We start from the raw sequence: 111,854 nt of genomic DNA, 5'->3' as shown, positions 1-111,854 counted from the left end.
AAGTTTGTATTATTAATTTTCAAACTTTTAAAATTTGTAAATTTGATCGCGTCATTTCACGCTCGACCAATCGGCTCGTCTCGTTTCAAAAACGTTATTAATCTAGAACGCAGGTTACTAAGCGAATGATTGTGTTTAAAAGTCAGAATATTTAATTGGATTTAGCATTAAAATATTAAATTTAATTTGAATTTTTGCTCTCCAAGATAAATAACGGGTCTATATATTACTCATACGAAGATTTGCTATATCTAAAATAGGAGAAGATATATCAAAAAGGCTTAAGTGTGGTATTTTTGAATATGAGAAAATACACGTTTCCATCTATTCCGCCATTAAGAAAAGTACATCAACGCTGGCGATCAAAGCGAAATAGTTGCAGCATTTGCAAAGCAAAGAGTTTTGATAGAAAGTGTAGCATCGTCAGCGTTAGAGGAAGCGAAGCAACATATGCATCTATTCAGGAAGTCTTTGCTATCGCAGACAGGTCATATTTGTCACAGGATTTAGATTCAATGTCGTGTAGAGGTGATGGGGGTTGAGTAGTAATGGGGACCCGGGGTCCGTCGCTCCTGCGGGATGACTCAAGGACAATAGGAGTGGTCTGAACACGATGGGAGATAATCTCGTGGGAGATGGGACGTGCTAACATCCCTTGTCCCCTAAACCGCTGGCGTATTTCTTGTTAAATGGAGCATTTCGTTTCACTTCTGAGCAGTTGCTGTTTCCAATGGCCATTGCTTGTCACATGCGGGTTGTGGCTTTTCATATTCCTCTCTCTCTTCTCTGTCTTGCTGCGCATATTACTTCTGAATATTTTCTCTTTCCTTTTATATATATATATATATTTTTTTTCCTACTTTTACAAATGGCAATAAAATTATATAACCGGCTAAACGTGTCCAATAGAACACAATAATCGAATATCTTCTTACATGCCAAGATGACTTTCTACGAGATAAATCGATTTCGGGTCAGTTATATGATTGTTTTTATGTAGGTATCGATGCGATAAATGATACCTTTTCATCAATTTGGGTTCCTTCGATGATTTCATTTCAATTAAACAATATCACTTTAATTGTTTCCATTCAATTTTGCTTCTCTTTTTTCCAAAAATTAAATATAAAAAGTCGTCGGTGGAGAAGATATTGCGGCTTTCCTATTTAAAAAAGAGAAGAAGAAATACATTTGATTACTCCGGAGAAAATAATAACAACAATAATAATTTGCGTGTGAAATTAGGTTAATTCGGCGTTTCGGGATTATTAAATTTAAAAATGAAAAATCGTAATAATAATAATATATTTATATATTTCACTCTCGTAGTAACCTTGACACGTAGTTGTTCAACGGAAGATATGTTCGACCACGTTAGTTCTATGGAGCGGAATGAAGCTTATCTTTGTCTTCCAGCTCCCTTTCGGTTTCGCTCGGAGAGTCACGTGATCGGAGCCGTCTTCCAAAAAGCGTCACGTGACTGTAAAAAGACGTCGCCTTGTTTGGCACGCGCAGTTAAAGAACGTGTTTATCCGAGCGTAATCCTCTACCAAATTATCAACAAACGTTCTTTTATTGCGTTAAATAGAAAAGTGTAAGAAAAATCTCTCCATCCCTTTCTTTTCCCCTTTCTTTATTATCATTTCTTTTCTCTACTAAGAAGTAGATTTTTCCAAAAATCGATAAAAGAGCCGTACAAATTATCCACATCCACAGTAATGGGAACATTAGAGAAGCAGAGTAGCCTATAAAACTACTGCTTTAATCCTACAAAACGTTTTTGTTGGTCTTTTATTCACTGGTAGCGGTAGAGCATCGCAGATTATCATCTCCGCTTCTGGCTTCTCTATTTATTTATTTGTCTTCCCCCCCGTATGTTTGGTGCCGGTTGTTAGGTGTTCTTTAAGTGGTGGACCTAACTGCTACTTAACTGTTGTCACCCCGAAACTCTGGCCATCTTGTATGATATGTGCCGTCGTTAAAACAGGTACCACTCCCATCCCGTGTAAGTGGTTGACCAAAGAGTTTTAATTCTTTATTGCCGCCTATTAACATTGATTGTATTAACTTTCCGGCTGTAAATCAGAATAATCTGGTTTTTTCTTCCACAAGCTCCACTCATCCAGCCGTGATATAGCTACAAAAATGATCGTGTTTTCTTTTTTTATTTTTTTATCTGCGTGTCTTCCTCTCGCATGTTCTGTTGAAAGACAAATAACGCGTTGGCGTCGGGATGCCATTACTTTTTATATAATGCCCTCCCTAAAATGTTAATATAATTTCAATTATTCTAACACAGGAGTCTATTTTTTAGTGCTTATAACAAATATTTTACTATGATTTTTCCTGTTTTAAGAACAGTAAAGTTACAGTAGAGTAAGCCTAGATTGTTTCTATTAACCTGTATGTTATTCTATTTTAAAGTTTGCCCTACATTATTACAAGAGAGAAAAACTCAACTTAGTATAAAAAAATTTGAAACAATAAAAAGTAAGAAGGATAACACTACAAAGGTAATATTTTTTATTTATTAATTTTAGTTTTAAGTATAGAAATTTAAGGACTTTAATGCTTTAACAAGGCTTTATAATTGTTTAATTATTTAAATAGATTCTACAAAAAATACTTTAAAACATTAATTAATGTTCTAAAAGATGAAAAGAACTATTCATACCAGTAAATCACCTTAGTCTATATAAATAAGCAGCAATGAATATCATTAAGAGTACATTGATAAATATTCTAAAATGACCATTTTTTAACATTATAAATATTCTACTTTGATCACCGCTAATGGACCTTTGACCTCTTATTTTCATCAGAATGAAAGGGTGGAGATGCAAAACAGCCAACTTAATTAGTTTCATTGATCAAACATTATCCTAAAAGATATATAATTAACATGATTTTTATTATTAAATATAAAGAAAATATAGAGTAAAATACCATTTAAATTTAGAACACATGTTAAACATTTATCAAATTAATATTTTATATTGAAATTTTATATTTTAAAGTGCAAAATGTTCGATTAAATGATGAAAAGAACGATAATCAAGCTGAAATTTGATGTATATTATACACATTTATTATGTATTTATTATATATGTTGCTAATTTGTAAGTTATTGTATTATTATACAGTTTACTATAATTAATGATAATTATGATTAAGATAAATGTTGTTATTTAACACTATTAGAATTGATTACATAGTGACAATGAATAGATCTATCTATACATAATTATCATGGCTATTTTATCAATGTTTCATTTTGTAAGAAGGAGAGAAAGAAAAATTTGTTTTTAGGGTCAGTCTGTCTGTCTGATAAAATAAAATTGTCTACATTTTAACAATAAAATTATATTTAATTATAAACAGAAAAGAAAAATTAGTGATATAAATCTAGAGTCATCTGACAGGATGATGGTTAAAGTAAATTATTAATGGGGAAAACAGAAGCTTTCTATACATAAACTGAGAATGTTCACTAATGAATGCTTTATATATCCTCATCTTCAATTATTCACTGTAAACTTTTCTAATATGTGATTTAAGTTTTCTGTACCTTTCCCCACCTCCCTGCGATCCTTCCCTTCCGTATGATTGAGTACATAAAAAGATAATAATTTCCGAAAAGGAAAAACCTGATTAAAAACTTCAAATAATTTTCCTAAATACCCTTTGAAAAATGAAATGTAGGAGATTGTTAAATTTATTAAGATTTATCTCTTAGAATTTTTCAATTTTTATTTTCAAATTTGATTTTTTTTTTTTAAACACATCGGATTTCTGGGCTATAAATAGACTAAAAAGTAATTAACGAAACAAAGTAATTTGCCGTAAAAGTAGGCAGTTAAGTCGCCATCTTGTACTAAATTTAATAATTACATTAATTTATATATTGTGAAATAAACCAGAGCGGGACCCGAACCCGAACTCATACTAAAGAGGGTCAAATGGGTCGTATTTAAAGGATGCCAAATGTTAATAATGATAATAATTAATTTTCTTATTAAAAAAAATAATAAAATTCTTATGAAAACGTAGAATAAAGATTTATATTAATTGTTTATTTGGCATAAGAATTAATTTGATTAAGAAGAAAACAAAATAACAGTAATAGGGTTGTTGATCAGTTATACGGCAACGTCCTATAATTATTGGAGTAATATTTTATAAGGCATCAATTATTGTTGTCTGTCATGAAGTTATCATTTATTTTTCATTTCGACCTTACACTCGATCAATAATAAAAGTCGATTTTGATTAAAAGGAAAAAAATACACGATAAATTTACCTTTGTTTATCTTTATCCCTAGCATTTATTAAGTAATTTAGAACTGTTAGTAAGAGCCATAAGTATAGACGATGTTATCTAGACACCGTACGAAAAATTATTCGCTAATTATAAGCCGTAGACAATGAATCAAGGCTTTAACTAATTATATATTAAATTAAATTGCCGATGATAAAATCCGGGTTGCAGATAGGGATGCTGGGGACTCGGAGTGTTGTTATCGAGAAAGAGAGTTATCCGGTTATCTTAGTTCAGAAAAAGGTGCAAACGATAGGGGAAAAATCTATCAAATTAGATAAGAAATAATAATAATAATAATAATTTTGAAAGCGAGTGAAACGATAGTCTAGTTAAAATTGAAACGACCCATTGCGGGGTGTAAAGGGTGAGTTTCCTAGAAACGACGGCTCCATTTGCATCTCACATAAAGTTAAATCTATAGAATGACTTATTTATCAAATTCTATACGACTATTATAGAGGTTATCTCGATTTTCCACCATCCATTCGAGAGTAGAATGCATCTGCTAAACCCAAACCTTGACGCGTAACAGCTAACCTCAAGAATTATCACTGCCCTTTAGCTCACTAATATTTGCAGTATAAAGGAGAAGAATTATGAGAAAAATCCAATCTTCTACACACAAGAGCGTAAGTGGTAAAGTAGTGGATAAAAGATATAGTCGTATATATTCCCAACCGACGTAATTTGCAGAATAATCAAGTAAAGCATTTCCACTACTGTAATACACTTTAGGGAATCGTTTGGGAAAAGTTGTAAATTTGTTTCTTCTTCTCACTTTAAAATATTAAAAAAAGAAAGAAGAAAAATCGAAAATCTCTTTATATATATAAATATATATTCCTCTTTTTTAACGAGCGTTTATACGCATTTACTGCGGATTTCCTGCTTAATTCGACTAGAGAAATCCGCAGTAAACGCGTCAAGATGGCGACATAAAAGGCGACTAATGAGTTATTATAAAAACTTTCCGGTAGGATATATAATTTTAAGTAATTAAATAACATAAGCGCCATTATATTCTTTGTCGTCGTGGCACGAAAGGCAAAACGATCGTTCATTTTTCAGCCGGGATCGTTGGAAGCTTTACTGCAATCATAACGTTAATTTACTGCACATAAACGTAAAAGTTGTAGAGTATGGCCAACCAGGCTACGGGTTCTGCTCTGTGACAAAGTACAGAGTATATTATAATTTTCTGTGGCGGGATACGCGATAAGGGTTACAGTCGTTGATAGCGTGACAGGCATAAGGGATGGTTTTTACTGCAACCGTTTATACTGTCCATTCACGTTTTCTAGGCTATTACATTGGGGTTTCCGCAATACACATGCGACGACGCCTGCTTAACACTGACTAATGAATGGTTGGTACGCTTTTTTTGTCATTTTATTGAGTGGAAGAGCTGCCTTGATGGTTAGCTAACTCCCTAGAGTTAAAAAGGCATTTGTTGTTGGCATTCGCCAGGGAAGGAGCAACCCTTTCTGGATATGTTGTGTACATGTCGATAATTGGACTGACGACTTAAAATTTTATGCCACTCTTGGTTATTTAATTAGTGTCTTGATGTCTTTTCTGCTCGTAGATCGGTTAGAGACAATCGACAAGCAACAAGGCCGTTTAAGGGTTTGATAATTGTAAATTCTACTCTTAAAAAAGGAATAGATAAAGATATTTCAAATTGAAATATAATTTATCTAAATTCTCTCATACTCCACTCCATTCAATCTGCTTAGTCTACGATACGAAATCCGGATATTTAATGGCCAGTAACATTCTCTAATCCCCGTAATTAAGTTACGGATATTAGAATTCGGATTGTCATTGTAATAACGTATTGCTAATGATAATTAAACGAATATCGGATACGAAAAAATAATAATAATTTAAAGGCGAATTTATTTAATGGATGACGTCTTCTTCTTCTTCTTCTTCGCACTTTTCCCGAAGTTAAAGCGAAAAAGAACTGCCAACGAGAATCTTCGGACGAGTTTGGGCGGAGAAATAAGGAACTTCCGACTTTTGGTGTTTTAATCATAAAATATTAATTGGACGCATTACATAATTATCCCGAAGCAAACAAGTGTCAAATTATTTAACAAGGCATATCTAATAGAAGAGCCGACTAATTACTGATGACTTATTTATGTAGGGTGTGTCTGGCGTCGTGTTACTTTCATCATTGTTGATTGCACAATCGTCAACAAGCAAAAAACTCTTCTTTCTTTCCTCATTCACTTAATGTACAAGCTGATGAACTACTCCTAAACATAATTCACCACTTTCAAAGAACTCTCTTTCCACGAAAACCTAACATATTTCCTCTCTTATTGTCCGAATTTATTAATGTAAATTAAAGCAAGATGAAGTCGCATTTTGTCTCGCTCTTTCCCAAATTTGTACTTCTAATAACTCCCCTTTGCTGGCGAACGGTTAAAGAATGTTTGCTGTTGAAAATCACGTTTATTAAAAGCGTAAAAGTTAAAAAAAATGCAATTATAAAGTCTCTGTAAACATTTTTCCGAATGAATATAACTTGTTAAATCAATAACCATCTTATAATTTACCACTTCAGAGCGAATTTATAAAAATTTTACTAATAATTCCGCTCCTCCTCGAAATTTACTTCTAATTTAATTAATATTAAATATTTTTATACAATTTTTATACAATTTACAATATTTTATAATAAACAAATAATTTTTTTATATCTTTTATTAATTCCGAAATTGGCCATTTAAATTTTCCGTGTTTGATTTTATTTTGTTCTCATTTATTTATTTTAAATTAAAGATCCATTAAGGTCGAGTCGTCGTTCTTCGTTACGATTCGTTTTCGTGCGTCACGTACACGTCACATACGTAACTTATATCTAACAAGTAGGCTACACGATTATTAGTAACGTCATTCGACACGTTTTATCATCATTATCGGTTCCAAACTTAATCCATAGTTTATGGTGACGTTTATAGTCATCACTTTCCTAAATATCCTCGGTTGAAATGCCATCTTTGGTACGTCACATTGGCAATTTTTCAACGAATTTTAGAAATATTTAAACAATTCAACTTGGCCTTCTTGTGTAATTTATTATTGGTAATATACATATTGTTTGTGGGTAAGGAATATACTTTGCTGTAAAGGATTCTTTAGCCCTTAGACTTTATATTAAAGTACCCATTTCCTTGTCAAAAACGTTGCAGCAAACGTAACGTGCTCAAACGTTGGCTGGCGTAACAATATAGACGACGAATTTTACTGTTAATGATGATGAATCGTTAGTGTTCGGGAAGCAAAACTATACGGCGAATTTGCAACTAATACAATCTATTAGCGGTAGATTTATGCCTGTTATACGTTACGCGGTCTATTGTACCGCGGCCGTACGACGTCGGAATATATTTATAATTGCATAATGGGAAAATCCACAACGATGCGCATTATCGTCGTCGTCACGTGACCTATTGCCAACCATAGTGTACTTTATCGATCGCATTCTGGTTCATTTACCATCTGGTATGCTATATAAGCGTTATCGATCTAAGAATTATTATAACGGGTCATTGGCAACGTAACGTCTGTCGATCGTCGTAACCTTAATCAAACCCCTAAGTGCGACAGATGAATTATATAGACGGAGACACGGGATGTATACGGCCAAGAATATGGAAGATTCGAGTTACGCAAGAAAATTTCTGTTTATATTCCGTTGCCAATGCAGTTGTAGTATATTCCGAGCGCTTTATGTATGCGCACGAAAGTTTGATCAATAAGTTTTGATCCGAGACATTCACTTCGGTCACGTTATGAGAGTTAAAATCGATCGGCGGCTTTTGGATGACATTTTCCATATACCGGAGTGGAAAATCATTTTTAGAAGATGTGTTAAGTCTAGTCTTAGTTTAAAATAGACCCAATTAAGATTTTAATTCGTGAACCGAGCCACATTTACGGGAAGAATAGAACGGAGATAGTTGTTCATTGGGGAGATATTATACGTTAGCAATATTGTCTTAATGAGATGGAGCCAGAAATTGTGATTCGCTCAGTTTCTCCTTCCACATATTTTCAATAAAATTACAAACTGTTTTGAAAATTCTCCGGGATTGTAGGCAAGTTTTATTTCTAAAAATTACGGCTCGGCAGTTATAATTTCGATTTATTTCGTGGTAAATCCTCAAAATCTTTGGCAGAAAATGAAAAATATTGGAAATTAAAGTTATCTGCAGCGATTATGCCAGAGAGATCGAATGCCAGGAATCCAGAAACGAACATTTTACTTTCATTAATCATTTGCATAAAGAAAACCTCAAACTTTCTTCATTTGGCGGTCACGCCAGACTAACCGTACGGAGATTACAACTTTTACGAGGCAGCAAAAGTTGGCCATTGCAAAAATATTTTATTATTAAAGCAAATTCGACGCGGTTAAAATCAATTTTTAACATTAATTTTCAATGAAGTGGTTTAAAAATTTAATCAAGCCAGTTAAACAACGTATCTTCTTCGATTTAATTAAATTTCCGAAGCAAAACAAAACAGAAAATAATTTATTTATAAGTTAAATGATCATTTTGCTCGTGACGTATTTTTGTGTGTTCTTTTAACCATATAAATGACATTTTGGCTGACAATTTCCCCCGCAAAGCGGTTTCTTTTTTATCAAAAATTCGGCATTAATTTTTTAATTTAAATTTTTTTTTTAAGCGGTTATATAATCTATCGAGTGTTTTCTCCAATTCCAATATTTTTCAAGCGACATTCGTAATAATTTCCAGTAGTTAATTAAAACTTTTAAAATTTTTTAATGAAAAACTAATACGGAATTTTTTAAAAAAATTAAAAGCAAACAAGCTAAAAATAGAAGAGGAAGAGAGAGAGAGAGAGAGAGAAGAGAGTGGGAGAGGAGGGCTTTGATGGAAAGCAAAAGTTCATTTTTGCAAGCCAAACAAAGGAAAGTGACAAACAAAAATTATAAAGTGTGATCGATGCGCTTATTAATAATTAGAGTAGAAGCTCAACCTGGCTGACACTAATCTACCTACGCTGATCTTATCCCCGGGCTATCGAAACTTACCCGATAGGATAGGGAAATTTAATTTGAGTGAAGCTACATCCATCCCATCTCTCGCCATTGTTTAATTTTCCGGCCCTGGGGCTATCGTCTCTCCAATGATGGGTTTATCGCCGATAGACGTTGACAATGTTTTACCTATCTACCCAGAATTCCTCGCATTTAATTGATTCCCGTCCTCCGTGCTTCATCTGTTCCGCGGTCGCATATTGGTTGGCCGCATTTTGGCCTCCTAAATGGATCTGACACACGGTTATCTTCTTCCTTTTTTATATATTCCGGATCCTCCCGCTATAACTTGGACTTTTTTCAAATCGAAAAAGTAGAAGAAGATTCTTCTTCTTTGCAAATCTTCCTCCACATAAAAAAAAGAAAGACGACGACGACGACGACGGTGGGTGTAGCTTTCGACTACAGAAAAGTCACCAATCGTCGAAGGTCCCGACACTAGATTTTGTTAAATATTTACTTCAATGACTAAATTATCGAAGATAAAATTAAACTGACGTTAAAAAATGGCTTCGAGAGTGTTAAGTCGGTGTAAATATTTAACACGAGAACAATGTTGACTCTTGGAATGTTCTTTCATTAACTTTCATTATGTTTGCCGAAGAAGGGAAAAAATTAATAATTCGTCTTAATTATCATTTACTATATCTTTCAGTCGGAAAAAATGTATATAAAGTGATGTAAATTTGAACAAAAAGTTTTGATATTCAAACACAATTTTCTCTCTCTATATATATATAAGCAGATAATTTCTTCTTCTTCCGCTAGAAAATAAACTGGCGCTGAAAAATTTAAACAAATAAATCACTAGCAGACTTGGTTATCTGCCACGGGAAACCTTTGGCTATTACTTCGACTTACCGGGAAGATATTACTCATCCATTAATCTTGAAGTATTAAATAATGCTGCTAGATAAAGGGCAAGGCGTCGACAATGGGCGACTTAAGAAAAGGATAAGAATAAGAAGTGTAGGGCACGAGTTTGGCCACAATTAAAAATCGAAAAACGGACTTTAGCGAGCCGAATTTTAAACCTTTAAGTGCCTTCTTTAATGATATAATGGAAGAGAAGGTGAGGGTTGGAAGGAATGACGTGATCTTTAACTGCCGTTGACAATTGTTGCCGGTAAACAATAACTCCGACCTCTTTTCCCCCTAACGTCTGCTAATGTGCATCCGATTTAAACTTCTGTATTCCCGGTTAAGTGACGTTCCATTAAGTATTCTATCTACGGATAAACGCGTCGATATTAATAGTGTTATCTTCCATTATCGCCTCTTGTGTTTTTCCCCCCTTTACCTTATTTAAATTACATCTTTATAATTCTTGGAGAAAACGTCGGCCAAATGGTATAAATTGATAAAACGTTTCGAAAGAAAATACGCTTCGTGTTGGATTAATTTTATTTTTATTCATTGGAATGCTTTTTACAGACTTCTGGAAGGTGTAGGAGCATTAATAAATACAAGTTTCCTTTGTTTCTCTCCGAGGGCCTTCCGAATTTTGCGCTTAAATGCTCTCTTTTTTTTTTTTAATGCCTAGTTTAATACGCGAGGCCCATCGCATACATTTCTGTATTTTTTTTCTTCTTTTTGGCAAACTTAAAAAAAATTTAAAATTCATAAAAGTTTAAAACTAAAATTTTGGGAAAAAAAAGCGAATTTTAAACGATCGTTCTTTATAAAATAACAGAATTAATTCCGAGTTTTGTCGCAATTCACGAGAGAACGCCATCTCGTCTCTAAATTAGGCACCAGAATCTAATTTTGACGAACAAGCGTTTGACGATAATTCTTTGTTAAGGGGATTCGCCTAAAGTCGTCAATTGCGATTATTTTTATCATTCATGTTCGATGTTGATCCTTGGCATTGGATGGCGTGTTTCATGACACCCACGGCCATTCCACTGTCTAAATTAGGACGGCATTCTATTTTAGATTCCTGGTTACTATTCTGATTCTCTTCCGTGACTCTCAAATTTGTTTCGACGGCGTGATGATGGTCACGCGTGTCCGATTCGTGGATGACCAGAGGCTGCTGCTCCACGTTTTCCGTTTCGACCGCTGCTCTTGATCCCGGCGGCTCTTCTGTCGAAGGTTCGGGCTCGCTGGCTGGTGGTGCTACCACGCGTACTACGTGCTCTTCCTCGTTGCCCGTCTGTTGCAAGATAGCGGGCAGCTCGTAATGATGAAAGAAATACAACATGGAATGCTGGAAGGGAAAAAACAATCGTTCGGTTGAATTTTTTCGAAATAAACAAAGTGAATTAACCGTTTAACACGTATGTACCTGAATAAAAAACCAAGAGGTGAGCAGGGCCAAACCGCTGTACTGACCGTTAAATCTATAGTCGTAAGCGTAGAAGGCAAAATGATACAAGTAGAAGAATCTGCGGAATGGAAAAATATATATTAGTACGTGGTAAAAAAAGATGTCGCGTATGAAGACGCGAACGTGGGTGACACGAGTCAATCGGCGATTGTTTTAGAAGAGAAAAAGGATCAACCGTTTTGTGTAACTCCATTCATCATTCTTAAGGTGGACGATGTGGAAAAGTGTCTCGGACGAGATTACGGAAGCAGAGGTGTCAGACGGTCCTGGGGGAAATAAATTTTCTAGCGCGTAGGATTAAAGGCCTTCCCTTTATCACGTGACGGCGATTTATAAAAATGGCATTTCGTTTTAAAACCTGCACCCAACCCTCTTTTCTCCCTTTTGTAGACAGACTATTATTAAATTATGGTAAACTGAAAAGGGACAGTCGAACGTATTGTTTTAATTCCATTAGGGTCGGTTGCACCCATGAAAGAGTTATGGAGTAGGAGTACCCATGGGCCTTTATGCCGCTCGGCCTGCTTGCAATATTAAAAAGGTGACAACAATGGTTTGCGGGAGGCTAAATAATGATGGTATTCAGTGATCCATCATAGGGGTCAATAGCTAGTGACGTCGCCTGAGGGATCGCGTCCTTCTGTGTCGCTTTGCCTCCGGGGGGACATTTTCTGCTATCTCTCCCCGAACGGCGGTGCAGCTCGATCTAATGGGACGCGCTTTAAATCGTGGACCAATCATAAGGAGAAGGAAAGGCGATACTCGTCCTGCAATCAATTGTCCGATCGCAACGCAGATGGATGATACGTAATTACAACACGCGAAGTAACAGTTACACGTGGTTAAGAGATCGAATTACTCGCTTTTATTAAATATATAACCTGGAACTGGTTCAATCAAGTGACGAAAGGGATCGCTTACTACATCGTTGATTAATTTGAAGGAGAACCTCATCCGTTTTAGTTCCGGCAGTCTGCAATTTGCAAACAAATTACAATTTGACTGATGTGCCTGTTATCTTGAACAAACACCTGCTGAAATGCGTTACGATCGGTACTTATTATTGAACATCGGAATTCGAATATTCGTCTATCGCTTAATTTCTCTTTCACTTTTTCTATTTTAAAATAATTACGATTACAGTATTACCATTTAAACGTGTTTACGAACCGGCCAGAATAAACCGATGACGAAAAAACCAGCAGCTAGCAAAAAGAACTTTCGCTACACACAGTCTAATCAGCAGCAAAAAATTCCCTCCGTCGATTTTATCGTTCTTGTTACCTACGACTTGATTTGTTGTATCAATAAGTCGGAGACGAAAAAGCGGGAAGAGGGAAGAAAAAACTTTTTTAAGTAGAAAAGAAAGAAATGAAAGAACGGAATTGAATCTTTTCACTGCTTCGAAACGATCGAGAGGGTAGAGAAATATGTGATTTGTCTGTCGTCCGATGGAGGAAAGAGAGAGAGAGAGGTGGGAAAAGCCTCCGCCCAATCAATTCCTATGGACTGGCGGGAGATGGATGCAATCCCAAGACACCTCCAACCATAGACGAACTGTTTGTCTGCCTCGTGTACACATCATCTCGTTCACATATACACAGACGTATATGCTGTTTCGTGTTCATTGGTGCTATCAATAGTCGATGTAGTCCACTTTAAGATTCATTTAATGCCCCATTCTTCAAAATATTCGATATTCGTGTTTTTTTTTAAATATTAATCAATACAAAATTTTATACTTATACTGTGTACTTAAGTTTGAATCTACTACACTTATTTAAAAAAAAACAAAGTTAAGACATTTAAAGATATAAAAATGCGACAACATATATATAAAATGTGATCGAAATGTCTACAAAAGTCATCAGAAACTAATACTACTACTATAATATTCACAATAAAACTACTATAAAATTATTCACAACTAAATAATTTTAATGTAATATTAGAAATCACTTTCAGCTAACATTTTAAATTCTTTTGACCAACCTTGAATTTCTATTAAAATTACTTAACAACTTAACAGTTTATATATATATATAAAAACTCAGTTTTCCTCTTCATCCTCTTGATGTCAGAAAAACGAATTTACTGCAGTGCAGCACCTATAAAAGCTGAAGAATTCAACTTCTATTCCAACTTAAAAACTCTGGACACCAACTGATGTCCCATCCCAGGTATACAAGGTTTTTTCCCTTTTATGAGTAGAGCATAGACATGACAAAAACAGGCAAAGAGAATTGTCCAGATGGCTTGGGCAGCTGCACTATTCCAAAAAACCTCCATTCTCCAGTCCAATAAACCTTCTCTCTTTCTCTTTCCAAACTCCACCATGGGTAGTAAGAAAAAAAAAATGAAATAAAAAAAAGAGAAAAAAGAATTGCTAGTTGCTAGAGATTCTATCCAAGAATTATCACTTTATAGAAAACTAACACTTTTCCTATTTGGTGCTCTGTCTTACTTTCTAATATATTAAAAATTAACATATATTCTTCTAAAGTTAAATTTATGTCTTCTGTACAAAGAATATGACCTTAAGGCTACAAATGGATGTTAGATTGTGACAATTACTCTACTTACCTCAACCAATAGTACTTTGTAATAGCTGTATGGCAACAAATAGCATCATACTGATCTGCTACCCATACTATTATAATAATGTAAAATGCTGTTGTTGTATCATTAAAAAATTCTGACATAATTGCTTCCATTCCTATAAAAATAAAAAATAATAATAATATTTGCTATTAAAGTCAAAATTTTGTCTAACATATAATAATTAAACTTTCACAAACTTCTTTATAATTAAACTTATATAATGGGACTAGTAAAAATTACTAAAATATATTTTATACCAACACTACATACTAATGTATGCTAGTATCACATACAGATTCTTCCTCTTCTATAAAATAAATTCTTTCACTTTTATATTATAAATTTTAAGCTTTATATTTTTACAGCAAAACACCACTTATTTATTTATCTACAGATGTGAGATGAATTTAAAAAAAAACATTAATTAACACCTCTAGTGATTTAACATAAATATTATTAAAATAAAGTATGAATAGAAGCAAAGAAATTTAAAATATTTCTTCATTAATAACTAACAAAAAAAATATTGGTATTTTTATTTTTTTTCTTCATAATTTTTGTTGTTATAGCTTGATTAACTTTCTGAATTCTGAATGTTAATTTGCTCATATGAATTAAATCTTTTTGCTATTAATAAAAAACTTTTTCAACTACATTTCATTCATTAAATTAATGGATGATTTGATTTCAAGCTAATCACTGTGATGAACATAAACTATTACTACTTGTTAATTAGATAAAAATATTGCTAATATCAATTATCTTGTAATTCAATAATATATTTTTTTTTTGAATAAAAAATTATCTTGTTAAAATACAAGCCAAAAAACTTAGCTTCTGTTTTCAAAAACAGGAATTACTGTTGAATATTTTTATTACTACATAATGTAGCAATTATGAATAGAAAATAAAGAGCGTAGCGAATTTATTATTAGTAATATTTACTGTATAATACTATGGTATGTTTAAGTAAACTAATATAAAATGCTCTGTAGTTATTAAGGAACTACTTTAATCTATCTATTAACAATAAAATTATCTTGCATTTTTTCTTCCTATTACATTAATATCATTTAAGAAATTGTTCAAATCAAAAACAGGAAATTTCTATAGTGTAAATATTTTACATCAATAAATAAACATTACTGTAAAATAAAATTTGCCATTTTGTAAATAAAATTATAAGTATCAAAACATGACAAAACTGATTTCTCACTTTGATTTCTAAAATCAAATTTTAATTAATTACTTTTATTTATTGTTCAAAATGCTAATAAAGAACAACATTAATTTAAGTTAGCTGTGAGAAATAGAAAAATATCTCATAGTGACAGATTGATAGCTATCATTAATAACTAATGTGCTACATAAGACCAAAATGAAAGTTTAATAAATCATTACTACACATTCAAATTCGCTCTTCTGAAAATGTTCTTTTTTAATATATTGTATTTTAATTATTAAAAATTATTTATTGTAGTATACAAATGCAATATATATTCAATATATGTCATTCAGAATTTAATATATAAATAGTTTGGTAAAACCAAAAACAGATAAAATATGATACATTTAATGAATATTGTCATTCATTACATATTTATTTTTAAAGATAATAATTTGTATGATTGATTACTATATGAAAGTCTAGAAGCTTTTCAAGTAGAAAATATAGAAACCAAACTTTATAACTATTTGATAACTGTAAATAATAAATGTTATTTACAAATATCAATTAGTTTTAAAGTTCCATTTAAAGTTCTAATAATATAAATGTATTACTGTATATTCAAAATTAACAATGTCAAATAAATTATTAACAAAAGTAATGTATAATTAAAACACAGTATATTGAATTATACGTAGGAAATTCTACGGCTTTGAAGATCTAAATTTAATAAAATTTCTGCCAAAAAATAAAAATTTTTCATAGCTGTACATAAAAAAATAAATAAATAAACACTATTCAAAGAAATGCATATGCAAATAAAAGAGAATTTTATAGTTTTTATCAATTTTATGTGAACCTGATTAATCAGGATGAAAGATTTAAATGGTAATTTGATTTCAAGCATAGAAATATCAGTATAAGAATAGTTCTACTTTGAAAATTTTTTTATTCCTTACAATAAAGAAATTAAGTTGGCTTATTCAATATGTTTAACCTACCTCAATTGTTTCAGATCATGCAATTAACTTTTTTATTGATACATTTTTTATGAAAACTCGATTACAAAACTATAGAATAATACAGGGTTATTCACTTGGGACTAAATGCTTATTATATGGAATATCTACATATCAAGTAAAAAAATGAGCATAAAACAGAAATGGAATGATTCTTTATTTCATGATGAAACAGTCAACCAAGGTATGTTTTACATTATATGTTATTCAATGTGACTGTGCAATCATGAAACTTATATATCTTAATTTTATAACATCTGCATCTAAATAAAGATTGTTGTGAAGGCATTTGACACTATTCTAGAATTTCACAACTGGACTTTTTATATACAAGGAATAGTCAAGAAAAACTCAACTTTTGACAAAAATTTTATTACACAACACAAACTCTTACACTACCACTTTCAAATAAACTCCATCTGGAGCTACACACCTCTGCCAGCATCCACATCACTTGTCAAAGCTGTCCTGAAAGTTATTTTTTGTGGTGTCTTTACAGATTTTCATCACTTTAGGTTCTTTCTCTTCTACTGATTTGGAACCTGTAACCCTTCAACTACTCTCTCATTTTAGGTAACAGATGAAAGTCTATAGTATAAGGATTAAGCAAGGTTTGTTATGCCTTACTTAGGCAGATATTCATTATTTATTTATTTTAATTAATCAGGAAGAACCAATGGAACAAAAATGTAAAGCTACTACATTCATGAAAGCCTTTAAAAACATTATACAAAAATCCAACAATGAGTTGCTTAACTTTCCCAGCAACATTTAAAACTGTGTATGTGGTGCCATCTGTTATGATATTTTATTAAAAAAATCTTTTTGTATTTTTAATTATTACAAAATAACAAAAAGCTTCATTTTGAGGTTAGGGATGAATTTTATAAAAAAATTGTAAATGCTAATATTGAGTAAAATCATCATTAAATCTGACACTACTCGAGATATGACACAACCTCCCTTTATCTCCCTATCTTGTCAACCTTTAACCACCAAAATTTAATAACATCAATCCCCTAATACATAAACCTCCTGGCAAAATTTCAGGAATTTTCAACAGAAATCATAAGAGTTATTAAGTTTCAAAGAGAGTGAACAAAATTGTGCTCCCACACACACACACACACACACACACAGAAAAAACCCCCAAATTTCTTTGCATTTTTCAACATTTCAAGGTCCAAAAAGTCCAAAAGTGTAAAAATCTTGGGGGGGTCACTTTTTCATCAATTGCTATACTTTCCCTCTGTTATATATAACAGAGCCAGGAAAGTAAAATGGCTTCCAGAATTGCTTTTACAAGTGGTATGGATGCTGGCAAAAATGTACAGCTGCAGAAAGAGAGATCCTATAGTTATTAATCAAAGACACATGATTGGTCTATAATTTGAAAAAATTGTAGGCCCTCGAATTCCCAGTCATCCGTCTGTCTGTCTTTTCTTAATCTCAAAAACGAAGTTACATAGATGAAAGATGAGTCCGGATATGGAAACCTTAGGGGCAGGAGGCCCCATTTAACTATATACGGACTTCCAATGCAAACCAGAAATCATGTTATTTGAATTCAAAAATTTCTTTTGAAAGGTGTTAGATAAACAGTGCGACTATTGTTAAAAGAAAACTATGATGTACAGGGGCAAGCAACTACTAATTTGAGCTGGAAAGAACATATTTTAAATTAAAAAATATGATTAAAAATTGCAGTCTGGCATTGCAATAAATAAATAAAATACACAAATAAATGCAATATTGCAATAATTACAATAATAATTGGTCACAATAAATAATTACTCATTATGCTTGACATCCACAACTCCATTTTCAAATTATTAGTAACAAAAACATCCATTTTGTTTAACTATCACTAAGCTATTCTTTGCTGAAGTATTTCATCCTATATTTAAATTTGAGAGTTTAAATATAAAAAATTTATAAAAAAGTGAAAATATATTTTATTACTCTTAAAATTAACTATAATTACTTTTTGAAAATTTTTATTAAATTTTTTTCATAAAATTATTTGTGAACATGTACTGTACTACTAGAACAATATCTAGATTAATGATTAGCCAAGATCAATGTTACTGTTGGTATACAATACTGTGGAACCTCAATTAATGAGCACCTCGCATAACGAGCAAAACAAATTGTGAAAAATGACTCACCTAACGAGCAATGTTTCACATAACGAGTGACGATAAGAGGAGAAGTCTCGGATTGTGCGCATGCTTCATCAGTCTGTGTTTAGCACTCGTTCCGCTAGCATCTTAGTGTCACTTGTGATCGCACATTTTTCCAAATTTGTGTTCAGACATATTACATATAAACATCAACAACAATAGCTCGTTATATAATAAACACACCAAAGGATATGCCAAATTCTTGGGCTATGTAAAGACTATAAATTAAATATTAGAAATAAATTAATTTGACTGGAGGTAGGCTTTATGCTGCCACCTCGTATTGAATTTAATGACCAATTTCCAGTTAATTCCAGAAATGTCTAAATTAAAAATTTATTATTTATAGTTATTAAATTTAACACGAGATGGTAGCATAATTGTCTACCTCTAGTCAAATTAATTCATTTCTAATATTTAATTATAGCCTTTACATAGCCAAAGAATTTGGCATTACATTTGGTGAGTTTATCAGACATATTATCTGCGAGTTTTTTTTATTTTTCTGCAAATCGAATTCACATTTCAGGTTGGTTCATTCCGTGCTAGAAAAAAAGATGAAGACGATTCATGCTCCTTAACAATGTATTTTGTATAATTTTCTTTGATTAAACATTATACATAAAACATTTGAGTATTTGTTCAGCATGGAATGCATTATCGTATTTTACATTAATTTATATGGAAAAAAATTGTTTAGCTTAATGAGTGTTTCACATTACGATTAAGATTCTGGAATGAATTATGCTCGTTAAGCGAGGTTTCACTGTATATGCAATTAATCTTTGATAACCTAAAATAATTTATAATTTATATTCCATCATAAATTACATGCCATTTATAATAAAAAAAGATACTTGAATTGTTTTCATTATTTTTTAATATACATATTTTAATTTAAATATAAAATTAATTAAACATTAAATAAGTTTTAAAATGTTTTATTGAATTATTTTCATTAATTTATTAAAAATTAAATTAAGAATAAAATTAATTTTATTATTAACAATTATTTATTGTGACATTGTCAAAATACCGGACTGCAATTTTTAATCATATTTTCAATTTATTTAATTTAAAATATATGCTCTCCACCTCAAATTAGTAGTGTCTTGATCCTATACATCATACTTTTCCTGTCAGCAATTGAGTCATGCTAGTCATCTATCTAACTCCTTTCAGGGGAAAAATTTTTGAATTGAAATAACGTGACTTCTGATGCAAACTGGAAGTTTGCATATAGTTAATTGGGGCTTCCTATCCCTAAGCTTTCTGTATCTGGTCTCAGCTTTCATCTATCTAATTTCGTTCGAGATTAAAGAGAACAGTCGAATGAATGGAAATTTATAGGCCTACAATTTTTTCAAATTGCAGACCAATTAAATAAATAAATATTAATTTATTTATTTAATCATCATATTTCCTTAATTCTAAGATGTATCTTGAATTTGAAATTGAATTTTTAGTTTTGCAAAGAGAAATTTTTAATAATCAATTTATTAAGTAGACAAAGTAGAAAAACAATTCAAGTATCATGAAATGTAATGTCCAGTAGTTGTACTATCATGCTCTTCTGTATATACAATAAACTTTCTTTTAATACTGCATCATAAAGTCATCTCAAAGACACTTCATATTCAAATATTAACATGAAGTTTAAATTAGATGCTTATTACAAGAAAAATTTGTTTGCATTAAAAGGATAGTTTGAGCATATAGCTAAAATGTCTATTATTGATGTTTAACACATCAAATGATCTGTTCACAATGACTACCAATTATTGTTTTGGACTGTGAAATACCTCTCTATTTTGGATAATCAAAAAAGATTTTTTAAAAGTTGCAGCTTAGAACTGAGGAAATATGTGTTTAAGTTATTAAATTATACTTTATTTTTCTAAATAATTTTAAGTTTTAGAAGTTTAAAGAAAAAACAAACACACTGAAGATTATATTTTACTAATTTTCATTAAAAAATTTCAATCCTTCTTGTTTTAGATTATTCCTGATTAGACAATTCAGAAATAAATTATTGTCATCTAATATACATTTAAATCTAAACTGATCATTTAATTTTCAGTAAAGGAACAAAATAAAATTTTACTAATTGATTTGAGATCTTATATATAATATTTGATATCTGTAACAGCTTTCTTTACACAAATTACAAGCCATATTTCATACATGTATAAGAATAATAAAAATAATCATTTCAATTTTTTAAGTAGACTGTAATGAGCAGAATTTTGATTGAAATAAAAACAATACAAGTATATAAGTAATACAATATAATATATTAAAGATTTATAATTAAGTCATTATTACAATACATTATACATTATTAAGTAACATTTTGTCTCATTTATCATTGATGCAAAATTTAAACTGCAAAATAAGCAAAGTAAAGCAAAATAAAATATGTTTAAATTTTGAAAATTTATAATTAATGTTTTGTAAATCAACCAAAAATATGCAAATTATATAAAATTTTAATTAGTTAAATTCTAAAGTATAAATATATAAATGATACTTACCAACTAAAGCCAAAATAACAATTAAAAGAGGAGCAGCAGGAAAACTTATAGTAATGTTAAACTCTAGCATATGTAATAATTCCACTGTAAAAAATAATATACATACATATAAATTTATTTAATTTACAAGAAATGAATTTATAAATTACATAAAAAAGTAAAACGTATTAAAACTGTGTACTAACAATGCAATAAAACAATGAAAATTTAATACAAGATAGCAGCATAATGGTCAAAATTTAAGTACTGGTAATATTTGTGTAATTAATAGACCAAGTTCTATCCTGATAGTTAAATCCAATTACTGATCTATCATTTTATTAATAATGCAATTTAAATAGAAAAAATAATAATGCAATTTTGAAAATGCATATTAAACAATAATTTTGATTTTTATATATAATTCTGTTATACAGGGTTCAGCAGGAAAATGGGCAATTATAAATAGGCAGTTAGTTATTAACTTTTGAATACTTATTAACAAATTTTCATGTACAAGATTTCAAACATAGTTTGCCATTTATGTTCTGAAGATGACATCACTCAAGTGACCTTTATTCATGAACAGACACTTTGTATGCATCTTTGACATATGTCATGTAGAGAACAGTGCAATGTATTCTTGAGTACATATTGCATGGGGAATTTCTGCCTTAAGAGTTCCAAATTTTTGTGGATGATCTTCATGTATCACACATTTTGTTCACAAATGGTAAACTATATTGTTTGAAATCTGTAAAATAATCTTTAGTGACATTATTGACAGCTTGTCAACATGATATTACTGTTTATATAATGATGAACAATATTTAGTTTATTGTTACAAAATGGATTCTATAGTTTCTTATAGAATCTATTTTGTCATCATAATTATTTATGATAAACAAATGAAAATCTAGCAATATGTTTGCAGTGAAAAAATTCTGAACCTGTTTAAATCTATATGACTCCATCAAACAAACTAAAATACATAAATGATAAAATATTAAGATTTCCTTAATATTTTATCATTTATGTATTTTAACATTCTCATCATGCACTTTTAATGTAACAACTTATGATAAATTTTAATTTTATTACTAATATTTTAAAAAATGAAACAAAGTATCCAATGAAAACATAATATTCAGGTAAAAAAAAACAAAATAGTCTAAGTCCAGACAAGTGTGGGAAAACTGATTTATTTCTTCTTTTAATCTTTTTAACTTAAAATTATATACTATCTCTGCCACTATACATGTAATAGACTATTTATAAAGTTGTATAGTATTTTAGCAATGTTTAAGAAAGCCTCTAAAAAAAACAAAAAAAAATCATATAGAGAGGATCAGTATATGCAGAACCTTATTGAAAGAATTATCAAATCACATTCTACATGCAGACTACATAGTTTCATTTGATGAAATGATTATTAAATTTACAAGTTATTTACCATATTCATTTCAACATATAATATAAAATTTTTCTGTTCCTTAAGATTCAAAATTAACCCAAAGAGAAGACTTTAATTATATTTTAATCTGAAGAAAGTATCTTTATCAATACTAAAAAAATTTCACCAAAAGAGTATACTGAAAGCTGAAACAGGAACTTGTTTTAATCAAGCAGTACATTCAATAGAGACAGAATTATTAATTTCAGAATATTCTTAACTTATTGATTTACTTTTTACAGAAAAATATTAAAAGATTTAAATTTGATGTTATGATGCTAATGAAAAATGCAGTTTATTTCATTAATGTTTTTACCTTTTGTTTAAAAAGAAGTTACATTTACATGTTTTATATCTAATTATTAAATTGATTGAAATCAAGATTTTTAAATGATTCAAAAAAACACATAAATTGTACTTACCAATAAAAAGAAAAATCTGATGATGAGAATATCTCAACAGCATAGATATTGAAAGCGTCTTTAAAGAAAAAAATTTAATAATAATCAGTTTTATATATTAAAAAAATATACATTTTTATATTAATAAATAGCAAAGAACGTTTTTAACGTACTGTTTGTCATTTTTTGTCTATATTAAAAGCACAACAGCCAAAAAATAAAACTAATCACCCAAGTGTGAATCTACTCAGATGCCTAAGAAGACCCACCCAAGGCACTAAGAAAACATTTACAATTAAAATATAAAAGTGGTTAGATAAAACAGATAGAACAAAACCATTTGTTTCATTTACATAATACATATAAAAGAAAAGCAAAATTACATTTATCATCATTAATTACTTTTTATGTATTATGTATATTTGAGAACGGTCAAATTTTAAATTTTAATTTTATATATAAATAGTTTTCATTAGAAAATATTATATGCACTATAGTTCATTATAATGTGTGTATGTACAGGTATACCTCGCCTTACGTCGGTAATTGGTTCCAGGAGAGGCGACGTAAGTCAAAAAACGATGTAAGTCGAATTTACTTGTGTAGTTATGACATAAGTCAAAACTACAGTGGAAAATGCCAGTAATGAGCACTTAAAGACCACTAAATAAGACGACAACACAGAAACACAGATGTTTTCATGTTTCGTTCTCTAGGATTTATGATGATTATATTAACATTTACTGTAAATGTACATATTTTAATATGATTTTATGTGCTTTTAATGCTTTTCTAGTGATATTACGACTTCAATATTTGTGGCAGACAGATTTTAAAGTCGAATAAAATGACTTAAACTTCATTTTTATTTTTCCATATACTTTTTTGACAAACGACATATAATCGAGAACGACGTAACTCGAGGTATACCTGTATTGAATATTAAAAGAATATAGAAAATCTATTCTACAAATACAATAATTTTTTTTGTATTTTCTACATATACTGTATATAAAGCAGTAGAGAAAAAATTATGAACACTTTACCAACATTATCATTGGCAAAATTGATTAGTAAACAATATATTATTGAATATAGTAATTGAATTATTTCTAAATTTCCTAAATAATTATTGACTCTTTTCACAAGTATCTTTAGTTTACTTTAATTAAATATTAATTAAATGTTTATTAAAAATATAGTGTCTATGCATTTTAATAAACATTTAATTAAAATAAAAATTCTAGTCAAATGATTCAATAATTATTTAGGAAGCTTAGAAATAATTTAATTACTCATTATTATTGGTAAGCTTTTCAGAATTTGGCCTTATACTGTACTTGTTACATTACTCCTATGATATTGCTACCTGCTATGAGCATTTGATGAAATGTTGTGCAGGATGTTTGAACAATATAAGGTAAAGTGTTTCCAACTGAGTTGCTCTGAGATTGTTGATGTGAAGTCCTATACAAAGTGTCTCAACTTGTCAAATCCTTTTTCCATTGGGCCTTTTCAATTCATTAATTTAGTCTTAGAAATCAAATCTTATTGACATCACCTGAACTTAGACGACATAGCAATACTTGGATTGGTCCCAGTACTTGGTTATAGCTAATCAAGAATTTGATATCATCTCAATTTTGTTCTCTTGTACCAGTACATCAGAAATTTGGTTATCTTGAACCTTCAGGAATTTCATGAACAATGCAAATGAAATACTTTTAATAATTTTGCCAATTGTGGAGATCAGGTTCACACAGTATGTATTTAATGTTACATAGTATTTTGGTTCTGTATTTATTCATATAGTTATTTTAGTATGTGAAATTATATATTGCTGTGAATTTGTTACACATTACTTTTATTCAATAATTGAACAAAGAAGTTCAAATGAAGTGTACAATTTTTTCAAAGTGAAACTATTACGTACATTATACTAACAAATGCATTTTTCTTTTTGAAACATATACTGCCAAATGATCTGCTGGATTATTTATCAGGCTATATTAAGGTTAATTTAATAATTAGATATAATGCAATTTGGCTAGAGGTTTGCGTCCTGCTCCAAGCCAATCTTCTCTTTCAGAATATTATAAATTTAAATTAAAAATTAATTTATTTTTAATTATTAAATTATGAGGTGGCAACTTAACTATCTACCTCTAGATGACTTGCTTCATATCTAATTACAGTCGAACCTTGGGTTTCAAACTTAATTCGTTCCTAAAAATTGTTAAAAAACCAATTTGTTCTAAAACTGAAACAAATTTTCCCAAAAGAAACAATATAAAATGGATTAATCTGTTCCTGACCCCTAAACAAAATATTTTTTGCCTTTTTAGCTGTATTTCATGCATAAAAATGCCTATATAATGTTATATGTTATATTATCTATATCTATTTTATATATATTAAAAGCAAAATGTTCCATCACTGTCAACCAAAACTGAAACTGAAACTAACACTTTACAAAGACATGCTATAAATAGAGACTCAACTCTAACTGCCTGCATGAAATACGTTTGGGGAATGCAGTAATCTATGACAACAAAAGCATGTATTTGAAGATTACAAGTAATGAAATGATTCTACCAAATCACCTCTACGTGTTCAGATTAATTTCACCCATGTCATGTGATTAAACCGCGAGTGCTGCTGTTTTTTTCCGGAGATAGTTACCTTTGTCCTGCGACGTAATCAAAGTGGAGTTTCAAGAACAACCTCCAACATTTCGACTTCACCATGACCTTTCACCGTAGAATCACCGTACACCTTTCTTAGCAATTTTAAAATCTCCGTAGGTGTTTTACCTAAACGCTGACAAAATTTAATGTTGGAGGTTGTTCTTGAAACTCCACTTTGATTACGTCGCAGAACAAAGGTAACTATCTCCGGAAAAAAAACAGCAGCGCTCACGGTTTAATCACATGACATGGGTGAAATTAACCTGAACACATAGAGGTAGTTTGGTAGAATCTATTTCATACGCTGTAACTTCAAATACATGCTTTTGTTGTCGTAGATTACTGCATTCCCCGAACTTTTGGATCATACCACGTATAACTAAATTAATCAAGATATACAAGTACTTTAGCCACACTTTCCAAAATATTAGGTTCAATTGATTTGATTTCAATTTAATTTAAATTAATCAATTTATTTTATTTTCAGTTTCAGTGTAAAGGCCAGAGTTTTAATTGTTATTTTATTATTTTAGTTTTAATTAACTGGCTACTTAGTATTAATAAATATTAAATATTAATATCATATATATATATATATATATATATATATATTATGATATTAATATTAAATTTTTTAATATATATATTATATTAATAAATTTTTGGTTTTTAATTTAACTTAAGCATATTTAAACAAATTCTTGAATGCCATTTATATTATGTGAATGTCAATTAATGCGGTTTTTATTAATTAATTTGATTTAAATTCAACTGTGACACATACCAAAAAAACAGAAATAATATCTTTCCCACATGTGCATTAAAACGTAATTTAAATAGCATTGTCACCAACAATTCATATTGTAATGTCTAATGACGCGAAACGATCTCGGCACTTCTAACTTCTGAATTGGTAGTCCTGTCATTGATTATTCAGACCATTGACTTTCTTTAATTAACATAGGAAGTATAAGAAGTTGACCATCTGTGGCTGGCTCTGTCAAGTAACTTGTTTGGCAAATCGAGTTATCATATGGTAACTGGGATAAAAATGAGTTCAAAATTTTGTTTGCAACCTAGATTGTTCAAAAAGCAAAGCATTCAAAACTGGGTTTTGAATGCTTTGGTTTGGTTTTAAGGTTTGACTGTATGAAATTAGCCTTTATAGCACAATATATATAATCTGATTGGAGAGAAAATTCACACAAAAAGGCATTATCTTTCATTTACTGTACATTTTATTTTCTTACAAGCGCTTTCGACACAGTAAAAGGCATCTTCAGGTAGAATCAGAATCGTAGCAATTTCAAACAAAATTTTTAAATTGAAATGAGAACGGTATTAGCTGTTTGGAACTTTATAACACTTAGAAGAAGAAACTTTTTAAAACATAAATTTGAAAAATGCATAACAACGAGGTGCATGCACCTTAATACACAGAGTAAGTGGAGGGTGTAGGAGCAGAGCTAATATTAATGTTTTAATCAGTTGTATAGATTAATCCAGACTCTGGACAAATCTGGGTGGGGGAGTTGCAAGACAACAGCAATTCAGTGAAAAGGGCCTCCCAAACAGATGGCAATTTTTTTTTCATGCTCAAGAGATAAGAAATTTACAAAAATATGACATTTCAGGGAATTCCTCAAAAGGCATATATTCTATAAATCAGCTGACTACAAGCTACTTTCTCTTTTCAAGTTTCATTTCAAAATATGAGAAATGGTAACTTCAAATTATCCAAATTTATACTTAAAAAACAAAATTCAAATAACTTGTATTTTTTAAATCACATATTAAAATGTGAATTTCAAAGGAAATAACAATACATTAATTATTAAATAAAATTGAATCTAAAGTTAAATATGATTAATTTGAACTACAAATATAGTAGCCCCTCGTTATATTGCGCTTGTCAGGAGACGGAAAAAGCACAATATAAATTAGTAGTAAAAATTCTGGGCTTTAACAAACAGATTTATACATGCAATGGAATCTCTATTCTCTATTCTTTCATCAGCGAGTGTTTCTGATATAAAATAAGCTTAATTTTGCAATATTGAATTTTATTTTTGGTTATATCGTATTAAATGACGTTTACACGAACATGATGCCATGAATTCCCATTTAACATTATTGTTTCTTTAACAATAACATTTAAAGACAAGTACTGTTGATATAAAAACAAAATATCAGTTGCGATTTTATTATACAGTACTATATTTCATAATAAATTGCTTTTTAAAAATTCATGTAATTTATATTTCTCAATAAAAATTATAAATATGGTAATTGAAAATTTAAAAAATAAATATTGAACAAATAATAGAACATCAAATTTATAAAATTACAAGTAAAAATTCTCTAAAAAGCAAAATAAAGTTACTACTGTATAAAAATTTTAGAACTTTCTGTTCAGAAACAAATAAATCTTTTCCTTACAAATTGTGGTGAAATTTTGAATTCACTTGTAAATGAGGAGACAGTACTTAAAACCAATTAATAAACAATTTTTAATATCAAAAAGAAACATGAATAATGATTGATCTGTACACCTGTTTTGCTTATTTAGATCTTGACAAATTTATTGTTTCACTTTCAGTGGTAGTTTCAAGGACAATGGTAGAAATAAAATACTGTATTTAGTTGCAAAAAGAAATTCAATGGCAATTGATATTTTAAAATTTATTGACTCGAGTGCTTTTAAAATTTGGGGAACCAAAAAAAAAAGTGCAATATATCTGATTCCGCAATATAACGACGGACTACTGTATTTAAATTTATATTTTTTTTAATATATAAAAGTTCTGTCAGGGAATGTCATACCATACAACAGTTTTCTATAACATGTAATTTCATCAAAAGCAAAGAAACAAAGTCGGTCATCACAGATTTTTTTTCTTTTTATAAATACTTCTTAATTTTTATATCAGATTTTCAGATATTCTTACTTTTTTCATTATATTGCCATCCTATCAATACAGGTGATATTCAGTTGGGAATGCCCAGATGACATACTGGTTGTTAAATAGTATATTATTATTTAATACATATGATAAGTTATATTAAAAGAAATACTCTACTTATTGAGACTACAAGTCATTCAATGACCATCAATTTAATGGAAAAATTATTAGATTTTCATGCAATTCCTTATGTCAAAGTATATTTCAGATGAGCTATTAAGTGACAAACATATAAAAAGAAAACAAATCCTTCCAACAATTTCTCCAAAGCAAAAACTGATTTAAAAATAATTAGAATGGTATGTGTTAAAAGATACATCAACTGGTTGGTATGGAAACAATTGTAAATAAATAAATACTCTAGATCAATCACATGCACACACACGTTCTTTTTCTTTTAATTACCTACATTATATATGAATTTATTTGAGCATACCAGTTGTTAAATATTTTGAATATCACCATTTTCAATATTGCATGCTTTTTAGTTCATTAAAATATTCTGTTCTTCCTGAGTTTCATGTATTTTGCAACCATTATGTATATATTAGTAATATATGAATCTATTTCATATTTAGATTTAACAAAACATGGTAAATATTAGTTTCAAATTCATAAGCAAAAGCCTTAATTATCAATGTTTTCACATCATATTTTTCATATCTTTTATTTAGTATTATTTTAGTGTACTGTAATTTATATTTTAATATAACTATTTTGATATATTATATAAAAGATGAATACTAGTAATTCAGTATCAATTTTGTTAGTTTAAAAAATTCAGGATAAAAATTTTAATAATACATTAAAACTGAAGATAATAGTAAAAATAAATGAAAGAGAGCCTTGATTAACTGAGACCCATTTAACCAGGTTCTGTATTATCAAGGCAAATTGTGTAGGAGTACTTTGTCAATAAAGATAAGAGAACTTATTATAATACAGTTTGTTTCACAAACTTTGGCTAAGTGATGTTGATGTACTATGTCTAATGAAAAGTTGCAGTCACCAATCATCTTTTGAAACTGACACAGGAAAATAAGACTAATAAAGCATATGCTAGTTCTTTCAAAGAAATTTTATACAAATTAGCATATTAACCTCTTAACCATCATTGCTGGTTTTTATATTTCTGTCAAGTTGAAAAAGATACCAAAGGACATACATTCTTCTATGCGTATTTACTAACTTTGTTATTATTACAATTAATATTGATAGATTCATTAACTAAAATGTAAAGAATTATTTAAGAATTTGAAAAATCCATCCATGAAAAAGTATCAAAAGTGTTTGTTATTTCCTATTTTTAAACTCCAAAAATGATCTTGTTCACAATAATCATTTTAGTTTTGATTTACTATCGTATAATTAATCATAAAATTTTAATATTTTTTAATTAAAAAACTTTTCAATTTAAGTTAGAAAAATGATGAAGAATGAAAGAACTATACAGAAAGTATGGTAATTTTCTCCAAGTTTATTTTGTTATTATTATGACTACACAATAAAATTGGTCATAAAATGAAAACAATAAATTATATTTAATTTATTTTTACACTTAATTTACATAATTAAAACAGTTCACAAACACCTGCAATGAAATTATGGGGTATACAGGAGTGAATTTCTTGCTAATGTGCACCTGGATTGAAAGTCATTTAATATTTTAAATTTTATACAAATGTTACTTTAATTAAGTTAAAATGAATCTATACATTAGAGTTTAAAAAAATAAAGCAAAAAGGTAATGTTATCTTTAATTTCAATTTTGTTAATTATTATTTTGAAATAAATTTAATAACAACTAATTAAAAATTAAATAAAATTATTAAATTTAATTCAAAAATTATTGCAATTATCAGCTAATGTTAGTATAAGACAGCAGTATAACCTATCAGCCTGCCTACCTTTATAAAAATTTGTTTATATTTACATTAATATTTAGCAAAACTATAATCTGAATAACCTGCAAATTAATATGATTATTATAGAATACTTGGGATTGTTTGTTTATGTATATCTAAAATGATTTGTTAACAAAATGAGAGTGATAAAACAATATTTTAATGCTTGAGATGCAACTTCTAAACTTCACACTAGTAATTGTCTTACTTTGAACAACCACTCCAGAGGCATAAGGTGGATTATACAAAGATTTTACTTTCATTCTTTCAATTTTCTGCAAGGTATATGCTGTTGCAGGTTTTATATTGCTGCAAGTTATCCTCACAAAATTGTAGTAATTGGATTAATGAAAATGTTCAATACTATAGCAATAAGTAGGAGAAAAATGCAAGTTCAGTGAAAGTCTAATATAAGTACTGGTATGAAACTAAATTTACTATAAATAATGCAATTGAAACAAAATCACTTTGTTTCTTTATTACTTACCATGTTCCTCAAACAATAAATTATATTAAATGCAATTGGAAAAATAAAACAAAGAAATTACTTATTGTGAAATGATCACAATGCTGGGATGCAATTTTTAATCATATTTTAATTTAGAAAATCATGTGTCTTCCAGACCAGACCAGATGTTTGTATATAGTTAATTGGGCATGCAGCTCCAATTATATATATAGTTATTAAATTTTAAAAGTTTAGATAACAAAATTTTTTCTGATTTAATTGTTTTTAAATATATAAATTGTCATTTCTTTGAAGATTCTGTAGACTTTCAATCATTGATATTCTCTAACTTTTCTAGAAGCTAGACAGAACACTTATCATTGACTTAACCTTATACATTTTGTCCTCTATAGTCTGAAAATATATTTTCTATATTTATTTTTGGTTTGAAAATTTTGATAATTTTATCGTTAAATTATTTTTGTATATATCTAAGTGATTTAAGAATATCTATTTATTCTTATCATTTCTTACATGAAATTCCATTTATATATTTCAAAGTTTTATAACAACAAATAATTGTTTACAATGTTATTGAAGATTTTATATATTTTTTTATTTGCTATATTGTTACTAATACATTTAGAGATACAACTGAAGAAAAGCTTTTATTATGATAATCTCTAAATAATATTTATGAAGATTATTTTCTAATTTGAATTCTTTGCACTAATGCTTTCATAATCCAATAAATTAACATTTTTGATAAGGTTAAACAGTATTTTGTCTTATTGATTTGTATTGAGATACCTATATGAGAGATTCTGTCAAGTTGTTACACTTTTTCTTTAAATGAAGACTGACTGTGTGAGAGAGATACATGAGAAGTGATTAGAATTTTGGAATTTGAAATTTAAATCTTGTTGTTAAAGTAATATCACAAATATTTTTTCTATCTCCAGAAATTTAAGACTTTCTTAATTTTATTAATGCCTCTAACTAACCTATATAATTAATTCTGTTATTAAGGAATATATGTAATTTTAAGATTTTTTAACTTAAAATGATCAGGTACTAATATTAGAAGTTTTAAAGATTTTTTTAAAAAGATTTATCCAAATGCCTTTTATATTTGTCTGAATATGACTGCTACATCTAATACCTCCTCAAACTTTCCAAAAAGTGGTTTAATTACTTTGATATTATTCAGATCAAATATGTTATATTGTCATAATAGGCAATTTATATGATCTCTGATTATTTTAAGACAGGGCTTCCTAAACTATGGGCTACAACCCCAAATGGGGTTGCAAAGCGAAATGCTGGGGTTACAAAAATTAAATTGAAACAGTTGAATTTGAAGAAACATTAATCGGATTTTATTCATTATCGTTAAAATGTAATTTACTTTCATTAATATTTGTATACTGTAAAAAACAAGTTTTAGGATTTTCTTCTATATGTATGTATATTGTTTTGTTTGCAAATAAAGTAGCTATGGGCAATATTTGTATGTCTTTATCTTATATTTAATACTTGGCCTGGGGTCGTGAAAAAATCCCCATAATAAAATAGGGTCATAAAGGAAAAAATTTAGGAAGCACTGTTTTAGGGGATAATATATTTTGATAGGCCTATAGATTATGATAGTAATAGTTAGGTTAAAAATTTAATGCTAATAAAAAAATTTTTTTCCAATAAAAGGAATGCCATGCCAACCTTCCATAACTATTTGAATGGAAAGAATGCTCATAAAACAATTCTATGCCAGAATTTTTGAAAGCAATCTCCATTTTTTTTTTGTGTATGTTCAATGGCTTTGTATTTAAAAATTTAACTAATTTATTTCTTTCTTTAATTAACTCACTTAATAAAATTGTTACTGTTCTCGAAAGTTTCTCTGCTATTAATTGGGTAGTGCAATATTATTTTCAATATTTACTGCAAAAAGCAGCACTGACAGTAGCAGCCTTAACATATGAAACTGCAAAATTCATAATGTATGAATTACAAAATTATAAAACTTCTCTAAAACTTGTTTACTTGTGACTGATGTTATCAGATGATCTATGCAGATCAATTTGAGAAAACAACTAAATAAAATAAAATCATACTCTGAGCCACAATAATGTTTGAAGACAGAAAGTTTATCTATAATCTGAAAGCTTGATATTCCTTGATGATTCACAATATATGAGACTATTGCATTGTTATTAAAACTTTATAAGAACAAGTATTTTATAATTGATAAAAAATATTGTTAATTTCAATGATAAGAATGGTATCTTAAATTTCTTCTGGGTTCTAATGCAGATTGTCTTATTGGACTAAAATTTGAAAAAATTGTAGAATTATAAATTCCCACTGTCATCCATTTGCCATCTGTCCGCTTGTCTGTCTTTCCTTAATCTCAAGAATGGAGTTAGAGAGATGAAAACAGAGACCAGATATAGAAAGATTAGGGTCAGGAGACCCTGATTAACTATATACAAACTTCTCATGCAAACTGGAAGTCATGTAATTTCAATTTAAAAATTTTCCACTGAAAGGAGTTAGATAGATGACTGACACAACTCCATTGCTAACAGAAAAGTATGATGTACAGCCATGGTTCTCAAACCGTGGTCCGCGGAACACGAGTGCTCCGTGAAGCCACTTCAAGTGTTCCACGAAAAAATCAAATATACAATTAAAAATTGATTGCAAAAGAAAAATCAATACAATGTAAAATAATTTTTGTATGGGAATGTAATCAGCAAATGCTAATGTCGTCATCTACTAGACCGAGTCTAATTGATTTCAAAAAGGTTTGCCATCCCTGCTTTAAGGCTGATGTATTGTAAGTGTTGCGCAGAAAAAAAATGTCAAAGTTTAGTGTTCCCTGACTTTAAAAAGATTGAGAACCACTGATGTACAGGGGAAGACACTAAAGTACTAATTTGAGGTGGAGAGCACATATTTTAAATTAAATATATTAAAAATATAATTAAAAATTGCAACCTGACATCGTGACAATGTCACAATAAATAATTATTTGTTTGATATAATGGTAAATTTGTTCTGTAATGTTTCTTCTCTAAACTTCTTTTCAAACTGTTATTTATTCAGAAAAACTAATAGTGATTTATAGTTGTATCTTGATTATTTCACCTAAATGAGACCAAAACATACTGTAATTGCATGCAGATAATCCACAGTTTATCTGTGTTTGAAAGGTAATTTGAAAGGGAATTGAGTTAAGTGATAGAACAGACTATATGCCAATTTTAAATTTCAACCATTAGTTAAAGTTGATTCACATATATAACTGGCTGGTGACAGGCAACTGAACTACTGGACCAACAAATACTCTATTCATATATCATGAGAAATGACACCATGTTTAACTATGCTATACTTCCACTGTTTTCACACCCCTGACTTATTTCAATGGATTAAGATTTAATTTTCTATTAAATATTTGCAATTAAGACACAGATTAATTCAGTCTAATACAAAATACAACCAAAGATAATTAAATTTTTATACAATACTTATTTATGATTAAAAAAAAGCTTCAAGTAGTGCTAATACAGCAGCCATCTGAACAAATTACAATTACAAATAAATAAAAACAACAATTAAATCAGAAAAACATTGTTATTAAATTTTAAAAATTCAGATAATTATAAACAACTTTAAAAAAACAAAGAAAAGTTTGATTAAAAATTCAGAAGAAAGTAGAATATTAAATCTAGTAGTACATCTTATTTGTCATCTTTGTATCCATATGGTGGTGGAATATGCATACAAAGAGGACAAAATAATTAATTACTGCTTAAAGGCTATCAATACTAATTAGATGAGTGATTGCATACTAGATAATTGATTTGAACAATAATAATAATGTAAACATGGTGCAAATCATATTTTACAGTGTATCAGTATAAAGCAAATTGTTTTACAACAATCATTTCTTTTGTAAAAATTTTGTATTTCTATTTTTATATGTATTCATACTATATTTTATTTTTTATTTTTAAAAATATATTTCATTTAAAAAAAAAAAAATTTGCTCAGTGAACAGTATGTTGTTCCTGATTTCAGAATAGTCAAGAAAAATAATGTAAAATAAGATAAATTCAAAACTAAGGAAATTTGGCATATAATTTAGATGAAAGTAAAAGATTATTTTTACATTTTGAACATTTTTGAGTTTTTAAATTCAACTGAAATTAAAAAACATTACTCAAAATGGTAAATTTTTAGCAATCTTAAAAGATAGATAATACATATTAAAATAAACTTGTTTTAGGAAAATTTTGATTTATTTCCTTATTAATATTTTTATATATTTATTAATGTATAATTAGAATCTAGATCATAAAACATATTTTTCAATATAAAATAATTTACAAGCAATTATTAATTATTTTTTCACTAATTAGATTGGAACATTAGACTGTTTAAAAATCATTCGTATTCTTCAACTTTGTTTTTAGAATTTAAAAGATTGGTTATGTTATGGCAATAAAATATGAATCACAAGTAGATACAGTAAATAGACTATTTCTAGATTTTCAAATAAAATTTTAATTCCTAATTAAAACTTTCCTAAATCAATTTAATGTTAGAATCATTATTGATTTTAGTTATTGAATTTGATGTTTTTCTTATATAACTAGTATGAGGATCATTCAAAAAGAAATGAGCTGGGGGCTGGAATGTGAAAACAGATGACAGAATTGTGATATTGTTGCGTGTGTAAGATGTGTGGTTCCGACAACAGCAAGGAAGATCACAGCCTGCTGCTAGAGGGTCACGGGTGCATACCACATGACTACAAAGTTAGCAGAAACATGTGTCAATCGTCCATCGTGGTCAGTCGTGTTGTAAACAGTGAAACAGTGAAATGGAGGCGCAAAAGAAGAGCAAAGAAATGTTGTTCATTTTCTGACAGCGAAAGGAGTAGGGGAAACGGACATCCATTGAAGAATGTCCGTTCCCCCGTGCATCATCAGCTAACGAAACCCACTCTTCTCTGAAGTGCTTGTGCCACACCTTGACCCTTGCAAGGGACATGCAGTGTTCACTGTACCCATGTGACATTCTTCGATGAATGTCCATTCCCCCTACTCCTTCCGCTGTCAGAAAACGAACAACACCTCTTTGCTCCTCTTTTGCGCCTCCATTTCATTGTTTCACTGTTTACAACACGACTGATCACGATGGACGATTGACACATGCTTCTGCTAGCTTTGTAGTCACGTGGTATGCACCCATGACCCTCTAGCGGCAGGCTGTGATCTTCCGTGCCGTTGTCGGAACCACACATTCTTACACACGCAACGATATTACAATTCTGTCATTGGTTTTCACATTCCAGCCTCCGGCTCGTTTCTTTTTGAATGATCCTCATAAAATGTTTTATGACTATCAATTAAAACAATAATCATTTTCATTCAATTTAAAATATATTTAGAAAAAGAATTTCAGATAGATATAAGATAAAATCTAGTTAACAAATTTTTTTGGTTGCTTTTTGTCTTAATATGAAATTTGTTGGAGTCTTATAAAGTTGGAACTTCACTGTCTCAATACACTGGTAACTCAAAAATCCAGGTAATTTGACATTTTTCTATATTTTGATTGGTATTTTTCTATGGAAGAAACCTGATTAAATTAACATCATCATAGATGACCTCATTAATTTGACATACATTCAACATGTTTTAAAAAGAAAAAGCAAATTTGAAGATTGCAGAAATTTGAGTGTTTTCATTAATTTTTCTGTTCTGTTTTATCATATTTTATAGTAAACTAAAATATGATAAAACAGATTTGTAAGAAAGTATATAAATAAATAAAAAAAATAAATTTCCTGAAAAAGTCGCAAGAAAAGAAGACAAAATTCAATGACAGCCAAACAGATAGAACATTGTCACAAACTAACTTAAAAACTTTTCTATTATTTAATAGCTTATGTAGAGTTTTGAGTGACAAATCAGTGACAAATAAGGCTTATCTAAATCTCATTTGTCTTGATAAACATGTATATATTATCTATTGAGTGTTAATTATTATTATTTTTTGTATAAATCATTTGTATCTTTAAATATAGTATCTGATTTATTCATGAATGCAAGTAAGGAGATTATAAAAAAATTGTTCTAAATATGAGAAATTTATAAACAAATATTTAAATAAAATATTTTTAAATTTAAATTATCAGTATTGTTCTGTTCTTTTTATGGTAACTTAATTATAAGGTGACCAACCATTATCCTTTAGGGAGGACAGTCCTTCTCTTGTAAGTTCTGTCCTCCCTCGAAAAGTGTCCTCCTACATGTCCTCCTTTACGATATTTGAAGACTAATCTGTAAATCTCCATATTCGATTGATGCTGAACCGATCCGTTACATGTGATGTGATGTGTTTGTATTTGATATGACGGTTCATCAAGGCTTGGTACAGTGCAGCAAGACGTGATTATGAAACACATGTGCTCTGCACAGGAGACCTTGAGAGAGTGTGCTGCACGCAAGTAGCTTTGTTTACTTCTTACCGGAACATAACATGGCACATACTGTAAGGAACCAAGTCCGAGCGTTATTTTTATTTTACTTTTATTTTGCTTATTATTCTATTTTTGTTTGGGGTTTATGTTTTGTTAGGACGAAGGTTTCCTCACCATTCACCTTAAGTATTTAAAAAGAGAAGAAATAAAAACCAACTCACCGACGAAAGAAAAAAAAGAGCGCCATAGGACTTGCGCACATTTGCGCTTCCCGAGCGGCATAGAATAAGTCCGCACCGAGAAAGAGGGGGGAGACCCCACAAGCACGAGAAAGACTCGCTAGACCTTAAATAATAAAACCGTCCTGGAAAATTGTAAAAACAAATAATGTAAAAGGTTAGTGAGTAAATTGTCGGAAAAGAGGCTGCCAGACGACGAAACAAGTTATTGTTAGTATTAAGTATGTAAATGAGGAGAGTGATCGCATTCAGAATTGTGACGTCATCTCACACTATAAATCCCGAGTCTCAAGTGAAGACGGAGAGGTGAATTCCGGATAGCAACGAGCTTGGTGAGCTTCGTAGCAGTAAACGAGAGAGGTGTCCGATAGGATCTCGAATAGTTCCAAGGTGATTTAGAAGTGATTTGAATTGTGGATCGACAGTCAGAGAAAGTCTTGAGAGTTTGAGGAAATAGGTTCCGAGTATATTGAGGTGACGATTAGGATTTCTAGTTTATAAGAATTATTGTTATAAGCTAAACTTTTGGTTTTGTCGGATTCCCAAGGGGAATAGAGTTAAGTTAGACATAGATTTGAATTGAGTATTGTCGGGTTGATTTTGTTGAATTTCATTGAATAAATTATTGTTTGCTTTTTACTAAATATTGTATATAGTTATTACTAGACGATTAATTAAATCTTTGCTTTTGTTGTTGACAAAAAATTGTCATTATTTTAGTCGGTGCACGCTTAAAGTCCAGGCCTGGCACGCTAACGCGAATCCGAGTAAAGTACCCGGTAGGTTAACGGTTGTTTCCGGCACACGATAGTCTATAATAGTTGGAAATTAAAATAGTACTTTACAATACGTATGCAGTAGAGATTATTATAGTGTATTATTGTTACAATGAATAAAATGTTTCTTTTATTTACAATATTTTTTCCTTCAATTTGTTTGTGTCCTCCTTTTCATTGTAAAAAAGTTGGTCACCTTATTAATTAACACGATAGAGACATTTAAATTCAGTCAGAAATATTTATAAAAACTAAGTAATCCACATTCTTTTTCTGGTTAACATACCAACTTATTGTTATTCTTATAATCTCATATTAGTTCCTAGTGTTTATTACACCATCAGATGGTAGAAGTTTAATATGGATGCAAATTTGCTTAACTTACATTATTTCTGCTTATGTAAACACACTGATAGAATAATAAAAAAAAATTTTGAAAATTTCAATTTATTAAGCACAGAAACAACAGAAATCCACAAAACTTTCAAATATAATTTGAAAAGGAAACTTAGCAGATTAAAGATATTTGAATTATTCAATTGGTTAAAAAAGTAATAAATGCAATAGACATTCTTGGCATTGTAGTTTTGCTCCATCTGCAGTTATGACCATCAACTTCCTGCAAAAGGCAAAAATTTGCTTTTCTTAAGAGATATCATACTTGAACTTGCTAAAGCAAAATAATGCATTGACAGTATTGGTAGTGGTGTTATTGAAATATGCATTTCTTTATCAATGCCATTACTAATTATTATACTAAGTAGTTATCAAAATAACTCACTTTTGTGTGTTGTAATAAACAATTATATCTTGTATGTATGAAGACGATTGTCTCTTATGATAAAATCTTGATTTATTGTTATATATTGAAATCAAAATGAGCAACAGATACTTTCAATCATCTGTAAATAAATTATCAGATTTCATCAATACAAAATGTGGTTAATGTTACCTATGGTAGCGAACATGGCGGCTCATCTCTGAAACAGTGGGGATGCACGTTCTAACCTAACCTAACCTATTCTAATAAATTACCATAATTATTGCCAACCAAATTATTAGAATAGGGATAATTTATTAGAATAGGTTAGGTTAGGTTAGAACGTGCGTCCCCACTGTTTCAGAGACGAGCCGCCATGTTCGCTACCATAAGTAACATTAACCCAAAATGTTATAGCCAATGCATTTTGGAATTTCTATCTTGTTCAACAATTGATTCACCAGTGGATTCTTCACAATATCCTTTAAGACATTGTGAAAAATTCACTGTTGGTGTCCTATTGAGATGTTTATGACATCAAGAAAAATATTTCAATATAATTAAAACTTAATTTAATTTCAGGAATTGTGTATCATATATCTACAATATTCCTTGAATTATAATAGAACTGCTGTAATCAGTGCTCTTTTTCATAAAAAAAAAAAAAAAAGGCTACTGGCATGCATATATGGTGACAGAACATATAGAAATTTTATACTGAACAACTGCCAATACAACATACTGGCTGCTTATGCTATCTACTGATATGGCATACCTGTGACTTCTGGCTAAAAAATAGCCTTGATTGTAATTATGTTATTGTAGCCTTAAACAAAACATGCCTAAAAAAATGACAACAACAAGAATTAAGTACAGTAGACCCTCAATTTAACAGATCTACTTTAATAGGAGAAAAAATTTCTGTCCTATTTTTACACTTTTTATTTATTGTATTTTATTTTGTTATACTTTATTCGTTGAATTTTATGTATTTTAATAGGGATTTTACCGTTAATTAGGGAAAGGAAATATATTGTTGCAAGACTTTTCCTACTATAATTGAAAATAAGTAGATTTCCAATTACATCTAAAATCATTTGTTATAAAAAGATGCTAACTTTTTTAAAGAGGTTGCTATTTTTCAGTTAACAAGAAAATCAGTTTTGTGTTTTTTGTTATATTGCATTTATTTAATGTTTAATTAATTATAATTATTATTTCAAAATTTGAAAATGTTATTTAATTATTTGATATTATGGTGCAGTTTGTATACCGGCAAGAACCGAAGTGTTGGTTATTTTTGTTCAACTAATTTTACTAAACAAAGCTTTATTTTAAATTTTATTTAACATTTTTTAAAGAAATACTACGTATTAATCAAAATGCAGCATTCACCGACCAAAAGAGGGAGACCACCGCTAAACCATGCTAAACAGGGTAGTAGAAAAGATTTATCTTTTCCGTCCACTTCTAAACTTATAACGGATTATAACTTGCTTGGTGATAAAGTTTTACAAGAATCATCTTTGACTGCTAATGATTTGTTCCAAGATATAACTCCCCATAGCCCCGAAAGATCTCCAGGTGAGCCAAATACTTCTTACTCTACTTCTTTAAATAATCCAAACAGTTCACTGGACATCCCGACTACAGTTCTATGGGACAAAATTTCTGACTTAATTCTCTCTTCTAATGAAAAACTTTCAACTCAAATGACATCCATTGAGGAAGATCAGGACCTTATATGCAAAAGTATCTGAGAAACCAAAGAGCAATATAAAGATATGCAAGGACAAATTAATAACCTAAAACAGCAAATTGAGACCTTAAAATCAGAAAAAAAAATCACGCAATACAAAATGGATGTTCTAATTAATGAATGTCATTGTAATAATATAATTCTTTATAATTATCCAGCCTCAAGAAATATCTCAAAACTAGAAATACACAACTTTATTAATTCAGTATTGAATATACAAAATGCATCATATGAAGATATTCTGAATATTACTCAACTGACTAAATCAACAAACCCAGTGATAAGACTAACTCTAAAAAGCAATCAAATTCGGGATAACTTTTTCACAAAATTCATAAAAATGAAACAACAAAACTCTCTGAATGAATGGGCAGATATGCAAATCTCCGATGATCTAACAAGGGAATCTAGAATAAGATATAAACTATTACTCCCAATCTTTCATGATATTAGAAAACAAAACCAGCAAGTAAAATTATGCAATGATATGTTAATAATAGGTCGAGACAGACTGACATTCAGTGCTGTTTTGGGAAAACTGGTTCATGTAGAGACTTTTCTCCCTTTTTCCTTGCCAGGGACAACTACAAGCTGATGTCCATTGAGACAGAGTACATTCCATTAGAAGAAACCTATTTTAATTAATTAGTCCTTTGTGATCATGAACTGGAACTGCCAGGGACTTAAAACTAAAATACCAGTACTCAATTTTTTACAATCCAAATTTAATCCAGATATTATTGGAATAACCAAGACATAGATGACATCTAACTTAGTATGTAAATCGAATTTCTTTAACCATTTCATAATTGAAACAGCATTAGCATGTAAACCAACAGGACCTGGTTGCCCTAGAGGTGGGTTATGTATTCTATTAAAAAAGAACCTTTGTACAATTCTTCACACAGAAAAATCTGACAACTATAGACTATTATTAATATCCATGAAAGAATCTATACTTGGAAATGAAAATAATAAATTAATTATAGTAATTACCTATATTCCACCTGATTCCTTGGAAAAATTAAAAGCAATTTTTAACATTATTGATGTCTGGCAACATATTACTCCCTTTATTTTATTACTGGGAGATTTTAATTCACGTATTTCTAACTTGATGGTTTCTAGGTATGATGGTCCTAATTCCTGCATTCAGAACATTTGTCTTTCTAAAGATAAGTATACTAATAGACTTGGAATCAACTTAATCAAAATAATAACTGATAACAAATTATTCATTCTTAATGGATGCATTAAATCCAATTATCCGGCTGAATTTACCTGTCTGCAGCATAATGGAAAATCCACCATCAATTACGCAATTTGCTCAGAATTCCTACTAGACTGTTGCTCTGAATTCATCAAAACAACAATTGACGCATCTGATCACTTCCCAACTATAACTAAATTTTTACTATTCTCGCAAAAGGAAGCTATTAAACCTCCTAAGAAGTATCAAAGGATTAGCTACAACACTTCAAGATATTTAACAGAAATTGAGAATTTTTTTAATATTTCCAATCCTACTGACTCTAATAGTAATGACAGCTATAATCTTATGATTCAAATAATGAATAATTATATTCAAGTCAAAAAGATTAAAGGTAATAGGATACACTAAGTATAAAAACCCCTGGTACGACCATCACTATCACAAAATGAAAAAAATTAAACAAATTAACTTAAATCTATTTAGAGAGAATCCGAATGCTGTAAACTTTTCTAATTATAGAAAGGCTAGACAAACTTACAATAATCTGCCTAAGGCAAAAAAGAGGAATTATTTTAGAAACATTGAATCAACTCTAATCAACAACAGAAAGGACAATATCTTATTTTGGACCACTATACGTAAATTTCGCTTCAACATAAATCCTAGTACAAATTCTTCAGTTATAGACTTTATATATGGAAAAGTTTCTATCAAAGATTCTTAGATATTAAATCTATCTCACCAATAAGTTTTATTATTGATGCTCATAATGAATATTTTAGATACTTACTTTACAATTAATGACTTAGAAGATGCTATTAATAAAACCAAAATCAAATCTACTCCAGGTAGCAACATCATCTCAGCTAGCTTTCTAAAGATGCTTCCTCATCAGGCACAGAGAAAACTACTAAAAATATTTAATTCTACGTACAAAGAAATTACATACCCTGACTCTTGGAATTCAGCTACAATTACAATGATATATAAAAAAGGCAACCATCTTTCTCCTGATAATTATAGACCCATTGCATTGCTTTCAGTATTGAGAAAATGCTTTACATCAATGCTAACCTCTAAATTTTGTCAGTGGACCAAAAATACAGATCTAGATGCAAAATTTCAATACGCTTACAGCAAGAAAAAAAGAACCGAATTCGCAATTTTTCTACTACTGTCTATAATACAACTTCAATTAATAATAAAACATAGAAAAGTATACGCAGCATTTATAGGTATCAAAAAGGCTTTTGACTCTGTGTACGTTCATCTACTGGTTCATAAATTAAGAATTAAGAATTAAGGGTGAAGGAGACCGATTTTCAACAACAGTACTGAAATTATTTTCAAACTATTGTATAAAAATTAAACAGGAAAGCTTCATATCTCCATCATTAAATTTATCATGTAGTATACTTCATGGTGACCCCCTCTCACTGTATCTATTCAACTTTTATTTATCTGACCTAGATCATCTTTTCCTCCAATCCAGTGATGAGATTGAGATTGCTGACAGAATTTTTCACTATATTCAATTTGCCGACGATTTGGTTTTACTTGCACCTACTAATATTTCTTTACAGAGGAAAATTAACCAATTAAACTCATATCTCAATTCACTGCACCTAACAATAAATCCCACTAAAACAAATTATTTGATATTACAGTTTTAGTTATAGATTTTTTTTTATATACAATATTTATTTTTGATGTTTTTATTTAATTTTAATAACGTAAAACCTTTCTTTCCATTTAAAACATGAAATTGCTAATGTTCAATCTAAAGTATGGCCTCCAGATCAAATTTGACCCACAGTAGACATTAATCCAGCTTTAAATATTTGATACATCACTTATAATAGGCAGACCATATCATTTATAATCCAACCTGAAACACATTTCATAATTAGTGAAAATGGGGTCTAAAACTGATTGAACTTCATTTATTTTAATACTTTTAGAAATGTATTTATTTATTGTTCTATAAATTAATAATATTAAATTGATGTGTGTGTTAATAGACAAAATTATATATATGAATGCTTAGTAAAACACTAAGTAGTACACTGTATGGCTATCTTTGATAAAAATGGAATATTAGATATTTCTCTTCTTTCTTGTATAAAATGCAAAGTTACTTCTATTAATCATAAAAATTTACAAAAAATAGCACCTTACTAATAAATAACTGCTTAGTTCAGAGAGCAATGTTTTTAATAAATATTTCTAACAAGAGCGTAGCCAGCCAATGGACTGGGGGGGGCAAGATGATATAAATTGATAGAGGATATGAATTATATGTAGGTAAAATAAAAACGATTCATAAAGTTTTAATCATTTATTATGTACTGGAGAAGAAATATCTTAATTAAAACATTTTTTTAAACTTACAAGAAGCCTAAGAAGATTATTTTAATTAAAACTTAGCATTTAAATAATTTTTTTGAATTTCTTGAGGGTAGCTACCCCCCCGGCAATGCCCTTGATTTCTAACAAAACATTTTATCGCCATTTTGCTTCTGATAAAAAAATTTATCATTTAATAAATTATTATTAATTTTCATAAGGAAATATTTTGTTTACATTAGAGAAATTCTATTGTTTTATAAAATAATACCAGTGTGTCTTGGTAATTTGAAATAATGTCATAATTAAGAACTTATAGCTGTATTTGATTTAATATCCAAATATTTTGCATTAGTAAATTTTATATTAAGTATACTGATCAATTTTATGCCAAATGCATACTATTAATTCAAACTTTATTTGTAAAAAAGGAACATTCCTATTACTGAAGGCATAAATTAAGATCAATATTTAAATTACACAATATAAAAATACAATACATTTACGTAGTTAATAATTTTAGTAGACAATTTCTTAATATTAATAATTTTTACTTTCCTTGCTGTTATAAAAGAGGGAAAGTATGGCAATCCGGTAAAAATAATCCCCCAGAATTTTAATTTTTTGGACTTAGTACACCTTGAAACATTGAAAATCTGAGGGTAATTTCTGTATGTATGGATGTTTGTAGGAGAAGCACGATTTTGTTTACCCTATTTGAAGCTTAATAACTCCTGTGCTTTTTAGTTTTAAAATTTCGCTGGATGAAAATATTTTTTTATGAAATAAAAAGACAGTCGCTTCCAAAAAATAATTTTTAGTGGATCACCATTTATTTCCTTACATTGTTCAACTATAAAAACTTTAGGACGACCCGACCTTCCTTTTTAGGCTTCACGGCCGCCCAGGAAACAGTTCTATAAAACACAGGAAAACTCCAATTAAAATTATAAAAATTTTCACAAATATTGGAATTGGTGACCTTACGACGTCTTGAGTTGCATCCATGTCTTCCAGTCAGGATTTTCGGACCTTATATCCACTTGTAAATTTGCGCTGTAAAATGTAGATTATCTTGTCCTCCCTCTGGCGGCGAATTATTATTAAATTTTTCCTGTGCTTTTTGTTGAAAATTTCTTAAATTTTACAGGGAGATTTGTTTATCAGGAGGATTGATGCTATTAAATTTTAGTGCTTACAAGTTGAGGGGGCAGGAGATAATGGGGGTCGTGTGTATATCCAGTAGGGTCGGACTTAATGACAATTTTACTCATTATTAGCATTTATAATTTTTTATAAAACTCATCCAAACACTCAAAATTAAGCTTTTGCCATTTTATAATAGTTAAAAATATAAAAAGGTTTTTTTTAATAAAATATGATAACAGATGATGCCACCAAAATTTTAAATGTTGCCAGGGAAAGTTGAGCAACTTGTTGCTGGTTTATTAAATATTTAAACAAAAAATAATAATAATATAGTTTGTGCATTTCTGCCCCAAAATATTATCTAAAAAAATCCGAAACTGACATTCAGATGTTGTATTAACTAATTTATTTTAGTAAATATTAATTCTTCAGATCTACAATTTACTACATATGCAAAAATATATGAAAAGTTAATATAGATAATATACATAATTCACATTTTTTATCAGATGTATTATTTGATCTTCTGCCTAAACTTTTTTACTGTTTAACCAAATCCATGACAAGAAATTCTTAAATCTTATGGAATAAAAAAGAACATCAACTTACTCTCTCACTTGGAAAATCAACATAACATCATATCCTATATGATAAGTAGGAAATTCTTTCTTTTTTTTTAATTCAAAAAGAACAGAATTGTTAATCATACTATATTATTAATCCTTAACTGCCAATGTACTGTATCTGTTACATTTATGCCATTATGAGGTCTCACAGATCATTTATCATTTAATGAGAAATATGACATACATATACTGTACATATGTTTTACTTCTTTGACAAGTTTCAACTGATGTTTCAAGCTTCTTTTTACAAAAGGTGAATTTAAAAAACAAAAATACATTATAGAAACATTTACACAAACTTATTTTGTGCATTCAAGAAATATTGGCTTTTTGCAACATCTTAATGTTTTGTAAATCAGCAGTACTGATTTTCTAATATATTTATGTTCACTTATTTCACTGCCAATGTTATGAGAAGATGAGTGCCTTTATCATCATTTTTACAATTATATTCTATGTCACTTGTATCAGTAAAAGATTCTTCATACTACTCAAAAAAGACATTCCACACAATCTGAATCCACACACCGAACTAATCTACATGTTCCAGAAAGGGAAACCATTTTAGATATAGAGATATATGTTACACTTATATTGTAGTGCAATCTCTTAGACAACTTGAAACTTTAAACCTGTGAAAATGGAAAACTACTAGTCTAGTACTAGCAAGCACACTATATACTCAATTGCATAGCACACACTAAGTTAAAAATATATAGAACAGCAAGCTTTAACTTTACACCAGTGACAAATCCTACAATAATGAGCATGTTCAGCAGTCTGTGAGATCACATAAAGACATATAAGAATTGATCAAAATTTCAAACCATCCCATCCATAAAGATTCTTCCTGAATAAAAGCAACCAGCAATAAATTATATTTGTATAATATTACCAATTTCCACATCCACAAACTTTTCTATGCTCATTAAATCTCTCCATTAATGCCTTACAAGAATTAGATAACCCCCCCATTTATGTATTTGTGACAATCTTCTCAAAAATTTTATTACTCTGATCATAACAAATGTAAACATAATATGATTAAATTCTAATCTTATTGTATAACTGCAAATCTCATATTCTAACTGATTTAAATAACTGAAAAATTTATTTTAAACAAATTTTAATTTGTTCATAAATTTCATACTCCAAATCAGAATTGCATATAATACTGAAATCAGAATCATAATACTGAATTCAAAGGATTTATCATCATTTTCAATCTAAACTGTTTGAGAAGTTTGTTTTAAATTGATAACAACTTTTGTAAACCAAGGTTTCTAGTAGTATTACCAGTAGTAGGAGATGTATTGTGAAACAATAATAATAATAAACAACAATAATAACTCAGCTGTGGTCACCACCTGGTCGTGGTGGGAGAACCAAGTAATTTTACTGATCCATAGGACACTGCAGGCTAAAGTACAAGCTCATGGGTAGTGGTAGGGACAACCGTGCCAGTAAGGTCTACGGGGAGAAATGAAAATAAGAATGACCACACCCACATTCTGTGGAGATATTTGTCTTGGTAGTAACCAGATCAAAGTGTGATACCGGCTCAGACATCGCCCGGGTTGACAAGGTCCACATTCATGGGTTAGGCAGAGGCTCACATTCGAAAAATAGGCCATTGGTCACAGGTGGCAAAAGCAGTGCTGGCCCAAGCATGGCTAATACAATGCCTCAACAGATGTAAGAAACCAACCTAGCTTTGGTGTTTCTGTGGCAGTGCATCCACAGACCACAAAGGCTGGAAAACCACATCAACGAATGAAATAGACAATAGAAATGAACAAGTTTATCACCCGTACTTACTACACCATCACAAGACTTGAAACAAACATGACAGCATACAGACAACTACACCATAGATTCACACAACAATATCCTCACCTCACTGTCACCGAACAAATGGTTGTTGATCAAAAAAGAACAATTATACACAACAACCTTATCCCACAAAGAACACTTGAACTTATCAAACAACAGGTTGCTGATAAACAGATAGAAACATTTAACATTAATGAAGATCATGTAACATGTCAGGATAATCCAGCAACAAGCATTGATAATAACACACATACAACAACTACCACTAATGATACTACAGACACTTCCTCATCCATCACTGATAACATAGACATGGATTTAGTTAATACTCTCTCACTTTTAGTTCTGGAAACACTCACTAAATATACAGGTACAGATCCCACACAAAGATCATGAATACCAAAAATCAACACGTCAAACATAGTAGGAAAAACACTAAATTATGTAAACACTCACTTACTATCACACTACATTCATTCAATTTCTACACTCTCAGACATTCATACATTAGTTTATGCTGGGGCAGTCACAGTCATGACAACACTCACTAAGCATAAATCCATCATCCTAAATCTGCAGTAGAAAGACTAACTTTTCTATGTAAAGATGGCGGACGTGACCTAATTGACATAGTTAACCTTCCCTACAAACGAATACGGACACTGCAAGAGTTTTTCTACAAAAAGCAAGAAACATCACAGTTACATAAAGCAGTAACTCTATCAGACTTGAATAACAACCATTAAATTTACACTTACAACATATAAAAAGCATAGACACCGTTAAGCAATTGTGGGCTCAAAAGCCACTTCATGGCAGGCATCCTTATGACGTGGCCCAGGATTTTGTTGACAAAACTGCATCAAACAGCTGGTTAGCTCGGGGATAACTCTTGATTGCCATACAGTATCAGGTCATAAATACTAAAAACTACAGAAAACACATACTCAAAGATACAACATTCACAAATTACACATGCAGAAAATGTCATATTATGCCAGAAACTATACAACACATCACTTCTGGTTGCAAGCTCTTGGCACAGACAGTTATTCACATAGACATAATCAAGTAGCAAATATAATACATCAAGAGCTTGCAAAGAAACACAAATTAGTAGACATCCATGAACCATACTACAAATACATTCCACAGACAGTATTGGAAAACAACATGCACAAAATGTACTATGACAGAGCCATAATCACAGATAAAACAATTTACCACAACAGACCAGACATCACACTCATTGACAAACACAATAAAATCACACACATTATAGACATATCCATTCTAAATACTCATAATGTACAAAACACATGCACTGAAAAAGTCAGCAAGTACACAGAACTTGCCCAGGAAATAAGGCATCTGTGGAGGGTGGATAGGGTGCTTATTGTACTGTACCTGTTGTTCTCCCCTCTACAGGTGTCATACCACACACACTACATAAAAGCCTGGGCACATTACAATTGAATAGAAATACATACATCACACTACAGAAGGCCACTATATTGAATACATGTCATATTGTGAGAAAATTCCTGAATACAGACACACACACTTTAATTTTTGTTTTGGTTACTATGCCTTGACTCTGGTCTGGTATAGTACACAGCCACTGATTTCAACCCAGTACAACTCACAATTTGACTTTGAATTATTTTCACTTAAAAAATCAATATCAAAATTACACATTCAATCAAATTCATTCAAAAAGCTATTCTTATTGAATTTAATTTTTGGGATCACTCAATACTTAATTTTTTCCACCACCACTAGTTCTGATTTTATTTTTTTTTATCAAACTTATTTTTCAGCACAACCAATAACACAAGAAAATGATCAGAATAATCATATTGTAAAACCTTTACAAACTGATAACAATGAGACAATAAAATCAATTGTAGATTTGCAAGTACCAGACATGAATACTCATTCTAAAGGTATCACTCATTCTTCTACCATTTAATATAATTAAATTACTACATAAACAAAATTTAACAAATCTAAACCGATTCCATTTATTATTTTATCTTTACTTAGTCTTACTTTATGAATATTAATATTGTTTTCTTGATAGATTTTATGTTTTCTTGAGTTAAAGTCACTTAAGTTAATGCATAAAGTGGCCATTCCTATAAGAAATTTGATCTCAGACATTCGTTCCACTGATTTATCACTTGATAAATAAAATTGATCGAGAGAATGGATATTATAAGATCATATCATTCAGTAAAATATTCTGGGTTTATCTCTAACGATACTAATACCAATGTTGATCTAGCAAAAGAATAAAATACAGATCCCACAGCTTCCTTAACAAATAGCATAATGACTTCCTTATGTCTACCTATACCAGATTTTATCAAAGAATCACTTATCACTATAGTATTTTTTCTTTGATTTCATTACTTAATGATATGTTAAATTTACCTAACCATGTTTCAGTAAGACCAAATACAATATATCTGAGTTATTTAATACAGTAACAAAATATAGTCACATTTTTTTTATTTTAAACCTTAACAATTCCAAGTTGTAACAAATATTTTTAAAATTCTAAGTCTTCCAAGGAATCTGGTCTCCCCAAAAAACTGACCATTCATTACTTTATTCACAGAAAAATCTCTATTTTCAAATAATACATAATTGGCTTGCAATATAATTTATTCTCCTGAACTGATTAGCTTGATATAAAGGCAACATGTTTTTCTGCATTAATGAGATAATAAAATTCAAGTCTGTCTAGTGAAATTTTGTTATATTTTCGAATCTGGAAAATTTTGCTAATACTTAACCAAATATTCTTTAAATCCCAACCAATTCAATGCAACATTTTCAGAAATTATTTTTAATTATTCTTTAATTTTAGAACTGTCTGATGATTGAAAGTACTGTACTAAATCATTAACTTATATTTGATTCATTAAATTTGATTATTCAAAGCAAATTTTAAAGCTTTATTTTTTAAATTTAGTGCCTTTATCATCTCTTATATCCTCCTACCCACTTGAGATGTTAATAAAGAATAGATTAATTATATCTTTTGAAATAATATCTTGAATTTGAGTAATGTAATTGAAAGACTATCATTACAATTAGACGTAAATTGGGAATAGTTTGAGAAAAGTTTTCTTCTATATCGCTATTTTCTATGTCTAATGGACAAACTTTGCTATTCTGTCAGATTAAAGTTAGTTTCCTTTTCAATATAAGACAAAATGGAGGTTCTTTTTCACACAGTTCTTCTACAGTTTTACTAGTGATACCCTTTGAACAACCTTTTTTCCAAGGAGTTCTTGATAAAGGGGTTTGATTCTATTCCAGATTCTATTTCTTGTCCAGGGTTTGATTCTATTCCAGTAATTAATAATAAAATATAGTAAAAATAATATATTTTTTCATAATTATACAATTAACACCAAAATCAAAATCTTACATAAGCACACCGGTACTATCTCGTGTATTACTTTTAGAATATTTAACATTTGATTCAAATTTTATTTTTATTCTGTGCTTTGTTATTAATATTACTAGAGTATATTCAGACACTGAGTTTATCTAGTTTCTTGTGTATACAGATTAGTCAAGGGAGGCAATTGTTCTCTTCTTTCTTATATGTAATCCCTGAAATAATAGAATGTTTAGTTTTTTGGTTAAGTCTTTCACATTAAGCCTGTCATTACTCAAAACTAAGATACCTGCTTAGTGTATATCAACATTTATTGTAGATGCATATGTATTCTTGTTACAATTTAAAATATCATGTCTACATTAGAATAAAACTGCAATGATAAATAGAAATTCAACAAAATGTAATACATTTATCACATTTTATTGCAATTCATATTTTTCCGATGTGACTGTGGATTTTATAACAAAACCAGAGAATCCTTCAAATTACTATCAAACTTGTCATGTCTTTTTTCTTTTATAAAATACTGTATCCATTTGATTGTAACATCAGGTTTTAATTCTATCTATATTCAACAATTACATGTAAAGATATAGGAGAAAATGAATGTCTAAGAGATATCATGGAAGATCGCAATTAGTCGAATTTGAACTGGTAATTACTCGAATTTGAACTCAGGGAAGAGACGGTTGGAGAAGACATTGGGCCACCAAGGCAGACCTGAGATAGAGCTGAGACCAGCAAAGCTACTGATTAGTCGGCTGTTGGCTAGACCAGGACTTTATAAGATCAATGTGGACGTGAGAGTTTAGTGTTTGGATCTGTCTTGCTGTCTGAATTCTACGATCGCAGGAAAAAGTATTAGTGCTGGACAACTCCTTGTCTGTCATAAGGTGCCTTCTTGATGAATGTGTTCAGAAGATACAAACCGAGTGACCTTTTCATTGTGTTATTGGCATACCAGAACGGACGCTAATTGTGAACAGTTTTACTTTTAACTTTACTGTGGGTAAGGTAGGGTAATTAATTATAAAAAAAGTTTCTTAACTCTCTAAACTTTGGAAAAAGTTGTCTGTCATTGAATGCTCAAGAATGTATATTTCAACTACAATCAACAAAAAACTCAACTTTTATGAAGTCATATCAAATACTCCAATCTTGCCCCACAGATGGGGTAAGAAAGGATGTTTTGAGGCAATATGGAGTGGTTCAAATTAAATTTATTAAGCCAAACAATCACAGTAATTAATTGGGCTATTATTATGCTATAACTAATAATTAAAAACTAAGTAATTTGGTATTAGAGGCAGATGTTAGGCACCATCTCTTTATCTAAATTATAATAATAATTTAATAATTTAGTACATTCTGGAAGAAACGAACTAGCCTGAAGTGGGACTTGAACCCGCAACCTCCTCTTACTGTGACTGTGTGGTGTGCTTGCCAGTTACGAGCAAGCCTTTGCTTCCAGACAAATTTAGATATAACAATAATTATAAAAAAATTTAATGAAGATTAAACATCAAACTAGCAATGAAACAATATTTATAGTATGCAATCTATTTTTCTTGAAAGCATAAGGTTGCAATAGTAGTGAACCTTATCATCATTATCACTAGCTCATGAACAATGTGTCCATCAGTGACATATTACACTGTATATCCTACTTTCTATTGAATCAGAATACAAATATCCACAGTAAAAGCATTCAGTGTCTTTCTTGTTCAAAGAGCTCTTTTCAGGTGTTTTAACTGATACATTCCTTCTGTGTTTTGTCCTTTTGCAAGTTGACTATTTTCTTTTTCCTTGCTTTCTTTAACTTATCTTAACCTTTTTTTCCCTCTTTATTAAGAACAAGAGACATGATGAAGTAAACCTATCTTGTCCCACAAAACACTGCTCCATCTGGCCCCACATGCCTTTTCAAGTATTGCTTAAAAAAATTTCTTCTTCTTTATCTTTGCAGTTTCCCATGTTTATATGAGGTCGGCATTTCCTTCTCTAATATGTTTGGTTCTAAAACTCCTCTGGTTCAAGTTGTCTTCCACCTTATCTTTCCAACACATCTTTGGTCTTCCTCTTTTCCTCTTTCCTTTTACTACCAGTTTACCGATCTTATTTCCAACATAATTGTCACTTCTTTGCTCTACATGGCTAAACCACCTCAACCTACATTCTTGCATCTTTTTGCTCAAGAGATATCTTAACAGAACTTCTAATAAAATCATTCCTTATTCTATCCTTCCTTGACACTCCACACAACCATCTCAACATTCTCATCGCCGCCACCTCCATCTATCTTTCTTGGGCTCTTGTTATTGCCCATGTCTCAGCTTCATATAACATTGCAAGTCTAACAACTGATTTATACAATTTTCCTTTCAGATTGCAACTAACTTTTTTGTCACATAACACACCGCTCAGCTTTCTCCAGTTCATCCATCCACATTGAATTCTATGCCGCACCTCCGAGTTCAATCCTCTTTCCATCTTGACAAATGTCCCAAGATATTTAAAACTCAAAACAAAAGGGAGCAACACATTTTGGATTTTAAAATTACACTTGTCTCTACTTCAGAGTCATATAGGCTGTTTTAGTTCTGCTAATCTTCATGCCCTTTTCTTCCAAAACTTTCCTACAATCTTCCAGTTTCTTCTCAGTCTTGGTTTGGGAAAGTTCACACAGCACAATATCATCCGTAAACAGCATACTCCACAGAGACTCAGACTTCATGTCACACACCAACACATCCATTATCAGGTCAAACAAATAAGGGCTAAGGACTGAACTGTGAAGCAAACCAACATTAACGAAGAACCCTTCTGTAGTGTCCACACTACTCTTGGGGCTCTGCTCCCTCATACATTTCCTTGATGAGCCTAACATATTTTTCTGGAACATTCTTTTCCCTCAAACTTCTCCATACTTCTTGCCTTGGTACCCTATCATACACCTTTTATAAATCTATGAACACCTTGTGCAAATCTTCCTGCATTTCCCTGTGCCTTTCCATCAGCTGTTTTAGAGCAAAGATAGCATCAGTCATACTCCTTCCTGGGAAAAAGCCAAACTGTTCGTCTACAATCTCAGATTCCTGCCTATCTACAATTTTCTCCCAAATCATCTTAGTATGGGACAATAACTTTATACCTCTGTAATTTCTGAAATTCTGTACATCCCCTTTACCTTTAAAGATCGGCACCAGAATGCTCTTCCTTCATTCATCTGGGATCTTCTCCTGCTTCAAGAGTTTCTTCATAAAGTCCCAGAGGATATCAATTCCCTCCTTACCCAAACCGCTCCAAGGAAAAACTGGAATGAAATCCGATCAGTGTCTACTGCTTTCCCCATCTTCATTTTCCTAAGCACACTTTCCACTTCTTCTCTGCTAATATCTTGCACCACTCCTTCATTTGCCTCCTCATTCTCATATAAGATTCTGGGGTTTTCTTCATTCAATAAATTCCTAAAATATACTTTCCATCTTTCCTTGATCCTTTCGTAATCTTGTAATACCAGTCCTTTATCATTTTTAATCAATTTAATAGAGGTAAAATCTTTTGATGTCTTTTCTCTTGCTTTGGCAATTCTCACCAACTGCCTTTCACCACCATTCCTTTCGAAAACTTTATAAGCGAATAATTCACATTCAACCTTTTAAAAACCAGTAATAATAATTGGGAACAAACGTTTTCGACCGTTAACTCGGTCTTCATCAGGTTCTAACTATTGAGATTCAAAACTGTTTCAGAACGTATTCAAATTTTCGAAATTTCGAGATTTCGAAAATTTGAATACGTTCTGAAACAGTTTTGAATCTCAATAGTTAGAACCTGATGAAGACCGAGTTAACGGTCGAAAACGTTTGTTCCCAATTATTATTACTGGTTTTTAAAAGGTTGAATGTGAATTATTCGCTTACACCAGTACAGAAGTCGAACCTTTAACTTTATAAGCCTCTTCTAAAGCATTTGCTTTTGCAATAGCCATCACCTTTTTAGTCATTTTATTTGCCAAATGGTAAGTTTCTTTATCTTCCAGTCTTCCCATCAAATCCCACCTTTTCTTTGCCTCTTTCTTTTGTTTAACTGCAGCTTGTACCTCAGCATTCCACCATCAAAGTTCCTTTCCTTCTGGCAATCTCTTCCCTGAAGTTTTTCCCAAAACATTTTCTCCAACTTTCAAAATGTAATTACTATTCAGCAACCACCATGTTTTCACATCATCTGGGAACTGGATTTCTTTTAACATTTTTACTTTAAACTCTTTCCTTAATTTCTCCTCTTTCAATCTCCACCATTTGATGCTTTGTTCAATCTGGTTAACACAATTCTTACAATGGTCTGCAATCCACCAGAAGAACTCTATGTTGTACAGCAACACTTTGTCCATTTAACACCTTGCTGTTTCTCACTTCACTCACATGTCTCCTGCGGCACAAGAAAAAAAATCAATCTGGCTGGATCTACGTCCACTCAGATTCACTTTCTTCTCAAAGTAGGTGTTAACTAGCGCAAGGTCAAAAGCCAAAGCATGATCGACTGGTCTTTCTCCCTCTCCATTCCTTTTTCCCACACTCCACCTCCCAAGAACTCTTCTTTCTGCATTACTCCTCTTCCCAACATGACTATTTAAATCGTCCCCACAGATTAATCTCTAGTTTATAGGAACACACATTATAACTTGATCAAGATCTGTCCAGAAGTTTGTCTTTTCTTCTTCACGACTACCTGGCTGAGGAGCATATACACACACACACAATCATAATGAAAATTCCACCAATGTCCAAACTTAATGCTCATAATTCTATCACACCTTCATTTAACTTCACAGACTCTGTCTTTTAGAACTTTATCAATTGTGATACCAACTCCATTCCTTCCTCCCTTATTTGCTCCACTCACAAACAGCTTGTACCCTTCACCAAGTTCTTTAGCTTTATTTCCTTTCCATCTTGTCTCTTGCAGGCACAAAATGTTCATTCTCCTACTTTGCATAAGATCAACCAACTCTCTACTCTTCCCATTCAATGTTTTGATGTTTAAAGTACCTATTCTTATACTTGTCTTCGTCCTCTTCTCTTTCTGGACTAACTTCTTTATCTGAACCGTCCTTGGTTTGGTAGCCCCAGCTTATTTGACACAGTTTTTGGGCAACATGACTGCGCATCGTTTTGGGGGATGCCCTAACACAGTTATAACTTATTTGTAGCCTAGCAGACATTCCATGTAGTTTTGGTTTCTTGCTTAAAAAATATAAATACAGTGGTACCACGTATAACGTACGCCTTGAATAACGGATGCTGCAAACAACAGACTTTCTGTTTGGCCATTACATGACTCGAGCAATAGACTGGCTGCAAACAATGGACTTTCCGGCATAATTGGTGACTGCTCCATGGGTGCGTTCTTTAGTAGCGGTCACTCTGCATCTCCACTACTACGGGAGTGCGCTGCTGTTTGTAGGCATTTAGGAACGACGGTGAAAGAAAGAAAGAAAGATGGTGGCGCCCGCACTATCGATAGTATTATGATGGAGGAATCTATAATTCTAAAATATGAGCTTTAAAAGGCAAAAGAAGGGTCCCAATTGTAAAATTTAACCATAAAATGGATTATTTGTTGAAATAGCATTCAAAAGAGCCTAGGAAAAAATTTGTAAAGACACTTACATCACTGTGTGCGCTAACTCGCGCTTTCACAATTTCTAAATTCTCATTCATAAAACCACATAATGGACCCGGAAACGAAACTATCTGAGCCATGGAGGATGCCATGTTGCTTTCCACCGTAAACTACTGCTACAAGCAGCCGTTTTTGCCGTTCGACAGCGCGCACTCCCACCGGAATTTAGGAACGCGTTCCGCAGGAATTTTTAAACGGATGTCGCTCGTGCAGAGTTACGTGGAGGAATAAAAGAACGCACCCATGTTCATTTTTTTATGATACAGTACGGTTATTTTATGCTGCGGAACGAATTAGATGTTTTAACATGTATTTCTATGGGAAAATGCGTTTCGTATAACGGACGTTTCACTTAACGGACGTGCACCTGGAACGAATTAAGTACGTTATACGAGGTACCACTGTATCAGAAATCAATAAGATATATTGTGAAAATGATTTTTGTTTCAATTTATACAATATTTTATATTTTCAAATATTTTTATTGCTTTTTCCTATGAAAATTCAGAGATGGTGGTATCATTCATCCTAAGGGATATTAACATAATCTTTTGTCTTTTAGACTATCTTAGCTACTAAATACAGGTATTCTTTGCTTAATGCAAAATTTGATTAACACACAAAATTAATTGCAGCAATCCCTTTTATATATGCAGCAGAAGTTTTAATGCAGCTTTCACAGCTGTCTTTACTTAACATAGATATATTTTTCTTAGCAAATAAAGTGTTGGTGAATTTGCTATTTTCATGCTGAGGATAATTTCCAATATAGTAGTTAAATTATGATAGTTGCAAAATTTAACACATTACTGCTAATGTGAAATTGTATACTTTGAGTAAAATCAAATCAAAATGTCTGCAGATAAAATGCACATCAGGCATATTATGTAGGAGTTTTAAGTTTTTTAAAGGATATAATGCTACACAAATAGTAAAAAATGTTCGTGGTGTTTATGAGGAAGATGCTCCTAAACATCTGGCATGTCAAATGTGGTTTTGAAAGTTTTGTTCAGGAAATTTTGAACTAAAAAGTACAAAGCATAAGGGGCACCCAAAAGCTGTTGACAGAGAAATTTCAAGAAGTTGTTAAAAATTGATGAATAACTTGTGAACTTTCAACAAATCTTAGTGTCACTGATATGATGATTGTGTTGTGCATGCATTAAATGAAAAAAACAAACTGATTCAAGTATAATTTTGTCTGATAAAGGTAGGCAGCTCTAAGGTTTCATTTTACTTTTAAATTAATTACTCATTTTTATTATATAAAACTTTTTATGGGTGACAGAATTTAAATAAAAATATTTCTTAACTGAAAATTTGTTCTAGCAGGTCATGATTGTTTGGTCGAGTACCGAAGTACAGTACCACTATATTTGATAAACATGATTTTGATATATGTGGTAGCATCAAGGAAATAATCAAATCACATTAATCATGGGATACTTGTGCACTGATTACTTGGCATTTGGATATTAAATGCTCTTCTGAATCAGTTAGATCCATAGATATGAAATCTAAATCATTATAAAAAGTAAAAAATCTTTTAAAAATTCAACTAAAAAATTTTTATGATCCCAAATTTCATACATAACACTTTAAAGAAGGGGTTTCCAACCTTTTTCTTGCATTGACTCCACATAAAAAAACACTCTTTTCAATCAACTGTTTTAAAATTTTTATCATATCCCAAGATTTTGCATAATATATCAAGTATATTTTTAAAGCAGATAATGATTTTCCTGCATGATTGTTATTGTTATTTGAAAATTCTGAAATTCTTGAAAAAGTACAGTAAGTGACTTTTTCATCAACCACCAGTTAACCTTAATGCATTTGAGTTCTATTGACCCCTTTCAAAATTCCACTGACCAAAGAGGATCTATATCAACCCCAATGAGAATCCTTGCCTTAAAGAATACTGTCAAGAAGCTTTTTGTTTGAAGTAATATGCCTGAATATGATTTATCAAAAGAATCCAAAGTGAAAAAATAGCTAGGGTCTATTATGTGAAAATGCAACTGAAACATAAACTGAAACTGAATTACACAACTTTCAATCTTTATATTTTTAGTTTGGCAAAAATTCAAATAAAAATTTTTTACATATCAACTTTGAAACTGAAAAGTAACAAAAATTTAACAAGAAACAAAACATTTGTAAGTGAAATCAGTAAATTGTAAGTAATCTGGTTGATCTGTTTCCCACCATTTTTGAAAATGGTTATATAAGAGAACATAATACTAAATTAAGAAAATACTTGTAATTGACAGGGACAACTAAAAGCAATCAAAGCTATTTTGAAATAATTAACTTTGGAAACTTTTGCAAATTATTTACAGTCCTTTTCAAATTAGCAGACCTAGTGTTAACAAAAGCATATGCCATTTTCACTTCTGACTGGTCTAATTTAAATGTCAGCCAATCATGTGCCAAACTGTAACTGACTCCTTCACAAGTTAACATATTTGAAATAACTTTGCTCTAAAACAGTGTTTCCCGAATTAGGTTGTGTGAAGTAATGTTAGAAATTCCATAAGACAAAAATGCAAAATGGTAGGAAAAAATTTAATAAAATTTACAAATAAGATGTTTAAATTTAACATTAATCTAATATAAACAGCTATAAGCCCAATTATTTGATTAAAGCCAAATAATTTCCAGATTATATCAGACCATATGTGCTGATTATGGTACTGATGTGCCATTAATGGTACTGTTAATAATTAAGCATTTAATTATTAATAGTAGCATTAACATAGCCTAATATAATTTGGCAATCATTTGGCTTTAATAATTCAGTCACTGATAGTACATGGGCAATTCATCACTGCTTTACTCTAGAAGCTATTTAAAACAATAATAATTGGTATTTTATCCTATTTTAGATTATCTTTTGTATCTACTAATGAAATATATATATATACCTTTCTAGTTAAGGTATTAAAAATTTGTAGTTCAGCTTGTAGTGGGTACGGCATATGGACATGTAGAGGTTACTCAATAATTTCTGTATGTTAAATTAAATAGATATCTATGCTATAATGACAGAACAATGGTGTAACATACACTGAAATATGGCTAAAGTGTTAAAAGTTAACAAATCAAAGTTAAAATAACCATAAAAATTCAGAAAAGAAATCAGTTTCAGTGGACATTTTTTGTGAATCAAATTGGGTGAAAAAAATGATAATTTATATTTCAAATGTAAGCAAGCAGAACCCTGTAATGTTTACAATCCATTATCTAAAACTTTAAAATTATTAAATATTTAATTATTTGGCAAACAATCACAGTATAAACAGCAATGTTTTTTTTTCAAAAAAATCAAATATTTTCAGTCTATTTGATAGACCATTGTCAGAGCAGTTCTACAGGGTGGAAGGAAAGTAATTAGGCTTTGAGAAATCATTATAATTTCCATACTTCTAATGCAAAGGTGATGAAATTTATTTGAACCTGGATGGTACCTTATTAAATAGAAATATGGATGCATACCTTAAAATTCAATGTAGATACTGGTACCATCTACCAATGACACATTTTCCTCAAATTGCAATATGGATGAATGGTCACTTTTACTTCGTTCATCCACAACCAAATCTGTGCTCATTTTAGTTTTAAATGACGATTCTTAATTGTTTCCAGATGGATTGTGGCATGACGTCCTTTCACTATATGCTACCATCTCTGTACAGCAGCCACTGATTTTCCACACCTCATAGTGTAGAACTCTGAACACACAAGCAGCCAGCCATTATTTTTGTCACAGTGGATGCAGACTTTTGATTACTGCCCACACTACCAATGCAGGAATTATAAAATTTCATCAACTGATGTAGTACATGCACACATTAATTTTATTATGATTACATTATTATTACAAAAATATAGCAAATTTTTCAATGCCTAGTTACTTTCCACCCATCCTGTATATCCTGATGAGGGTCTATCAAATAGACTGAAAACATTTTATCTTTTAAAAAACTTTGCTCTTTATGATGTTGCTTAATAATTCAAGCAGTATTCATATCAAATTTCATTTAATTAGTTTTTAATAAATTATTTTAACTGAATTTGAGAACGATGTATTGAAACTACTGTATATCCTTCTGTATTTATTATTATTCATAATTTAAATATGCTAAAGATCCCTTACAATTTTTATTTTGGTTAATTGACAATATTGTATTGGTTGCATGACAGTCACTGAATACTGTAATAGCAGTGAATGTCATACAACCAGTTCATCTGATGCTGAATTCCATCAATTAGCAGTGCAGTAACAAGCAATAGAATTCTTCCGATTTCAGATAATTTAGTAAGAACTGCACCTTAATTTTGTTAATAAATCTAACTTTACAAGAAGTTGCTTGATGAGTGCATTCTGAATTAAATCAGTCTATTACTTTAACGAATTAAGAGCTAGTGGCTTTCTTTCTTCAGTAACACATCACACAAGGAACTTAAAGTGATTAAAAATTGCAGCCTGGCATTGTGACAATGTCACAATAAATAATTTAACAACAACAAACACACTAATATTTTTGAAGGAAAAAAATCTGAACAAAAATCAAAATATGAATATTTTCGCATTTATTATTTTGGTTCTATCCAATGTAATAAAGAGAAAATGACATATTTTTTTCCTTGTTCAATATTATTTTTTCCCTCAAGAACAAGTAGATATTCTCAATGATATACAATTTTATCTCCTTTACTAATTTGAACTTTAAAATTTTTCTTACTACTATGCAATTTTGATATTATGTCTACTCTAACACTATTGTCTGCCTTAAACTTTCATTTTTTCTAATTATATCAAAATTAGTTTCATTCTTAATAAGAACACTGATTAGAGATATCTTTACTATTGTAGATTTTTACACTCTTTTTTTTTCTTGAACTATCTTTTCTCTCATTTGTTAATCTGTTTATTTCTATAATTTTTTTTACACTTACTTCTAGGAAAGTTTTTAAAATTAGTTAATTGATATATTATAGTTTCTCATAATTCTGTTTTCTTGACAGAAAAGAGGAATTTCTGCTAGCTATCTCTTCTTAAATATTACAATTTTAATAAATTATGAAAATAAAGAAAACTAATAAAAGATGTCTTTATAGAATAATCTCACAAATCCAGAAAATATGACTAAAATATCAGTTATTTTAATAGTTAAAATTTAAAACGTATTAAAATTTATAAACCATAGATGATTTTGTCATTCTGTGCATTATAATAACCTGTATCATGAGAGCAGCAGTATGTAAATAAAAATTTAAAAAATGTCTATAACAACATTTTATGAAAATAATTCCATTTACTTTTTCTTCAGATTTTTTATACATTAAATAAATTAACAAACAAATGTATTTTTCTTTATTTTTTATTAAAGCTTTACCATAAATAACAATGAAAATAAGTCTTAATAATAATTTATCAAATATTCTTACAAAAGTTAATGATGCTAATGATATAATTAAAAATATAAAACAATCAAAATACATTTTATCAGTTAACTGTGATTAATTTAATATTAAAAATTTTTATTTTTCAAAGGTATTTTGTAAAAATAAATAACTAAATAAATTTTTCAATAAATATCTGCTTTCTAGACATTTTTCTTAAATAAATGTTATCATAGCCACAATATGAAATTTTAATAAGAAAATGTTAAAATTTTTTTCGTAAAACATATACAGGTATACCTCGAGTTACGTCGTTCCCGATTATACGTCGTTTGTCAAAAAAGTATATGGAAAAATAAAAATCAAGTTTAAATCAGTTTATTCGACTTTAAATCCGTCCGCCACAAACATTGAAGTCGTAATATCACTAGAAAAGCATTAAAAGCACATAAAATCATATTAAAATATGTATATTTACAGTAAATGTTAATATAATCATCATAAATCCTAAAGAACGAAACATGAAAACATCTGTGTTCCTGTGTTGTCGTCTTATTTAGTGGTCTTTAAGTGCTCATTATTGGCGTTTAGTTACGACGTAAGTCGAAACTACAACTTACATCGTAACTACACAAGTAAATTCGACTTACGTCGCCACTCCTGCAACCAATTACCGACGTAAGACGAGGTATACCTGTATTTTATTTAATTTTATAAATTACATTTTTAATACCTTTTATAATTCTTTTAAAAAACTGAAGTAAAAATTTTAATTTAGAAAAATACGAAAAATTAAATCATAAAAAAAAAATACAAAATGAATTTAAATATAATAGAATCTGGTTATTGTAACCACGGGTAGTATTATCACTCCTTTAATGTTATCAGAATTAACGTCTATATTTCAAGGCTATGCTAAAGTAAATTAAAACTCGATATAATCGGAGATTTAATTATAGTTAAGTGATTATTACATTACATAAATGAGCATTTTAAGTGTCTTTTCACACTATCAGCTTCAAAATATTGGTTCATAATGTGCAATCATTATCAGCTTAATCAGTGCATTAAACACTAAATGTTTATCATTTTAACTGTAATCTGCTCACAAAATAATAGTTTAAATTGATGCCATTTGCTTCTTCAATTATATACTTGGATGAATTATTATTAATTAATAAATCTTTAAATTAAACATTTTGAAAATTATTTTAGTATGCCCTTTTAATATCAGACTCAATAAAGCCAGAATCTTATTTACTTACCCACTCAATGTTATAGTTAGTGTTAATCAGCTAGTTATTGTTATCAGTACAGGTGAGCCCCAAAGTGCTAACAATAAGCAGATTCTATTTTATGTAGAATACAAATAAATTTCTACATATTTTATAGGAATATATTTTGATATGTAGTGTGTGTGTCAAAATTATATACATAACTTTTTACTTCATTAAATAACATAACAAATTCACATCCTCAATATAACATAATTAGAATATAACATAATTAGATAACATAATTAGAATGTGAAAATATCTGACTGAATATTTTTGTATAAAGGAGTATGACAAATACTTTGAATTCTTTGCAATTTACAGAATCTGATCTTATTTTAACACAAATCTTTTTAATTATTTAAGATACTCTCATCTTTCACTTCTTCAGTAATTTCTTATTGAATATGGTTACATGTTATGAATTACATAAGTAAATATTAGACATAATACCTATGTAAAAATTTTCATGTTTAAAATAGGTCAGCAATGAAAAAATTATTATTTCATTCTGGTACTAATGCCAGAAATGTTAATCAATAATAATTAAACTAATTAATTTTTTTAAAAATCCAAAAAGGCACAACCTAGAACAGAAATCAGTTGTGACAAATTAGACATTGGGAATGTATATTCAGTTCAACATAACTTTATATAAATTTAAAAGTGAAATAAAAACTGTGTACTGGTATTGAATAGATAAAGTTCATACCTATGTTTTCAAATAGAAGTGTTATAGTTATTATTACAGTTATTTAGCTTCATTTATTTTGTTCAAGTTATTCTCTTAAGATATTCTCACCAAGATGAAAACATCCCGTTAGTTTAATCGAGTTGATCATTCTTACGACTAATGTTTTATATAACTTGTTACAAGCTTTATAGAAAATACATATAATATATTATATATACAATAAATATGCTGACAAATATGTATTTGTCAGCATGTTTCTATAACTGAACAACAGAATTAACAGAATAATACAGATGAAGACTATAAAGACAATGGATTATTTTCATATCAATATTAATATAGATTATTCCAATCATAAATATCAAAATGTGGAATGAAGACAGACTGTTATTTTAATTTCACTAAGATAATAAATAACAAAATAGTTTTTACGGAAGGATGAACTAAATTTGAAGTTAATTTATCCTCTATATTTTATTGTTATGTTATGTTTTGTTTCATTTATATATGTAACAAAAAAATTATTAATACCAACTGACTTTGCAAAATAATGTGATTTTGCAACAAAAAGAAACAAAAACTTTTAAGATAAGTTGTATTTACACACTAAATTAAGTACATTTGTACAATACAAAAACATTTATAAAATATGCTGTTATATTATTTTATAAATTATAAACTCTCTTTTATTTTTAAAAAAATAGTCTTAAAGTTTGAGTTTTTTCTACAATTTAAAATAATTTGATATTCATTTTTAGCAAAACTAATACAATAGAACCCATTTAAGTTCTTGCCTAAGTCTGGTCCTGGCATTTACATTATGTGTTAAAATTTCCCACAAAACAAGTTTTTCTGTGTAATTCCAAAATATCAGTCCCATTGACAATATTTTGCCTACTTATGAAGTTTATGTTGGAGACAAATTGTAATCTTTTTCCTTACCATAAGTTTATCACTTATAAAAGTAATAAAATTTTTTGGTAAAGTAAATTCCAGATGTTCACCATATTATATATCAAACATTTGCACACCTGAGGTGGTCACTAAATTACCTGGGGTTTATTGTTTTGACCATACTCCCTATCCAGTGCTGTCCATTAACTATTCACATCAGTCACTTCATCATCTACTGTAGTCAGTGCATCTTACTATTCTACCATGTTACACTCTGCTATGTTATATTACCTTGATATTGAAATAAAATTGATTTTACAGATGAAAAAAATTTTTTTTATATAATTTCTGCATATGAGGTGTTCCATCTAAGAAGTTTTCTAGAGTGTATTTCATTACACAGCAGACACAAAATACCTCATTTTTTTAATTTTTTATACCACACACATTAAAAATAAAAAGTATTTTCAAAAATATCATTTCCTTTATAAAATGATTTGTAATAATATATGCATTTAAACATTGAGTCATTAGCACATTAATAAATAAGTCAGAAAGAGAAACAAAGACAATAAAAAACATTCTACAACAAAATGCTTTGTAATGTAATAGTCCATATTAATTGGTAACAAAAGAAATATGTCTACTTTCTCATAAAAGTTACACAGCAGTACCCATTTATTAAAATCTTAGGAATTATCATTATTCGTCTAATGTTATTAGAATTACAATGTCTGAAAACATAAAAGTTAAGATAAGCTTTAAAGTTTCATTTATTATAATCAGAATTTTGGTTATAGTTATCTTCATGTAAATAAGTATTTTTAAATTGCCTTTTCATATTATCAGCCTTAACACATGGCTGATAATGTACATACAATTGTTATCAGTTTTAACCAGTGGTTACATATTTATCATTTTAATCATTATTCATTTACACTATAGTAATTTAAATTATTGGCATTTCTTACTTCAGTTATATACTGGATGAATTACTACTAATTAATAACTAATAAATTTTCAAATTATACATTCTTTTAAAAATTGTTTTAACATTCCTTTTTATTATCAGAATTAATAAAACTAAGTCCACTAAATGTTGTCTTATTTACTTACTATGCTGATTGTTATCAGTCCTAAAGTGATTATAATAAATGAATTCCATTGTATACGTTGCTTTTGTCTGTATAGTACTTTCTCCTTTCTTTTTTGGATGGAAATATAATTTATAAAGTTGTTACATAGCTTTATTTATATGGTTTACATTCTGATTGTTTACTTTAAATTAAGAAAACCACTTATTAAATTTCATAGAGAATAAATTACTATTTCAGTTAAATTTAATTAAATGAAAGTTATTTTGAACTCAAATATAACTTGTAATTCAAATGACATAGGAAATGATAAACAAGATCCCTGAAATTGGTCAAACTTTTCTCAGAGACCGTTGTAAAATTCTCATTCAGTATGCTTTACAGAATTCATGTTAAGACCAAGATGTAAACAAACATGACTACTGGGAAGCATGCAATTCCTTGTTCTGTTATCAAATCTTACATTTTGTCACTATCATTCACATATCAAAAATGCACCTTGTTGCCACAACCAGATAATATATCATTTTATTAGTGGACATGTTCAATAGTAGAAATGTGCCCACTGGAAAACAGATTTTGTTTATATTGCAACAGCTTGGACCTTTAAAAATTAATCATTATTAAAAGTTATATTTACATCAATAATTAGTTTTCTAGGTGGTAGTGATCTTCGAACAGCCACTGCTAAAGTATTGCCTTAGTAGAAATACAAAATGAGTATCTGATGATAAACTTGTTGTCATATTTCACAAGGAAAATTCATTCATGAGTATTTACAATAACAGATGAAAAGAAATATTAGTAGTTAACATAAATTATATATTTGCCAAACTACCATCAATAATATTTGTAGGTTCTTCCATCCTCTACAGTATCAACAACCTTTTTATTTATTTAATGACTCTCTTGATGAGTATGCTAATGTTAACTAATATTAAAACATTTATTATTAACATGTGTAGTTTATACTTTTGTGAATATTATGTATTCAAAATTTTTAGATTGTCAAATGAGTGTCACTTTGGTTCTCAAATCATTTTGTAATCACTTAAATACAGTACAAAGATGATAGTTTTAAACTTTCTTTGCCTTGAAATGTTTATGTCCAAATGTGGAACAACACTGTCCAGTTGTGTATCACTCTGATCAACAATTGGATGATTTACTGTTTTTGAAAAGTTAAGTTTTCTGGAAAACCCATTTTTATTACTAACAAAATAGTAGCTTCAAAAGTTGGGCAATGAACAGTGTTGTGGCAGTGTATAATCAGATTTTTTTCCCTATAGTTTGAATTCATAATAAATAATTGCAAATGAAAATGTCCAGATATTGAATGATCTCCCCTAATGATTAACTTTCATTTTACATCATTAATCATACAATCTAAAACATTAAAAATTAAACGAAATTATTTTTTAATTATTATATGTGATTGTAATAATATAGGCAGTTAAGTATTATATTGATTAAAGAGTAAATTGTTATATTTATTAGTAAAAACTAATTATGCATTATTAAGTTTAATAAACTTGAAACCTTAAATATTTTATTTGCAATTTTCATGGATATTTTGGTATTTTGGCTACATTTTTGAGAATATTTAAAATACATGAACTATACTTTAATAGAAAATGCCAAAATCAAATATAAACCTATATTAACTTCATGCTGTTGCTTTTTGTATATTAAAATTTTCATTAATAAACTAGTTTACGAAACTCTCTAAAAAAATATTATAATAGTAAAATCACGATAAACTTATTTACGGTGAAAGTTATAATACCAATTTTTCTTGAGAATTATTTTTCATTAAAAAGACATTTAAGATTAACCTGAAAATTATTATTAACAAATAATTTAAATACAGTCAAACCTGTTTTTATGCAGTCTTTTTTTGTGCGATTTTTTAATGCAAATTTTTAATTTGTGCGGTTTTTTTTGTGCGATTTTTTATTTGCGCGGTATAGTTGGCGACTAGTCTCGTGCGATTCGTCATGTCTCATGTTGACTTATTATAGCTAAATAAACTTATTATAGCATAAATGAACTTATTATAGTAATATTATTGCATGAATATGCGAAAAATGAAATAATTTATTTTTTAAGTCAAAAAAACAGCACCTGGACAAAAATATGTAAAACAGACGATAGACGAGACGATGCAGTCAAGTGCTGACATCTGTTGTCAATAAATTCTATTTTGTACGGTTTTGAATTATTTTCTATGTGAGACTTTTTTTATGCTGTCCCTATTGACCGCATAAAAAAAATATTTTTTTAATTCTGTTGCAAAAACTATTTTTTATAGCCACTCGTGAAGTTTCGTGCGATTTTTTTATGCGTTTTTTTATGCAGTTCCTATCCACCGCATAAAAACAGGTTTGACTGTATTTGCTGATCTGTTAAAAAAAAACTAACCATATAATTTTTAAAGTTTGATGGAATGATAAAAAGGTTGGTATTCAGGTTTTTTCATTCCATCAAACTCTAATGACCCTAGAAGGTAATAAAACAGCAGCATTTAAGTTGCTTATAAAGCATGTTCACACCCACTGCTCCCATGGTAAAGATACAGTGCAGTGCAGGAGATAAACTTTATAATTTTTAATTTTCTTTACATAATAGTTTAATAATATAATACATTATAGAGCATTTATATTGCTTTACATACAGTTGGTATATCTGACAAACAACAATTTTTTAAAATTTAAACAAAACACTATTGTTTTCCTATTGTGTACAGGCACAATGAAGTGACATTTTTCTCAACACTAGGCTAGTTGAATCTTTTATTTAGTTAGAACGTTTTTTCCATACATCAACGTTTCGGGCATCAGCCCCTCTTCAGCTAACTAAATATATAAAATATTTTACAGGACACAAATAAAAATCAGAAAACTCACATAAATACTTTGTAAACCATACCTCACCTCAGCATGGATATTACACACACAACAGAAATTAGACGACGCTTAGGCTTTTAACATTCTCGATATCAGTTTTTTATCATAATTTTAACCCTACAGGTCTAAAACAGAACTTTTTCTACATTTACTTACTTAAATAAAATAAACTCTGTAAACTTTAAAAACCAAAAAACCTACGAATTCCAAAAGGATGTTTTACCACCTCATCTACCAATCTGACAATTCTCATATAGCGCTGTGTTCTGTAAGTTACACTATTGACAAACCAATCGGCAACCATTTGAAAAACATTAAGGAAATCACAAAAATTTTTTTAAAATTTTTAAAATTACAATAGATCACTATTTATCTTAAAATTTACTCTGCATATTTTCTTTTTATCTAATTTACATATGACAGCAATACAGAACATTGTTCATTAAATAATTTGTTTTTTACCATTCTATTATTATAAATTGTAATAATCAATACATTTCATTATAATATTTTCAACCAATTGTTATGAATTTTAACACTGAAGTTTTTATTTATACAGCCTTGGTTTTTATTTCGTAATATTTCAATACTTTCTTTAAATTTTCTATCATAAATCCGTTTTTCTTTATGTAAAATTTGTATATTGGACTGATTTATATTACAATTATTGATTACACAATGATCATAAAAAGCGGAATTAAGACGACTATATTTTAAATCGGATATGTGTTCTTTAACCCGTATTTTTAATGGTCTTTTTGTTTCACCTATATAAAAACTGTTATTCTTACAAGTACAGGGTATTTTATAGACAACATTTTTAATTTCATTTTTACCTCTATGTTATTTGTTGAACGCTGTTTCTTATTTAATCTGGTTATTAAATTTGTATAATTTGGTGCAAGCTGTATGTTATTTTTCCTAAGTTCTTTATTAATTTTTTCATGTACATATTTTATATATGGAAAGCTTAAGTATTTAATTTTCTTTTCTGCATCTGTTTTAGAAGAAAAAACATACTAATAGTATATAATGAAGCTGAAATAGCAATAGACAAGATAGAAAAATTAATTAATGGTATCCATGATGAAATCAAGTTTACTATAGAAAAAGAAAAAACCGATAACAGCATAGCATACTTAGACATAATGATTAAACGAAAAGATAGAAAATTGATACTTGAACCTTTTAGAAAACAATGTTCAGTTAACAAGACATTGAATTATCGTTCGAATATTCCTTTACATATTAAAAAGAATATTTTTTATATGGAATATACAAATATACTTAGTAGAACCAGTGAACAAGAAACAAATCAGAAATATATAAATGGTGTAATATCCATGCTGAGGTGAGGTATGGTTTACAAAGTATTTATGTGAGTTTTCTGATTTTTATTTGTGTCCTGTAAAATATTTTATATATTTAGTTAGCTGAAGAGGGGCTGATGCCCGAAACGTTGATGTATGGAAAAAACGTTCTAACTAAATAAAAGATTCAACTAGCCTAGTGTTGAGAAAAATGTCACTTCATTGTGCCTGTACACAATAAGCAAATACAACACGGTTTCAACAACATCAACTATTGTTTTCCATTATCATTATATTATTATGTGAATAAACTATACATTTTATTATTTTAAACAATTACATTATATTTTAAATGCAGAAACATTTGTCTATCCTCAGGATGTGCTTGTGAAACTACAATATGCTTTAATGAATATTTTTGTTTTTAAATACAAACTATTCTAATTATAGTCACTCTTTAAAGCTGTCATTATTAAAGTTATTACTTCCTCTGCTTCAAATTACAATGTTTAGTTTGCACTTATTTATATAGCAACAATTTTTTTTCAAATGAAAAGATTATTTTATTGTCTGTTTCATAAAGACATATTTTTCTTTGGTTTATCTTTGATCTGAAATGGCACTAAAACACAATTTCTAAAGTTATCTTAAAACTGAATGAATCTGTACTATAGTATAGTGTAAATAGAAATGTGACTTTAGATAATATTTATATTCATATATTAAATCTAATTTAAAATGTTGTTTGATTCTATAAGGTTTGAAGTCTTTGTTTTATTTTTAAGAATTGTACAGAAAGATGAAGTTAAACTAAAACAGGCTGAAAACATTCCTAATGTGTAAATAATGATTTGGCTACCTGGAAAAGCAGTTTTCATTTCTATTTCTTATGATAATGTTGATAAAGTTGTTATATGGTAATTTAAACCAGGCGTTTTCATGTATAATTTTTTTCATAGAAAATTTTTGAAGTTATTATTTACCATTTAAAACCTGTAGAACTGCGCAATAATATTACAATATCTAACTTTTATATTTATCTAGTTAAATGTTATTTTCCATTTAGAAAGCTATTCTATATAAAGCTATTTAAAAATAAAATAATAATTTTGTTAACAACAGCATTATAATGTTGCAACAAACTCAAAGTATAATTCATTATTCTTGTTTAACATTTACTATGCAAGTAAAATGAATATTTGAGGAACTGCTTCAAGGCTAGTTAATTACTTATTTTGCTGTGTATTGATATTTATTTACTTGCATCAATAATATACTATTGTATCATCTCACCACACATATTCCATTTGGTATCAATGATTTCAAGTATTTTAAACATTATATAAAAACAAATTGACTATAAAATGTGTGTGTCACCTTTTGAGCAATTTTGCAAGTAGAAGCTTCAAGACATATATATCATGCAATGTAATAATGCAATATTTCTAAAATAATTTTAAGATTAAATTTAGTTTCAAATTTCAAAACGAATTAACTTTAACAATTTGTCATCATATAAATATAATACAATTCAAATTAATGCTTTCAAACTGAAGAAAAAGTATGCATTGAAATATGAATTAACTTTTATTTACTTTATATACATGAGTAATGATGATAAACAAGAGGTAATTGCTCCAAACAACAATAATGCCGCAATAAAATCATAAAATTAAACTTAAAATTATCAATGAAACATAGTATAAAACATAAAAATATACCCAATGAATAAAAACACTGGAATAAAAACTACATATTACAAATTAAAACTGCAAATAAAAACCACAAGTAAAGCAATAAATAAAATTATATCAAATCTAGATACTAAAAAATCAGTGTATCATGTTTTTTACATAATCTTTTGTATTTAATAAAATCTAAATGAAAGTAATCCTCTACCAGACACATGGCATTAATTGCCCAGAAATTATAACAAAGTCAATGAGTCTGAGTCTTGATATGGTAATAATAGTATAGGATAAATGACATAATTTGTTAAGAGAAAAACTAATGGTTCAGTTTAAAAGCTATATATTTTCAAACACATAGTTTTTAAATTTAAAATTAAATATTTTCCTGAAATTAATTTTAAGAAAGTATTTAATTCTTTCTACTGAATATGTAAATGTGGCTACAATTTAAATCAAATCCAAATTTTATTACAAATATAAATGAACTGACTTTTTAAGCTACTATTATATCCTGAAAAATCTTGGTCTGGTATACATTTGTATATATGATTTATAAACTGTTCTCAAAATTGTTTTCTTAATATAAATATTTAAAATTGTAAAAAGATGTCAATACTTACAAAGACCAACATGAAAAAAGCAGCTGTTAAATATGATGAATGGGTCATCCACATATTGACAAACTGATAATGCTCACCAGTAACAACATTTCTTACATAACCTTATAAATTTAGGCAATACAAATCAATTAATATAATGTTTTAAAAAGTGAAATAAATTTGCTTACTTACCATTACTTTCCTCTTTCTCTGCAAGATTTTTCAAACTTGACATTAAAATATCATCATAACCAACAAATTCATTCAAAAGAAAGCGGCTGAACCAGTTACCAAAGCATTTGTCTTCATTTGGATCTATATTCAAAAATATTATTATTAAACTAAAATTTAATCCACATTTTTAAAGCTGACAAGCAAAAATTATTGTGATATCATCACAATGCCAAGTTGTAATTTTTAATCATATTTTTAATTTAACCAAACAATTTCTGTAATTAATTGCACTATAAATGTCACACCTTTAAAAAATCCAGCAATAAAATTTCTTAAAGGTGTGATTTTTTTGTTATAATCTATCCATCCACAGTTGATACAAAATATATGGATATAAATGTGCTATTATTAATGATTAGATATTAAGTAATTTGGTATTAGAGGTAGATGTTAGGTGCCATCACATATCTAAATTAATAATTATAATTTTTAATAATTTATTACATACTTTAGAACCATCTGAAAGAAAAGAACTAGCCCAGTGCAGGACTTGAACCCACAACCTCTGCTTACTGTGCAGTGCACTTGCCAGTTACGCCACTCAGACCTCTGAGCAATTCTTCACTTCCAGATGTATTTAAACTTTAGATTTGTGGTTACTCACAGTGCCAGCTGGGGACGATGACTCCTACACCCACAACCTAAGTATATACCTCCACTGTAGCACTCAGCTGGTTATTGATGATTATATATATATATATATAATCTTTTCCCAAAACCCGATACATTGATATGTAACAAAACAATCACCATAATTAATTGAGCTATATATTTATAACATGATTAATTACAGCAATCATTTAGTTGAGTATCAATGTATCAGGCTTTGGAAAATTTATTGTTTTTAATTTATTTAATTTAAAACATATTTTATAGTCTTGTTCTCAAATTAGTAGTGTTTTGCCTGTGTACTGTACATCATACTTTTCCCGATAACAACAGTGTCTTGCTGATCATCTGTATGACTCTGTTCTGGGAATAATTTTTGAACTGAAATTGCATGACTTCTGGTCTAGACCAGAAGTTTGTACATAGTTAATCATGGCCTCCCCATAAGTTTTTCATATCTGCTCTCAACTTATATCTATCTAACATTGTTCTTGAAATTAAGGAAGGGCAGATAGACAGATGGATGACAGTGGAAATTTACAGGTCAACACTTTTTTCAAATTGCAACCCATACATTATCAAAATTATTATTATTATTATTATTTTGAACTGTTTTGAACTGAAACATGGATTTTTAATAATTATAAGAATTCATTACAAAATAAATACATTATTTGTTGTAGTAATTAGATTTATTAACATAAAAATATACATAGTTCATTGATACAAAGTAGATTAAAAAGTAAAACATTTTTAAAATACACATATTTCAAGTATGGGTATCCCTCATATAAAATGGTAGTTAGGTTCTGAAAAGTGTCTTGTTATGAAAACGAAACAGAGGGCTAATGCAAAATATAAGGTTAGGTTCCAAAAATTAGCAAAAGTATACTATTCTTTTTCATTACTAAGAGAAATATGTTTATTAAAGCTATCAATAATTAATAATAATCACAATTAAAAGTATGTATGACACATTAATATTAATTTTAGTTAAACAAGAGCATTTTCTTTTTACAAAGTATCATCATCATCTAAGCTTTTTTAATATTAGGTTGGGGAAAAAGAAATCCATTATTTTGTTGCTAGATGGCTGTAGTAATATATATCTCGTAAAGTATTGATCAAACAAGTTCAGACTTGTGCTCATTGGAAAAGTGACATTCCGTACTAAAAAAAATTCTGTTACAGTTTTTTGATTGGTCGATTTAGTTGTGAGTTATAGGGTGTAAAAGATGGAAGTTACCAAAGAGAAAATTTGGTATGTTTTACAATTTTGCTTTGATAAAGGCGAAAATGCAAGCCTGGTGGCTGAAATTGTGAATGATGTTTATGGTCCCAATACTGTCACAGCCAATTATGCACAATTTTGGTTTCGTCGATTCCATTCTGGTAATTTCAATGTTAAAGATGAACCTCGCATAGGTAGGCCTGTCATTAAAAATGTCAATAAAATCATGGAAATGATTGAAATGGGCCAGCATGTTAGCAGTTGTAGCATCGCCCAGGAGCTAAAGATTGACCACAAAACAGTTTTAAACTATCTGCTTAAAGCTGGATTCAAAAAGAAGCTTGATGTTTGGGTGCCACACGAATTGACGCAAAAAACATGATGGATCGAATTTCCATCTGCGAAGCCTTGGCCAAATGGAACGAAATCAACCTATTTCTTAAATGGATGGTGACTGGGGATGAGAAATGGGTCACATATGACAATATTGTGCGAAAACAAGTGTGGTCAAAGCGCAGTGAAGCGGCTCAAACGGTGGCCAAACCAGGAATAATGGCCAGGAAGGTTTTGCTGTGCATTTGGTGGGACTGTAAAAGAATCATCTACTATGAGCTGCTTCCATATGGTCAAACATTAAATTCGGACCTCTACTGTCAACAATTAAACCATTGGAAGCTAGCGATTGACCAGAAGCGGCCAGAATTGGCCAACAGGAGAGGTGTTGTTTTTCATCAGGACAACGCCAGGCCACACACGTCTATAGTGACTCGCCAGAAACTCCGGGAGCTTGGTTGGGAAGTTTTGATGCATCCACCTTATAGTCCGGACCTGGCACCAAGCAATTACCATCTTTTTTTATCATTGCAAAACTTCCTTAGTGATAAAAAATTGGCATCAAGAGAAGATTGTGAAAATCGCTTAGTTGAGTTTTTTGCCAATAGGGACCAGGGCTTCTATGAGAAAGGCATTAAGAAGTTACCTTAAAATGGCAACAAATTATAAAACAAAACGGTGCATATTTGACCTAAATCGGGCAATCTGAACCACGTTAAATAAAGTCTTGAAATAAACGTAAAAATAATAGATTTCTTTTTCCCCAACCCAATATATAATTTGTCAAATATATAATCATATATTAATAGTAACAATTATTTACATTAAGTTTAAAAACTAAATAGTAGGGTATTTTTCATGTTTTCAAATTATAAGGAATAATTAAGAGAAAATTAAAAAATAAATTGCTTTTGAATCATTTTGTAATAGAAAAATATTAGTAATGTCAATGCTTATGTTTTCATTATTGTAAGAAATTTTATATTGAAATCCTTAATTTCAGAAAATGTTAAACATACATTTGGAGAAAATTTACTTGTTAATCTAGCAACTTTTATCTAATCTGAAATTACATTTATGATGATGTCTGCATTAAACATAAGTATTAGCATTAGCACACCCTTTTAATACATGGTTTTTGCTCTTAGTTTAATTTAACTACTTTTATAAAATAACTATTTTTTTTTTTTAAACTATGACTGTTAAACCATATAGCATGTTGTTATAAAGCAAATGCACAATTCTGAAGTAAGCATTCAAAATGGCATCTAGAGTTAATAAAAGCCTGTACATCTATCTTAATTATTGTGTGTTACTGTATGATATGTTCTCTCAAGCAACCTTTTATGGTCACTCCTAAGAATTAAAACGAGAACAAGAGACAATCAAGTACAAATTTAAAATATTTAAATTTGTACTTGATTGCCTCTTGTGTGTTTTATCACTACTGTAATGAGTAAACTACTGTAAAGTCTAGTACTTCATAATTTACATTACAAAAAAAAAATCATTTTTGTTTAAAATGCGTTTTCTATCATTAAAAATAAATGTACAAAATTATGGATTCAATCAAATACAGGAGCTCCCCTACTTATGAGCATTCAACTTATGAACAATTTGACCATATGTCTAAAATTTAAATGGGGTATTGAAGTCAGTCTTTGACCAGTAATAAATAATTAATGTGCAATTGTTTCTATTGCATATCATCATTCTTTGTTTTTGCACAAATTCTGACATTCCACTGCTGCACATGAGGTGGCATTGAAGTTTGTAACATTAGACTAATGGTGTTTATCATTATTGTTTGCAATTTTTATAAATTTTTATGATTAATGCATTAAAAATGTGTCCAAAACATAATAGTAAATCTAACAGTGGAGATAAATGCAAGCAGTGTCACTGTTTTACCATGAAAACTAAATTTGGCATTATAAAATTAAGTGTGTTAGGTAAAAGTAACTGCATTTGAAACATCCACTACTAAGCAGTAGCAAGTGGATAAACAAGTATAATGTATTCTATTAAGAACGTTGAAGGATCAAACACTAACAATACTTGATGATTCTATGTACAAATGTACTTTCTATGTTAGTTTTCAACTTACAGTAATACCTTGAAAACCTAACCTGTTTGTAAGTAGGGGAGCACCTGAAATAATTTATCCATTCCTCAGATTCATTCATAGTATATTATGTTAACTCCAACCAATGACAACAGGTTTAATATGGTGAACAGAGACACTACACATTGGGATTTCCACATCATATTTTACTTGTGTTGTTATTTTAAATGAACTATTGATTTTACTGTACTGTACCTTTGTGACAAACTCTGTTCTGTGTTCTTGCTGAATAAGTAAGTGAATGTATTCTTGGACAAAAAATGAAAGATATAGATGGAACAATTACAGTAAAAAGAAGTGTGAAAAACAAAAAGCCACAAGTTTCAGGAAGACAAAGAAAATAGAAGAAACAGACGATTGACTCAAGTGGTACAAAAATATACTTTTTACAGACTTCCTGATAATGTAATTGAAGAACATGAAATTTATTATGAGTGTTTAGGACAAAAAATTTCCATGCAACTTATACATGTACACATTTAAAAAGCAGATTCTGTTCTTCCTACTCCTTTCAAATTGTTATAAACTGTATTTTTTAATGATAAAGCCACAAAAAAACTACTTTAGTATTCTTTTCTCCAGGAATATTATTTTGTCCATTGTCTCTTCATTCAAAAAATGATTTTTACAACTGATTCCTTCAAAACATGTTTTGTCTGAGATAAAAATCATTTTTTAAACAGTTTACCTACCTCAATATTTCTAAATTAACAATTTAGGTTTTGTATGTATATATATACCGTATGTACAGTATATTATACATACAGTATATATATTCTTGAAACTTCTATGATAGATCATTTGTGTATACCTTTATAATCAGTCAATAAAATTTTCAATATGGATTATACATCATATGTCATTATCTAGCCATAACAAAATTTTATTCAGTTAGTGTCTTCATTATAGTTTTTGGTAAACACTTGGAGATTAGGCTAGTAATTTACAGAATAATTAAAATTATTTCAGTTTGCTATAAATATAAATGTTATATTACAAATGAAATATCAAATAATAACTATTGAATCAACTCTACTTTGAATCAATTAAATTTATTAAAATAACATTTACCTAATAATTTCAAAACTTTTGTGTCTTTATATTAAGAATGTTTTTTTTTTTCAAAACAAGATTCATATCTTTGATGACATATGCCATAACTTTATTTGAGCAAACTTTGAGCTGACTGTATTGCAAATCATTTATTTATTATACTTTAAGACTAATTAATTATTTTAATTATTGTTGAAGTGTTTTTATATGAATATTAACTAAAGCTAAATTTTTCAAATGCCAATTGATATTTCATTTATTTACAAAACTTTACTTATTCTTACAAGATTCAAAGGCACTCCATCAGCTGAACAATTTTACTGATATTGTTGAAATTCTTTCTAATAGTTTCAACAATATGCATTTATAAAAAACAGCCTCATTAATCGATTTAAAAAAGCCAAAGACCTTTACAATAATTTATGGAAAATGACTTAATAAAAAAGTTCTCCTTGAATTGAAAGATATCAATATAAACTATTAATGTTACAAATAAAACATAGTCCTAATGTTTTCTAGATGTTTGTTATATCAGCCAGAACATTACAAAAAACATACTACATTTTTTCTCATTAATTATATCAAATGTTCTTGTTATCATAACTGTTTAACAATTGAGAATTAATAAGAATAGTTATTTAAGCTTTGTCTTTTTAGTATATTGGTAAATATTTTTATGTCATTCTTTTCCCGTGAATCTAATATTCCTATCTTTAATAAATTAAAACCTTTCAAATTTATTTCATACAGATGATATAAAATTATTCATTCTCTTATTGGCAACAACATAAGTTATTGGGTTGTTCGGAAAGTTCGTAGCGATTTTTAAGAGAAATAAAAGAAATTGTTTTAATACTAAAAATATACTTTTATTCCATTATGTATGCGCCATTGTTTTTAATGACGTGTTGCCATCTATGGGGCAGCTTCATGATACCCTCTTCGTAGAACTTTCCAGTTTTTTCCGCGAAAAACTGAGCCACGTGGTTTTTGCAAGCTTCCAAAGTATCAAAGTTTTTATCGTGAAGGGAATTTTGTAGAGAACGGAACAAATGGTAGTCCGACGGGGCAAGGTTGGGTGAGTAAGGGGGGTGGGGTAAAACATCCCAGCCTAGTTCCAATAATTTTTGGCGTGTTCGTAAAGACGTGCGAGGTCTGGCATTATCTTGGTGAAACACAATGCCTTTTCTATTGGCCAGTTCCGGACATTTTTCTTTAATTGCCATGTTCAGCTTATCCAATTGGGAACAATACTTATCAGAATCAATTGTTTGATTCTGTGGAAGCAGCTCATAGTACAGGATTCCTTTCCAATCCCACCAGACAGTGAGCATGACCTTCTTTGGATGAAGACCGGCCTTTGGAGTTTTTAATGGTGATTCATTTTTCTTACCCCACGATCGTTTTCGGCTGATGTTGTTATAAATGATCCACTTTTCATCACCTGTCACTAAACGCTTCAGAAAAGGGTCATTTTCATTTCGTCTTTCAAGAGAATCACAAATGGAGATGCGATCCAGTAAGTTTTTTTCCGTTAAGTTGTGAGGTATCCAAATGTCATAAGGATTCACGTATCCGAGCTTCTTTAGATGTTGAAATACAGTACTATTTGATGACTTCACTATGTCTGCAATCTCTCGAGTTGTGTAATGAGGGTTTTCATCCAATAATGCTTTGATCTGGTCCTCTTCAATAACAGGAGGTCTTCCTGAGCGAGGAGCATCTTCAAGGCTGAAATTACCTGTTTTAAATTTTGCAAACCACTTTCGAACAGTTGATTCTGATACAGCACTCCCACCATAAACATCACATATCTTTTTTGCTGTTTGTACAGCATTTTTGCGTTTACGAAAAAAGAAAAGAAACAAGTGTCGATAATGCACGTTGTTCGCATCCATTTTTGCAATGAGCCAAATTAAACGCTATTTGAATAATCTTAACGGTTTTTTTGTAACGGACGCGTCTCAAGGTCATTTATCGTAATATTCATTGGTTTGTACAATTCTAATCATTTTTGCGTCAATCGGTGTCTCAACTGTCGGCTATCAAAAATCGCTACGAACTTTCCGAACAACCCAATAGATACGTTTTAGCAATACAGTGGTGCCTTGTACTTTAAATTTAATTCATTCCAGGAGGCCATTCAAGTCGGAAGCAATTTTTCCATTTAGAAATAATGAAAGTGAATTAATCTATTCCCAGACCCTAAAGAATACCTATTTGGATAAACTTAAAACAGCAAATACACATAATTTAAAGTTAAAATAACATTATAAAATGACCTAATAATAAATTTAAACACAAAAACAATAAATAAAATATATAAATACTGTATAATCAAATGAAAATTGTATTTATTGGTCACACACATTGACTTCCACATCTTAAACATGGCTGCCATGTATGTACCACTTTCATGCTTCGTGATAACTCCCTTTTTCATCTGAATCATCAATATTACAACCTTCCTCTTATTTGTTAGCTTCATTGCTTTCACACACTTCTCAGATGCCATTATTAATAAGTGAAGGTGATAATGGGTTGGACAAAATTTTGCATATTGTTAATAGCTGTTGTTATTTAACATAGATGTGTAATTTAATTATTTAATGCGTTATTGCTAATTTGAGATTGCATTCTTTGTTTAGAAGCTTATTTTACACCTTGAGTGCATTTTTTTACTGCTTATGCAGTTTGAAGCATATTTTCATCAAATTTAACATTTATACTCTGAAGTGTTTAAAGTTAGTCATTTGAAGTGGGGGTACCACTGTAATCAATTATCTTCCAATTCATATTCATAAAACTAAAAAAAAAATTCTAATTTCTTAAATGATCTAAATAAAACCCAAATTTCCTGAAATAATAATCCTACTTAAATTATAGATTCCCAATGTACCTTAGACTTATATATAATTGTTAATAAAAATTTACATAGAACTAAAATAAATCAACTAAAAGTTTTTTTTCACATGAGAATTACTTATTAAACTAAAAGTAAGCAAATTTACATAAAAAATTATTTAATTATATGAAGAAAAATGATCAACACTATCCCACTGTTTAATAGAAGTGATTATTGCCTAAATAAAATACATTATTTTATTGCAAAAATATAATGGATGTTGTTTTTATATATTCCATTTAATCATATTAACCTTTTATTAATATAGTTAAGTTTATTTAAATCTTTAATATAGTAATATATTAATAATTTGTTTAAATATTGATCATATATATAATTATGTTAAACAAAAAGCTGAATTTTTAACTCATTGCAATTACTATATCAAATACCTTTTAAAAAAACTAAATCTGTCAAATTTGCACTCTTAGAGTATCTGCAGAAGCAAATAGGCTTAAAAATAATGTGAAAAAATTAAGTTTTCTTAATATGTTATAGGTTTGTTGTGTTTTTTGTTATTTATCTACTTAATAAAAACAAATTTTTATAAAATCAAACTATTATTGTTGAAGTTGATATTAAATCAGAGTTGTTTACAATAATTACATATATAATTATTTAATTAAATGCTTTTATTTGATTTTGAAAGTTGCTGTTTATAAATATGAAAATGTATAAATACAGCCACTTCCAAAATCAAATAACCATATATAGGTAATCATCATAATGATGTTTATTTCAGCACTGAGTATTTATGTCTTTTAGTCTAAAGTATGCAATTTTTGCAATTATTCAAATACTTCATATAAGATATTTTAATATAATTTAGAAAATGAGAAATTAGATCTATAAAAATGTGCTTTGATGTCAAAAAACATACACATAAAAAAATTATACTTACTTAGACTGACAATTTTAATCGGAATATTCAATCTTTGTCTAGTACTTGGAGAAAGTTTCAAAAGACCATATTCTAAGGAATATTCAACTATGTACTCTTCTTGAGGCCAAACTATAAATTAAAAATCAAAAGTTAAATTATTTTCCTGTTAAATAAAAATTTTTATAAGCACAAATTTTAACAGATTTTTAAACTTAATATTCACAAAAATTCACAATTCTTATTCACAAAAAATATCAAAATTAAAATATCAATGAAAATTCGGTTAATGTGAGCCTAGGTATACAAAATGGTCGCGCTTCCGGTAACCTCGATGGCAAGTGTTTTTAGAAAAGAAATGTAGATGGCACTGATAGTAATGATGCCTTCGTATGCAAATATCCATCAAAAAATTCCGTTCAGGAAACATGAGGAATAATGTGAATTTCCGAATTTTGGTTACGATGTAGACGGATTATGTACGTTGTTAATTTTTTAAAAGTGTCTGTGTTTTTTTCAAAGTTTGTACAATTTACTCGAAGTCTAAAGTTATTGAGGAGGAAAGTTTGTCAATGGTAATTAACATGATAAACATGTCATTAATGTGTTTAAAGCGTGTTAAATGTCATAAAAGTGTATTAAAGGTGTGTTAACATTGTGTGAAGTAAAAATTTTGTAAAAATTTATATGTGGTTCAAATTTGCGTTTAAAGTGTGTAAATGTGTTTAAAAGTGTGCAAATGTGTGTTAAACGTGTTTAAAAGTGTGCAAATGTGAGCTAAATGTGTTTAAACGTGTTTTAAATGTGCATTTATAGTGTGTAAATGTGTTAAATGTGTTTAAAAGTGTGCAAATGTGTGTTAAACGTGTTAAATTTGTCATAACCAAGTATATGTAATAGTGATTTCCAACACGAAAGACAACGTGAATGACACATGGAAGGCTAGGTGGCAGTGGATCGCAGGTGCCAACCTCTATGGAGACGCTGCCTATCGTAGATGAAAAGTCGAGAGATGTGAATCGTAAGACTGCAGTTTTTAAGAGGAGTAAAATTTATGTACAATACAGGCAAATTTTGTTCGAACCACTGATGTATAGAATCTCGTAATTCACTTCGTCCATGCTTCAATTGAATTTATAGGTAGTATGATGACTTTTTAATTTTTCGTTTCTGGTCCAAGAGTAGGAAAAGTAACCAAAAGCAGGGGAAAAAGTAAGTAGCAAATTTACGTTTTAAAAATGTTTTAGTTTTAAAAAAGATTAAATATAGGCACGTTTATGTTATTGTTGATGGTCGCCAGCTTGTTTGCACATTTGCGTGTGCAAACAAGATGGCGACCGGAAGCGCCGCCATTTTGTATACCTAGGCTCACATTAACCAAAAATTGATAAAACAATTTTAATCAACACCTTAACTTTATTATTTTTATTTAATTTAGAAATGAAATTTTGATAAAATTTTACCTACGTGCACTGTCATGGCAGCGGTCATGACTGTTCGTGCTGATTGTTTAATGTCACTAGTTATTGATATGTGTGTACAAGAACTACCATGAATGAATAACTAGTGACGTTATACAATTGGCAGCCTTCTGGTGCTCCCCTCCGGGAGGAGTCCGTTGGAAGAATGAATTGCAACTACCACCATGATGGTGCACGTAGGTAAAATTCTACTGAAATTTTTAATGATTATTTCATTATATTAATCAATAGATAATTTAATATAAATTATCTATTGAAGTAAAATCAAATGAGAAATAAATAATAAATTTAATCTTTTTCCTTTTTAATTATTATTTTAAATGCACTGCCTGACAGAAAATGCCATACCATAAAGATGTGAACACAATGCCATGCAAATTGCAGGGTTATGCTATGTGAGTTATGCAAATAATTGCATTTCGAGGCCAATCACATGAAAGGCATGGATAATATAAGGAGATAACCAGCACATAAAGCCATTAGCTGAAATATCATCATGATATTGAAAAATGAGTTGTTTTGCTGATATTGTGTCTGGCAAAGAAGCAAGGAGTGCTAATACCTTTGTGGTGTTATTGTACTCAATTTTGTCTAACAGGAATTCACGAGAGGTCTCATCATGGGCCTTTGTACTACAAGTTGGTCCTTGTACCACATTGCAGAAGAAATGAAACATGATGCCACCAATGTCAGTCACATTTGGAGGCACTGCTCCCAGGAAGGAAAAGTGCAATGTTGTAGGAAGACCAAAGTACAGAAATGGATGTCTAAGTGCACAGATTAACATATCCAATGCCATGCTGTAATGGACCCATAGTCCAGAATGGGCTATGGGTCCACTATTGCAGGCTATACAAGGAACTTTGGATACTCCAACATTGACATGGATGATATCACACCAATTGGATGTGACAGGTTTGATGTCCAGCTGTCCTTTGCAACATCTACCCTTAACAGTAAACCAATGTCATCACTGCTCATAATAGTATCATACCAGAACTGTGTGGGATGCCAAATGGAACAGTGTGGTGTTCAGTGATGAATCACATTTCTGTCTCATTAATGACAATTGCCACATGAGAGTCTAAAGGCAATGTAGCCATCATGAAAGATCCCTCTGCCATTTTTGAGTGTCATCAATATGGAGTTGTGGTTTGGGGTACTATCAGCATCAATAGCCACTCACTTCTAATATGCATTACATGCACATTGATGACATGTCACTGTGTACAGGTGTTGCTATGGCCTGTGGCATTACCGTATGTACAAGTCATCCCCAAATGCACTTTCCCAACAGGGTAACACCTGACAACATATATAATAGCTCATATCAGTCAGAATGCTTTGCAAGGTTTGTAACTGCTTCTTTGGCAGGCATAATCCCCAATCTCTCCAATCAAGAATATGTGGGACATGTCTGAACATTGGGTGAATACCCTTCCAACTCTATGAAACAAAGGTGATTTGTGGATTCAGATCAACACCACATGATCCACAATACCTTAGGATATTAAGTGAACCCTCAATGAATCAACACCACATTGAGTTCAACAAGGTATCATTCAAAATGGAAGCCTTACTCCCTATTGATCATCCTGTATATTCAGCCACTGGAGCCTTGTATTTATGCAAACAGTAAATCATATGTTTGCATACAGCACTTACTTACCTATCTGTGAGTGCAATGTTGTCTGTTTTTGAGCTTTCCTTCATGGTGTGTCACTTTCTCTGTCAGACAGTGTATTTTCTTTCTCAATATATCAATTTCAATATTTCCTATTTAACAAGTATTTCATAAAAGAAATTTTAAAATGCAATTTCATTTAAAATGGTAGATTTTAGAAAAAATATAGAAAGTAAACTCACGCCAAAGTTGTATATACTTCTGATAAACAGCACTGAGTTCAGCACGTAAATTCTTCTTTTTACTGCAAGCACTTTTGACGAAATTACGTTCGTCGTCTTCAGGCGAATAAGGAAGGAACAAATTTGAAAGTGGCACGTGCCGAACGTTCCAAACCGATAACGGAAAATTTTCATTGGCGAATTTTTAAAAATAATATATTCTTTTAGCGTTCGGTAACTTCGCCGGTTCGAAGGAGGTTTTAAATCGGCGCGACTGATGGCGCATGCGCTGAAAAGCACACGCGCTAAATTTGTGACTGTCGGCGCGGCTGATGGCGCATTAGCGCTGTAAGCTTTTCAGCGCATGCGCCATCAGCGCGCCGATTTAAAATCTCCTTCGAACCGGCGAAGTTACCGAACGCTAAAAGAATATATTATTTTTAAAAATTCGCCAATGAAAATTTTCCGTTATCGGTTTGGAACGTTCGGCACGTGCCACTTTCAAATTTGTTCCTTCCTTATTCGCCTGAAGACGACGAACGTAATTTCGTCGAAAGTGCTTGCAGTAAAAAGAAGAATTTACGTTAATGCTGAACTCAGTGCTGTTTATCAGAAGTATAAATGGTAGATTTTACATTAAAATTATTACAGACAGATACTAGTATGCATTAAAAATATAAAAATACTAAAAGCATTAAATTATCTTATGGAATAAATACTTAGAATAAATTTGGGTACATATTTTTTATATCTAACAATCCAAAAAACAATTATTATTGACTTCCTTTGGAATTTAAATTGTGAAGAGTGGCTCATCAATCTTGTGATGTTTGTTTTTAATGATAATTGTTTCAGAGACAATGAAAACTTTTCAAAAGATAAAGGATAGAGCTGTTTTTTGTGTTTCGTGTATTCATTCCTGATGAGGGCCTCTGAAAGACAGTCGAAAACGTTTGAACATTAAATTTTATTTGTTCATAATATGCTAAAATTCACATTTAGGTGTCAAGTTGTTGGTTTAGACGGTGTCTTTATAGGCTCTTGTATTGGACCAAAAATAGTTGATTTATGTACAAACACAGTGTACAACTTTATTTATAACCTTAAAGGATATTATTTTATAATAGAATAATAGATACATTGATGATAGTTTAATCATTTATGACTCTTTTAACTAGCCCACAAATTTTTGACTGTACAAATAATATACATCTGAATATAATAATCAAATAAACTTTCTAGACATACCTACTTTTATAAAACTTGGTTCTCTGAAATTTAGTAAATAATGAAACCTTATAATATTAAGAACATTATAAACTAATACTCTGGAGCTCTGATGTATATGAAAAAGAATATTTTTAATATATACTGTACATAAGAAAAATTAAAATGAGAACTAGTGACTGTGGGAAACAAACAGAAGAAATAATAGAAATCTGCAATATTTTAAATTTAAATGGTTATTCTAAACAACTAATTAACAACTTGCTTAACAATTTCACAATGAATAAACAAATTAATACCAAAGAACTAATTTATATTGAAGTTTCATATGTACATAATTTATTCAAAAACGTTCAAAAACTTTTCAGACCACTTGGTATTGCTTTAGCATTTAGTCATCTACACAATACAATAATTAAAGTTAAATAATAATTTTGATAATACAAAAAATAAAAAAGATATAGATTTATTAACCAATAATGTAATATATAAATTTTCTTGCAGTTGTTAACTGCCTTTCTATTATGTTGGAGAAACAGTAAAACAACTGAAAAACAGGCTGAAAGAACATATTCGTAAAATAAAATATAATTATACAAATTCTGCCATCACTGTCCACTGTGTTAAAGCCAATTGTCAGATTTTACTAAAGTATTCAAATACTATTTAAAAAATGGCATAAACATTTAAAAAGTTATAAAAGTTCCAAGAGATTTTAAAATAAATTTAAATGATGGTTTTATTTTAAGTGAAATCTGGCAACATGCATTAATCTAATCAGAAAAGTCCATTAAAGTAAACCACTATTTAGCACTTCCATCCAATATATTGACTTTACTTACTTTATTAAAAGTGTAGAAAAAGTCAATCAGTGGTTTATATACACATTCTATAACTTTTATAATTGATTTTATTTTTAATTTAAAAAAACTTTTTGAAAATATTTTTATCTTTTATCCTTTTTATTTATTTAATTTTATCTATAAATATCTATTAAATCAAATAATTTATGCAGGTAATTATTTATTTGTTGGTTTTAACCTCCTTTTTTTAAACTTATTTTTAATTCTTTTAATTTTTTTAAAACATTTATTGTTTTACAAATCACAATAATTTTAAGTGATTTTATTTACCAGATTTTAATTTTTCAAACTTTTCAGAAGTTTTTTTAATCTCTGGAATATCTTACATAGGTAAAACATTACTTGCGGTCCTGGCGTAGATTACGGCGAGCTTCATTGGTTACGATGGATTGCATTGTCCCGGGCCTGTTCTTGGCTACAGTAAGTGGGAAGACATTTGTACCCAATTGTCCCAATGTTGCTCTCGTTGTTTCACAGGATGGCACAAGAGAATACATGCATAACACGTGTGTCACACATTTGTCAAAATTCCCAACAAACAATGCATGCATAAATCTCTCACTAGTGCCTGTTTGTAGAAACACTGTCACCATTTTGTATTTTATTTTGACTTGGTTCTCAGTCCCCTGACTACCTACAAGTCTGGTTTTTTTTATGTGTGCATGATTTCGGCACCAAATACTCTATGCAAATTGCAACTCTTAATTTGTACTCCTTCACTGTCCTACTTCTAAGGTGTCCAGCTGTTGTCAGCAGCAAAATTTTATAAACAAGACATAGTCTCGTCAATAAGTGTTGCCCAAAATTCAAGATAGACAGAAAGCACAGAAGTATCATGTAACACAGGAATCATGTAAAAAAACTACAATGATCAATATAAACATTTCAATAATAAAAAGATCTTTCAAGTAAACTTTCAAAAATTCAATGAAATATTAAATTGAAAATAATTTTATTGTAACAACTCTATGTTTACAACAATTCAATATATCTTTTTTTTGACTAAACTTACCTGTTCTGGCTAATTTTTCAAATTCTGACACAGAATATTTCAGAGGTTGTTGGTAATTTTCCTCAAAGGAGTATAAAAGTTCTTCCTTACTATCAATTGTAGAATTTTCTGTTTGTTCTAAACTAAGATCTTCTTCAGACTGTGGAAATTGTTCTTGTAGTTTTGATATTTCACTATGTGAATACTGTTTGTTATTTACATCAGTATTTGAATTTTTTTCATCTATTTCAATGTTTAACGACTTATAATGATTTAAATCCGACGATGTTAAATCAAGTTTATCTTCTATTTGCGTATCTTGTTCGTTAATAATCATTTTTTCAGATGAATATTTATTTCCATTATGAACTATTTTTACCCGGAGAATACCACCACGTGGCCAATCTTGATATAGATGATCCAAGCAATTTATTGGCGTTCTAATAAAACAAGTATGAATATATCCTAGCACCAGAAGAGATAATAAAGCCTGCATAAAAGTGATATTATTATTATTTTATTTCAAATTAGAAAATATTATTATATAAATAATTATCAATGTTATTAATTAATTTTAATAACGATAATATTCAATTTTAATTTTCTTCTCTTATGCAGAACAAAACTATATTTTTATTATATTTTATTATTCTATATTTTAATGTATATAAGTTATGTACCAAGGACCAGATTTGTTTGTATGCATATGAAAGTGTTTGTTTTTTCCTTAAATGCTTCATTATTGAAACCTTGATATAAGCATGATTTGGATCCAATTAAATCAAATTAAGGTTTTCTGATACTACATATTTTATATGCATTTTTAAAAATACTTTTAAAATATGTATGTGTGATTTTTACTGCATATTTTGCAGATTTGACCATTTTAGGAACTAAACATTGCAACTATCTTTGCTTTCTTTCTATTGTTTACACCAGCAACAGTCCAAAACAGAATTCTTATAACAGGACTGTCACTGATGTAAATGATGGAAAGAAAGCAATGATATTCACAATGTTTTTATATTTTTTAAAAATTAAATACCGTTGGCTAAGATTTTAAATACAGTAGAGTCCCGTACAACGTGCAAATAAAGCAAGCAACAACCCTTGAATTTTGTCAATCAGAGGTATATGTTTTTTTTCAACTTATAGGCCAAGGTTTAAACTTTCAATTTATGTTTATGTTAATATATGTTATTTATGTTTTTTTCAACTTATAGGCCAAGGTTTAAACTTTCATAAATCATGTGATAATGCAGGTTTCAATAACGCAATTTCTATAATACATAACAAATCCCCTGCGTTGTACGAGACTCTACTGTATTTACTTTAAGTGTATAAGTGTTTTATAAACTTTATAGCTTGTTTGCATGATTGCAAGTGCTATTTTTTCAAATTATCTACAGTCCATTTCTGCTATCTGTACAGTGAATATTTTGTTCATGTACAATTCATGTGAGAAATATCACTCTACCATCCAATTATAGATGATCACATAATATTCAAATGTTTTAAATTTGAACCATTTAACTCACATTCTTTTAAAGTTTCACAGATGAGCACATTTTGCATTGCCATAGAAATCTTTCTTTTTCAAATTTTCAAAACAGTTTGAATGAACTTAATTAAAATTATTGTAAATATTTATTAATTTAATAACATTAAATCTTTCAAAAAAATTCTGTAAATATAATGTTTAATTAAATATAAGAAAGATCATTTCTTGTTATGTAGTCAAACTTCTGCATATGGAACATGCACAAAAAAGATTACATTATGTCAAGTTTAATTCGACCAAGAATAAGGGATAAAACAGCAAAAAATAATGTTGAATTACTAAAAAATATGTACAGTAGTTTGGATTCTAGACATTTAAAACAAATGGAAAAATTCTTAATTATAATGTATGCCACAAATCATTCCTGCTAAAAAATGGTTTCAAGTACCTCAGCATACTGAAACATCTTTACTTCAGCACAACATGAAGCATCAAAACAAGCCAAAACATCAACTGATAGAAGTTTTAATACAAATAGAAATTCTATTTGTACTAAAACTAACTTTAATAGAGTTAGAGTTAATAGAGTTCTTCACATCATTTGGAAATGAAACATTATCATAAACTTCAATACTAAATCTATAATTAGTTAATAACTTAATATGAGCATTTATGCATTTTTCCAGTGCTCATTTAATAAGGGCTCTAACCAATCAATATAGTGGTTTTATTGTATGTCTTAGAAATTTGCATTTATTAATGCTTACGTATTCTTTTGTTACATTTTTATATATTTTTTGTTATTTTTTGCTTTATGTTAGTTATTCAATATTTTATTTTGTTTGTACCTTATTTAATTTTGAATTTGAATTTTTGTATTCCATGGATGGAATTTTAATTTCAAATGTATTCCAAGCCTGAAGATGGCCTGTGAATCAGGCTGAAAACGTTTGTTTGTTGCAAATAAATATATTTTTTCTCGGCAAGAGTAAGGTGTTAAGTACGTATATCTATAATGATTTGCTGAGTGCTTTATAATATTATTTTTCCAGTGCTATAAACAAAGATATAACTACTTTAAACCAGTGATGTAATATAAGATAGGTTAACCTAGTCATCCTTACACATCTTGTAAACTTTTCAATCCCTTGTGCCATCTATTGAAACATGTTTATCTCCTCTCACCTAAAAAGAATGACCTAATAGACATTAGTAAGATTTGTTTGCAGACAGAAGTAAAGTACATATGCATTTCAACCTACAAATTGTTATATATATTACTGACACTTTTAACATATATATAGCAATACATACAGTATATCTGGCATTTTTACATGCATATGCATATGCATATATTGCAATTTGAAATTCATATAAATCTGGCCCATGTACATAACACATCACTCAATAAGTCTCCGGTCTGACACTGATCTGGCAACACGGTTGACAGACCCATATGATTTCTGGATAGTACCAACCTTCAAACGATACATGTCAAAATTTTGTGATATTCTGACAATTATTTTACAAGTTACATTGGTTTTAGTGACCCCAGTTTTTTAATTTTCAAAACAATGGATAAAAGAGAATTTTGTGTGCTGATTAAACATTGTTTTTTAATGGGGAAAAATACTGTTGAAGCCAAACAGTGGCTTGATAAGCACTATGGAGACTCTGCACCAGGAAAATCAATTGTTATTGACTGGTATACTGAATTTAAGTGCAGTCAGACAAACACTGATGATGCTGAACACTCTGGTCGCCCAAAATTGGCAGTTGTTCCGGAAAACATAAAAAAAGTTCATAAAATAGTTTTGAAAGACCGTAAAGCAAAGTTGCGTGAGATAGCTGACACCTTAAAGATAACAGAAGGTAGTGTTTTTACAATTTTACATGAAAATTTGAGCATGTGTAAGTTGCTTTCGAAGTGAGTGCCGCGTTTTCTCACACCGGACTAAAAACAAAAACACGTCAATGATTCAGAGCGCTGTTTGGAGCTGTTCAAGCGAGATGAAAAGGATTTCTTGCATCGGTATGTGACAATGGATGAAACATGGATCCATTATTACAAACCTGAATCAAAAAGATCATCACCTGAGTGGACAGCAGCCAGTGAAAGTCGTCCAAAGCGACCAAAAACTCAAAAGTCAGCGGGCAAGGTTATGGCATCCGTATTTTGGGATGTGCATGGTATTTTGTTCATCGACTATCTTGAGAAAGGTAAAACTATCAATAGTGAATATTACATGGCACTATTGGATTGCTTGAGTGTAGAAATAAAAAAAAAAAGCCCTCACATGCAAAAGAAAAAAGTGCTGTTCCACCAAGACAATACCCCATGTCACAAATCAATAAAAATGATGGTTAAATTGAATGAATTACACTTCGAATTGCTTCCTCACCCACCGTACTCTCCAGATCTGGCCCCCAGCGACTACTGGCTTTTTGTAGACATTAAAAAGATGCTCCAGGGAAAGAAATTTGGTTCAAATGAAGAAGTGATTGCTGAAACTGAGGCCTATTTTGAGAGCAAAGACAAATCGTTCTACAAAAAAGCATCGAAAAATTAAAGGAGCGTTGGAATGAATGTATCACTCGTGAAGAAGAGTATGTTGATGAATAAAGTTGAATTTCTAAAAAAAAAATTGTTTTTCTTAGTTAGACCGGAGACTTATTGAGTGATGTGTTAACTAATCTTAATGATATTTATAGGTTTATATAAACATATATGCATGTAATAAAAATTATATTAGTTAATAACTTTTTAATATCTCCAACTAAGTTTTAGTCAGCTTTTTCAAATATAAAATATTTATATTTTGAAATTACTTTAATAAAACAAGACGTACCATATATACTGTAATTGACTAGACCCACATGTTCATATAAACCCACATCCCAGTCACATTTAAAAAAAACAAACCCACATATGGATCTATTCAAATCACATTTTTTAAGCTACAACTTACTATAAACAAATTATTTAAAACAGTAATTGTGTAAATTACAAAAAATATTTCTAAAAATATAACACAAATGACAAGAAACTGTGACACAATAATTTACGCAATTATTGTGTCACATTTGTTGTCATCTGTGTTACTTTTTTAGAAATATTTTTTTGATTTTCCTGTAATGATTGCTGCTGCCATTCACACCAACACATACAAAAAGTGATTTTAAAAAAATAAACTCAGATTTGAACAGCCCTACAGGCTTGAATAAACCCACACTCAAAATGGACTGAAAAATAAGACCCATAGTGTAGCTATTTGAGTGCTTATAGTATTATTTTATTTAAGAATTTAAATAAAGTTTAAAATTTAATGATTTTTATTAAAAAAGTCAAATAAAAAGTATACAAAGATAAACCTTTTGAATAGATTAATAAACATTATTAAAAGGCTAGGTATGACTATATTTTAAAATTTAGCTGACATAAAATGATTATAATTATATAATTCAACAATGAAATTATTTATCAATTTAATTCAATAATTGATAATTAAATTTTAATTATATTTTTTGATAGATTTTTTCAATGAATATGTTCTAAAATTAATTATTAAATACATAAATAAGCTTACCTTTACTAGAATTATAATTTCAAATGTTTTTCGGAAAGATGGTGGAAATGCTCTAGCATAGGCTAAAGATACTCGAACAAACATTGCATGAAATAAACGATCTCTTGCATTTAATATAGGATTCTGATTATTATTGTTATTGTTGTTTCTTGCCCTATTATCAAAGGCAAAATCATCAACTGCTGCTAATATCCTTGGGAGAGCCATATTATTCCAAGACATAATGAAGCATCTAGTTCCAGTATTGTAATTAAATTTCAAAAATGAACTAAATAAATAAAATAAAACTTTTAAAATTAAATAATTACGATTTAAAATAAAAATATAGTTAAAAAATAATTGATAAAAATATAGTTATAAAATAATTAAATACTTGTAAAAATAATCTATGCATCATATTTAAACAATTATAAAAAATCCCAAAATACAGTCAAACCTGTTTTTATGCGCTCTTTTTACGTGCGATTTTTATTTGTGCGATTTTTTTAATGCGAATTTTTAATTTGTGCGGTTTTTTTTTGTGCGAGTTTTTATTTGTGCGGTATAGTTGGCGACTAGTCTCGTGCGATTCGTCATGTCTCACATTGACTTATTATAGCTAAATAAACTTATTATAGCATAAATGCACTTATTATAGTAATATTATTGCATGAATATGCGAAAAATGAAATAATTTACTTTTTAAGTCAACAAAACACCACCTGGACAAAAATATGTAAAACAGACGATAGACCAGACGATGCAGTCAAGTGCTGACATCTGTTGTCAATAAATTCTATTTCGTACGGTTTTGAGTTATTTTCTATGTGAGACTTTTTTTTATGCGGTCCCTGTTGACCGCATAAAAAAATTATTTTTTTTATTGTGTTGCGAAAACTATTATTTACAGCCATTCGTGAAGTTTCGTGAGATTTTTTTTAATGCGGTCCCTATCCCCCGCATAAAAACAGGTTTGACTGTATTAATTTAAAATTTACTTTCAAAGACAAAATTAATTAAATTAAGTATACTTAAATAAGTATACTCAATCTAATTTACAAATATTTGATTCCTTAAACTTACTATTGATAATTTCAAAACTAAAGAAGAAAATGAAGACAATTATATAATATAGTTTTGTTTAATTTTCTGTTAAATATTCAGTCTGAAATATTTTATTTATATTTGAAATCAGTAAGAAAATTTGGTTTTATATGTTTGAGGTTCATGCAGTACAGATTTTCATGCCTAAATTCTAATTTGGTTGTGTATTCAGACCTGAAGAAGATCTGTTTAAGATTGAAAATGTTAATCGCTAATAAAAAATTTTACAACTGGAGATACAAAAGTTTTGTGGACTTTTTTATTACAATTAGACCCAGTTCATTTGTATTGCCATAGAATTACTAAATTCTTTACTAGTATGTTTGATATTCAATATATTAGTTTTAGAGTTTCTTTAATAATTTTGAATACACTTTAATTGACTTTCAATTGAAAATTTTTATATAAAACAAGACATAATTTTAGAACTGAAATGATAGAGCAAATTTTATATGGTCAAGTATAATTTCATAGTCACTAATACTAAGTACAATGACTTTCAAAAGAATATTTCTAGAAAAGAAATCAGGATTTAATGTTGATACAGTATATAATTACATTTAATAATTGAAATAAAAAATTTATTCTTACACTATTTTACATTTTGGCTTTGTCTTTTATTTTGAACTCTAAAATAAATAAAAACAATTAATTAATATGTATATTGAAATTCCTAAATTTTAAAATTATTGTATTATTCTTTAATTAACACAAAAATCTTTCAAATTAATCCATAAATAAAAATTTCTACAAATTATAAAATTTTATCTTGTACCTTTATTTCTTTACATTTAAAGTTGTTTCACCTTATATTTAATGTAAATTTAAATCATATTGATAATCATAATGCTACTTGGATTTCACTAACTTTTAATTCATTTTTATATCCAGTACTAACCACAAACCTTAAAGATTCTGCAAATATACTCATTCATATTACAAAAATATTCAAATTTTCCTAAAAGTTTTTGTAATTTCAGAAGAAACCAGTGTGAAGCAATTGCACAAAAAATTATCAATTCTACAATATATTATCAATGAGCAGCACAGTTCCAAACGGCATGTTATTTCAAATTTTAGCAGGGTTGACTCAAGGCAGGTTAAACACCTTTCCCAGAATCCTGTCTGCAATTCGCAAAAACTTCTTCATAAATTTCTCAGGACCCTATGCTTAGTATCATGTGTGTATAGAAATTTATTAATTTAATTAGCCAATTTATAGCCCAATTTTTAAGGCAATCGTTGGTATTTCATTGTATAGAAATTAATTGCAGAATATGTAGTTAAGAAACTATGTAAGAAAACTAAAAAATGTAGTTTATCCTAACTATAAGTTTTAAAGCAAGTTTTATGTTGGTATGTATTTGCACTTTAGGCTATAACAATTTATTATTATAAAATTTAGTATAATATGTTTACAATGGCCCTGAATTCAGGAGCTTTATTGCTTAGATAAATCAGAAAAAACTTTTTATTATTCAATCAGTTTATTATTAATGTAGGATGTTACGTCTTTCAGGTATTTAATATTTATTAATAATAATCAGTATATATATTAGGGTTTGCCGGTTTTTTGAAGAAATTTATATAATTTGAAAACCAAGGTTTCCCAACTAAAAAACCGGTTTTTGAGCCTAGACTTAAACATATAAATTAATTAATTATTTGATTAAATACATCAACATTTTGACACAAAATCATCTCTAACATAAAACGGAAATATTGTTGAATACTAAGTTTCATAAAACTAATACAAAAACAATAAAATTCCCCTAAGCCTAAACAGCATCAAATTCTCCCTACAATAGGGAGAAATCTTTCAACTATGGAAAAACGATAGAAAAATTTGTACACTTAAAAGAATGCCTTGTTTCAGCTTTGAATGACATCAGTACTTCTCACATGTGAAACGATGCAGAGTATTGTAAAATTGTAGAGCTTCTTAGAGCTTAAGGACCAATACATTTAGTAGCTGATGCCTTAGGATGACAAAGTTTGCATCTTGTCATCCTATTTATTAACAAGTGAAAGCATATTTGAATTTCTGTTATGTGAATTGAAAAATTTGAAAACTGAAATTACTTCCAAGTTGTTACATGCTGTAGAGGCTGTGGAGATACGAATTCAAGAGAGAAGACAAATGGAATTAGTAACACTTCTTTATTTATAAAATCCACAGAACGTTCGGACAAAGTTGTCTAGTGTATTTCTTCCACTAGCTGCAAAATCTGATATCATTAAGTTATCTGGACAAATATTATTGAGATTATATTCAAATTATTCTATAGAAGATAACTGCAATGATGAAAAAGTGGCAAAGAAGAAAATTAACTCATAGCTTTAAAAAATGCTATGGAAAAATCAATACAAAAATATCTCTAAGAACCTGAAGTGACTTCGTCCAGTCCTAAGACACCAAAAAAGAAGTTTTTAGTATTAGAGGGTACAAACAGAATAACGAAAAATTTTGATTTATTATTTAATGCTTTAAAGATGATTAAACCGAGCTCAGTAACAAGTGAGAGAGTTTTTCCTATTTCTAGCAATTTTGTGTGCAAAATAAGGACATGGTTGAGCAATAGATCTATAGACATTCTTTGCATTGTAAAATCATATTTTCTTAGGAAAAATAAGAAATAAAATAATATTTTGTAGGCATTCATTGTTATTCGTTTTTCTTTGGTTTTCTATGGAGTAAATTTTAGAGTTTAATGTGATAATCTAGCATTTCCTTTGTTTTCTTTTTTGTTTTGTGTAGATGTTTATCGATTCTTTTTTGGTTATATTTCTGAAATTTTATAAATATTAAATAAATTAAAAAGTTTTAAAATAAACATTGTAAACATTCCTTATTTCCATTTTGGGGAGTGAAAATTCGAAAACCGGTTTTTGTATAAACCCCAATATGTATGACATATCACATAAATAAATGGTTGGTATCAAAATTTAATTTTTTGAAACATTATATCCTTATAAATTCATTAAAACATATTTTCTCCTAAAGAAATTTTGACTTTTAATTGTGATGAAGGTATTTGATCAATTAAATATTATTTATTTTATTTTTGTCTCAACTGTAAAAATGAATCATCATATGACAATTCATTTTTAATTTAAAAATTTATAAATTGTTCTAAATAAATAACCAAAATCTTAGCATTCTAAACGTACAGTTAATTTTAATTACTTTTCACTTATAATAATAATAATACATATATTAAACCATTGTTAAAATAATTATTATAAACATATTACAACACCAAGTTGCTATTTTTTAAATGTTATTAATTAGTTTAGTAAATTTTACCTTTTTTTATTTTTCAAATAAAAAATAGATAATTGTTTATTTGCATCATTTTTAAAATTATATTACAAAAGAAAACTTTTGGAAAATACAAACAAAGCATCCATGCTAAGTTATCATTTAGGCCCTATTAATAAATTATGAACTTATAGTAATGCTGTAAAATTATTTACAAAATTATATTATAAGCATTGTCGTCGTTTCACGTGATTTAAAAGTAAAATTAATGTAGGTCTATAACATTAATTCATTGTAAATTTAAATAATTAAATCAAGAATAGAAAAGCATATTTGTAATTCAGCTGTTTAGATAAAATCACTCTTAAGATGTTAACTATTACATATTTAAAATAATAACAATACTTTTTCTTATTTGATTTAATATTTTGAATAACCTTTCAAAGTCATTCTTTTCTAAAACAATTTTTAAAAGCAATGTAAACAAATTAATAACAGTTTACAAATAAGTCTTTTTAAGTCATTTAGTAACATTGAACATATTGAAATAGAAAATAATTTTTAAAATTTAGGCTATGTGTATATTATGCTAGATTACAATATCTCTTTTCTTACTTGTAGAAAAAATTATTAATAGAAAATAAAAAAGAAATATTTATGTTAATATTTTGTCCATACAATGAACCTCTGTTAAAACTACATGAGATATCTATTCAAAATTTTAGTGAACTGCATCAAAATGAACCAGTGCTTCTGACACAAAATTCTGAAAAAGCAGCAATTTAAATTCAAATATAATTTTGAATAATTTTTTCTTTATTTTCAATATTAATGATCTAAATCGGTGTTTAAATTATATATGATTTTTAAAACTGAAATAAATTGAAATTTTTTTAAAATAATTAATACTGCTAATTTGTATAATTTTCTTTAACTTTTAAAATAGATTACAAACAAAATTCAAGAAATTTCCTACAATTTCTGGAATTTTTTGGATTTAAAAGAAAAAAAAAACCACCTTAAAAAATGATATTATCGTTCTTTGAGCTGTGTTTTCTTCAGTTACTCCCAAATACAGTATAATATGAGAAGTTTTCCAGTACTTTCATATATGTAATGGGAAATATATCACTTCATTAAAAATAATGTATAAAAAAACACTATTTTAGACAGCAGAAGGAAGTATGCATACATTTTTTGTTTAATAAATCTAAAAATTTCAATGACATTCAGGTTGCTGTTGGAAATAAAAATAGACAGTCATTTTATGCATAACTGGTTTCACTGACTTTAATTTTAATCTTTACCCTTCAAATGGTTAAAAGCATATAAATTATCTAAAAATTTAATCTAATCTGTCAGAGTTATTACTGGCTTCAATGTCATTAATTTATTATACGGAATCTCTTACTTCTAACTATATATTTGTCTAGAAGGTATTAGAATTATAAAAAAAACAATGAACTTTATACTGATGAATTAAATAATTAAATTAAATACAATTTTATTCAAACTATTTGAATATATTTTGAAAAAGATTTTGTTTCACTTCAATAATTTTTCTCCATTTACATATTTATTTGTCTGTTACTATAATAAAATATAAGGGATGATCAAAAAGTTTCATAGTGCTGCAATCACATACAGGATGGGTCAACGAAAACGAAAGGCAAAGTGATCAATACAAGCCATGCTCAGTATCCATGCAATTAGTAAGATATTCACTGTACTCAGAACTGTAAGGACATGTGATACATACATTAATCACATCATTGCTATCAAATGTATCCAAATCAAACCAATGTGCTGTTGTCCTGTTTTTGTCCATGAAATGAAACTAGTGGACATTTATCACAAAATGATAAAAGTGTATGGGGGTGAATGTCTGCCCAAAGTCAACCTCCTGTGAAGATCATGACAATGTGCATCCTCATGTTCCCAATGTCATCAAGCAGAAGTTGACACTTTTATAGAGACTTTGGAGCACCTGCCATACAGTCCAATTTCTCACTGCATGATTTTTACATCTTCAGTCCTCTAGAAAATCCTTGAAAAGACACAATGATTCAAACTGGATTAAGATGTGATAGAGGCTTTATCAGATGTTTTTATGCATCAGCCAACTGACTTCCGTCAGACATCTTTAACCTAGTTCATCAATGAAATAAATTACCTGGAGATTTCTTCTAAATGGAATGAACCTAACGGGCTATACATCCCTTGAACAAAACTTTCAATCAACCCTTACTAAATGAAAAAATTTTAATACATAAAGCTAAACCTTTAAAATCCAACAAAGATTTTAATAAAACAAATATTTTCAGCTATACTCATCATCCTCAGATTTTAATATATATTTTAAAATGTAATTACAAGCATTAAAGTCATGATACCAAATAAATTTCAATTCAAAAATAACAAAACAACATTAATAAATTGTAAATACGCAAATAAAAAAAAAATAAATGTAAAAGTTACTTGATAAATAACCTTGATAAGTCACTTGATATGTAAATATAACAAAAATATAACAAATATACAACAAAAAAAAAACAGGACAATTATAAACTTATGATGAAATTGTCCTGCACGTGTAAATAAACACCAAATTTATTACTGTCATTACTGTGAAGTCATATAATTTTAATCACAATCAGATGTTAAAGAAACAAAATTTTTAAATTTTTTGATTTTTGGATCAAAGAGACCAGATTATGCAGTGGAAAAGATCAATATATATATTAAATCAACTTTGAATAAGATGTTTGCTGATCTTAAGACCATCATTGTTTAAATCAGACAGGAGATGTATATTTCTAATCAACAGTTATGACTGTTAAGTTGAAATGTTATTTGTAAATTCCTTGCTGAGAATGTCAGTCCAACAGGAATAAGCAAACAACACTCTTGTTATCACAACTGGATACATACAATTGATTAAAAAAAAAAAATACATCTTTTACATTATTATTGAGAGAATGTTAAGGTGAGTGTCTAGACGTTCTCACCTGGAGGACCCCAAATTAGACAGTGTGTGTTGTGTCTATGATTTATGAGGTATGCAGGTATCTTTAAATCCATTTTTAAAAGTTTTGATGATTTCCATGTTTAACAATTGGGCCAACTTTAATGATGGATGCTTTGTCCCATAAAGCCATATTATCCTGTTAGGATACGAAAGCTGTTAGCATGATCATATTGATGATGTTTTATTCTGTTCTATAATAGCCTCAAACTTCTGCCTATGTAGTTGATTTTCCCAACTAAAATGTCTCTTTATATAAAAAGAACAGAATAAATTTCTACCTAACTAATTGTTAATATTGTTCTTATTATTTCTAATGAGTTGATATAATGTTGGATTTCTTTTGAATATAATGTATCTTATCTTACTGATTAAACTGATATATGTTTAGAAAGATGTATTATATCTTATTTCTGAAAGCTTTATTAAATTGCAGAGATGCTGAACTAGATGAGAGATTTCTATAAGATATCATATTGTTGATGACACCTGCAGGGAATTCATGAATTTTAGCTATGTTCCTTATTCTTGCAAATTCTTGAATAATGTCTAGGATGCTGGATAATGAGAATATACTTTTCTAATAAATAAATGCTTGAAAGATGGATATTTTATATTTAAAAGGGTTTTCAGATATAAGTGGGATATATAATGGTTGGAAGGTTGATTTGACAAAAATATTGGTGGTAAGTTCCCTTCCTTTAATTTTAAAGGTATGTCTAGGAAATTTATTTCTGTGCAACTTTCCTGATAATTTTTTTGGGGAAATCAAAGGGTTCTCAATAAAAAATCTATCAGAAAAGTTTGGTTTCTCAATAAATTCCAAGTTTGGATATTTAAATGATGAGGTTAATTAATTAAATTTGTAGCCACACCATTAATGTTTACAGGTTACTTAAAGCATAAGTTCTTATTTTAAAATTAAAGTAGTTCAAAAAACTTTTAAAATACAAGGAAAACTCTCAATCTATTCTGACTGTAGGAGATTGAATTGTATCAATGAAGAGGCTGAAACATTATTACTTTGGCAAAATGCATATGATAGGTAACTTACAGTTGTATAATGAAACTGAGAATAAATAATTCCTTTCTTGTTATAAGGGTTGATTGAATGTATTCATCACTCCTACAGTTGGAACAGATTAAAAGTTTTCCTCTTACTTTAAAATTTTTTTGGAACTATTTTAATTTAAATTTCCAGCGCTATTAAATATTTTATTAATTTTATTATATAAGTTCTTATGTTTAACAAAATATTAAAAAAAGAAAAAAAATCATATTTCAAATTTTTAACATATTTAAATGTTCAAACTTTTTTAATGTGTTCTTTTTAGAATTTGTGATATGTCAGCTGGACATTACATTTAAACTTTTTAGGAAGTGTTCTTGTTTTTTTTTTGAATTTAAGCAATGACAGCCAATGTAAAGATGGGTGTTAACACATCTGAAAACATCAGTAAAAAATAATACATTGCTGGTATAAACAGATATGAAGTGTTTTCAACAAAATGCAAGCAATTTCCCAACATTAAATATTTTGAATATTTGAAGCTATGTTATATAAAAGCCTTTTAATTATCTTATATTTTATTTTTATTTTTCTTTATTAGTTTCATATAAATATATAATATTTATTTATTGTATATATAGAAATTTATATTCTAACAATGCATAAATTTGCACAGTTCTTAATTTTAATGAGGATGGACTGAAGAAGTCCAAAACCACTTGAATTTTTTTTTTGGTATTAAATATTGTACTTTAATTAGGGTTTCTCTAATGGGATCCTGGCAGTTTTTTAACCCGAGAAATCCAGCAAATTTCTTAAAAGTTTGTGTTTTACTTATTTTGTGCTAAGGTTGAGGAAATTTTGCAAATAGAAAGTATAATTAACTCATAAACTGTCTGAATATATTTGTATTTATTAATTTTAAACCTACTTATTAGTTTTTTAAATTTTTTTCTTATTATGGCATGTCACAAATGATCAATAATCAATATGTAGCTTATTTGTGGCAGGACTCTGAAAATTCTTTACTTGTCAGAACCTGTAATATCTAAATGACTAACAAAACCTTTGACTATCCAGTAAAATATTTAATTGAACTAACAAACGTTTTTGACCTAAGTATTCGGTCTTCATCAGGTTTACAAATATTGAGATTCTAAGAACAGTTATGTGCTACGATTTAAAAACTTTGAACGTTTCCAATCTTGCATATAAAACCGTTGTGCGCATGTGTTGCCATGGATGCATACGTGTTGCTAACATATGCAGCATGCTTAGCATAAACGAAAGAGTATAATTATTATATACACAAATAAAGGGACGGAAGTGTACATTAAATAGAACTGTGGTGGTTGTCTTCTCCTTCGTAACAGAACTTCCAAGCTTGAGATATATTAATAGCATCCTTGGAATTGATGCAGTTAGTATGTAATCCGGCTTTGTAAATTTCAAGAGTTTCTAGAGATCGGATGTGTTCTATGCGTTACGAGAGTCTGATAATTTCGGCATTGTAAAGGTCAGCTCTTATGCCCGGTATATGGATAGGGAGGTGATGTCTTTGTTGTAATCGATGTCATATTTGTGTTTGCGTAGACAATTGTTGAGAAAGCATTTTGTGGAACCAACATACACAAACTCTCTTTGAAACCTGTCATCCCATAGTGGAACAGATTAATTCAATTAAATATTTTACTGGATAGTCAAAGGATTTTGTGAGTCATTTGTATATTTTCCAGTATCCTTACAAGAAGATGATTAACCTGTAATATCTGGAATAATTGTGCTTATGCTGTCTTAATTTTTAACCATGCCCAGTAGCTTCAATAACTGCAAAATGTCAGGTTGTGCAAATTGGACATGGATACAAATGAGTACGAAGTATGCAAGTATGAAGTTTTTCTTCATAAACCTGATTATTTAAGCCAAACAAACTGCCGAATTATCAAGCTATAAGCTTGACGCCACTATTAAAGCAGCCGAAGTACACAAATCAAGAATACTAGACAGCAAAAGAAGTAATGCAATGCAGCTCAAAAATGAACTAGAAATCTTTAAGGCTACAGGTGAGAAAACATATAACATTTGTCTTCTCTTAAATGCATTAAAGACGATTCCACCCACATCAACTGAATTGGAAAGGGCATTCTCAGTAGCAGGACTTTTCATTACTACAATAAGAACTAGATGAGTGATCACAGTATAAACCATCTTTGCTTTTTAAAATCTTATTATAAAAATTTACAATAAGGTTTTGTATTATGTTTTATTTAAAAACAAAAATTACCTTTTAAGTTCATTTCTTTAAATTTTCAACTCAATTCAAATGCATTTTTGTTTGTTGTTGTTGTAAGCAATTTCCAACAAACTTTAATAAATTTTTTCTATTTGTGAAAATTTCTACATAATTCAAAGGTAATTTTTAATACATACTTTACACATCATTATTAATATTATTATTTTGTAAATTGCAGGATGTATTAAATTACTTAAAAAATAAAAAATAATTATATCATTTGATTTCAAGATTTATTTTATATTTTAAAAAATAATTAATTATATCTCAAGATTTCCCAGGATCCTGGGAAACAGATCACTTTTCTCTTGAAATCCCAGGACAAGCAAAGAACACAGAAATGAAAAACCCTAACTGCAATAAAACAGTTATTTCTGACTTGTTATTAAAGACTTTTGAAGTCTAATCTAACATATATTTATGAATTTCACTTCCATATGATTCCCTGAGGTAGCTGTTACAATTAATATTATCTCCCATTTCCCAGATCAAAGAAATAAGACTGGTTCCTATCAGTTATTATCAGTTACTCATGCTATCCAAAATAATCTGAACAGATTGAGAAGGATTGGTAGAGGTCGACCACTGATATGGCCATCACAATTGTCTGACTTGACTCCTTTGGATTTCTCCATTGGAATTACTTTAAGAGTTTAGTTTATGACACACCTATAGAATTTAATAAAGATCTTATTGCACAACTCATAGCTACAGCACATCCAGGACATACTTGTAACTTTTGAGAGAGTATATAAAAACATGAAATCCAGATGCCAGGTCTACAATATTGTTGGACACCAGTTTGAACTGTTCATGTAACAACTTGCCATTAAGAAATTAAATAAAGCTATGAAATGTTATCAGACTTTTTATCATTCTTTACTGATCTTTATCTCAAAAATGAGTTCATTTCTGAACGAGTTTTTAGGGCAAAAACTGACATATTCAGTCCATACTACACGCACTCTAAGTTTGCAATAGGTATTAAGTAACACTGTGGATATGTCCAGCAGCGCCGCTAGCTGTTTGAGCACCCGTGTGCAATACCGATCATGCCACCTGCGTTTAACTACGACTACCTACGCTGAGCTTGCCAGCAATACCAATTTGCCGCCCCCTGGATGTGCCGCATGCGTGCAGTGCACGCCCGCTTATGGCAAGCCTGGCTATGTCTAACATAAATATCATTAAAAAATTGCCAAAATATATATCTGAAATTTAAAAAAATAAAATAAATTCTAAACAACAACAATAAACAACTTTCAAAACAAATACTTTTCAATTTTTATTTCTTTCTCAGCATTCCTTGAAATATTTTGCACTGATTAAGATCAATATAAAAAAGCTACCTTGGTAACTATTAAAATTGTACTTTTTAATTATTTGTTGATCTCAATAGATAATCATCAAGTAATTCACAAAAAGTAACATTTCAAAGTTCATTCCAGTCTTAACTATTTTTTATTTCATTTTTTTTAAAAACTGATAAAGACCAGACAGTCAGATAATATACTTAACTAAAACAGCACTGAAAGTTTAGAAACTACTTAACTAAACTAGAAGACAGAAATCAACAAATGAAAATCCTATATTCATTATAGTTTTTCTGTTCAATAAATTTTAAGTAAAAATGTGGATTCAGTTAATTAAATGCTACATAGACTCAAAAATCAATTTAAACATTGACAATGTATATAAAATTTTTAAAAATTTAAGTCTGATTATTATATATGGCAAAATTTTATTGCCCTATTCAGAAGAACACAATTACATGACAATTGTAAACAAATCAGTAACTTCCAAAGAACCAAATAATTGATAATAACAAATGTAAAAATCCATAAAGGCAACTTTTAGAGTAACGTCAAATGATTCCTGGCAATTGTTTGGCATTAATTAATAACAACATATACAGAATATTGATAAAAAATGTTTTTAGATGAAATATCTCTTATAACACTAGTAAGAAAACACAAAAAGTAACTATTACATTTTTAAATGAAATTAAAATTTGTCTTAGATTAAAAGATGCTTAATAAAAATAACATTTGTTTGTAAACATACTGTATCAGTAACATGTGATGAATTTAAAATATAAGACTGAGTAAAATAATTCGGTCAAACAGATAGTAATTAACTATACAAAAAAAAAAGTGAACAAATTTAATTAGACTCATTATTATTAGTAAATTACTGTATTATAAATAAATTAAAGTGTCATAGATATAAAAAGTATACATATGTATATAATATCCATTAGTTTCCAAATATCAAAGTATGATAAAATAAATATTATCTTAAATAGAAACATCATAAAATAACTATAATCAATTTTATTAAAATAGCATTTTGAAATAACAAAAAAATTCATACATACTATTTTTTCCTCACCAAAATCAAGTATTCCAATTAAAAAATTTTATGAAATTTCAAACAACACAGAATATTTTAATTAAAATTACTATTATAAATCATGAAAATATAATTCAAAAATTTGCATTCAATTTAAGGTTAGAGAAATTATCAAGTGACATATTTTCATCTTTTAATAGTTGAAATGACATTGAACATCTTGTAAACTTGTTTTAAGGAAAGTAATTAATATTTATTCAAAAAATTATAAATAAATGAATGCATTTATAAAAAAAAAATATATATAAGTATATACCATTATCATATAATTTTTAATCATTTATGTTTAAAATTTGCAAATTAAGAGAGAAAATTTACCCAAATTAAGAATTTATACAGTATACATAGAATAATGATAATCAATCAGAACTTTAAATCTGCATTTAAAAATATGTGAAAGATCTCTTTTTAAAATTCAATATATCTGAAGCTAAAATCAAATCGCTATAGCTTCAACTTATCTTAAATTATATCATAACTAAAGCTAGAACATCTAGGCCAAGGGTCACCAAACTACAGCCCACCGCTGCACTGAGCCACAAATGAGGTAAAATATAATCATTTATATGGAAATATCATAGTTTATAGATAAACTCACTACGTAGAAAAAATTAAAACAAGTGTAAGTAAAAATGCTAGAAGCAGTCCAATCTGGTTTTTGTATCTCACAATAATATAATATTTAGGAAAATCAGTGAAATAAAAAATTTGGCAATTTTTTGTGACTTTGGATATCAGAGCACTTTTTGTGTGAGTACCTGTAATGAAATTTCTAAGAAAAGCAATTACAAGCTCGCTACAGCAATTGTGTTTGTGTATTGGTAAATAAATATGTCGGTTGTCTTTATTTTTTGTGTATTCAGTGTACTGTATTGAACAAAATGGTTATGTGACCACACTAGTCATTCAGTTATCTGGCCTGCTGTGAAAAAAGTTTGGTGAGCCCTGATCTAGGCAATAAAAATCAAATAAGTGAATTAAAAGGCTGAATTTTTAAAGGTTTTTTTGTGTGGTAGTGTGGGTATTAGTTAAGTGCGGTTAGAGAAGAGAATAAAAACTAGTTATAAAAATCAGATAAGTTATAACTTATGTGATTTTTTATGGTTAAAGCTAGAACATCTAACTTTAACTGTAACCTAAAAAGTAATTATTATAGAAATAGGTAATGAAGAACACAAAATTAATTCACGGTAAAAATTTCTATTTAAATCTGAATTACGAGACGTCTGATAATTCAGTATTAAAAGAATAAATTTACATTAAAAAATATAATTTTCTTTTTGTAAAACATAATTTTGCCTACTTCAAGTTACTTTAAACATGAAACAAACTGAAATCTGTTTAACTTGAATAAACAATAAATTTAAATCTCTTTTCGTATTATGAATAATTAAACGAACAAAAGTACAAATAAAATAAGCAATGATTTTCTATTTTATACATTAATCGCTGTTCTAAGTCCAGACTGGCCACCAATAACGAAAACATCAAAATCTGAATACGAGATATTTATTTATTTAGGAAATTAAGTATTAAATATTAAAATTTTTCTGAAATTTGAATTCTTCTTCTTCCAATTACTTAAATAGAAGAATCTAACTCTGAAATAACAGTAAAACGCCCCCTGGGGAGCACTAGGGTATTATTCAAAGTTAGAATCTTACCTATTTAAATTTAAATAAAAAAAAACTACAAAAATTGATTACTGCATAAAGTTAATGATGATAATAATAATGTGCATAAATTTAAATATTTTAATGTAAATTTAAGCAACTTCCTCCAGATTTATGTCAACTGTTGTATGATTTAATTATGTTCAATCAGAGGATTGATTAGGGATGAAAATATACATTAAGAAATCAACATTGTAACTTAATACTATGTTAATTATATTAAAATCTATTTCTTATATATTATTTCCCGTTTGTTTTTTTTTCGTATAATAATCTTATATTATTCTGTATATAATAATTTTGAAAATTTTAATGACGTCGATTATCCAGATGTTGATATGTCCTTGACTCGAGTAACACTTTAATCTACGACACTTACCTCAGCACTTCCGAGGCTTAATATTACACTCATACATTTATAATACACTAGTTAATTTCTATATTAATCCAATAAATTTATAGTTTGTTGGTGTGGGAAGAAAAAACAAAAACAAAACTTAAAAAAGGCGAAAGTTGGACTACCTCGACCACCTGAACGGAAACGGCAAGAGACTATTTCTAGTTCTGAAATTAACCGCCAAGAAGCGCTGTCATCGACCATCCTTACGTCATTAAATTAGTCGATCCGGATTGCGTTCGATATAATCCATTAAAGAATATAATAATAATAATAAATTTTTAAAATAAAATAATTCGCTCCGTTCAAATAAATTAAATAAATTTAAATTGTACTTTTTAAAAAAAACAAAAAAAAAAACTTTTTTATTTCAATTTTTATAATTAATTTTTTCAATTATAATTTTATTATTTGAATATTTCAATTGTTATATATGATCAATTTATTTAATTATAAATTTAAAATTGTCCATAAATTACGTAACGCAGATGTATGCAGGTAATCGTTACGATGCGTTACACGGAGATGACGACGTTTATAAAAACGTTACGTAATGCTAGGGTCTTGGCTCTTGGGTAACGCAATGATTCATTTTTGCTTCTGATGTGTGGCGAACCGTATTACGTCACTGCTTTGTACTACATGTAATTAATAAAATAATATAACTTTCGGTACCTCGTGCTGTGTATTATTACTTACTACAATTAAAGGTTGATGCAGGAAGCGGGTATTACGTGCAACAGCATTATGCGTTATGGTTGAAAAGGATAGTGTTACATAATATGGGAAATTCCCGTGTGAATACAATAATTTAGGAAAAAAATAAAGTAACAAATCGCAATGAGAAAATTCCATTATGTCGAAAGATAATAACTTTATTAAAATGCGACAATAACAATATTAATAGAGTTAATTTAATATATACTGTATAACAATTTTTTTCTTTCATTCATTTTTGGGTTGTAGGCAGAATGCTACTTTCTTAACATTTTTCTCATTGTCAATTGTTTAATCACAGTAAGATGGATGACGTCAAGGAAAAGTCATCTAAGTATTTTAAGTCTTCCTCTTTCTGGTTTTCCCTCAACTGTTCTCTCAAGTCTAATATACTAGTCTGAATACTTCAAAGGCATAGAATAATATCAACTTCTCCAATTTCCATTACATTCGTTTCATGTTTCTAGTGTCCCAGTTTTTTACATATTTTTAAAAACAGAATTACGGTATATTCCATTAACGCATTGTTTTCTGAATTTATTATTCCAATGTGTTTTAACATTTCTAGCCTGATTATTTCGTTTGTTTCGCATTTGCAATGTTTGGTTTTATTTGTTTATGGCAACGCAATGTCTGGGCCATCTGCCGAAGGAGGATGCCTCACGGAAGGATTTTCTATGGGAAATTGAACCCTACTTATGAACTACAAACATGAAAAAAACCCATACGCCTCACTTGACCATCCCGTCGGCGAAACGCGAACCCGCGATCAGTGTTCAGTGGTTTTATCCATTCGGCCACTGATGAGCCTTGAATTTGCGATATATTTCTTAGCATTATTGTGTAGGAGATGCTTGCATTGTGCTTTTCTATTTTGAAACATTTTCTTGCATGGGCGTCCCCAGAGGGGGGCAAACGGAACACTTACTGGGATCGAGTAAAAAATTCCACAAATTATAATCGAAAAGTGATTAACAAGGGTGTAAGGTGACATATCTCAAAGCGTTCCGTGATCGAGGGTGTAAGGTTGGTTGAGGATGTTTTTGTATTGATGCAATACTGTATTCTATAATATACTTGTGAAAAATCTTAAAAAAATACTACTATTAATTTATTGATATAATTATTTGTCTCAAGCTTTGCCCTCCCTGGATGTTTACTGTAGACGACCAAGTTTTCCTGTATTCAAAATCATATCAAATTTCATTGTTAATATATCTAATCAAATTACAAATACGTTAAAAATTCAGATGCTGATACGATGTTTGCATAATGTTTTGAATCAATTTTAATACAGGAAATCTGTAATTGGTATGAGTAAGGTGTTACGTAAATGTCATTTTGTTCGAATTGGTTTTAACGTAAATCATTGGTTCCAGTTCATTGAAAATGTATAGTAATGTTAATACGCAATTTATTTTTCATGTTTTCTAATATAGTTTGAGATGATAATCTAACTGTATTAATTAACCAAAGGTTTTTCTAATTCTTTCCACCCTGGGCCCACCAGTGGCCAAGCGGTCTTTGTACCCTGACCACTGGGAGTTCAATTGTGGGTTCACGCCTCGCTCAGACAGGCTGGTCACATGGAGTTTTCTAGGTTTTTTCCACATCTGTAATGCCTAAATAAGGGCCAGTTTCCCTTAAAAGACCTCCCGGAAGGCATCCCCCTAGGCAGATCGCCCAAGTGTTTTGTTGCCATAACTTAACAAACAAACTTTCCACCCTGTGGACACTAAGGTTTTTTTTAGTAAACCCATTATGGCCAAACCTGCAATGGAGGACAGATATCCAAGATGGACCACTCCTTGAAAAATTTTTGGGGCTTTTCAACCCATCATGATTCAATCCACCCAGAGCCGTGGGCTACC

The 111,854-nt window shown here is 29.2% G+C and overlaps 1 protein-coding gene, 1 long non-coding RNA gene and 1 pseudogene across 3 annotated transcripts; 1 reads left to right on the top strand and 2 right to left on the bottom strand.

Annotated features, from left to right (window-relative positions):
• Positions 1 to 10,796: 10,796 nt before the first annotated feature.
• LOC136984849 (membralin-like) lies at positions 10,797 to 109,481 on the bottom strand. 2 transcript variants are annotated; one of them, XM_067281990.1, is made up of 12 exons: positions 109,392 to 109,481; positions 95,787 to 95,824; positions 94,113 to 94,380; positions 89,046 to 89,514; positions 82,639 to 82,749; positions 73,440 to 73,562; positions 73,269 to 73,369; positions 23,096 to 23,153; positions 21,242 to 21,325; positions 14,320 to 14,452; positions 11,695 to 11,794; positions 10,797 to 11,616 (listed from the first exon to the last, which is right to left on the bottom strand). In XM_067281990.1, exons 3-12 carry the CDS (start codon positions 94,332 to 94,334, stop codon positions 11,227 to 11,229), a joined length of 1,791 nt encoding a protein of 596 aa, XP_067138091.1. In that variant the 5' UTR covers positions 94,335 to 94,380; positions 95,787 to 95,824; positions 109,392 to 109,481; the 3' UTR covers positions 10,797 to 11,226. The 2 variants fall into 2 exon arrangements, with proteins under 2 accessions (XP_067138091.1, XP_067138092.1); XM_067281991.1 differs by lacking the exon at positions 109,392 to 109,481 and adding an exon at positions 109,249 to 109,383.
• LOC136984852 (uncharacterized) lies at positions 90,088 to 90,305 on the bottom strand. Its single transcript, XR_010882253.1, has 2 exons — positions 90,242 to 90,305; positions 90,088 to 90,172 (listed from the first exon to the last, which is right to left on the bottom strand). It is a non-coding gene; the product is annotated as an uncharacterized lncRNA (long non-coding RNA).
• LOC136984850 (uncharacterized) lies at positions 92,100 to 93,148 on the top strand (annotated as a pseudogene).
• Positions 109,482 to 111,854: the final 2,373 nt, after the last annotated feature.

Source organism: Centruroides vittatus, unplaced genomic scaffold (assembly GCF_030686945.1).
Source record: "Centruroides vittatus isolate TY-2023 unplaced genomic scaffold, ASM3068694v2 contig_934, whole genome shotgun sequence".
In the NCBI taxonomy this organism is placed as follows: Eukaryota; Metazoa; Arthropoda; class Arachnida; order Scorpiones; family Buthidae; genus Centruroides; species Centruroides vittatus.
This window is presented reverse-complemented; position numbering and strand designations above follow the sequence as displayed.

What these genes read in the sequence shown, in the direction of transcription:
- LOC136984849 (XM_067281990.1), bottom strand. Translation starts at nt 94,334, where the DNA reads ATGTCTTGGAATAATATGGCTCTCCCAAGGATATTAGCAGCAGTTGAT. An exon ending in TGAAAAATTAGCCAGAACAG is followed by an intron (nt 82,750 to 89,045) that starts GTAAGTTTAGTC and finishes TTTAATTTATAG; the next exon opens with TTTGGCCTCAAGAAGAGTAC. An exon ending in GATTAAAATTGTCAGTCTAA is followed by an intron (nt 73,563 to 82,638) that starts GTAAGTATAATT and finishes TTTTGAATATAG; the next exon opens with ATCCAAATGAAGACAAATGC.